We start from the raw sequence: 127,198 nt of genomic DNA, 5'->3' as shown, positions 1-127,198 counted from the left end.
TACCTCAAAGTTTCTACACCTATTGCCATTTGACTTGGTTGAAGGGTTTCTCCACAACACCACCTACTGCCTTTTGTTAACATACTGTATCTGAAACATTTAGCAATATTCTGATATTAACACTATAAATACTGAAAGCCTGACTGGTCTTCTTTAATCCGACGAGGCAAAACTTTGGTTAAAATTTTAAAAAATTGTCCTCTCTTAGTGATTAAGGTCACTATCAACAGTCTGACCATACTAAAGTACTAGTACCTAAAAATTGTACTAGGGCACAGTACTTATACTGTTGTATTCCACCACTGACTGTATGTACAACCTATAGTCAACATGTGCTCAGACCCACAACCACATACATATAGGCAAAACGATCACAGATACACACACACACGCAAGAAAATACGTGAACAAATAATCACACTCAGAGACTCACTGAAGTACTCTCTCTCCCACCAATCTCCCTCCCTCCTTCCCCCCTCCCCCCTCTCCTCTGTTCGTTCCCCTTGCCCTCAAACACTACTCAGAATATTGATACATCACTCCCTCCTCCTTTTTCTCTCTCTCTCTCTGCCTCTCTCTCTCCCTCCATCACTCACTTTCTCTACTGAATACTGATAGGCTGTCTACTCCGTGGTCTGAGTTTCAAATCTCTCCCTCCCTCACGCTCCCTCCATCGCTGCACCCGCTAAAAAAAAAAAAAAAAACAGCAACATAAAGGAGGAAACAGCAGAAGTTAATGCACTGAGGTAGACATAAATTCACTTAAGTACCATTTCAGATTATGTCAAGCTAAAAATGGGCTTAACATTGTGGAAAGGAGGGGAGGGAGGTGAAAGAGGAGGGGGGAGGAAAAGTGCTGCTTTGGTTGGCTGTCTTGCCAGCGGAAACTGGCCGAGCGGCTCGCAGCACTGTAGTGAACAGGCAGCCGGCAACAAAAGGGAATAGACGTGTGAAAAGTTCAGGCAAATGAAGACGCATTCAGTGTTTTTTGTCCAACTCCCACCCTCCCGTCTCATTGTTGGGCATGTCGGCTATGGCGCAGTCGAGGGGGAGAAGAAGGGAGTGAATGAGGTCGTCAAAGAGTCCCAGTGAGCCCCCTCCACTTCGTGCACGCGCACACACACACACACACTCACACTCACACTCATCAACATACACACTCAACAGCTTGAAACAGCTGAGAGCAGGAGAGAGTCACAATAAGAGAAACAGAAAATGTCCTGCTTTTCTCAAATGGATGGGAAGGTGGAAGGGCCTTTCAGGGTATTTGTGTGTTTAAGTGTGTGCAAGTGTAAATGTGTGTCTGCGTGGGAGAGAGAGTTTGTGTGTGCCTAGTCTCTTTGTAGGAGGCTTTCTGTCTGCATTAGAAGTGCAGCGCGTCTGAGACACTGGGAGAGAGAGTGTGTGATTTTGTCCTCCAAGTCTTCCCCAGGCGTCCTTGAAGGAGACTTGCAGGGAATATCTGACTCTCTCTGTGTGTGTATGTGTGTGTGTGAGTGTGTGTTTGAGCCTCTTTAGTACCGGAGGCTTGCCTCGCGGAGCAGTATTACAGGTGTTCCCTTCACAAATCAGGGTGCTCCTAGAAGTAACAAAAACAACAACCTGAGGCTGCAGAATTAACACGGCTTGATGAAAATAAAATGTAATTAAAACATGTGGGTAAATGAGAATAAAAAACCCTTAGTCAGTGTGTGTGTGTGTGTGTGTGTGTGTGTGTGTGTGTGTGTGTGTGTGTGTGTGTGTGTGTGTGTGTGTGTGTTTCTGCGTGTGCATATGCACATGCATGTGACAACCGTTGCAGTCAGCGAGACAGTCACACCCATGTCTGACCTTGTTTCTCCGCCTGTCTACACATGCCATCGGCTGTGGTCAGTTCAACATATTGACCGAAAACTGCCTTTTCAGAAACGCAGTTCGAACAGTCCAGTGACAGAGGAAATATTTAAAACTTTAACATCTTTGAAGCGGCAATAACAGACGGAAACATGCTCCATTACAAGTAAAGGCTCTGAAATTTTTTAAACATATGTATTAAAAGAAAAATGTTTTTTTATATTAAACATATTACTCATGTGTTATTGATAGGCACCATTTTGCTGTAACAGCTGGTCAAGAAGGAGCCAATTAAATGTTATACAGGATAGAGTACAACCTTTCTCTCTCACATGAAAAGAATAACACTAAGATTAAAAGAAAATTGGAAACTAAGCATAAATATTTATTCTTGACCTTGGAAACTGACTGGTATTCTGACATAAAAATCTTCACTCAGAGTGCCCTCTGTCTGCTGATGAAGACTGTGAGATGTAGCTGAAAGTTCTAAAAAACAGCTAGTAAGTGGACTTCCAACATTCAGGGATCACATGTGATTTACTCAAACACAAAAAGCTGAGGTCACTAAACAATATGGGGACAGCATGCAGTAGTTTTATGTTAAAGACAGATCAGATTTAAAATGGGTCCTCTGAACTACCACACACCTGATGTTTCTGTAGGGAAGTAAACACGGTGATAACTGGCTGACTCTTTACAGCTAAGACACACAGTGAGTGTGCAGTGAATGAAAATGAAGTCGCTCTGCTGAAATACTTCCAAAAACAAGCCTGGCTACATCAGACATATACATATTGAAATTTGATTTCAATATACAATATCTGAATGTATAGATCACCCCAAAGAAAAACCTTCTCTGGATAACAGTCATTCAAGTACATAACTACAACATGTGACCATATTCTTCTTGCCTAAGTTGCCTAATCACCCCAAATCTTATTCTCTCTTGAATAATTAATAGTTTTTTTAATTCTTGATAGTTAGAATATTTTCACAGATTCAACTTAAAAATTTCACCTCAAGATCTGTTTATTATAGTACTTCTTAGACCAAAAAGACACTAATGACTTGCATTCTGGGAAGTGTAGTATCTAGTATTGTTTTAGCTTGACCTGTAGAAGGAACTAAATCAGAAGGAGGCAAACCTCAATACAAATCTGTATAAACAATGTTTGTTTAAAAAAAACATATTGATGGTACTGATATGATGCAGTCACCTCTGCAGCACTGAAAATCACGTTTTCTCCTCACATCCTTTTCTGTCAAGATATAAAACACTTATTCAGACTCAGTAGCTGTCAGCGCAATATTTAAGACTATACAAATTTAGCATAGCAGAACACAACCTTCCCCTACAGCAGCTCACATGGATGATAAGCATGAACGGCTGTTTAAAGATAACTGCCATGGAGTAGATAATATTCCAGATCTATCAGACAATAATTCTTTGAGGGCATGTGGCCATTAAGGAGCCATTTCTCCTTTTGTTGAATATGCTCTTCCATATTTCATTGAGATGCATATCTGCCTTTCACACTGTCTGCCTGCTCCGCTATTCTCTATTCAACAGTGACCCATTGCTCCCTGCCATACAATCCCTCACCTTTCTGGGCTTAAAAGTAATTACCACTTTAATTTGCTGTCCGCCTTTGTGCATGCCTGAGTGTATCTGTAACTGACTGGAGTGCTTGCTGTGTGTGTGAGTGTATTTACGTGTGTGTGTGTGTGTGTGTGTGAGAGAGAGAGAGAGAGAGAGAGGGAGGGAGAAAGAGTGAGAGAGAGTACATGTATTCATACAGGAGGCAATGAAGTGCATGAATTCACATAAATGTGAGTAGAACTAAGACAGTTCTTCAATAATTGATTAGCTGATAGGCAGAAACAGAACTGACAACACTTTGGACAATCAGCTAATTCTTAAAGTCATTTATCAAGCAAAAATAAAACTAAAGTCACTGGTACTACCATCTCAAATACGAGGTTGTTAAATATATGTGTGTGTATATATATATATATATATATATATATATAGTTGTTGTTTGTTTGCTGTCTCAGCATTTGGTCTTTACAGTATGTATGAATGTTATTCACCTACATAAAAAAAAAATGTATTCGAATGTGTACATGTGAATGTTCAAATGTTTTTGTACGCCCTTTTTATGCATGTTTCAGAAACTGTGTGCATATTATATTGTGTACCTAAAAGTGGAAATGAACGTGTGTTTTTGTAGTGTTTAATGTGCGGGTGTGTGTGTGTTTATGGTTATCCTCCCATTGGCCCAATTACTCCAGAACCAAACCCCCTCTGCTTCCCTGCTTCCCCCTAAAATCCCTCACCCCTCTCACCTCACAGTCCCCATGGTGGACCCCCTGAACACCCCAACCTTCCAGCCCCCCCCGCAACCCTGCATTGCCAGATTGTCCATCACAATACACCCGACCCCTCACAGGACCTCCACCACCTCCACAGTACCTTCTGCTCCTCTCATCTCCGGAAGTCCCTCTAAATCATCACCATGGCTCCCACTTTGTCCCTCTTCTACTATCATCTTGTCTTTCTCCTCCTTCATTTACCCCTTAAACTCCTCCTTTTGGCCCCCTCCTCCAATATCTCCCCCCTCTTCGCTCCTCCATTCTTCCCCCTCTGCCCTCCCCAGTCCCAGGTGAGCTGACGACACAAGGAGAGCAGAAACACTTGGCGAATATTAATGGTTTGATCTGAATATTAATAAACCATGCATCTTAATGATCTTTTAAAAAAAAAACACAAAGAGCCACGGTCGAGCGCTATACTGCCAGGCTACACACACACACACACACACAAACACACACACAGAAAGGCCTACGTAAACCCACACACTCACTCACACACTCTCTCTCACACTCACACACACACTGAGCTGAACTATCTGTCCTGCACTGTGTAGATTAGTTAAAACAGGGCCTTATCCTCCAACCTGCTGTTTAAATGCTGAGCATCACGTTCAAGACAAATGCGTTGTCTTTTTTTTCCCCTCTCAGTAAATGAAGACACCTCTCCTTTCCCACGTCCTTCTCCTCTATCTCCTCCTGTTGCTCTCTTCATTTTCTTTTTATCTCCTTCTACTTGTTTAGTTCAGGCAGCCCCCACCGCTCACCCCCCCTCCCTCTACCTCTCATGGTTGCCTCATTTCACCCCCCCCTTCTTTACCCTCTCCCTCCCTCTTCTTTTCCCCCACTATCTCACCCTCTCTCACTCTATCACTTTCTCACTAGATTACCCCATCTCTCCCTCTCTCCCTCTCCCAGCCTCACCTACTCGATATTCCAGCCTTGTTCTCCTGCAGTCTCCAGCACAACTTTCTGACCCACTTCCTCTCCCCTCCCTGGCCCCCTGATCAAAGCCTGCAGGACGGCATCGCCTTGGGCAGAGGAGAGGGAGAGCGCGAGATGAGGGGATGAAGGGATCCGAGCTGAGAGAAGAGAGGAAGAGACAGATAGAGAAGGGATAGAGCGGCACGAGAGTGAGGGAACAGAGAGATCACAAGGACGGGAAGAGGAGCCAGGTGCCCTCTCAGCCCAAGGACAAAAGCTCTTCCTGGCTGATCTCTCACACACACACACACAGTGAATCCTGTCAGCGCCGTCATTCCTGGTCATGTACGTTATGTGTGACGACGGAGTTGACATTAATGTAGTGTGATAAAAAAATATATATATTTTTTTTTTATTCTGCAGCTTGATCCCCCAAAACACCTCAAGTTTACAAGTGATGGCCATTAAAATTCAACAGGATGTTTAATAAATTACACTTTCAGATTACATGTTGTCCCATCTTGTTATTCTGTTTTGCATTCAGGCGCTGCTCAGGTGAGCGCACTGACAATGTGTATCTGTATCTCAGCAGGTGTCAGTCAGGGTGTAAACCCTCCCTCTTATTGAGTCAGTTTTGTCTTAAAGTTTTATTTTCTTAAAACGAGTGAATAAATCTGTGTGAAGTAGTTTTCTCTACTTTGCTACAAGTAGTTTCTACAATCAAGCAGCATTTTTCTTGATTGTAGTCTATTCTCTTTCCTTGTTGTAAGTAAGATACACACTCACGTCTAGAAAATTACAACAGTTCATTACTAAATGATTTGCACTGACTTGTTCTAACAGAAATAACTGTTTAAAGACTCAGTTACAGGCAGAAATGACTTAATAAGACAGAGTTTTCTTGCAGTGTACTCCCTCTCAGTGGAGTCGTTATAATTTTAAGAGCCTGTGTCTCTGGTTTGGGATGAAAGATCTGTCCATCCCAGTGGCCGTGTCGGTTGGGCAGTGAGGGCGGGCAGAAAGGATGGAGGAACACCAGCCCATTTGTACCCAGAGCGAGGTGGCGTGTACTTTAACATTCCCCGCGCATCCCGACAAAGAGCACTAATTATAAATAAATTAGGGACACGACACGGTGTGCCACAGGGGGACCAGCCAGAGCAGTCACAGAATAGAGAGACTGATAGAGAGAGAAGAGGGTGGGTAAAAGAAACAGAAAGAGGTTGGAGGGAGGGAGAGAAGAAGACAGAGAAGAGTAGACAGGAGAGATTCGGCAATGACATAGAGGAGCAAGTAGGAGAAGAAAGTAGATAAGAAAATAGAGGAATGGAGCATGGGGAGGCCTGGGGATAGAGGGAGTGGAGGGGGGTGAGGGTGGGGGTTGAGCGAGTGGGTATACAAGGCCTGAATCCTCAAAATACAGCTTGAACAAACATCTACTGCCAAAAAACTGACAAGATTCTCTCTAGATGACGGAGGCAGTGCAATATGTTTGAAAAGAGATAGAAAAAGGTGGCAGGGAAATTAACAACCAAAATGAAACAGAGAGGCAGCGTTTGAAAAAAAAAAAAAAAAGTAGACCCGATAGAAGATGAACTCTACAGGAAAAGCAAAATGGAAAAAATTAATCTGCCCCATATCTGTTAGAAATGGATTCCTGTTATTTTAGAAGTAAATAATACAAATCTGATTAAATAAATACTACACAATAATCATAACGTGGCGATATCTGGCAAAGTGTTCTACACACACTGGTAGTCAAGACTCCCTAGCTGTCACTCAAGCTTATCTGAGATGACTTGTCAACCAAGCAAGTGCATGTCAAGAGACTGCTGTGTGTGTGTGTGTGTGTGTGTGGGTGTGGGTGTGTGTGTGTGTGTGTGTGTGTGTGTGTGTGTGTGTGTGTGTGTGTGTGTGTGTGGGTGGGTGCGGAAAGACGAGAGATCTGTTTCCATTTCTTCATGTCCGTGTGTGCGCAGGTTTGTGTGTTTGCAAGCACACACGCGCTCGCGCCCGTGTTTGGTTGTTGCACGGTGCGTGTTTAGAGCAAGTGTGCATGCATGTGTGCGTGTACGCTGGGAGAGCACCTCGCTGCTATCTAAATGGATCACACTTCAGAGTGTGCCACCATTTCTCAGAAGCTGCCATCTCCGTGCAGACAGACACACAGGCAGGCAGACAGACAGACTTGGGAAGGGGGGAGGGGAAGAGGCTCAGCCGCCTTGCTCCACTCAAGGTTACGTCCTGCCTGAAGTTGAGAACTGATGACTGTCGCCACAGTAGGAAAATGTGCCGGAGTTCAAGAGGAAAAATAACCATTGTCTTTACTAGCAGGCATTTCTCCATGTGATGTGATGTGAATGTCTTAAATGACGGAAGAGCAACCTGCCTGGACGACAAAGCCAGGAGACATTTATCGCCTCTGAACAACTGCTTTGTGTCTCTTGGTCGGGCTATGGCTCAGAGCTGGGGGTCAGAGGTCGGCCGACTGTGACACAGACAGAGAAAGGTCGACTGACTGACCTGCGATTGGCCCCTGACATGGCGACCCCCCACTGATACCATGGTAGCCATGGCTACTGAGCTGCAGACAAACATGATGTCAGTGTAAGACTTGTGGGGGCGAAGTGCAGGAGAGAGGTCAAAAAATAACTAATCTAAGATTCCCCTCATCACACACATGCACACACACACTCACACAACTAACCTCCCATTAAAATCATTATCTTGCAACGAGAAGACGCTCTCTGCTCCTGATTTGCAGAACCAACATGCGCGCACGGATCTGCAAAGTGCAAATAATATAAAAGCGCCAGGGTCCCCATTATCAAAGTCTATGCTTGTGTCTATAGTCTCTCTTTCTCTTTCTATCTCTCTAAACTTTCTGCACAGAGGAGAGTTAAAGAAGAAGAAAGGTAAAGAAGGGAGGGAAGACAAGAGGGGAGCAGCTTGTTGCATTAGCATTCCACCAGCAGAGAGGCTGTCTGTTTGCCTCTGGCAGCAGCCGAGAGAGGGGGACACTCTCTGCATCCTCACACAGCCCGTCTATCTCTCCCTCTGTCACTGTCTATCTCTCGCTCTGTCTGTCTCTGACTGTCTCTCTCTCTCTCTCTCACTCCCCCTCGCTCTCCCCGGGTCTGTCTGTTACATTTCTCCCTGCGCTCTGCCACTGCCAGTCACTGTTTTTCTCCACTCTGGACAATTTTCTCTGCAGTCTTCTTGTATCTCCCTATCACTCCATCTCACACTGTCATTTTTATGTTTATCTTTCTCTCTACTAATTTCTATTTTGCCCCCTTTCTCTTCACCTTTTTTTTCATTCATGACCTCACGTGCCCCCCACAGTCTCCTGTTGAAATTATGCCATTCTCTACTGAGAAAACCCAACAACTTGAGCCTTAAGAGCCAGAAGTGAGTGATGAAGCCTTGAAGACGTGTAAGTTTTACATAGCAACATATAACCAATAATGGAAGACAGTGAATAAATAAATATATATTCACATATTTGTGCACGGTTCCTCAGACACACACTCCTGAAACATGCTTGCATAGGAGCTGTTTCACATATCATTTCTCTTATGATCACCATATTAGATCACTCCATTAAAATGTAAATGTCACATAGACAAACTGTGAGCATTAATCCGAATCTGAGTTTAAAATTAAATTGTATGACGATGTCATTGAGCCGCACAAGTATAACTACAGTCATGCAGGTCAGTGTTGCGGGGTGTCAGTTCAATGCAAAGGCAATCTGCCCCCTTTGTTGCCATGGCGATTTTAATAAACACAAGCCTTGACCATTCCACGCATGCAGATACATCAAAAGCAATCCATTAAATAGTATCATGTTCAGTTTCAATTATTCATTGAATGTATTAAAGATTATGTTTTTGCATTAATTATTAAATGTAATTCCTGCTGTAAATGAATACGAGAAGGAAAAAAAAATGGAGGAGTGTATTGAAACCAAAACATTAAATTTGATCTTCTCCTCTCAGACTGTAGAAGATGTTCACTCACTACCTTATCTTCACTGGACGATGACAGCATGTGGACAAATGTACTGTGAAGTCCATAAGTAGTAGGACACTGATTACATTGTTTTGGTTCTGTACTCAAAATTGGATCTGAAATTATATTCAAGTGTTGACCTTATGCTTTTAGCTTTCAAGGGTGTTTGAGGGTGCTTACATCCATATTCTGTGAACAATCTAGGAATCGTAACCAGTTTTTTGGGCAAACACTGGGATGTTTTTGACTAGGTCAGGCCCAGTGAGTCACCTGACTTTGATCCAACAGATCATGTGTTTCCCTTGCTGAAGACCAGACTGACATCAGAAAACCTCTGAAACAAACACAAAGTGAAGGTGGAAGCAGTAAAAGCCTGGAAAAGTCTCCCTTGGTTGCTATAAAATGTCTGAGGTTTTTGGGGCCAGTGCAAAATTCTTAATTATGATGATTTGACTAAGCAACAACTACCCCTGTAGTTGTTGCTTAGTTAGTTGTTGTTGTTCCTACACAGTTCATTTGATATACAGCTGAAAGCAGACAAATAACCCAGACACAACTTAAGAATATAAAAATATAAAGTGTAAACAAAATAAAAAATAAAAACAGCGCACAGCCAAAACAACAAAAATGTGTCACTGTCCCACTACTTAGAGACTGCACTGTTTGTACAGGTGTGTGCACCCATTTGACTTGAATTGTCAAGAGAGGCAAAGTACTTTTCAACTTCAGTCTATCTTCTCTGCCATGAAAGACGCCAAACGTTTACAGAACTCAACTTTTGTCAGCATTTTCCACCAGCACGTGCAAGAGTTGTGAAAATCCAGCAGTTTACTGTCATTCTCTACCTGTAAACAATGAGCGCTTCCCTCGCTATCAACCACATACAGCAACAAAATGAATATGGCTTAAAACACATTCAGACATGAATGCAAAAAAAAAAAAAAACCCTTAATGAAAACATTCAATCACGATAGAACTAAATCACCATATCAGTATGATGAGTACTCGCCATAATACTCTGATGATTACTCTGCTTTATCAAATTTAATTAGATTATAAAGGCTTAGCCTCCAAACAGCTGTGGGTAAGTAAATCAGATGCCGTTCAGGAGCTGAGCTAAAGCCAAGCCAACTTTGTACTGTGGCCACCGAGACAAAATACATTCAAACAAATTAATAGTCCATTAAATAAAAGCAAAACTCTGCCAGCTAATGGCGCCTTAAAAGCATATTAGCATTAGAACAGGAGAGACAATCATTTGTCTCATAGGAGAATGTTTTAGCAGTAAGAAGCTCAGGGATGAGTTAGCAGCCTCGTGATTCTTTCTTTACATATATGTGACATCTGGTGGAGGTCTTTATCCCAACGGCACCGTGAGTGATGGTTCGACCTAACCCTGACACAATCAATTCTTTCTTTTTTTTCCCCTCTTTCTTTCTTCTTTCTGCATTGTCACAGAAACTCATCCTTCTCATTTAAAAGGTACTGTATTTCCCTTGTCTCAATTAATCTCACTCGCTCCCTGTGTTTGCCCTTCTGCTTTTCCTCTCTCCGCATCCCTGCATCCATCTTGTTCCTGCCCTCCCCCTTCCCTCAGGCCCAGCCACCACTCTGGTATTCCCAAAGTCATCTGCAATCAGACATCTTCAATGGATTAATTACACTGTCCTCACACGGCTTGATTGAGCATCTAACATCTACACCCCACCTCCTCAGACCCCGATGCTCCCTCCTCACCTCCACCCACTTACAGACCTCGAATGCTTTCTTCTCACCCCCTTTTCATCTCTTTCATGCTTCCTCCCCTTCCTTCCTTTTTCCACATTCTCCTCTAAACCTCAACTCCAGGCCCCACCCCAACCTCCTGTTCACTAAAATGACCACAGCGGTCGTCCCCCTCTTCTCTGGGCTGTGGAGCCTCACTAATTGGACATCGATTGGCAGGGCCCTCTCCATGATCTTTCCTGAATATCGGGATCACACTAATTGAAGAATTAACTTAGGTGAGACTGGAAAAAGGAAGAGGGAGGAAGGCAAAGACAGACAAAATGCTTCAGCTTAAAGAAAAACGATATGGTACACACAGGGGTGTATCCAGGCACATGCACAGGCACTCACGTACAAAATGAGGAAAAAACATGCAAGGAATCGGTGCTCCTTCAAAGACAAATAGGTATAGACATTTTGCCTCATGGTAGGATACACAAAATGCTGCATTTGATCATTGATCATTATTGTCTGATTTAGAGTAACTTTAACCAGTGGAGCTCAGATTATCTTCCTTAATAGAACAAAACAAAACAAAAAAAAAAAACAAAAAAAAGAGAGAAGGGAAAATTAAACAAACTCCTCCAGAGGAACAGTTTGACTAAAGGCCTGTCTTTACTTTTTTTTTTTTTTTTTTTTTTGGGCACACAAATACACACAGTCTCTTTTTCACTCCTCCCTCCAACACACACATCCACTTCACATCAATCACGGATCCCAGACCATAACCCCAAAAGCAGAGTGCTGCTTTGAGTCATTCTAAAATCATGATGGATGACAACTTCCCAAAGCAATCCCTCTGCGTGCCAGCATCATTTAACTAAAGGCATCAACCTGCCCCAGCCAATACCACTCCTCCGTTTCCCCAGCCTGAGAGCGCCGGACTCTGCCTTTCAAACCCCTGACATGATTCTGAAAAAAATCCTCCTGAGGAGACATATGAAGGCTGCCACAGAAGAATGAGCTTCACCCAAATTCCTGATCGTGAATTTGTATCCCCCCCCACCCTCCCCTCCGCAACCGCCCCCTTTCATGAGCGGTAAAGACAACGAGAGATGAGACTGTGAGGAGGTTAAGCTGACCTCAGGCTCACGCTTTGGAGCAGGCTTACCCTGGAGTGTGAGATGACAAAACATTTAGCCCGATCTCACTTGCAGCTCACTGACAGGCTGAAACAAAAGAACAGCCTCGGAGGAATTTAAAATCATTGAATGAATGTCAATTAATTTCACAGGACGGAGTTGAATTGATTAGAATATAAAACAATCTTTCTTGAAAGCAAAAGGGAATTGATGTCCAAGGCCTTCAAACAGCGAGAGTGGGAAGACAGAAAAACGACAAAATGAAAGAAAGACAGCTTATTTTGTCTGTATATGTGCATGTATTTAACAGTGTATGTGCCCAGGTGCATGTATGTGTGTTTGTGTGTGTGTTTGTGTGTGTGTGTGAGCTCAGCAGTTGTGTTGCATGCTTGGTTGGCGGGGTGTGTGTAAAGTAATTAACATGATAGCCTCCCTCTCAGCCTGATAGCCTGTTCCCTGCAGCGAGGTCGTTCAACAGACACCAACAGACACCTGAGCTGCGTCTTAGACACAACCCTGGAGCGCATCTCTAATGCAAACAAACACACGCACACACACACACCCAGAAACATGTTCAACCCACATGTGCCTGGCACCAACAAATACTGAGAACATACAGCTATCAGCAGGAATGACATGGTACAGCAGCATGTTGCATGATAGCTGACAAGCAGTTTATTCAAAATAAACTGACATTCAATAATTCACGTTGGCAATCACACAAATGAAATGAAAAAAATATATATATAAGAGAAAGTGAGGAAGCAACAAATACAGTTAACTAGAAAATTAAAGACCTTAAACCACTGCAAAGGCAGAACAATGCACTATTTTTATTTCAATAACAAAAATATATTAGCGAATTATCACATGAATCTACTCCCCTCGGGTTTATGGAGCTTTCAGCTCACTGTTAAGCTATTTTGGTTCCCGCTCACCGCTCTCTTAGCGTAGTTTTTGGACACAAAGCTTTCAACAAAAAAAAAGCTCAAAAAAGACACAGTTAGCTACTAGCCTACTAGATTTTTGGAGATTACCTAAATTCTGTACTTTATTGGGGCTTTGTATAAGAAGATGAATTATGCCAAGTCAGGCTCATAACCAGTGAGTTATTGCCAATTAAAAGTAACAAGTATTTGGTTCTAACTCATATTTTAGCATCACAATAAATATGACATAGCAAAAAAACGATTAACTCTTTAAGCATCATCCAAATCCATTATGCACCAAACTTGGTGAAAATCTGATTAAATGTGTAGGATGAGTGTTCTGTTCAGGCAAAAATGGGCAAGACCATTATGGAAACATTTGTCTTGAACCAAGGAATTTAGAAATTTTACTTGTTCACTACATGGTTGTGAGTGAAACGTTAAAGTGGTTTATAAATGACCACACAGTGGACGTATGTACACCAAAAAACAAGACAGCCTTTTTAGGACTACAGCCTAACTTTGCACCAGTGTCATTAAAATATGAAGATTTTGATTGTTGCTAACTAAAAAACAAACAAAGATGCGGGGACTAAAAACACAGCATCTTTGGTGTAGGCAATAAGACATCCCATATGACCACTGGTGGCAAACACAATGCTGACAATATCCTTCCTTTTTTCACCAGTACAATCTATTGTTTCCCTCTTCTTCATCCCTCATAACCCCAAGACCTTCACTCTGGTCCTCTAATCCTAAAACTGTGGCTTTGCAGAGACCCCCAAATACCACCTTCAGCCCCACACAGCCCTCATTTGCTGAAGGATTAGAGCGGGGGCACCAAGGTCAAAGTAAGGCCACCTCCAGAGACCCTAAAAAAGAAGAAATGCACACACATGGGGGACCAGAGAGCCAGGGATACACAAGCAAACACACACACATTAGCATTATGTGAACTCTGCACACATGACACTGCTTTAAAGCACACACGGTTTGAGGAGCGGACCAGCATTATGTATTCACGTACTGTAGGTGTGTAGGCAGGACCCACATCCCCAGACGCAAACTGAAACAGAGACAAAAATTTGCATGAGCATGTGCAGAACTAAATAAATTGACCTTAACTCTCTAACTAAAAAAAAAAAAAAAAAAGAATACATGTTTGTGCGACTTTAAAAAACCAGGGTCAAATAACAACTTCAGAGAGAGAGGGAGGTGCTGGTAAATTGCAGCAGCTCTTAGGCGGCATGAAGCACACCTTCGAAAGAAGTCGAAGTGAGAGAGAAAGACAGGAGGGAGAGTTAGCGAGAGAAGAAAAGTGATTGTCAGGGAGAGAAGAAACATCACTCTGAAAACTTCTAAAGAAGGCCCTGCTCTGGGTTTTAAATGCTCTCCTCCCTCTATCGCTCCCTCTCTCTTCCCACTTTCCTCTCATCCCTTTCATGAATTAAAAGCACGGCCGGTCTGTGGGGAGAAGCATAGTTAATTCCGATCAGATCTCCTCCTCCCCTCTCTCCGCCTCCCCCCACCCTCCGCCTCTCCTCCCTGGGCGACGGTTGCCGTGCAGTCTGACAGACGGAGATGGGATCTGACAGTAAACAGGCGTGTGGATGCCCGGCGCGTGATTGACACGTAGGCAGGTCGGCGGGGGCCCGCCCCCCTCCTAATCCTGCCCTGTCAGCTCTAATTGGGGAGGTGGGGCTCTATGTCACCAAGGTGACTGATTGACAGGACCCCAGCTTTGCATAGATATGAGGGAAAGGTGGGGAGGTTCACGCAAGGCATAACACTGTTAACACTACTATACTGCTAATAGAGATATGTGTGTGCGTGTGTGTGTGTGTGTGTGTGTGTGTGGTTGCTGACGCCCAGATGCAGGTGAACACACTCAAGAACATGGCTGAGCACACAAATAAACCGACAGCAATAACCATGAACAAAATCAACATGCATACAAGATGTCTTAACGCAGAGTGCATCTACACACACACACACACACACGCACATACACACACTCAAACTCTTGACATGCTGTGATGAAGAGCAGAGGTTATAAGAGCTACAAGTGTTAAGATGCGGGATACAGGGATTCAAAGGTCTTCGCCATGTGTCGGGGTGACGCCTTTTGGACACATCTGATGTTTTATAAGGCAGTGGTCCCTGTCTTAGGGGTTACAATATGATTAACAAGACCACAAGGAGGAACAAGCCGTGGTATTACAGTTTTTAACATGCTGACATTTAGCAGGTATAATGTTTACCAGGTTCACCATCTCACTTTAGCCTGTTAGCATGCTGACATAAGTGAGTTCGAACCAAATACAAAGTACAGCTGAGCCGGATGGGAATGTCAGTTTTACGGGTATTTAGTCAGAAACCAATTTACTGGACAAATTGAAATGTTGAACTGGTGATGGTGCTAGAGGGAGAGTCACGGGTTCACCAAAGTCTTCAATATTCATCCTCTGGGCACAGTGAATGTTTGGGCAAAATGTCTGAGCAATCCATTCAATAGTTGTTGAGATAGTTCAGTCTGGGTCAGCGATGTGGACAGACAGACTAACCTTACATAAGAGATAAGATAAACCTTTCATAGTCCCGCAATGGGGAAATTACACCGTTACAGTAGCAAAGAGCAATACTTACATAATACTTAGATTTACCAATTAGTCAAAACTAATGCAGCCCAATTCAACAGTCTTGCAATAAAACCTACTTTCATGAAGGGTATTATGTTTCAGAGATGTGTTAATGCAACTTTATGATCATTTTGGAAGCAATGGAATTGTACTGAGTTATACTTCTAGTGTCTGTTGTGTTTTATAACACATTGCCTCACTGTCCAAAGAGGGTATAGCAAAAAAGGTACACAAAATACAGGGTAGCTAGGTGTATCTAACAACCTGGCAATGCAATACTGAGTGTAATTCTCCTTCTCAAAATTGAGTTAATTTTCTTAGACTTTTCTCCATTTTTTGCTGTTTTCTGGACCGTTTAAGCTGCTCAAGATCTCACAGATATGTACAACTTATGATGAGGGGTTTGCAAGTGGACATCGCTTAATTTTAATGGATAACAAACCAAAAAGGTTGGTAACCAGTGCTGTAAAAGACTGTCAAATGATCTGCTCCAAGGCATCTGCATTTGTACAGCTAATTATAAATTGTTAATTGTCATACCACATAGCTGTTATCTTTATGTATGAATTTATTTTAGTGATAGTGTGTGTGAGTGCATGCGTGCACGTGAATGTGTATGTGCATGTGTGTGTTTTTGTGTGTTTTGATTGACAGCTGCCACTGACCTGTGCCAGTCAGAGTGCCATGCTGCGGGGCGGTGGGGTCGATCGCTACAGAGAAGACCTTCGCCCTCATCTGCATCCTGCCTTCATTAGCAGAGCCAGGCAAGGAGAATAACAACCCAATAAATTAATAAAGAGAAAGAGGGAGAGAGGGGAGACGGAGGGGAAGGAGGGAGGGATGCGGACAAGAAGAGAGCAGGGAGAGCAAGGGTAAAATGGGAAGAGGGAGTGAGGAAAAGGAAGGAAGCAGGCATGAGGAAAGGGCAGGGAAAGAGAGGTATGAGAGTAAAGAGCGACGCACTGAAGTATAGAGGGCTGGGAGTGAAGACATGGAAAGAAAAAAAACAGGGTGGGTGTGTGTGTGCGTGTGAAGGCTAAAGGTATGCGGTCAGCTCAGGTAGAAAAAAGCTAATGAATAAGTATAGAGAAGCTGAAGATGGGCAGAGAGAGTAAAAGGTACATAACTATTTAATTTATCCCTAGAAATAAAACCCAAATGTAGACAGAGGAGGAATCCACAGTACTGTACTGTATATTGGGATGATGCACCAAACAAGTCAACTGAATTTGTAAATTTACCCAAGAAGGACTGTAGACCGATACTGCCAAAAATATCTCTGGGGCTGATTTAGAAATGTGGCTCCGAGCCCTGTTTAAACAGAGTATTGATACATTACCATCTGTACTGGCTCTTAAATGCCAGTATAGACAGAGAAGCTCTAACTGGTCCACAGACCAGCATTTTCACGGGGCCAAATGTTCCACATTTCCCCCCCTTCCTCTCATTCATGATTGGGCTGAATTTAGCATGCCAACCACATAGCAAATGTTTTAATAAAGTATGAGGTTTAATCATCTACTATTGTCCTGGATACATAGCCTTGCTGGTCTGGTTCACAAACAGACAGAGAAAGAGGAAAATACGTCTCGAATACCTCCACACTTGCAGTAAAACACACAGCAGAGTCCAGGGGAAGCTTGCTGTGTAAATAAATTATGAACAAGTATGTTACGCCGGATAGACTGTTGGTTGGGAGCTTTCCCAGGAGGACTCCAGTAATGATGCTTTCTCATCTTCCAGCAGAGTTGTATAGCATACATACACCACCTTCCATTACTCCATCTCCATCACCTTGATGGATGGAAATATGGCCTATCCTTATGCCATGAAATCTGTGTTTTAGATTTCTCAAAGAGTAGCCTTTTACAACAATGAATTGTACATTTAAACTTTATCTAATGTTCTGATAGAAGAGGTTCTCAACATTTTTTTTTGTCTGATGTGTCCCCACACATGATTATATAAAACTGGATGTTCTAACAACTTTCCTGAAATTTGATTGTCAGTGTCTAGGCCACTTTGGTCAAGTTTGCATACTGTTACTATCTGGTGTTGAACTTTTATGCAAACTATTTCTCCATTACTACTTTTAGCTCATTTCCAAATGTAGCCAACATTTAGCTGTTTCACCCATTAAGCTTTTATCTAAAAATGTAAAACATTTGGGGAGGTGCCCCTAGGTGGGAATCACTGCAGTGGAGGAATACAGTGGTACAGAGATTTACACCAGTTCTGCCTTCAACTTGTGTAAGAAAAGCCTTTATAGATACCTGAGTTTGAAACACTGAGCCGGTCTCACCCAAGTCTATCTGGTTATGGAGAGACAACAACACCAGTACTCTAAGGAGCAACGTGCAGCTTGCTAAAAACATCTAATCACAAACATCACATCAACAAGACCCATCTGCTGAGAAGACACAGGTAATGTGCCTGGCCCTATTTTTTTTTCTGTCTCTCTAACTGAGAAGTTCTGGCTTTTCAGGGTCGAGGTAGTGTGAGCGCCGAGGAGCGGGGCCTGCTGTGCTGGGGAAGAAATTCTCAGGGCGATCGATGAGGAGGATTAGGGCCGGCTTTGGGGCTCAGAGGCCTGGATCTGAGCAGTATTCTCAGCGGGGCCCCTGGGAGAGCTGGAGAGGAAAGCTGGAGGGGAGAGAAGAGGAGGGCCAGGGGAGAGAGGAGAGAGGGCTAACCTGGAACTGTCAGGAGGCTGAGAGAGGGTTGGCCAGGCTGGGAATAGACGAGCAGCCAGGGTCCCAGTTGACATTATGAATGGCACTGAAATCCTGCCACCCACTCAGATAAACACACACTGGCCAGTCTGATTGGATAAGCTGTGGAGCACAGGGGAGAGAGGAGGAGATTTAATGTAACAAGAGAGAGAGAGAAAACAGATTGACAAACATGGATGAAGTTGGTTATTTTGTCTCCTTACACTCCATCTTTTAATTTTCTTCAGGCCAAATCGGTAGTTGTCTTCTAACTTGATGAGTGCAGCGCACAACAAAAGGCTCCCTCCGTCTGTGTGTCTGCCTCTGATGCTCATGATTGGTCAGCCCATTCGCCAGCTCGCCGCTCTCCCCCGGGTACAGACGGTTGGATCCATGATTCATTTTGCAATGAGGAAAAAAAAAAAAAAAAGGAGAGAGCGCATGTGAGAGAAGAAACAGCCAAGACCACTGGGAAATTATACGGTGGAGCGGCGTGGTGGATCTGGAATTAAACGGCATAATTAATCAAGCAAAAAAACAAGCACGTTGCTCATACATTTATTATTTGCATTTTTTCCACTTCAGGAGATGTAATCAGCAGATATACGTTGGGGCCTCTGATCCGTGTCACAGGGACCTAGAGGCCGAGCACCCATTTCGACCACTGACCCTAAAAGCGTAAAGTGGGATCAGTTCTGCTCAAAGCTTTATTTTTTTTTCTCACTGACTATCATCTCCACACAATGCCCTCTGCCTCCAAAGTAATCTCCACAACAAGCAGAACAAGTCCCACAGAATCATGTTGTTGTCTCCCTGTCCTTTAAATTAGGGTGTCTGCAAAATTGGGTTCACAACTCTCAGCTCTCTGTGGAGTTGTTCTGCATTATGCAGTGTGTGCACTTGACCCAATGAAAAGGAAAAAAAAAACTAGCCACTTTTAGAAAGATACAGCGGAATTATCTCAGAAGTATGATCACAAAGAAGTAAAGGGCTGAGAAAACCATGTAAACACCTCATGAAAACCTTTATAATAACTACAATTCCACTGCAAACACGACTACAGAGGTCACTTTAGGTTACATGCCAATTAGCAGCACTTGCTAAACCTCTGTACACAACTCTATGTCCATCATACTATATATTAATGACAGCTGTTCCTCCTTCAGGGTGCCATTTTTCTGTGTTTGGCATTTGTTTTGATGGTTTTGATTTTCAAGGCTGGTTCACGCTCAATAATTTTGCAGTTTCTTTAACAATGCACCTGTAAGTTGGGCACAAATGATTTGGTTTATTTGAAAGTCTGTTGGCTGCCTCGTGCTGCTTTAAAAACTCATTTATCAAAGTGCTGATTGCCAGGTCTGTTTTGTACAGTCTTGTTTTGAAACTGACAAATGCTGCTGATTGACATGCCACATAACATGACCTGATTTTTGCAGTTTTTAATGATGATTTAGTTACTTGAAAGCCCTGTTTTTGTGTGTTGTTTGCATGATTCAGAGTGCCCTTGTGGTCACATTTGCTGTGATACTTTCAAGGTATCATTACACAAAGTTAAGTGCATAAATGCACAGGAGCCCCTTCAAACACTTTCATCCCCCGGCAGCACCCTTTGTTATACTTTACAAATGTCTATGAGCTGCAACATGAGCGGTTCAGCCACAGGGTTAGGTTCTGCTTTCAGACTGATTCCATTTAATGGTGTTTGGACTGTTACTCCACAGCAAAAATAAAAAGCAAAGATTTGAAGAAAGTTAGTACAAACTGTGTGCTGCTGTGTCTTGATTGTCTCACGTCCTCTTAGATTTGCCTTGTGACACATCAAGGGTTGGGAACCAGAGACCTAAAAGACAAGGAGCCATTTTACATGAGACATTAAGTAAATCTTTTAGAAGCAGTTCACACAGAATATATTGCATTTATGCACATTACCATATATCTTTCCAATTTATTATTAGTTCGATGTATATGTTTTTTCTACTAATCTCTATTATACCTACCTCAGTGGTCTGTTTTTGTGCTGCAGTAATACTTAATAATTTTCCTGCTGGTGATCAATAATTGCATCTGATTTTATATTGTCTTACAATAAGGAATGGTGAAAATGTCACTCTCATCTCCCAACTGTGCAGCGGTCTCACGATCTGGTTATAATTAATAATAATATCTAAATTAGTAGAGGTAGTGCTGAGAGTATAACAGGTTGTTGTTGTTATTGAAGGAATACTGATGTGATTTTTTTTTTTTTTTTTTGGCTGAATTTACTCGTAGAATATATTTGCACATCATGCACTTCATCTTTCACCTAAATCTCCTGCGCTTCCACTACATGTATCTAACTCTCATTATGCCCATTATGCGTAAATATATCCCCCAAACAGTTTGAAACCTATCACTTTCCAGTTGGTCAATATGGCTTGTTCCTGGAGTGCCGTCATCCATCGAGGTATCAATATGGAAATACCACTGTGACCCAGACATTAATCAATGGGCTCCTCTGGGAGGAGAGGGAGGGCAGGGGCACCTAAAATCATCAATGAGACGGATCGGCCCGCAGTCAGACTCGGACAGTCCGTATTGATAGGAGCATTTCCACCTGTAGCGGCCGGAGCGGAGAGACGGGGCGCATCTGAATTCAATACCCGCTGCCGCAGCTGCGAGCTCGAAGCCCAGAAAGACACGGTTGAGCGGAGATACGTGCCTCGACTCATCATAAGACCGGTCTCTTTTCCTCCATATATGTCCCCTTCCTCCTCCTCCTCTCCGTCTACCTCACAACTTTTCTCCCCCCCTCCCCTCAAGCCTCGCACTAAAGAAGCACATCACGCCTCTAATACTGAGCAACAGTGACTTCAAATTAAGTTCTTTGTCTTTATTCGGCGGCTTTACTTTGCCGAGCACCCTCCCTCCCCCAACTCCTTACTCTCCACACAATCTCTGGAGTTTAGTCAAACCTATTTCCTCCTCCAACTCAAAACTGTGAGAGGGGAAGCGGAGCTCGACATCAATGAGAAACGTCCTCAGATGCATTCATCTCACTGTGAGCGCAGGATTAAAGCGTCGTCTCACCGTTGACATCCAAATCTTGACCCAATCAATTAGGTCCATGCTCGGCGTTGGCTTCCTTTACCCAGATACAGCACAGCGCTGGCTGATGGGTAATGTGGGACAAGTCAGCCTCCTAGTGGCACATGCGTGTATGCACAAGGAAAAGCGCGAAAGTGCCTGTGGAGAAACATTTTATTAAACAAAATAGGGAATATAATTGTGATTTAGTTAAATGGCTTAATATGCGCAATGGAGCTCTAACATCTGTGCAGACTTTTTTTTTTCTTCCACTTTTCACTTTTCAAATTATGCAAATTTCTCCCTCATGCTTGTAGCCAATGTAGCCTGGCATTCATGGCAACTCTGATGGGTTTCATGACCACACTGCCCAGTCAAGCAATGTTAACAATCCCTATATTTGACTTCCAATCAAACCCCACACCACACTCTCCCTCATGACACTTCTTAAAGGTTAGAGTTCAAGGGTCGCATGTCCTGTGTGCACACAGGCCTGCCCTTTTCACTCCCAATCAGCTGCTCTTGTGTTTTGTTTTTTTTTTTTCCTGTGCCAGAATGGAGAGATGCACCACAAAGGTCATGGACATGGATTTCCTTTGGTTTGACTCAATGAAAAGGTCAGATGAGGGCACCATGAAATGGCAGTGAGGCCTTCACGTCGCCCTCACAGGGACCAGAGTCCTTACATCACCCTGAAATGGCACAGGCTGAGCCCTTCTCGGGCCACTCCCACAGGAACAGGGAGGGTCCCATGTGCCGATGTGACCTCGTCTGGTCGCCCTGTGGCTTTCGTTGTCCCTCAGCAGTGAGGGACAGAGCAACAAACTGTGGCACAAAGATCATCACATATTAGTGTGAAATGTTTTAGAACAGTGTGGAACAACTTCTATATATATTACAATGAAATTTAATTTACTAACCAGTGTTACACAAACTCTACAGCAACTGAGAAATGATTATGGACATTGGCCTTTACCTTCTTTTCTTGTATACATGTTAATGTTATATGCACCAAAAAACTGTTTCTGGGTTGGTTGTAGCTCTGTTCGTAGAGCAGATTAATTGTAAGGTTTGTTGGGGTCCCACTTTCCTCCCACCTCCACATGTGAAAGTGTTCTTGAGCAAGGCACTGAGCCTCAAATTGCTCCCAGTGTGTAGTGGATTCAGAAGGTATTCAAACCCCTTCTCTTTTAGCACACTTTACTCTGTTGTGGGTTTAATTGTAACTGTCTTCCCATCAGTTCACACTCAATGAACCATACATACAACCATACAGCTTTGAATCTTCTTGGGTAACTCTACAAACTTTGGACACCTGGATTTGGACAGTTTATCACATTCTTTCTGCCAGTTCCTTTCAAACTGAGCTGTGGCTGGGCCTCTGATGGACAGTAAGAGTCTTGTCTCAAAGGCATTCCAGTGTTGTCTTGGTTGCATTCTTTGGGTCACTGTTATGGTGAAAGGTGAACTGTCGCCTCTGGTTTCCGCCTCTACATGTTTGCTACTTACAGGGACAGATTTATAAGTAAATTGTCAAGCTAATTATTTTCTAGTGAGTTAATTTCATATTTTTACCTATTTAAGCCTTTAAAATTTTGAAAAACTAAACAAGGAACAATTCTTATTTAGATGAAAGTGGTCACAGCAACTAGATATACAATCTCAGATGAGAGAGTTGCAAGTAGACGTATTACTTCTTTTTAAGGTGCCACAAAACAAAAAAAGTGGTTTCCACTGGTATAATTACCAGCACACCTTTCACACTGGAAGCTGTGTCCTGGTATTTTCACTTTTTCCTCAGTCTTGATCAGGATTTCCGTATCTGTTCCACATGTCATAAGTTAACTGTGTGTAACAAAGAGTCAAGAGAAGCAGGAGTTTTACAAGATTTGATTTATTAACTATGATACAGATCACATAAGGCCTTGCTGTATACACCATTCCCATTTAGACAAATTACCATACTCAGCAAATAATGACAGTTTTTTTTTGTTTGATGTTATCTTTTCAGTTTACAGTACTTCATTTATTTTTATTTTTTTATATTTTCTTCCCACCCCAACCCCCCCATCATTTCATAATATTTTTTTTTTTTTATCATCTCTTAAATAGTGAGAGTGGTGGAGCCCTCTTCCTTGGTCCGGAAGAAATCATGCACTATATTGGGCTGGTCTCTCAATCGTTCACAAAGAAATTGTTAAAAAATGCTTTGTATTTTTTAATTATTAAAATAAAACATAAAAAGAAACATTTTTTTCTATCACCACTGACTAAAGGGCAAAGTGTTAGACCCCCTAACATACCAATAAACAACCATTTGAATATAGTTTTGCTTGTTTCTCATTTAACTTAACAGACATCTGTCACCATTGTTGCAAAAAAAAAAAAGAAAAAGAAAAGCATTGCAGCCACATATTATCGCTGAACCAAAGTCACATTTTTTATTCAATTGTTCTTCTAAACTGTCACTTTGCTTCCCATCTCTCCCTCGACCCTTTTTTCCACAGTCTTTGGCTGCCTCACAGTCAGTTCAGTATTAACACATTGATATACACAGGGAACGCCACTGGCCGGCGTTCACACACAAGTACCAGTGGTCACCCCTCCTTCCTCCCTCCGTCTCCCAAATAATGATCCCATTCACCCATTTGCTGTCTGTCTGTCTTCCCTCCCTCTCACTCTCCCCCATCTCTCTCACACTTTCTCTGAGGATCAGTGTGTGTAATCTGGACGAGCTAACAGGGTTGCACAGTGGGGTAATGACCGCAAGGAGAGCTGCATTCCTCTCCTTCACGTTTGTTTGGATCACGCTGGTGTCTGGCCGTATGCCAAGCACAGCTTGCTAGCATGTTAACTCAAACCCACCCAAACACTCACTCTTAATTCCTATATTACACACACACACATACACACATACACAGACATACACCCACACGCAAGGTAAGTAGGTAGTGTAGACTGAAAAAAGCTCCTTTAAGAGTTCAGTGATTGGTTAAAAGGTTTTTTTTGGGTGGGGGGCAGAGAAGACAGTATAAGGAGACATGCAGAGATGCAATTCAGTGTCAAACAGAGTAAGTGACCTTGGTGAGCATCTGCTTAATATTAACATGTAAGTTCACATGCGCACACTCTTTCACGAGCTCACACATTCACAGAGACACATATGCACGCACATGCACACTTCAAAAGCTTCGATCAGGGCTCAGCAATTCTCCTCATGCCCCATCTCGCTGGTTTCTACGGTAACAGCAGCCCGGGCCGAGGAATTCTGTGATGCTCCATTCCAGTCATGCAGACGGATGAATGGACTGTCTGTTCTGTCTGCTGTCTTTCCCAGATCCAACTGTCTCTCTTGGACGGGGAATGATTAGGGGGGAGTCTGGTGTAGTGGTTACACTCTTACAAATCATATTTCGAGTCCACTGAGAGCAGGTTTGAGTCTCCTTTCCACAGGCATAATGCTGTGTCCTAAGAGGACAGCGTGCTGAGGCCTGGAGCAGTGGTTGCCAATTATTTCCAACAATAAAAAGCCTCCCACCTGTCAAAGCTTAAGCCTCGTTTCCAGCTCCTCCTTTCTGGCCTGTAACTCTACATCGTGCCTCAGTCTTGTAAGTCATCATTTCCTCTATTCAAATATGGCATCTTGGAGGTGATGTGCGCTCCGTTACAAATGGCTGTGTTTTGGTGACCACAGGAAAGTGGACACTAACAACAAAAGACAGGGAGGCAATTTCATTCACTGCATGGCTAACCAACTGCAATGTGGCCACATGCTTTGTGGCTACAGAGCCTGGATCTATATAATCTCAGCTGATCTGTACCAAATTTAAAACTGCTGTTGTTCTTTTATTTACACTCTTACGCTGTATGAGCTCTAAAGTTAGTTTTACCAAACATACAATGAAGATGAATCTTGACAGCTGCACCTAAAAGAGAATCTGCCGCTACAAAAACCACAGTAGAGAAATGGTGCTACGCCCATGCAGTAGTGGAAGTGAGGTTATGGCTGCAATACCCATTTCTTCCTCTAGATGTCAGTGGTGTGCTCCCAGAGAGAGAAAGAGGGCGAGTAGGGTGGACTGACAATAAAGTGAACGGTGGCTGTCATGTCACGGCAGCTCCAATTTAAAATGTGCCTTCAAAGTGCTCAGAAAAGTGCTTTTTGAACAAGGTCCTTACTATGAAAACTGCAGCACTGACTCACTTGTAAAACCACCACAGCGTGAGAGAAGCAACATGACAGGTGAAGGTCCAACACTGGAATTATTCCCACTATCTGCCTAATACAGGTAAACTCAGGTAAAACAAAAAGGCATAGATACAGGCGCACACAGACAGTCAGCCAGCCAGACACACACAAGGCCATTCACTGACAGATAGGCTCGGGTTTCTGTGACTTTTCTCAAATGAAGAACACAAAATAATGATGACAAAACACATTGGGACAGTGGGAATGTTAATGTGTAGAATTGAGATTTAGACCAATTTAAAATATCCACTTTTTAAGCTGTTTTCTTTGTTTGTTTACAAGGACAGGGCATGAGGTCAAAGTTCAAACAGAGAGAGATAGAGCAAACAGGAGAATGGGAGGAGTCTTCCCAAAATGCCAAGGCTGTGAGAGCACCCATAATCCTTTGCTCCAATTTGCTGCCCAGCAGATCCGGTTGGTTGAGATTTTTTTTTTCTTCTGAGCTTGGCATACTGCGTCGACTGAAACTGATTTTGCCTGTGTGTGTGTGTGCGGGGCTGACAGATAGGAATGTGTGAGTCGTGGAGGGTAGAACATCCTGTTGGGTGAGTAGTAACGTGTCTCTTGCTTAAGCCCTCTCTGTACAGTGGTGAAACAAACAAACATGTTCAGGACTTGCTCTCTGCTCCACTTTGTCCCAGCCATGGCCTCCAGGTAGGTACAGCAGGTGGGTAGGTTTGCAAAAAGCATGTGCTGGCCACCAAAATTCCCAGCACAGTTAACAGGCCGAGGGGTTGAGGAGAATGGTTGCTGGAGGCACACTGGCCACTGGGTGTTTGTGTCAAGTGTGTGTCTGTTTGTGTTTGTGTGTGTGTGGTGAAGCAATCCAAACATAAAGGAGTTCACACTCCCCCCTGCACTTTACTTCGAGAGTCCCTCCCTGAGTCCCTTTAACAGTTACTGGCAACATCTCACGCTTCATCACACTATTAGTGTGACGTTGTGTAGGTTCACTATAAGGCAAGGAGGGCAGGTCCAGATGAAGTGAGACAGAGAGACAAAGGGATAAAGTGGCAAGGAGGGAGAAAGATCATACTGCCAGTACAGTTTCTGACGTGTGTCCATTTTTCTAAAAGCAAAGGAGGCTCCAACACCCCCTTCTTCTCCCAAACATGTAGGTTTCTCCCTGTACATACTGCATCTCACTCAATCTCTCCCAACTTCTTCTCCTACCTCCTGTCCTCGTTTATATCTTCTTCAGTTCCTTCCCAAAAGATCTCTTATCCTGAATCCTTAATCCTCTATGAATCTCGTTATCTTCTTCGTTTATTTTCTTCTTCTCGTTCCCTTGCTCCCTGGTTCACAGCGTGTGTTGTTCCGTAGGGGGGTGATGAGGATGTAGGGAGGGCGGCAGCAGGGCTGGGATCGGGGACTGGGGAGTAGGAGGTGGGGAATGGGGCGGAGACTGATGTTGATGGTGGTGGTGGTGATGGTGGTGGTGGTGGTGGATAGGAGGGCCATAGTGTGGAATGACAGGAGGGGTAGGTGGGGGGATGTAGGGAGCTGGGGACGGAGTCGGCGAGGATGAGTAGCCTCCAGCCATGCAGGAATAGGCCGAGGTTCCTCCCCCGGAAGAGAGCGTAGAGGTGGGCGAGCCGGGGAGGCCGTCTGCCAGAGGCTGATTGTAGAAGAAGTACGCGCACTGGTGGATGAAGCTCTCTATGATTGTCTGGTAGGTGCGGGTGGCAGTCAGGGCGTCCATGGTGGTGAAGTCTGGTCTCATCAGTGTGGGCCAGAAACAGATAGACAGGTTCTCACTGGTCATCAGGTTCAGCTTGTTGTTCTGACTCACCCTGGCAAACAAAAAGAAGTCAAAAAGTGAAATTAAATGGCCATAATATACTACTTCAGGAAAAAAAGTTGCTTTAAAGGATCTGCAGCTGACAAAACCTGATGGTGTCCTCTAAATCTCCACATAGATATAGATAGATTTGATGCTATTAAGTAGCCTAAACTAAACAACAGGAAATAAAACAGCAGAGGCCACTTTTTTCTCTAAAATTGTTAGAAGAATCAATTTAGGTGCATACTCTATTCTGCAGAGCTGCAATTAACAATTCTGGACTGCGTATGGTCAATGTGCAAAATTGGGTAGTTGAGGATGTAGTTGAAAACAGTTGTGGAAATGTTGTAAACAACTTCCTTCAAAGAAAAGTAGCTAAAGCCCGCTTGCTAAATTCGCTAAAGGTCGCTAGATGAATTAATACATCAATCAGCATGTCCATGACGTCACCATGATGTATTTGTATTCTGCCTGGTGTAAGCCAGTTTCATCTGTTTGCTTCCCTCCTCCTCACTGTGCTCACATATACAGTAATTTAATACAGCCGAATTCCCAATAAAGCTGCTCTCATTTACATGTTTTTCTGTGTTGTCAGATAACCGAACAAGTATGAAATAGTGACTGAAATGCAGCTTATTAAGACTACATGTTAACCAGCAGTCGCATCTAAATCATTTCCAAGCTGCTGGTCTGCACTGCTAAAATCCTGATTTTATAACCACGGTGTCGTCTGACAAAATCACTATACATGTAAGTAAAAGACCATGCTGTGATTTTGGCTGTATATCAGAGAGAAAGTTAGAAACTCATTCACATCTATGCCCAGACGCGTGGAGATGTGTTCCAGTGGGGGACAAGCACGAAGTCAGAAAAGTAGCTAAGGTTTGTCCAAAAAGTCACTAGATTTGTTGCTAGGTTTTTTTTTTGTTTTTTCCAAAGTTTCCAAAGGTCTGAAAAGCCCGTAAATCAAACAACATTAAGGCATTAAGTTAGCAACACTGCCAATGTGATAAGTTGGCAACATGCCCTCTGATGACTTAATAGAAACGGTTTGCTCCAAATTCATTTTGTAAGCGCAATGGCCAATGGGGAAGCCAATGGTGTAACTTCATCACTCAGTCAGCGACAGACATTCGCGTTTATAGAGCTGTCCCTGCTGTTCCAGTCGAGCCAATAACCGCTGCATTACCACAGACCATGACTCAGCCTCTATTCTGTCAGTGTGCCTGTTTCAGTGATGTCACTGCTGGGTCATTTGACCGGCGGTGTAGTCAGCAAGGTTGTCAGAGGCCGTCTCTGACCCCATCACTCACTTGTTCAAGTGGCTGATGACATATTTGAAGACCTCGTAATTCTCCTTGGGGAAGCGGCGGAGAATGTCCTTCATCGTCTGGAAGCGCTGCTCCCTATCGTTGATCTCTGAATGGTGGCAGAGAGAGAGAGAGGAGAGAGCGACGGCAGGTTAGACGAGCGAAGAAAAGAGGTTGAAAGAGGAGTGAGAGTGGAGAGTAAAGAAAGATGAGAGGGGATGGGGGGGTGGAGAAGAGGAGAGTTTGAAGAGCATAGAGAAAGCAATTAGATTCAGCTCTCAAAAAATCTGTGCGGGACACAGTGATTTCATTCTACAATAGTATGAGTTTCACACATCTCAGTGACGAAAACACACACACGATTCAAAGAACTCTATACTATAGTTCTCAGAAAAGAAAAAAATCAGACAAAGACCACACACATTCCAGAGCAGAAAAATACCACGCATCCACCCATCACAATGTCCTAAAGATTACTGCAGCTCACACACAAACACACACATGCACTGGGTGTGTTAAGCCTGATGGCAGCGAGGAGTGAGTCAGAAGAGCTGACGTCACCCGCTAACACAGTCCATCCTGTGTGTATGTGAGCGAGGCAGGGAGCAGCAGTGAGAACAGCAGATGTTCTCCTCCACATCACAAACATGATTTACAATCAGAGAGTTTGAGTTTGTATTCCCACAATGAGGTCAGCGTGGATCAAAAACAGATTTGAGGCGGATTGACTACACACAGCTCCGGTTCCTCCGGCTGCACATCCATCATCAGTAATCAAAACTTAACTAACTTCCTACAGCTTATTTAAAGTAACGTCACCATGACAACATCCACCAAAATCCACCCACCCAGCCTTTTCTTAACCTCCCTTTTTCTCCACCTCTCAGTCTGGTAACGGTGGAAAAATAAATAAATAAATAAATAAATGCACAAATAAAATTCTAAAATGCCAAGCCCAATTTTCTATTTTCTAGCAAATGAAAGCTTTCTTGTTTCTAACTCCACCTCGCTTTTCTGTCTCACTCTCTCTTCTTTTCCCTCTGTTGCGGTACAGACTGCAGGAGCTTTATCAGGTCTCTGTCACGGCTGAAGGGTCTCGCTGGGGCAGTTAAAAACACACACGCACACACACACACTCATATACACTCATGCAGACACATACACACACATATGCAGAGCCTGGTGAGTGACAGCAGCCCTGCGGCCCCAGGGTAAATCTCTCTGGCGAGATGCAAGACTAAGCTATGCCTTAAATCTCCATTCCGACAGATTACAGGACACAAAAAGAAAAAGAGAGGCAGTGGAGAGCTCAGGAGCACCCTCATTTATCTAAAATATGACTGTTTTCTCATGACTTCATTCAGACCGCCGTTATCCATAGCGCTCCTGCATCCTTCCATCATATGCAATCATCCCCACATCCTCCTTCTCAAAGCCTTAAATATTCTCTCCTCCTTCCCTTTCTCCTCCCTTCCCCAGCTCTTCACCAAGTGGCAAATCCAATTCTCCCCATGGATGGATTTGGATTGCAAGAGTTTTGCTTGTTAGGTTAAAGAAAAGTTACAACGAAGGGAAAAGGATTTCAGGCAAAATCCAATACACTTCGGGTTTTAATGAACAACCCTACCCACATCTCTGTGCCCCCCCCCACCCCCCAGTCCCCTCATTCAAGAGCCCCCAGGACTTACTGAAGGCCTCCACCAGCTCTCCCTGCATGCTGTAGGGCACCAGAGGCTCAGGTAGCTCTGAGAAGAAGGCCTTCATGGCTCCTGCTACTGTGTTGATGGTGAAGTCTTTCTCCACCAGGTCGAGGTTGTGGTCTGGAAAACACATTTAAATAAACTTTTGAATCAGCTATACATATTACAATTTTACATGCATACAGTAAATAAGAGTGGTGGCCAAAATAAACACCTTCCAAAAAAAATGTAATAAATACTACTGCTGCGAAGCTCACTCTGAAAATGTTGATTTAGCCACAGACTGGGCTATAAAATGATATGATAAACGCCAACCATTTCCAGATTTTGCTGTACTGTTTATACCAAGGGCACTCAAACTTTTTTTATTTTATGGCCACCCAGGAATTTTTCATAAGGGCAATGGTCTGGAACAGTGCCATCAAAATGGTACCAATATAAAGGTTAAGGAAAACTTGAAACTATGTCTCAAAACTCACTCATTCTCCCTGCCTTAGACTTTTATTTCATATTTTCTGCTTTTTGCAAAGTATCAAGAGTTTGCCTGGTATTGCTTTAATGTCTCTGGTTTTATAAGGGCATGGTGGGAAATGTCGCAAGTCAATGACCAGGAGAGTTTTTTTGGAAATGATGGACTTTTATATGAGACTTGTAAATCAATGAGATAAAGTATTTTGATGTGTCAGGTATTATATTACATTACATTTTCTGGATCCAAAACAGACTGATTATTGATTTTCCAGAAAATGTATTTAATCACGATATATGGAGATATGTATGACTGTAAAATTACACTTACAGTGTTAGAGGGTTTTATCCACATTTCACTCAGTTATAATTCACTGTTTGTGCTTGTTGTGGATTGTGCACACAACTTGTAGATAAGCCTGCAAGAACAGGCCTGTCTTAGACTTCTCAGTTAATCATGTCATCAAAATTAATAAATAACAAATAGCATGTTTGCTGGTGTACCACTGCATCATTCTGGTTGATAAACCTACTTAAATAGAACTAGAATGAACCTCAGACAAATATAAAGTGCATTTGAACAGAGAGAGATGGCTCAGATAGCAAAACCACAAGAGAACTACTCTAGTGAGTGTGTGTGTGAGCAAGAGGCTTAATTAAAAAAAAGCCATTTTCTGATAACTTTTTACTTTACAAAGGTAGCATGTGTAGCTAGAAAAACGTAATACAGATACGGTTAGAGAGTTCTTGAACAGTCTGAGGAGAGCTCCCACTTCGAGAGTTTCCAAAGTGTGGTGCTTCTGATGCTGCTCTCTCCTGTAATGAGTTATCTGAATCTTCAGGGAACGGATGAAGTACCATCTTCAGTACGGCTATGAGACACCTGTGCTGTAGTTTCACCTGTAATTGTCTTGTCCCATTGGCCTGAGGCTCAGAATGATTCAATGCAGGCCTTCAACTCTGATTACCTGAGCTGGATTTAACCTCAACCAGGCGTGGATGCACACATACACATACGGAATGCACAACCCATCTCGCTCTGCTATCTATCTCGGCAGCGACATGCTTCATTAACCAAACCAATCTAGAGGTAATTAACTGCCCACACCAGACAGACACACGCATGAAGACACACATTGAGATTTGTACATGCACACGTGTGAACAAGTACACGCGCACAGGAGCAGGTACACAGCTGAGGAGGCAGCTCTACAGTCTAAAAGGACATAAAGGCCAATTCCCTGGGTAGAATTAATGCTCCCTGGTTAATTAAGGGAATCCAGGTTTGTTATAGATAGAAGCAGACATACACACACTTGTGGTTTTTTCTTCACGCCGAGCCTGTAAGTGTATGGCTGAAGCAAGAATGAGAACATGTACACATGCATGTGCGAGAACTGTGAGCAGAAAGTAGCATACCTTGGTCAAACTGCCGCTGCATGCTCTCCATCTCCGCTTTGTTCCCGCTGACCCTGTAGATGCCCTCTGTGCTCAAGCCTGGTGGAGAACGAGAGAAGGAGAAATGTTATTAGCTTGGTTTGTTTTTTCATGCATTTAATTTGCAACAAGTATCAAGTATTTATAATAGCTGGTCAATCATCTTCAAGATATATCCCTTTGACGTATCATTATGAGGTGTATAGATTCACTCTGAAGGGCTGAAAAAGTAGAGCTACTGCAGGCTGCTCTAATGGCCTCTCCCTATGTCCCCTTCCATCTAAGCACAGCATTAGCACTATTTATTAAACCTATAAAGCACTCCTGCAGGCCTGCTAAGGGCCCACTGTTGCACAGTGACAAACCCAGGCTACCATAGTGCCACACACTTTAAAAGGGAAGGGCAGAGATCATGTAGTATTCCTCTAACACCTAACTTTAATAGAAGGTTATTTACTTACAATTTTCTGCCTTTCTTTAGACACCAGTTTTTAGACCGTCACATTGCATCCATATATACTGCAGTGTCACACCAAGTTTTTGTTCAGCAAAATGGAGGAAAAGCAGCACCACAGAAATGTGCATGTTTGAGTTTCTTGTAATATGTATTTAACGCATTTCTATTTAGAGGTGCAAAATACACCCACTGACAGCAGAGCAGAGCAGTGCAGAAGAGGCTGTGTCTGAAATTTAACAGCTGGAAAAATAAGATGTGGCAGCGTTTTACTGAACACACACAGAAGGAGACTATCACCACCTCGAGAAGTTTATAGATAACTTTGGTTCATAGAGTCTGTTCAGACAACACTTCAGTTACTGCAATAAAGCATACTGCAGCAAATTCAAACATGCATACAAGCTGACAAAACAAGAGCTCTCCATTCATCACTACAGGTCAAAAGAGCAGGAACGCAACAGTCTGCTATTTTTCATATAATTCTACCTTTTTGTTCCACTGATTAAGGAGGCCTTTTCAATTCTATTGTGTTTATAGCAATAATCTATAATATTCTATAACCTAATGTAGCTGCCAGTTTGAAAGATTTAACAACAACCAAAATATTCCACATTGATTTTTCATCACTCTGGGAGGCCTTTTTAATTCAATCACTGATCTTTCTGTTGAACTGACAAATGCTAAACTAATATTTCCTCATGCGCTGTATAACTTTCCTTTTGAGAGAAAAAAACTATCTGCCCTTCATTGTAGTTCAAGTTCAGCAACAGAAAACACTGTTTTTAGTTCCACTACTTTCCAGATGGTTCTTATTTAGAAAATCCTATCATTTACATATGTAGTCCTTGTAAAAAACAACCCACAAAATTAATAAATTCATAATTTGCAGCACACTAAGTAGATAACCCCTTCAGACTTGTATTGTAGCAATACATCCATGTACTCAGGCATGGAAAGCACAAGCAACCAAGTCAAAGCAGGACAGTGACAGAAGAGAGAGGCACACGGATAGTTGGTGTGAGTGAAAGCTCACTTCATTTTGGTTCATTAATACTTCGTTCCAATTTACAAAAAGATAAGGTTTCACCTCCCACCCTTGAAATTCCTTCTTCGTTCACACTTTGGTGGTGATTCAGGGAGACAAAGAGCAATCCAGGGGGAGTAAGGGAGATAGGGAGTGGCAGAAAAAGAGGGAGAGATAGAGAGAGAGAGAGAGAGAGGCAGGGAGGAAATGAGAGAGCTCTCAGTCAAGGCATACAGCATCGATCTCCTCCTTCTACCAATCAATTATCCACAAAAGCTTTTCTAGCCAGACACTAGGAAAACAGGGATGGGAGTAGTGTAGCAGTGGTGGGGGAGAGAGAGTGAGAGATAGGGGCAAAATAGGACAAGCACCCGAGGATGAGAAAAGATAGTAGGGGAGTGTCAGGACGCATAGGAGTCAGGGTCAGACTGTTGAAAGAGAGAATGAGAAAAAATAAAGGGATTAAGATAAGGAGGGATATGGAGAAGGATAGGAAATGTGCTTAAAACAACAAAACGCATAAAAGATGGGATGTTACAGGAAAATGAAAAGTATGGAAGAGGAGCCACAAGGCGGTGGGAGCGAAGAAAAAGTCAGTACAAAAAAAGTTTTTATATGAAGGATTGGCAAAGTGAGCTCTCCAAAACAGACAGCAGCATCCTCTAACTCTGGGGTCAAACAAAGCTCTTCCTGGGGTCAATGTAAATGTGACCGCTTCCTGTAACAAACAAATGTTCTTTCTGCATCCTCTTCTTTAACCCTGATAAAAATAACTTTTTTTTTTTTTACATCAATCTATACCACAGTGCATATTAGGACAGATAAACCATTACTTTTATCAGTTTTTGGTGCCTATATCCTATATGTACAACACAAACACATAAAAATCTAAAAATACACCCTATCAGTGGTGGCTTCACAGCTTCAAACATCACTTAAGTGGCCAAAAACACACCTATGAACCTGCAATCACACAAACTCTGAGAGTGTGATAAATGCTCCTGCAGTTAGCAGCTGTGCTTCTGCAGCATGTTACTGTCTGACAATTCTCCAGCTGATCCCACATCAGCCCAGACCCCAGCGTTTCTCTGGGTTCAGCAGCCCAGAGGCTGATTTCATAGTTCACCATGGAGACAGGCATACTCTTGGGTGCTGCCCTTTACGTCGCTATGGAGGCTCCTACGGCCAGCAGATATGCCTGCGCACGCTAACACACATTCATCACCTCGGCACCCAAGAGCAGAGCACACTGCGGCTACCACGCTGAGAGAAAGCCAGAGCTGAGGAAAGATAACAGCAGTCACTATGGATTGATTTTATATATCTGTTTTTCTGCAAGCTCAGAATGCACAAAAATAACACAAAATACCACATCCACTCCTATTATTCTCAAGGACAAAGGGAGTCGGCTATGAAGCATGAATAAGCGATGCAACAAAGAAAGAAGACTTTTGAATAGCAAGTATAAAAGCAGAAAACAGAAATTAATTCTTCTCCAGGACGTGCCAAAACATGTATTGTGTATGCGTTCAAATGCATTCAAACTCACTGGTAACAGACTGGCCACAACATTTTTTTTTAAATCACAGTGCCCAATGTCATCATTCTTCATTGTAAAAAAAACATTTAAGTCAAGACAGCAGGCAAGAATACTGGGTATGGGGCTAAGTTAGCTGTGAGTATTTTTGTTTGACATAGAGGGAAAAGGGAAGGATGTAGGTCAAAACTGTAGGTCCAGGGTCAGCCTCACAATGTCACTCATTATCAGCTCACACTATAGTGACAAACACAGCGTCAGCGCTGTGTTGTAATTTCCTGTGAGTGTCATTATACAGACAGATTGTAGACGCAGATACGGGACACCATAAGTCTGACTTACGACAACTACAGTAAAAATTAAACACATTGTAACTCCCATTTCCCCAGCAATTGTCTCTATGGTAGTGCCATTCTGCACCACATGTGCCAGTACGTAAACAAAATACTTCTGCACATACACTCTTAGTGGAACTGAATGTAAGATGTGTGAGGCTACACTACTCACACATGCATACGCACACACACACACACACACACACACACATACAATCACACAGAACTAAGGAACAAGCTAAACACACATAAAAAAGAGCTGAGCCCTAACGTTCATCCAATTTCCTACCTTGCGATATTGATCGGACAGAGGGAGCTATGGAGTAGAACATTACCTGGCAAGCTCCAGGCTAAAACACACTTGGACACACACACAGCATGCTGACAAGAGGAAGGAGAGAATGCAATGAAGGCGGGAAAAGAGATGGAGGGGGTTAGAAGGAGAAAAAAATGCAGTGAATTGAGAGAGGTGACAATAGAACAAGGGAAGATATAGAAATATGGGTTAGGGAGATGATGAAAGAAATCAAATCTGACAAGTGAAGGTACTCAAAGAGACAGAGGGAGAAGGATGAGTGGATCCGGAGAAACAAGGACACACAAAGAAAGGAGGGGAGAGGAAACAGAGGATTAGGGGAAATACTGAAGCAGTGAGTGAGGGTAAAAAGGGGAAAATACCTGTGTATTCATCTTCATGAGCACAAACAGTGTGTATGTATATAAACGCATATTCAACCAGTTTTTCTCCTTCATCCAGAAGTAACTGTTGTGACTGCTCCAGTTAACATCTGAACAGGGTGAGGTGAAATCTAACGTGATGCCTTGTTATCTAGAGCTTTGCCCCTACACTCCTACACAGAGGAAGGCGGTGGATGTTTTGTAAGGCTGCAGTAATCCACAAATACAGACTCTTTAATCAGGACAGAGATTACAGTGGAATGCACTAGCATGTGAGTAAGCAACAGTGATGTTTTGACAAACTCACTCACTCAAATGCAACTCACATCACTGAAGAGAATTTAAAGGCATGAGTGTAGGTATTTTTTTTTTAATCAAACATTACTTCGATGTCTAATAAAGTCTCTTAAACCACATTAAGTTAGGTTTGCAACCACAACACTGACATCATGTCCTCTGTATTTTTTCCGGGAATATGTGAGGTTTAGCAACTATGGGAGAGTTCACATTTTCAGTTAAAAACTTACACTTTATTAGGCTTATTCCAGTATTTTTAGACCCAATTTGTGAAACCAGTCTAAATAAATAAATTCACTATTACTACAGTCTGTAATCTCATACATGGTATAGGTAGGAGGTAGGACAATGTTCTGGGAGAGTTGTTGTGTTGTGTTTATGAGCTGCTGTTGATTTCCAGATGAATTTAAAAACCAGCAGAAAAAAACAATTTAACAGCTAAGTAAATAAGTAATATATGTAAAATCCAATTAATAAAAAATGTTTAGATGTTTTGTGGTAGAGGGGGCCGACTTCACTGGTTCTACACTACTGGTTACAGCCCAGCAAAGAATAAGGAGATGAGTGCTAATCTATACACATCCATCCACCCTGCACTAAGTCGCCACTGGTTTAGTGTAACAGCTGGTGGCAGGGTTAGAGGCAAGCTGGCAGTCCTAGGGCAGTGGGGCACCAGAACAGCTTGGCAGGGGGTCTGGCATCTGGGCAACAAGGTACCAAGGTCAGAAGAGGCTACCCAACCACATCTGTGCTCCGAGGTCTCTCAAGGAGGAAAGCAGGTTGTTGGTTGTTGGCAGCAACAGATTGAAGACCTGTTAGCTAAATACACCAAACCACCAGCTAATACACACCATGTTTAAAGTTAATCTATAGTACTTCACACACAACCACAGTAACATATTCCATGACAAACTTATTAATGGTTTAAAATCCTCCTTGGCTTTTCTCATCATCCCATTCATCTGTGAAGACTCACTCTAAAGCTAGCATAAAACACTGTGACTGTAACCACCGGAGACCAGAGCCAGCATGATCGGCTCGATGCTACTACATGGACCAGTTTGGGAATTGGCATATAGACCGTAGGTAATGATATTTATGTAATATGCATATGCAAATGAGAACCTTCATCACACCTTATTTTTCTTTCTTGACTATTTAGGTTATCAAAATGGAAGGTAATGCCCAAACTTTATGTCCCTGAAGGTGCAAACCTATAAAGCCTGCAGCTCAGCCAAACACTACCATTTATCAAACCTGAGCAAAGAATGAAGGGACACAAAGTCTCCATGTGATTTGAGGTGGATGACAGAATAACACTGTCAGCGGTGAAGACCACAGTAGGTAACAAACCCAGAAAGGACGGAGGATTATGATAAGGAAAAAAATTCAGGAAAAAAAGGAGCAATTAAGGGAAGCAGGTACAGCACACACAGAAGCAGAACGCATCCTTTGAAATAATTTTACAGCAGGTAATACTTAAATGACTAAAAACAACAGCCTGCGCTGTGAATATCTGAATGACATTAAGCATCTGCACTCCTTAACATGAAACATATAACAGATTCTCACCTGTCGTTTCAATGAAACGGATGCATTTCTCAATGAAGACTGGGATTGGCCTCTCAGGGGTGACCACTGCAGCCAGTGGCATGCCGAAGTAGTTGCTTTCAATGGGCTTTGAGATGGAATGCCTGGGTTTGGGTCGTGGTTTCTGGGGGAAAAAAAATTGAAAGAAAGAAAACCCAGATTGGTGGGAGCACTCAAAGAAAAAACATCAGCATTATTTGAGCCTGATTGACATCGACACTGCTGACATAGGCACACATTTCCAAAATGACACTGGGCCTAGAGGCATTGTTACTGAAAAGACTTGATGTAGATGGAAAAGACCGTGACCTTGTTTAAAGGGGACTGTGTTTTTTTATGCTAGTATCTACTTGAGCAAAAAGGCCAACACACATGCCTACACACACCCATCCCACACATTCTTTAAGTAATCATACATTCCTGTTTTGAACCTTCTTGTGTGCATCAGTGAGATGTATATCAGCTCTTTCATCATTCTAGTCTCTTCATCTTTGCCCTGCTTCCTTTGGCATTCTGTTTCTCTTTCACTCCCTCTCTACTGCACTGCAGCTCTCAGATAATCAAACTCTCTTATTCTTTGTTTAATTACTTTCTAACTCCTGTTATTCTCCTGTTAAGAGACCTCCAATACACTCCTGCAACACTCTCTGCCTGCTTCCATATGGCTGAGGCATCAGCAGTAATTGTACTGCGTTTTAATGGTGAACAGTGGGAATGTTTTGAAGGCCCCTGAGGCCTGGATCTCTAGTAAGTCTGTCAGCCCCCTGAGGCTCTGCCCTGGCAGGCTGGGTGGTGAGGCAGGGACGCACGGTTGGCTAGGCACACAGACAGTGGGCGCAGTGTAGGCCTGACAGACAGACACAGGAAAGGAGCAGGAGTGCTCATTAGAGAGAGGGAGCCAGGCGTGCCCTCTACTCCAGATACTGGCCTCACTGCACTCCACCAAACATGTTCGATAACGTATACACACACTCACTAGCAGCGCAACTTGCAAAAACAAGCAGGGAAACACTAATTAAGAAGATCAACAAGGGCTCACCTGGGCTTTTTCTGCCCTGTCTGCTGTCTGAACAGTTAGTGAAATCATTCTGTTATTAATTTTTATTATTTTACTTGTCTTTCAGCTGGTTCAATATTGCCAAGCTATCATCTTTCATCAAGCTTCTACCTAACAGAGCCAGACCGATATATCTGCAGCCCTAAGTTATTGGCTAATATGTGGTTATTAGAGATGTATCATTATCACTGCATATGTTGGAAAATACCAGAGACATGCCCAAGCAGGAAAACTGCAGTAGTAAGTGGTTTACTGGCTGCATTCTTATGTATATTTTTAATTTCCTCAATTCTGTTCAAATTCACATTTTTTACAGTTTCATTGAATGTGTTTTTCTTTATAGTTAAAATTCAAATTGACTTGTGTTTTATGATGCTTACTGTTCAATACAAAAACAAAACTGGGGATTCACAGATTTGCTCCCATTCTAGGAGACATGGGATGGGTACCAGGATCAGTACAATGTAAATGTGAAATAATTCTACAAAATGGCAGCGGACAGAATATCGAAAAAGATGCTTATGTGGAGTAAATCATACCACTCTCCAAAAACAAGTTTTACCCTGTTTCTGAGATGGTAGATATGCTGAAAATTTAGAGGAATCATTTGTATTGTCAAAGTAGCTTTTACTGAAGTTTGAAGGAAAATGGTTTGAAAACATTGTGTCAATGTCCAAATTAAGGACATGTGCACATGAAACAAAAGTCTGGCTGTGAGTCACATGCCATATCTTCTTTATCTAGAAACCCAAGATCTTCAGTATCACAACTGAGAGCTGGTATTCTTCCTCTAGCCACTGAGGCTGGTTGACTCAACAATTTCCAGGAAGAAAACATATCGTGTGAGTCGTGTGATTTGGATGAAGTGGAGAGTAACTCCCATTTTCTTTTGTACTGTGAAAATTATGATAATTAAAAGGAGCTAATTTTCCATGAAGTGGCTTGACAAAGCCCTGAAATATTCTGGTGTACAGACGATCAAAAACTGAAATGGTTCATTAATTCCAATGAGATCAAGTTTGCTAACTTTGTCTCAAAAATCCTGGAAAAGAAGACAAGATGGATTATTTAGTTAAGTTATTTATTCTGATTTCTTCAGTACCACATGCATATGGATTTGTCTATGTATATGCCTTCTGTTATAGACAAGAACTGTTAGAGGATTTGGTTGTGAAAGTTGCTTCTCTATTTTTGGAATTTCTCTGCTGTTTGGATATGTATGTATGTGCACTCTGGCTGGGCATAGTTATATGCATCACACAATAATAAAAATGTCATTCATTCATTCATTCATATCTTCACTCAGACAATATCTTTTAAACAAATGTGTTACTCAAAAAATGTTTATGGTTACTATGGTTATTAATATTATTCATAAGAACTGATATCTTCATCATTCATAAGATCTGATATATGGCTTCTAAAATCCACTACTACTAAGACGCTTCTATTGAGGGTGTTTCTCTATAATAAGCTGTAGAAAAAGGGCACTGTCTCTACTTCACCTGTCAAATTGGTGCTCAAGTGATGAGGAAAAATGTCAAGAGATAACTCAGCAACACTGACTGGCTTACAGGAAGAGTCTACACTTCATCCAACAATGCTGAAAAAAGGCCCTGCGCTGAAATACATAGGTTAAATAATTGCAGACTTTACCAGCAAATCAGTTACTGCTGCCCAGTTATCTTTCCATTATAACCTCAAATGACATAATTCCTAACTGGAACTCCTTCACTTTTCTCTCCCAGCTACCTCCCCCACTGCCCTGCCCAATCCCTCTGTGACACTCCCCCTCTCAACATCCACACAAGCATACACTTGTGGTTTTTAGTTGAGGACATGTGAATATACTATATATGTAAAATAAAAAAACCAAAAAAAAAAACACTCCTGCGTGAGTAGTTCACTGAATTAAAGAGGTTGTAATAATAGACACAATGCTGAAAGGCTCACTAGCAGCTTGGTTTTTAGCTCCAAGTAGCAGCTCATAATCTATTTGTGTCCTATCACACTGACTGTGTTGTGTATCTGTGCCCTATCTCAGTTAAGCAGACTGTCTCCATACACCCCCCTTCTCTCTTCCACCCACTTTTCTCTCTTACTGTCTTCTACCCCTGCAGTTTTGCCTTCTGGCCACTCCTTTTAGTTGCTGACTGAGACGCGATATGTTGCCAGCGCTGAGAAGACAAAACAGACCTCTACCGCAAAAGACAAACAAAACATATCCTTAATAATAACATACAGACACCATGGTGAGCGTTTACATACACTACACGCTGTTAGGATGCTGAAACACAAAGCCGCAATCCAAAACAAGAAGCAAAAAGAAAAAAGAGTCCTATCATTTCTAACAAAACTCTTATTTCTCTCGGGCTCCATTTTTGATTGTCTCCCTCCCTCTCATTTCTTGCATGAGGACAGTAGACTGGAACTAGGTGACTGAGGAATTTGAAACATTCCTCTTGCTGGCTGAGGAGGTTTGAAAAAAAAAAAAGCTGCAGGAGAGAGAGAGGAAACATTTCCGGCCTCTCGCTGAGGGAGGGCGGGAGGGACACAGACACAGTTGGTCGTTGCCTGAGGTTTTAAAATGGGCTCAGAATCTAGTTTCAATTATTTGTCCCTACCTGTCATGACTCAGATTGGCTGACAATACCCTAAGGCTCCAACAAGGAAAGTGTTTACACTGCATAAACCCAAACCTTCACTCTAAAACCAACTGAAAATCTGACTCTGTGTCAAGCCTTACAAGCCATGAACAGGAACTGCTGGTTCTATACCAACCCCTGTTCAATGCTACAATACATCTCCCTCAGATGACCAAATAACTCAATAACATGCCATCCTGAGGGGATTTCAGGCTGCAGCAGATTGAAAATGGGCTCTTATCTTTGAGACAGCTGCTTAGAAAACAGGTGATGGAACTTGATCACTTTGTTACAACCAAAATTAAGCCATAATGGCCTGTAATGTGGATATCCAGATCCCAGATGTGCTGTAGGGCACAAATCAGAGGCACCAATTAGAGTAATGATGACGACACTGATCTAAATGCTGCTGGCTTCAATTTTCTTGGGGATATGTTCTGAAACATGTAGGTTTATAATGTGTCATGTGATACTTTATTGATTCCCTTTTTGACTGGCTGCCATCTGAGTACAGGGGTCAGAGTACAGGGCCGGGTAAAAGTCAGTGCTACTGAAGCTTGTATACTAACACGGGTCTTGGACTGGGCTGTCCATTTCACTGGCAGTCTGTTTGACAAATAAACTACACTCCTGCCTAGCATTTGAGTTAGAAAGACAAGTGGCACTGAGTACACTGTGAGCTAAGTCAGACAGTCCATAAAGGAAAGAACGTAGTTATGCAGTTCGGAGCTATGCGAGATGACAGCCTTCACGCAGGTACTTGGACATCACAGCTGAGTGTGTGAAAACATTAATCATTCCCCTCCTGTTCCACCCTACTGACAGCCATGGTAATTATCACAGACACACAAGCACAACATACACAGCTGTAACTCCTATTCAGCTGGCACTCCTGTGCCACGCCATGTGTGTGAATGAACAGCATGCCAGGCTGATAAGCCTAACAGAGTGAGGTCAAAAGTATCACCACAACACGTGTGAGAGACAAGCACAGAAATGAATAGGAGAGGGGTAGATAGAGGCTGGGAACAAGTCAAGTAGGAGATACCGGTGAGTGCAAAAAACAACAACAAAAAAAGAAAGCCTCCAGCAGAAAATAAAACAGAAAGGTAAAAGAGATTTGATGAGAACAGAATGGGGAGAGAGAGAGAGAGAGAGAGAGAGAGAGAGAGAGAGAGAGAGAGAGAGAGAGAGAGAGAGAGGAGTATGAGAAGCAGAAAGTATGAATCAGCAAGAATAGAAGACAAACATTAAATATGAGAGAATGAAGGGAAGGAAGCAAAGAAAGTCAAGCTGACAGGGAAGACAGCACATCCTTAACTGCAATACCACAACAGTGAACAGTGAACAAAACTGCCTTCACTAGATGACGCTGATGTTGATTACTTGATCCCTAATAGCACATGCACTGTATCCTTTGACATTTACGCTGTCAAAGGGTACAGTGCTTGTGCCATCAAGAAAAGGGGCCATGCTACAAATGAGGGAATAATTATTATTATTGGTGCTAAAATAAGAATTGTGAGATGGATGTTGATGCTCTCTAAATCATGGTGAAATATATGTCACACATTATTATGTTAGCTCTCATATAATGGGAAACCTGATGCAACCAAGCAGAGATACAAAGGTGCATGAGCAGACAAAATAGCACAGTGTTCATTACGAGTTTCTGCCTTCTGGTATAGAAGTTTAGTGACTAGAGTTTGTCTCTTTTTCCTCTGATGATGATCTGGCTAGTTTAGAGGGCTCCCACGGAGCAGTTATGGAAAAAAAATATAGCAGAGGAACCCCTACAGTATGTTATGTTCTCTCTGAGCTAAGATGCAGAGAGTAGAGAAATTATAATGAACTCATCGGTTATGTCTCGAACTTAGTGATAAACACAGTTATCCACCAAAGCAAAGAGGTGTTGAATCACAGCCAAGCACCAATCATACCGGGGATTATGGACATTTTATCCATTGTGTCCATTAACGTGTATACACATGTATTTGTTTATGGACAGATTGGTTAGTTACAATTTACAAAAAGTGTTTTGCTGAAAATTTTAATTTCTACTATTAAATTGAATTAAATTTTGATTGCATGTACACTTCTATTTCTGCACTTTATCCTATTTTCCCCGCTGTGGGATCAATAAAGTTCCATCTTATCTTAAAACAAGTGACACTTTCCCTGCCAAAATAATTAGCAGGGTGTGGTACCTTTCAGTTTGGAGGTTATTTTAAGCTTTGGTTAAGAAAACACATTTTTAATTAAGTGTTGTACTTGGGCAGTGGATGTATTCCAAAACAACTTTGCAACATTTTGGAATAACACTTGTTAACTGTTGCGTTTAGGAATAATTAAATCAAGTAATTAATTTAAATGTGCTCAATTTAATATTTAAAACTTTTTTAGTCACTAAACATAGTTGGGACATATTTGCATAATGAACTCATGTATCACACACATTTAACTTAAACAAATGGATGCACAAACACTAACCTTTGTATTTCTGCGCAGGCTCTTGAGGATATTTCTCCTTTTAGGGTCCTCACTCTCCTCAATGGAGTTGTCCTTTTGGGCTCCTCCCTCATCCTGGCTTGCCTTGGGTGCCCCTCCCATCTCATCATCACTGCCTATAGAGAAGCTTGTCCTAAAACTGCTGAACTTGCCAAGCCGTTTGGATCTGTCTCTGTAAAGCTTAGGCTTTACCCCAATGGCGGACAACTTTCTCCTTCGCTCCAGTGAGCTGCTATCAGCCTCACTGTCTGACCCATTCCCCCCAGCACTCCCATTGGAGTGACCTTTGTTGGCATTGCGGATGGTGATAATCTTGCCCTGTGTGCTGTCATGAGGGACAGAGTAAATATTCTCCTCTTCTGTGGGTCGAGGTTTGCTCACAGCATCCATGGGCTCTGCGTAGTCTGAGGGGTCAAAGCCTCCATCACTACCTGGCGCCCAAGTGACAGCTTGGGGCAAGGAGCGGCGGTTGGTGCCACTTTGCTGGTCCATGTAGGGGCTGAGGTTAACCTTACGGACGGGCTTGGGCTTCACTTGAGGAGGAACTTTGTTGTTAAGCTTGCTCTCAAAGGTGCTAAGCTCAGAAATGACAGAGAAGGTATCACTTGAATCATGATCTTGCAGCTTGAAGCTTCCAAGGTGAGAACTCAGACTACCATCCTCCCTCAGGGTAGGGTAAGGTGGTGATGGGTCAATATCATCCTCTGAATCCATAAGAATGTTAACTGGACTAGGAGAGCCACAGCGAGGGCTGATGCTCTCATTGGTACATGCTTCAGCCACATGGTCATACATGTGCGTGGCCTCAACAATAGTGCGCTTCTCTACCACCTCTTTGAGGAAGGGTTGGAAAAGGTCTATCTTATGAAGCCCCCCTACTACCCCACCATGTCCACATATTACTGTGTTAAACCTGGCCTCTATTTCATGAGCCAGTTCCTCTCCCTGACTGACCTGCTCCTTAGCAGACTCTGAGTCTGACAACTCCATCTGGCTCTCCCCTACTGCTAGCAACTGCACTGGGATGATGTCTTGGACCTCACACAGGAAAGCACACAATGTCTCCATAGAGGCCTTGCGGCGAGCAGAGTAAACTGCAATGTAGCCGTGGACTAGCCTGGTCTTGCGGAGGGAGAATGAAGAATGGAAAGAGAGTATTGACAGCTCAATATTCTGCCTCTGGCCCCCTATACTGAGATCCAGCAGAATGGAGGTGCCACTGCTGAGAGTAGAGGCAGGACGACAGTGCTGGGGCAACAGGAAGGGAGCAAGAAGCTGGTCTAGGTCATATGTGTCTCCACACATCAGGCACATGACTATCCTCAGGTCTGCCTCTGGCACTGGCTGGGACTGAGAGTCTCTATAGGCAGAGGATGGAGGGGGCAAGGGAGGGGAACTGCTCCCTAAGCTTCGCCGTGATTCTAAGACACCCTTTAGCATCTGGTTGATCTGCTTCTCACTAACATTGCGTGCGTAGCCCATACCTGGAGAGGCTGGGTCTAGGTAGGCACACTGCAGCTTTCCAGCCACCTGCTGCCCTTGTTGGATAAGAGTCTGAGCTGTCTCCCCCCCAATATCCCCTATGGACCCCACCCCCCGCTTGGTGACTAGAAGGAGGGACAGCGGGAGTTGGGCTAAGCTGTTTTCCCTTTCCCTTCTGCTTATAGTTGACTCTCTCAGCTTCTCTATACTCTCAAAAACATACGAGAGGGATTCCTTTGAGTTGTACAAACACAGGCAACCATGGGGTGTAAAGGTTGGTGTGTGGAAGGAATTGACCGGCAGACGCACATTGCCCTCTATGGGACGAAGGGTTAACTCATACATCTTGCCATCTAACACGTACCGGTCATCACTGGTGCACAAGGACCTTATCTCATTTGCCATCTCTCTGGCTAGCCCATCTTTCCCTAGGATGACAAGATTTATCCTTTCAGCCCTCCCCCCATCCTGTCTTGAACTGTCTGATGATGGGTACCGGGTAGGGAATCTGGAGGCCAGTATCTGCTCTATCTTACTGTCCACACAGTGGGGGCTGTTGGGACAGGTGTCCTTTGTGGGGTGGTAGACAAAGTGGATATGTTTCAATACCAGGGCATCCCTTTCTGCCTGCAGCTTCTGCAAGGCTTTAAACCTTTGCTCCTCACCCAACAACTCCTGAATGGCTCCCATTTTCTCTTTACTTGGCTTTGCATCAACTTCTAGCTCATAAAAGAGCTCAGAGTATTCAAGAAGCAGTTCCTGAAAGTCCTCTTTGGCGCGGTCAATGATTTCCTTCTGGTGTTTGTTGTAGATATCCAAATATTCAGCCTCATCCAGCCACTGATAGAAGTCTTCATTCATGATGAAGCTTCGGGCCTCCTCCCAGGGTTTCCCTGGTGTGATGAAAGGAGAGACACTTAGCTTCTCCTTGAACTCCCATCTCATCTCAGCCCGTTTGCGCTCATTCCTTAGCTGCTCCAGATGGGTCTCATAGATAGTTTCAGCTGCAGGGGTCTCCAGAAGGTCCTGAGGGATTCGATCATCCTCCATGTTATCAATGTGAGGTGTGGTCTCCCAAGGGGTGTCATCTAGCACTACAAACCATTGGGAGAAATCTCTCTTTGTCTCAAGGACTTTCTGAACTCCAGACCAGCTCAGATGGTCTATCTCATCCAACTCTGGTAACAGTATAGACAGGGCCTGTGGTAGAGTAGTTAGATAGGCTTTCCTACGTTTCTCTATATGCTCTTGTTTAAGTCTATGCACATGTTGCTGGAAGAGCTTCTTGGCTTTAGCTGTCCCCTCAAGGAAAACATAGTCCTTGTACTCAGGGGCAGCCTGCATGCGGCGACTGACAGCGGGCCATGTCTCATTGTGGTTCTTCACAATTCGGTTGACCAGCCACTCATAGCGGTCTTTCGCTGAGGCAATTTGTTGACTCTGTTGTTTCAGTGCCTCAAAGTAAGGGATAATTTTGGGCTTACCCCTACTCTTGTCTATTAACTGAACCAGTGTAAGAAAAGCTAAGTCAACATTGACATTAGAGCGTGCTGATGTTTCTACCACCTGTAGGTTCTTCTTGGTTAGGGCAAAGGTGTGTGAGTCTTTAATATAGCGCTCAACTCCTTCATCACATTTGGTAAGAACCAGTACCACAGGTTTCTTCGTTTTGGCTAGCTGGTTGAACAGGTTGGTGACAAACTTCATCTGGTCCTCAAAGCTGCGGTTCATACCCCTGCTAACATCCACACAGAGTAAGAAACCATCCACCATTAGCTTGCCTTCAGGCATCTGCTTCTGCTCAAAGTCCTGCTCCAGCCCCAGCTGATCTGTGCAAAAGTACATCAGCTTCTCAGCCGAAGCCAGCTTGGTGGAAGCTGCCCTCTTGATGTAAGGCTGGAGTGCTGTGCTTCGGTGTGGCTGGAACGTCTGATCATCAATGAACTCTGTCTGCTCCACCACATTCATACGGCATTCTGGCCCCTCCTCCATCATCCGCCCAGCCTCACCCCAGAAGAGGAAGTGGTCATTGTTCACCACACGGCCTCCAAAGTCACTGGTGCTGAGAACGGAGGTGTGGTCTAGGTAGAAGTCATCTGCACTTGGCCGGACAAAGCGGTTACACAGGCAGGACTTGCCCACACCACACTGGCCTTTCTCCTTCTCCGTGCCGGACAGCCCAACCACGACCAGGTTGTAGGTGGGTGCCCGGACATCTTGCTTTTTGGCCATCATCATCGCTGGCAGAGGCTCATCCTGCCATGCTGGCCGCTAGCTCTAGGGAGAGGAGGAGGCAGCCAAGGAAGGAGGGTTTCCATGCAAGGGGAGCTCACTGGACTGGGGTCTGGCCCTGTATGATAGAGAGAGAGAGAGACAGAGAGAGGAGATATAATTAATCTAGAGAAATACAGAAAAAAACATTTCATTCCAGTGACAGGCCTTATTATTAGAGAGCTATTGTGTCTCTCATCTAAATTCCTACTGTGTGCCTATGTGCTGTTAATAATGTTTAATCTGTGATCCTATTTCTCCACTGAATGTTTCCTGAAAAGATTGAGGTCAGTGGCAAAGCTGCTGGAATGCTGCACATTACTTAACCCAGCTGTAGCTCAGTAAAAGGCAATTTTTCCCCCATTTAACTCATTTAATTTTTATACTGCCAGGACTGCACTGCTTACAGTGGTGCCTTCCACATTTCATTCCCATGTTCGTTGAAACTCGATGTGTGTTTTGGCTTATTATCTGACATCTAACAGTATGGCTGGTCGTCTCGCTGCCAGCGGCAGTAGAATAAAGTTATGTGGGGTTTTCACTATCGCAGAAAACAGACACACGAATGTGCACACAAATACACACACCACCACATACTTCTGAAAACATGCACACTAAGCGCGCTGCACCCCAAATGAAAGACACACACGAGAAGATGAAAGCAGATAAGTGTTCCAGAGCTAAAGTTAACTAATTGGCCAACTAGGGAAAGCCATCTGCATTTTAAAAGGCTGCACTGCCTGTTGGCTGACTCGTCTCCATCAAAAACATGTTTTCCTATGTTCCTCACCAAATAGCACTCTGCAAACAGATCAGAGTTGGCTGATGTACCATCACTAATGTCTCAACATATTTACCTACAGTGGATGCAACAATTCGGTGTCATGCTGTCAAGAAATAGCACATAGACCTAAGAAAATACATTGAGGCTCAGTTGACCAGTCTCAGTTTAATTTATTCTGTTTGTAGATCAGACCTAAAAATAAATTAATGAGAGAGAAGACAAGGGGTGGGGGATGCTCTTTATGAAATGGTGCTCTTTGACAGCACAATTTGTAAGGAACAAAAATCTTCCAATGCTGTAAGACAGCCAGCACACAGACTTGCAGTATGAGACCACCCCCTCCATGTCATAACTGAGGCGTTAATGTAGTAAAACAGACATTAAAACCACTATTAATCATGAATAGCTCTTTTGACAGAGAGCACAAAAGCAGACAAAGCCTTCATTGCTGCTGAATTGAGTTTGTCAGACAACAGAGAACTGTGGATGCGCAAAGATGAACTTCAAAGTCCAACACTGCTACACCAGAGGGGTAGGCAATAAAAAAGAAACGGTAGGAGGAGAAAAAAACCTCACTGCACTGAAACACCCTGTTGGTAAATATCAACCTCACAACTACCATGTGTCAACTATTGCATATTCTGTACATTTCTGAGTTTTATTTGAAAAGCTGAGGGTCACTAATTGTTCAACAGTTCAAAGCTGACAATTATAGCAAAGCCTTGAAACTCTGAGTTTCTGTAAAGCAAATTCCAATCAGGTTATGAATTAACACTACAGAGGCAACAACTCTCCAGTGCTTCACCTGGTGTAACACCAAGTTCCAGCAAAAAAAGGAATCACTATCAAAAAGAATGTCTTGTGTTTTGATATTTGCAGAGGAAACATGCATGAAAAATGTAACAGGGTGCAGACACACAGACCCAGGCCCTGCAATAATAAGGTGTGGTGAGTGTTGCGCTCAGCCCAGCTTGCAGGTTGATACATTCGCATAGGTATACGACCTGGGAATTATGGTTAATTCCTGGTTTTCTCTTCCTGGACTACTGCATACGTGTGTGTTAGCTTGTCCGTAAATAGTGGTACACTATATACAGCCTGGATGAGAAGAACTCCAGGTGTGGAATCTATACAGCTAGAGTCAGCAGGTTAAAAGGCGCACCTGTGTCCTGACCTAGTCATGTTCACATTACAGAGCAGACGGCCTCAATTGCAATCAGCTACAAAAAAAAACATGACCTGCTGCCCCTGGATATGGTTCACTGGCGAAACAGAACATGTAACCAGCTTGATAATCATCTTTTATCCCGTATTTACCTGACGCCCTCTTGTATTGCCCAGTGATCAGGTTCGCAGACATAAAAATTAAAGGTTAGATGTAAATCACATTCAAAATGAACTCCACCAGTAACAACTAACAGTTCCTTAATACCTGCTGTCATTTTAATTTTGTGCAGTCGCAATTATGTGGTGCAGCTGTCATTTATTGTGTTCTGAACTGCATGTATTTGCTTTTGGAGGTCAACCAAAAGGGATTTCAGGTAGGTTTGTGAGCTCTGTCTTTGCAAAGGTTGCTGTGAACGACACAGAGTGAGCTGTTGTGACATGCTTGAAGTAGCTGCCTACTGAGCTGACAGGGGGTGTTACATTAACAGATCAGTATGGAAGCCATGGCGCAGACCTGCATCAGCACAAATGACCTATATGAGCCCACACATAAAAATGCACACATGAATGTGCACATACAAGGACAACTCAGATTTTGTCCTATGAAATTTCCTGGTGATTACAGTGTCATGTTTGTGACCAGTTGTGAGAGACTCTGGATTAAATAAAGTCAAACACTCCCAAATACCCTATGGAGCTGGAGGCAAGCCAGGCTCAACACTCTCACAAATGCACTGCCAACATCTGCTTCAATGACCCCACCTATCTTTTTCTAAGAATGTTCCTATGTGTGCGCTGTGTCAGTTTTTCTTAAATTCCTGGTCTGTCCGAGTAACATGTCAGTGTAAGAAGCAAACAGCTCAACAGTCTTAAGTGATGTGAGGATACAGTGGTTTAGAACACAGCAGCAGATGAATAAGAAAAAAATAAAATGCCTCATGAGACTGACTGCTGTGCCCAAGCCAAACTGTCAGAAACACAGAATATATACAACCACACAATTCAGCTTGTTTCAACAGCCAGTCTACCGGCAGTTGAAGTGCAGCATTTCATACACAATAGATCTAGTCATTTAGGGAATACATTTCTTCTTTCCGAAGACCTATAAAGACACCACTGCCTGCGCTCAACTATCCTCAGTGCAGCAGTCCAGTTTGCAGAGCAGTGAGGCAACCAGTCTCCCAGTTCGCCCTGAGGCCTGGTGTCTGGTGCGCATGTCCAGCCACATACCATTGTCTCAAGGCCCAGGGCTGTTTAGGGCTGAGGCGGAGAAAGGTTAGGGCCTGCGTTACATCTGCCTCTGACCCTGAAACATGAGGGTAAGCAGAAAAGGAGTAGGACAGAGAGTAGGAGGAGGTGGAAGAGATGCAGGAAGGAATGGAAGGCACTGGGGGAGGAGACAGAGTGGGAAGTTAGTGAACACGGAGAGGATGGGGGTATAGAAAAGAATGGGTACGAGGGGAAGGGGAGATAGGTCAGTGGCCTGGGTCATGTGAGGAATCCCCTCAGGCAAGAGAGGTAGGGCGTGGTGAGGCCTGGATGAACTGGCCTGATGAGAAGATAGGATGCATCTGTAGGGTACTGGAGTGTAGCCTGAAGCTAATGCTGGGGCGGCAGGGCGTGAAGTTCATCATAACACGTGCTACAAAGGGCAGCAGGGTAGAGGCTGTGTTCACTGCCCATAAAGAGAGACCATGTAGCTTTCACGGGATGGCTGCATTCCTTTCATTACAAAGTTAAGAAGAGTTAGCAAGGGAGCATTGCCCAGGAGTTTGAGGTAATTGTCAGTCAGGCCTGTTCTGATATACCCAAAAATCATACATCAGTTTTACTGCAGAGTGCACATGGACTGAACCGGAAAGGTCAAGAAGTAGATGTGAGGGAACTATTAAATGTTACATGAAGTAAAAGTTAAGAATTTTGCAGATGATATAAATATTATAAAGGACAAAAGAGGGGTTTTTCTAATATACAAATGAGGGAGCAAACATAATTCTAATATAAGAGGGAGATGTTCTTTAAGATTTTCCTTAACACAGTGTCAAAAATATCAAATATTTCTTACTGACTGCCACGCAGTTCATATTGAAAACTGTTAAACGAGGATAAACGAGGAAGCTCGCTTGACGGTTCCCCCGCAAGCCCTCTGGTTGTACAGTATTATCCAGTCAGGAAGGCTGGGAGTTGACAGAAACAAAGGTCATGAAATAGTCATGAAGCAGCGTGATGATGATGATGACAGAAAGGCAGCAGGGAAAACCTCTTTCTCTCCCTTATTCTCTAAGAAACAAAACTGGCAGTCCCTCCCTTTGCTTCAGTCCAAAAAAATGTTTTCTCTCTCTTTTTCACTCCTTTTGCCAGATGTAAGTCTGCAGCCAGTTGTACTTCCGCTCTCTCTCTCTCTCTCTCTCTCTCTCTCTCTCTCTCTCTCTCTCTCTCTCTCATGCTCTCACCCACAACATTATCCTCATCATATAGATTTCCCATCCCCATCTGTCAAGTTTTTTTTCATTCTACCGCTGTCTCCATCACTCTCTCCCACACTTCTCTTCCCTCCCATCTTCCCACCCTCTCTGGAGACCTGTTGTCCATTAGTAAGAAACTGGGGTCGTGGGCAGAGGACTGAGCTGTGGGTGGGTTGAGGCAGTTCTTACACTGATACCACTTCCTGCTCAAGATGTGCTCTCTCACTGGACAAGGGTATGGACAGACAGATGAATATACATGAAGAGGAAGTGGGTGGGGGTGCTGACGAAGACCAGTCCAAAACAACATAATGCAAATACACAGCACGCAACCAGTGATGCACACATTGACGTGTTAAACAAGTATGCAAATAAATATATCTTCATATGTAAATGTCACCACAAACCACATTCAACGCACTTTACACAAAATGTTCTGTGGTTCAGTGTACTCAGTTTATCTACTAAAACAGAAGTCATTTGTCTCTTCCACAAATGTGGCATATCCATCTATCACTCACCAAACAGGAAGTACAAATTTCCTTGCTGTTTCCATCTACTGTATGTGTGTGCACACCAGCAGAAAACATAAACATTGCAATCATACCATTGCTAATGCATCTCACATGTGTCCAGGCACACAAAATACACCCAAGGTGTAATAAATTATTCCTACAAGAAGAAAATACATAGACTCAGCACAGTCTGAATCAATACCGATATGTCCCATATAATCTCATCTTTATAATAAACACACAAAAAAACATATGTGCACACCAGCACACAGAATTATTAATGCAGCAGCCAAACAGCCACCAGATATCGAGGTCCTGATCCAGTGGAGCTGGTCAGTTGTGACTGGGATTATCGACACTCTGTGGATTAGCGGCAGCTATTTGCATCTTTCCATTTGCGAGATCACAAGTGGTGCTGTTTGTGCATTAGCATGATCTGATGGCATGGTGATATAACAACATGAAAAAAGACCCGAGATGCACATAACAAATCCCTCCTACGGCTGTTCTATCACCCTGCACATTTGCATGCTGACACGTGCGCACAGGCACATAGTCGCGCTGACACAGAAATAAATACAGTATGGGCCTGAAGAAGGTGATCAGTCATTCCATAAGTTCTACTACAGCACAATTTTACTCACAATACACATCACATTCGCACCATGCTTCCAGCTATAAGTTCACTTCCACTTCCTCCCTCCACCTGGCACTGCGGAGATAGAGGGCTAGCTACTGATAGACCCCCTGAGGAGAGAGGCAAACCGACAGACAGAGGGAGGAAGGATGCAGGATAAGAGCAGAAAAAAAAGGCACAAGAGGGACAAGAGTCCATAAACAAAAACTCAATAACTGAGAATGTAAGATATCTGAATAAGAATAAGACAGAAAGCAGAGGGCAGAGATGACACCATTCACAGTGTAATTTGAAATTCAAGACAATAACTGAACAGTTCAAGGAGCAATGACAGAGGAAAGAGCAAGGTTTAAGTCAGATAAAGAAAGGATCTTGAAAGAATGGACAGTCTATTTAGAGAGTGGAAGGAGAGAGCGGGGAGGGCAGAGAAGGAGTGTGTCACTGCTGTTTAACCTCTTCAATGGTGCTAGAAGGCCTCAGTGATAGCACAGCTAAATATAATATGTGCTGGGAACATGGACAGCGACAGCCATAAATTTGAAGTACCGCCACATAAATCCGCTCGCACACGCATACATACAAGCACAAATAATCACAGTTTCTTCAATGATAAGGTCATTTCTCCCCAAGCTGACAGTGAGCAAGTGAAAAGAGAGAGGCTACAGTGTTTCTGCAACACCAGCTCTGTGACCTTCACAAGTTTGCTGTAAAGTTTTCTTTAATTTTAGTCACTTCAATTCATTTATCAGGAAAATTGGATTTATGTTTCTTAGGTGTGAGAATCTGCTTCTCTCTATTTTATGTCACTGTAATTTTAATGTATCCTCTGCTTATGGATGGTTGGTCAGACAAAAACAAGCCTCACCTTGGTCTTTTTTGAAAAGCTCAAGGTGACGCTTTTTGAAAGCTTTCTGAAAGCTTCACCTTGGGCTCTTGGGAGTTATGAAGGGTATTTTTCACTATTTTTCCACAATTACTACAAAAATAAGGAATGGTGCTGCTTAGTGGCTTAACTGACTGGGATTTTAGAGACCATCACCATCAACTGTTGCTTTACATGCAAGGTCAGACAGACAGTCAAGCTTGTGTTTTTCTCTGGCACAAAAGCTCATCTGTGAGGCTCTACTCTCCCTCCCTCTTAATTCCCTCTGCCAGGCATGAACTGCCTTACTCCTCATTTCTTTCAGTGCCCTGGGCCCTTGTCTAATTCTTCCAATATTTCTCTCTCTCTCTCTATTTTAGCGTGCTCCATCTCCCTCTCTCTCAGCTGTCTTCTCCTGCAGTAGTACCTAACCCCGCAGCCCAGCCCCTGTCAGACTAGTAAGACTGTCTGCTGGTGATATTAGCATACATCTGATCCCTGCTCCCCTGCCAGAAGGCTTGACAGCATCAGCACAACCGCATACACACATTCAGACATCCAATACAGTTGTCCTGTCCTCCCAGCCAAACCTGATGCAACAGCACAAACAAACAGCTACAACACAGACAGATATAGACTGTGTGCAAACATGTCCAGTACACTCAACAGGTGAGGGTATTAAATGTAGATGGGGATGAATGCACACAAACACACACACATTCACAGCAGGTTTGAGCATTTTGCTCTGTTCTTTAAGGAGGAGGATTGGGAGGTGGGTCTTAAAACCCAGCTGCTAATCTTCCACCTGAATGAGCCTCCAATTCTTACTGCTAGTGTAAGTAGCTTGACAGAAATGGTGTGTGTGTGTGTGTGTGTGTGTGTGTGAGAGAGAAATGGGGATGCCCTTCATCTTTCAATACTGAGGGCTGGATATCATTTGAAGAATATTTTCATACCTCTGAAAGATTTTCAAGCAAAACAAAACTTCTACATTTGTCTGTGTTAATATACATGTTCCTGTCTCGGTGCATTAGTGTAAACTGAAAATTGCTTCCAGCACATCCTCTCTGTTTACAAATAAAATCAGACTGTGCATAATAGATTTCCTCAATAAAAGAACCCATAAACCAGAGAGGCAGTTGTGGAAGGAATAGTACAATTGAACAGTTGCTGAACACAACTTTGTCCTCTTTATTTTCTGAATAACTACCGTAAGTGACTCTGTGCTCTGATCTCTGGGCAGAAACGCTATATGTAGTAAGAAAATGTCTTGATAAAACAAATATTACAATTCCACATTTCTTAGATTTTCAATAACTCGACTCAGTGACTCAAACTTATTCAAAACCACAATTCCCCTCCCAGGCAGAGAAAGCATCCACATATAATACTGTGATTTGTGAGCGACAGATCAACTGCAGACATTACCTTCAATTTAATTGTCATTATTAATCCATTTTCAGTGGCGCGCTCATCCTTAGCTAGAGTGAGGTCCTAATAGATGTGCTGGGTGAATTTTCCAGATGGTGAACGAGACAGGAAAGCTGTGCACACTCGCAGAGCGATGCTGCTGCCACCAGAGTTTAATTTTTATCACTTTATCTACTGCTGCGAAGATTGTGACGGCCAGACTAAACTCACGGCACAGTCTTGATTGCAACAATTACTTGATTGCAGCCACACAGCTTCCATTGTTTTGCCTCACTATGACAAAGTTTCCATCGTGCAACATATGGGCTGCATTCTCCTATGTCGTTTGCGTTCCCTGCCTTCTGCTTTAGAGGGGTAGTGGGGCGACAAAGGAAAAAAGGCCAGTGCATATTATACCTCACCATACTTCATTTGCATTCACTTTGATGTGTTGGTACTTTGGCAGAAAAAAATCTCTATTTGGCCTCACTATACTAAAGGAAAAAAGAAAATTTAAAAATTATGATTCATAATTAGCCATAGCCTATATCCTTGGTGTATGTTGTTATATATCAAATAGAGAGCCCTTAATAAACTGCAGCGCCTTCCGAAACTCACTCTGAAGTTAAAGCAACACAATTTTTCCTTCTGATAAGCACTCACAATGTAAGTATAATGCTGCTAAACTCTTTCCATCTGGACTTGTAACCTGCAGGCTTTGTATATAATCAGGTGCTGTGATCCCTACATGGAGATCTTACATCAACCAGAGATCACCCAAACTGTTACTAGGTGACAGATGGTCCTCGCACACACAAAAACAACCACCCAACACCTACACCATATGCTCCAACGTAGATACGGCACGTTCATATCTCACACATGCCCTCTACCTCGCCTGCTCTCTGCTTAAATAGCAAAAGTTTAAATGAATTGTGTTTTTAAAACAGCTTTTTTTCTCTACTTCTCTGCCAAGAGAAATGTTCACGCGCTGCTGAATCTTGAGACCAATTAAATCTGAAAATGACAGAAATGAAGGAACAAGGATGGGCCAAGAGGGAAATGGAAGATAATATAAACCAATTTCTACAGAATGCTAGAAAGTATAAGCTCAGAAACATAAAGCCTTGGCTGTTAAATTGCCGTATGCCAGCAACTATGGTAAATCACTGCAAGGCTGTGAATTCCACGCTGTATGTGGTCTGTTCTTGTCATGTTCTCATGTGTGGAGTCTACGTGCTAATGGGCTGGCCCGGGCAGCAGCATCCATACAGCATCATCTTCCTGTGCTACCCTGCCAGTAGCACAAGAAGACAAACTAGTCAATACGTGCCACTTCCACTTGAATCTCCAGTCAATCCTCTCAGTCCTTACCAGCTCTGTGGACAGCTAATAAAGCAGCCAGCAGTAATAAAAGGTATGCCTGGACCTGCCAACTGGTTTTGACAGGCTCTCTGAAGTTAAAGGCACTAGAAGTTGTAGACAGAACATCCCGATACAGGCTTTGTTTGTGCAATTATTTTTTCAATTAACTGGACACTTTTTGTACCCTCAATCTGATCGACTGAGCTGGGGATGGCGGTGGAAAAACACCTTGTTATAATAAAATGGATTTGAAAAGTACAAATGGTTTTTGAGGGCTTGCATTGTTTGTAGACACCGGAGCAAGATTGTGTTTTTCATTTCGACTGGCTCAGAGAAAAAGAAATTATTTTCCATCAGTAAATGCAACCTTTCAAAAACCTGGGTGCCCCATACTATAACAGAGAGATGAAATAAAACCAAACAATAGAAGGGAAGTTTGTTGGTTGTGCATGTGTTGCGAGGGGCAGAGGTGTGCGTGAAATCATAAATAAGGCAATGAAAAATATTATGAGAGATGAGGAAGAGAGTTTTCAGCAAAGTGAGGTAAGAAGGGGAAAGAGATAGAGCGAGAGAGAGAGAGCAAGAGAGAGAGAGAGAGTTAGCGTTGGGGGAGGGAGAGGAGGAGGTTAACACAAGCGGCTTCTGGTAAGTGCTTAGCACTTGCGGTTGGCTAATGGTACACAGACAGGGCTACTTTACAATCGCTCATCTCCACTTCTTGCTGCTGCCCTGACAAGCCTCAACATGAAAGAAATAAGCCCCTGTTAAAAAGGGACAGACAACCACTTTCTCTTCTACTTCTTGCCCTCCACCCTCCCCGCAGTTGTCTCTACCTCCTTTCAGTTTTTATGTACTTGTCATTTCCATCTTTAAATTGTTCTCTCATCACTTTTTGCTCTATCTGTCATCATGTCATCCATGAGTACTCCTTCCCATCTAAAAGCACAGGAGCATCATGCTGCATGTCCTAGGAACAGGATGAGCTTACAGAGGGAGACAAGTGCTAGAGATACACACACATGCCCTAAATCACCCACCGAGGAAGCTAAAAGAAAGGTACACAGCACGCTAAAAGAAAGGATGACACGGTGAGGGGGGAAAAAAAATGAAGAGCCCCAGAATGAAGTGGAGGACTGCTGCCAAAGACGGGTGAGTCACTGCAGAGAGAAAAAAGCTAATGATACAATTGAAAACACCTGAACCTGCCACAGTGTCAATTAAAGATAATGACTTTTTACTGGTTGCCACAGAAACCAACTGTTGGCACAAAGGCAGATGGCTGCAGAGGCTTCCCTCCCCCCCACCCCCCAACGTTCCTCCCCTCCCTTCCCTTTTTCCTCTATCACTTTCATTTTTTCCAAGAGCTTTACTTTTTCTGCCCTTCCGCAAGCTCCCCCAAAGTGCAATTCATGCAGGGGCAATAGACAGCCAAACAAACAAACCATTTCCATGCTTTACTAACTCCAAACTAAAACACCCTCTGCTTTGTCTCTTTGGTGACAAGAAATGAACCATTTATTTAGATCCACAGATAAATAAATGAGACGGAAAAGTGGTGAACAGGGCTAACTACATAGGGCTAACTACAGTAAATGTCCTGCAGCTTTAACAGAGTATGCGTAAACAAATCACCTTTTAGCACTCTAAAAGCAAGCACATGGAGGAGTGTCACCTCTGAGCTCATTCTGCTGTGAGTGGAGGAAGCTGACTGGCTCTAAGGCAGCTAGTCCAGGGGTTACAGGGGTTATGCTTGGTCATCCATTTTAAATCAGTCTCCAGACAAACACTAGAGCGCCATTACAGCCCAAGACTTTGCTGCTCTGCACTGATCTGTCTGCAGCTGCAGCAGTATTACGGCCCAAGGCCGAGCTCTGCCTGCCCGAGGCTCACTTAGTTGTGTCCACACTCGAGCTGGTCCTGTCTACATCACAGTCAGAGGAGTGTATCCTTTCAGGATGAGGGTCAGCTATTACCACAGTGAGATAAATACTTTGAAAAGGGCAGGGTATTTTGTACTTGTGTCCTTGTGCATGTTCAACCACAACACAGCTTCTTTAACCTGAGAACTGTGTAGAAGACGGCAGGAATGGAAATTGTTTAAAGACATCACATACAACAATAGATGTATTTCTTCAATGCAAAGGACATGACGCCACTTTCTTAAATCTCGTTTTCTTTAAGTATATTGTTGTTTTCACTTTTTTTCTGTTAAAGCCAAAATATCAGATTTGAACTACATGTTAGACATACTATAAAAGACTATAGTACGTGTAGCCAATGCACCCGGTGAGTTGCAGAAACTCATCTGTACTTTACATAATTTACCGTACTCTCATGTCTGTACATTAATTACGGGGCTCGAGCCAGCGGGGGCGGTTAGCTTAGATTAACATAAAGACTGTCAACTACTTGTCATTTTTTACATTTATGTTTGTGTACACATTAAACAAACAAGATGCAATATGTTAATTACGAACTTTCAAAGCATCACTGGCAGTATTTTTGAACTTTGGACAGAGTCAGGCTAGCTACTTCCCTATGCTACCATTCTTTATGCTAATTTAAGTGAACTGCCTTCTGGCTCCTACTCCAGAGCTAGTGCAGGGCATGAGAGGGGTATCAATCTCTTCTCTGCAAGAAAGCAAATAAGGATAATTCCAAAATGTCAAGCTATTCATTTAATGCTGCACATATTTTATATTTCTTCCTGGGCTAAAAAGGGCTGTCCCCTCCTGGAGACCTTAGCCTGTGTTGAGAGTGGCAGCTGGAAGCCACCAGCGGTCTAGAAGTCTGGGCTGGAAGTCTGGATCTGTTAAGAGAGGCTACAGAGTAGAATGACAGACTAGAGGACAAGTCTGAAGCTATAGCCTACTGTAATGCTGTACAACACAGATGCAGTCATATAGAAAAAAAAACAATCTTGGCTTCTGTTGACTTCATCCTCTTCCTCATTTCCTTAAGTTATATTCATACTATATAACTTGATATTCTGATTATTCTTTGAATTATTTATTTCTTCTTTAAACTAGCTTCTACACATTGTTCCCTCTCCAGGCCCGGAGGAAGAAAATGTCTCAGGAAAAGGCAGGGGGTGGGAATTACACCATTCTCTGTGCTTAAACAGGAAAGGAACCAGGTTGGATTTTACAGCAGTTCTCCTGGCTCTGATCCAGCTGTTAACCCCCAACCTCCTAGTCCATGAACACATACACACACATGCACACACACTATTAATTTCCTATACTTGGATTATTATACTTGCATTATTGCAATGATGCCAAGACTCCTTTCCAATATTCCCCTCCTCTCTCCACCCATGCCTTGTTTTCCCTCTGATTGGCACCATTGCTCCACACTACCTCATATCCCAGGGTTCTCGTATGAGCCCACTGGCCAATCACGTTAGCTGATACAGTTCCAAATTCTCGAGGAGGGCAACACAAGAATACCAGGATGAAAAAGTGTACAGTCATTCATGCTGTGTTACTGCTGGTCTGATATCCGTTCTCTTCTTAAAAATACAGGAGTTAAACTACACTTGAATTTTCTGGTAATACTTTATTTCAGATCCCCCTGTTTTGCATTTATAAGCAGCATTTAAATATTAAACAGTTCATAATGTGTATTATAAATTATACATTATCATGTGCTGTAACGTAGTTGTAAGTAGGGCTGAAATTAATGATTATTAGTTCCAGATGACATGTAAGTACTACACAACAATTGGATTACACATTGTAAGGATTTGTTCATGTGTTACCATATATTATAAAATATGAAAAACTGCATTATCGTGTGCTATAAATAATTTATTGAGTATTTATATATTCCTCATAAATACTAAAAAGGAGAGTTAAAGGGTTGAAAATTTGGTCAAAAATAGTGGCAGAAACAATCCTGTTTTCAAAGTTGCAAACGCACAAAGGAGACTATCACGACTTGCAGAAATGAAACCAAACAATATGTTCCTGTCCAAACTTCCCATTTGAAATACTGGGCCGGTGTTAACGCAGCTTCTGCACTTGAGAGTGTTTCAGACACAACACAATTCTGTTTTAGTGCTGACGTCATCTTAGATAATGCTCATCTCACAAAGACACACAAATGCACACACCCGGCCAGGCGTGCCATCTTTAAGCCTTTCTAATCCTTGATCTCAGACAAAGGAGGATGGCCACACTCTGTCTCACACACTCTACCTGTCTCCCCCCACAAAATGCTAGTCTGTCTATTGATGAGCGCAGGCTAAGGTCATTACTGTGATTGTCGTGTGAAGGTAAAGAGGGATTATTTGGCCACTGTCCACTCGACACAAATCAGGGACTTAAGGTTCCTTTTTTTTGTATTTATCTCTTTCTTTCTCTTACCAATCTCTCCAGCTCACTTTTCTTCTTTCTCTTCCTCTCCTGTCTCCATGGGGATTTGAGCAGAGCGAGAAGGGGGAAGAGGGTGAGGGAGGGAGGGAGGGGAGGAGGTATGAGCCAGTCAACAAGTTTCAGTATTATTTTTTTTTATATATATCAAGAGATAAAGGAAGTATGTGCGAGAGGCGTGTGCAAAGCCTCGGCAGGCACAGTGACCAAATGACCTTGAGCTGTTTCTTTCATAAAGCCAACCTAAATAGCAGGGGGGCACAACTAAACATTTAAGCTTGATACAATCTTCTGGAAGGGGGGTGGAGTGGGGTGGGGGGGTACCGGAAAGAAAGGAATAAACGAATTAAGCCAGATAAAGCCTTGTTCCTATTGCGCTCTAGAGACTTGCTGCCATGGTCGTAGGAAGGGGGGGTGGGGAGAAACCTTCAGAAGGCACTTCACAGAAGTGAAAGAAAGGGAAAGCAGTGAGCTGAGTCACAAACTAAAACCTGTTACTACAAGTAATCACAACTTTATCACAAGAAATCAAAAAAAAAGGTTCTTATCGAACAGCCAATACAGCAGCCACAAACACTTCTTCAACTTTTCAATTTATAAACCACATTGATTTAAAATAATTTACCTACATATTAGTTCCTAGCATCCAATAACCTTTAAAATCCTTGTGGAGCATGGCAGTAGCAGTAGACTGCTCCTGGCTCCCATTCCACAATCCACTCTGATGTTTAGGTTTTCAAGTGAGGCCCTTGCCTCAGTAGAAACAACCTATGATAGAAGCTAAATCAAACTCTTGGCACAATCAGGGGAGTATGATAATGAATGAACAGAATTAGATGAGGAGAATTTAAACACAAATGACGCGCTTAGGAACGGCGAGGACAATTTAAACACAATCTGACATTGTCCACACTGGTAAATATTGTCTTGTTAAAATAAATCCACTATTCTTTCTTGGCTGCCTATTAAACCCTATCCCTTCATCTCCCCATTAACTGGCCTGTCAGGCTGTCTGTTTGCTGGGCTGCTCTACACAATGACATGTTTACCTCCAGTCAGATTCCCATTTAGATCCCTGAAGAAGAAGAAGGTAAGAGCGTGTGTGTGTGTCTGTGTGTCCAACAATAACATAAAGCCCTGCTGTAATTTTCCTATCACCTCCTCGCGTCTCTAAATGCTTTTCAAAATAAACGATGGAGTGAGTTGGCTTAGTCTGACTCCTGTCTTGTGCCAGAACATTATCGCTAAAAATAAAATAAGGTAATGAAAACAGCAGTGGTTTAACTGAGTAACTATCATGTAATGTGCCTGGTAGGTGTGGCGCATACACACAGACAACATTCAAATCATGCAAATTACCCTGCTTCACATCTATCAGGCAATCCTCCACCTGCGCCACTGACACCAGTATATTCACATCCGAGGACATTAACAGGATGCTGATGGACCTGGATCCTGGTGAAGACCTTATAGCAGGAGCACGCAAAATCTTGGGATTTGATGTTGTAGGAATGTAGTGATGCAGTACAAAGCCAGCAAGTCATCTCTGGTAACCTTTTCAGTCATGTTTAATAGGCTTTCACTATCTTTGCTTTGCAGTGTCAACAAAGGGGGCACAAGGAGCAGTGAAAAAAATGATATAGAGATGCACAATTAAGACCCACCTGATTTCCAGGTCAACTGCAGGCTGTAGCACAGAACACAATACATTATGTGCCTTATGACCAAGGAGTGGAAATGTCTGCATCACAGCATCCATCGTCAAACTTTCAAGGCCTGTGCTAGTCAGTATCACCTCCATCACAACAAGAGGTAAGGTGGATGCACTGCAGAAAGTGGCTGGAAAACTCCCCAAGCCTACCTCTACTAGGAATGCATATAAGGAAAAAAGGAGTATCACTGAACTGGAAGAGACTTCAAACTTACACAGCAACATTTAAAGCACCCCTAGACACTCAGAGTGATGCCTCCCAGACGGTAAGACCAAGCATTTATGCACAGCCATGCCATACTCTAATTGACTCTCCTAGAAATTAGAACTCATTACTGGAACACAGTTTCCTATAGCATCCATAGAAAATGTTGCCAGTGGAGTTTCAAAGTACCGTGGATGTTTCATAATGTCCTGAGTACAAAAGCTCTGACCAGATTATCTTTCTGCAGAGAAGAAGCCAATATATGATTAGCCAAGATGGAGGAAAATATATGTAAATGCTGGTAAGGTGCTCAGAGTTATCGTGAAGTTATACCTGCCATGACAAATGACCATCAATGACTCTCATAAGGCACTCCATTAACTTCTTGCATCCCAGAACGACCTGTTTCCACACCCACTGAGCACAAATCACAATCTTATTCATCTGCATAAAACACAGAAGAAGGCTTACATTATCCACTCTACACGTAAAAGTGTGTGTAATGTGGTGTGTGTGTAGTGTGCATGCTCTCCATGTCTTCTCAGAGAGATCCCAGTGGGACCAATATCCTTGTATAGACCAGCAGGAAAAAAAACCCTCCACACTGAGCTATGGGTTTTCTCATATCACACACTATCTGTAAACCACACAGCCAGTCTACTGGAAGGCAAATTTATGCGCACACGTCACTGTATCATGAATGTGTCTGCAGGCAAATTATTCAGCTTCTGCTTTGACAGCATTTTCTCAAAGCCCACCACTCAAACACTGACATATCCACATGCTGGCACAGGAGAAATCCTCTCTTACCGGCCGCAAGCCAAAGACACACACATGCTCATGTAATTATCCAATCGTGTGTGTGTGTGTGTGTGGTGCGATCACACATCCACACAGGTGCATGTCTACATGTTGCAGACAAGGACATGAGATCCTCACATGGCTTACATACTCAAAACATCCTACGTGTTCACACCTTCTTCACACACATACGGCACGTGAACATCTTAACACCCTCACGCTTAAGAATTGTTTAACTCCAGCTACATTAACACAAAACCCACCCACGCACACTCTCTGTGCAGACACACTAACCATGCGGCGCTTGTGGTATAATAGGAGAACATGCAGCATAAAGACAGCACAAAGAGCTGGACCTGACTAGTGACAACACTCCCATTCATCACCATACCCCTGGAGACTCTACATCCCTTCATACTGACAGCAGTCAGTAGTGCGCACACACGCACGCACGCGCAAGCAGTTGTGTTACCAAGAGCACCAACGCACAGCACAACAGCCCATGTCAGCATCGCCACCGATCGAACAGGGTTACTTGTGTGTTTGAGTGTGCGTACGCGCTTGTATCCACATATTACTCATCTGCATGCGAGCACATGAACGAAGTGTCTCTGGTAGGAGAGATAAGGGGCTTCTTTATTTCAGTCTTTCGCTTGTGTGTGAATGAATGTGTACATGTGTGTGCTCTCCCAATCATCTATTAAACAGACCTTTTGTAAAGGGGAGGAGTGGAGACATATAGAGATACCAAGAAAGGAAAGAAGAGGGTTTCTAGGACAAGGAAAAATAAGAATAGGCAGAAAAGAGGGATCAATTATCAGACAGAGGCATAAGAGAAAATGACAAGAGAAAGGCAAAGAAAGAGGAAGTGAGGCTCGAAGATGGCAAAGAAGGAGCTCAAGGGGGGCTTATCGTCGTCATATTTTCATTTTAGTGTACAACCTTGAATTTATCAAGAGAGATTTGTAGAATTCAGACACATACAGTACATGAAAACACTGCTGATCCAACTTCCCATTCTAGCCCACAGTACTCAGCCGCCCCATCAGCACTAACAAGCCAATACTGTCAACACTCACAGTGGGCTTTATTCCATCTACAGCGCAGTCTGCTTCCACAAAACCAAACATACACGCTGGCAGTGGCATACAGAATTACACACATATTCTCACACAAAAACATCTCAGGAAGAAAAGGCCTGAACAGCACAAAAATCCTTTTTCATACTGAAATGAAAAAAAAAAACAATCCAAATTTTCTGGGCTCTCTCATCATCCTCCATCTCTCTTTATACAGATAAACCACAGAGTCTAGTCATCAGATGGGTAACTGTCAGAGGACAGGATGAGCTAGTTTAGGAGAACAGCTGTGGATTTGTATTTAAAGCTGTGCTGAAGGTTCTGGACCCATACTTGCAACTCCATGTATTTGTATCTGTACGAGGGTTTGAAGTTTCATCAGGGACCTGTAGGGACAATATCACAGGGCTGAATGAAGAATTGATTCGATATTTAAATTTTGAAAGACTGCAATTTTTAAATCACAAGACAAAGTTTTAATTATAACTTCCATAATTAACTGTGGCTTAACAAGCTGTTGAAATTGAAAATTTAAACCAACAACTGTTGATTTTGCCGGCTATAATGACAAGGGTTACTGGCAAATTTACTCAGCTGTAGCTAATTAATGCTAATTGAGTTAGCCCATGATAGACTGTTGTCTTATTACCAGGCTCGCTACATGGCTGCGTCCATACTTTTTACTAGTTTGTTGAACATCATTCTGTATAATTTTAATGTGTAAAATTCATGGAAAGGGCACAGATTTCTTTTTTTCTTGTTTTTCTATTAAATGTCCAACATTGGCTATTGATTTCAGACAAATAGCCAGCAGCTAGCTGGACAGTTGTTTAGCATAAATGACAGACTGCTGGTAAAGAGGGTTGTCGAAATCTGTCACCTTCTTCTGCCACAAGTTTTTAAGCACATCACATCAGGTTTTTAAGCTCATCGGTTTTAAAGCTCTCCAGGATTCAAAGACCGTCCTGTCAAGTCAATGAAGCCAACGTTAGCAAGAGCAGCTACATTGCAGAGCTGTTAATTGTAGCATTAAGTGTAGTCTGTTAATACCATTACTGGCCAACTATGCAGCTGTTAAATTTGACTGACACCACTTGAATTGAACTATCTATTCATGTACAAAACAGGATAAGTTTGTGCTAATGACAGATACAATTATTATTCTTCAATATTTTTTTGACTGTAAGTGCAGGTGGTTTAATTTAGAGAAAATGGTGGCAATAAAAATTAAACCACACTGGCAATATTGGTTTGAAAAAATGCAATTGGCTATTTTTATCGCCCTGCTATATGGTCACTACTCAATGTTATTCTGGTTTTTCAGCGACCACACCCTCAACCTACGGGGATCTGCAGTGTGACTATTAGAGCATTCAATCTGACTTCTAAAAAAAACACTCAATGTTCCTGGTCCCACAGGTTTACATAAGAGCTACATTTGGTGTTTGTGTGTGTAGACATTGAAGGAGAAACTACTGCACGGAACTCCTTCCATTTTTTACAAGAAAAGCTATTAAAGCCCATCATGCATGTATTAAAGTGGTGCAGTGCAGGGATTCAGGAATTTGTCGTGTCTGAGCATTAACATGTTTCAAGCACAACATCTCAGGCTGCTATCTTATGGACTGAAACAAAAATGGTATACTAACTGTATGCATAATAATGCACACATTACACACACACACACACACACACTTCCACAGGCAGAAAGCACACACATTACACACATAACTGCACAAGTACCCACAACAGAAAGTCGGTCAATGAATGGGAGGGGGCAGGCAGACTAGCAGGTGCTGTGTTGGTGGAAGATATGGCTTCTGTCCACCTCAGCATTTCTAAACACTCACAGTTATCTTCCCTCTCCACAGGAGGAGAGGTCATTTCTTTTTTCTTTTCTCCTCTGCATCACGGTCCCTTTCTCACTTCTGCTTTCCCCGTCTGCTCCTTCCTTTTCTCCTCTCTTTTATCTACTCCCCACCTCTCCTTTTATATCCTTCCTTCTTTAGCTTTAGATTTTTTTTTCAGCATTCTCCTGCTTTTCCTTTCCAACTCCACCCTTCTCCTTTCCATCCCCTCCTTCCTCCTCTGCTCCTCGTCGTCTCCCGTGCTCTCAGTGGAACAGCCCATTCAGCAACAAAACAAAGCTGCCTATAGCATCACACACTGGCTAATCAAGCAAGACCAGAATGCAGCAACCCTCAGATCCACTAAACAGCACCATGATACTGGGCAGCACTGGTACCCTGGCAGGGGTAAAGGAAGGGAGAGGGTTGTCACATGAGGAGGAGAGGCAGAAAGCAGAATTTGAGGAGGTTGAGGAGAATAAATATGCACAGGACAATATTACCTGTTAAGTGTTTGCAGCTGATAAGAGCTAAAAGTAATTTTCATTCCAAAGGTTCAGGCTGTGCTTACATGTGCTTCATCTAAATAAATGAATGTAAATATACACTAACACCTGCAAGACATAGTGAAGAGAATGAGTTTGACAGTACAAAAGGCCGTATGCACTACAGGTTAAGGTGAGGCAGGAAGGGAAGGCTGAAGGAGGGCATGGAGGAGAGGCAGAAAGATAATGGGGTGAAGAAAATTCTCTGACAGGCCATCACCAGTGAGGCAGTGCATTCATGACGATGATGAAACCCAACAATGGTCAGCTGCAATCTCCTCCTGGACAGAGGATGAGCGTTTACAAGCTAGCATGCCAGCCGCTCCTCTGCGAAGGAAAATAACTGCTGTTCAGCTTCAGGAAAAACTCAAAACATGACAAAGAAGCTGGTCCTGCAAGATCGGAGATAGGAGAGATATGTAAACATGCCACAGCGACAACATGGGGGCACATCAAGAGCTGGTGTATGAACAAAGCGTTCTGTAAGCTGGCAGAAAGTTGTAACCGCGCATCCACCTACAGTATGGATAAATATTCATACTCATGGCCAGATTTATCCCATGGTGGGACTAAGGGAGGGTTTTAGTGACGTGAGGAAACACATCCTCTTGTTACTGCAACAGGGAGAGGGAAGGTTTAAGAACAGGGGAGAGTGTGGAAGCAGAACTGCTACAGACAAATGTGCTAAGATACAGCACACTCTGCCAAGTAACTTGTGATAACACTCACCACTTCCCCCAGGTGGGTGAATTTTGATCACTGCGAGCCATTAGTGCCCAATAGCAGGCAGCCCTCATTATGTTGTTTTTTGTTTTATCTACCATGCTGTTTGAGAAACTTTCTAACATAACTGTGAGCTTAGACATCAAGGATTCTTTTTCAGTCAAAATAACACTGGATGCCATAGCATGGACCGAAATGATGAACTAGTGAACCCCAAGCAACATGATTTTAACTTTTCCAGAACTGCTTTTTACATACTGTACTCATCAGTGGTATTGATTTGGTATTGTATGCATACTCATCAAACCACAAATGGTTGTTTTTATGCTTCAATTTTTGTACAGACTGAACAAAAAAATAAATAATATTTTAATTTGAGAGCTTTAGAGATTTAGTAAGATGATTTAATACACATATGAGATCTCAATCTCCTCATCTAACACTCCCAAGAAAGCACATTAGCATTTTCTCAAAATGTCAACCTATTCCTTTAAAAGTTAAAATATGCTGCTACATGTTGACCAACACTAAGATTACAGGCAGTGAGGGTAGACTATGTGTACGGTTTAATAGCCATGCACCTTGACAATAGTGATCTCTGTGTAATTACGTTCTGTGGTTTGACATGCTACATTTTCTGATGATGTGCTGGTATTAGACAGTAACAATGCACTGCTCTAAAGAAACAATCACAAGGCAGATCATCTTATGAGATGTGCAGAAACTATCAGCTGGTGATAATATAGTTTTAGGAGTCAGTAGGCTGTAATGCAGGCAGGGCAGAATGTTTGGGTGTGAAGGTAGACGTTAATGCTGTTCAAAGGAAAGAGTGGGATGGTAAGGAGGAAGACGGGGCAGAGTGTGCTGTGAGGAGGAGAGAGTGTGATGGCAGGTAGCGGAGAGGAGAGCGTAGTGATGAGACGGAGAGGCGCGAGTGATGGTGTGGAGTAGAGGAGAGTGTGATGGTAGGATGGGATTTGAGTCTTTTAACTTCATTAGTTCCGCCTCAGTCTGGGGTCTGTAGATTATGTCTAATTAAGCAGCTTAACATGGCTTAAAAAGCACCACACAGAAAGCACAAGAGCCTTATCTGTCAACCTGCTCAAACGATTCTCCGCTTCTGCTTTTCTTCCCGTGGCAGACTAACATAAATTCCCTTTGCATGGCCTTTATGCTAGAGAGATTAGAGGCTCTGACATCGGCGCGAGCTGGATAGCTAGCAGCCGCAGTGATAGCAGTGTGGGCTGTGCAGAGAGAGGAGAGAGGGAGAGAGCCTGTGTGGCGAGCAGTGGGGAGGCAGAGGGGCAGGCAGATGCTTCCTTTCAGATTGCAGGGGGAGAGAGTCAATAAAGCAGGGTGGGGCTCACCAAACATTCACCAAACATGAGTTCTCCTGTCATTCTAATCATTATTGGTATACCAGCTAGAATTGGGCCATACAGTCTGCTCATTATCAGAGAGTGTAACAAGACATCACCAACTAGGCAGCAGCATTACCAAACAGACCACGACCACTGTGGTCAAGGTAACGCTCTAAAATTACAAGTGATTAGTTGCCTAACAGCTGTATGGGCCAAAGTGCAGTAATATTCCCTACAAAATAGTGAGTGGGTTAATATGCACACTAGCCAGAACCCTCTTCCTGGCTTTGAGGAACCGGGATACACTAGCTGCATTATGACAGAAATCAAATTAATGCTAAACAAACAGCTTATTGGGGAAGGGAATCGAGAACCAGTTCAGGTTGAGAACCAGTTCCAAATTGTCTGAACCATAGGAATCATCTGCCTCCAAGCTTATCAGTTCCTTTTATCGATGCCTGCATGTTTTTCTGACAGTTGCACATTGCAAAACAATAATGTCAAACTCAGACCCGCCCAGGTAGATAAAAGTCATTCAGTGTCAGTGTAAAATCTTATTTTACTCTTTACAAACTAACAATTTTTTTAGTGACATACCTATCTGAGTTGCGTGTGCCACAGTAAGTGGAATTTATAATAGCAGTGGTATCAATAAAATCTTATCCATCCACCATATCCAGGTCGTCAATCACTGTCTTGTGTGGAGACGTCCTCAACTCCAGTTATGTAGTACTTAGGAAATAAAGCAAAAAATGTGATGGTAAGTGATACCATCGTGTTTAGAGCCAAAAAGATTGATCGAAACAGGATGCTTGAAATTCTTCATCTTCATTTTTCATCACAGAGTAAGAGACAAACTGCATCACATCAAATGATTAGAAACCTAGGTGTGTTATAATCTGTATACAGGGACATGTTCCTTGTAAATGTCTTACCTGGAATATGATCAAAACCAGCATGAGACTCAAAGCTAGGATAGTGCTGTGCATGTAAACATACCCATTATAAAAAAAAAGTTACAGCAGCAACAACATTCTTAAGCAAGCAGATATTTCTGCTGGGTTGGGTTACTGTAAATATTGTTTGGTGAAACACCTCAACACAACAGCAGGGCAATGAAGCACACTTTAAATGAGAAGTGTGTTCATGTGCGTGTGGCTTCTCCACCTCTTCCTATACACCACCTGTTAATTATCGAGATGGAGTATTGTTACAACGACAGCAGCATTACATCAGAAATGCCTGGCCGCCATATGTCAGTGCGACTACACTGGCAGTTTCACGCGACTGAGGCGGAGTTAGCGGTAACTGTAACAAAACACAGGAGGTCACAGAGAGTTTGGCTTCACTCAGCTTTCCATGTCAGGCAACGCTCCCCACCTCAGGGCAGTGTGTACTCAGACGGTGACTTACACAGACAAAAAAACATGCCTTTCTTTTTTAGTTTCTATCTCAATCCTTGATCTTCTTCATTTCTACCTCAGCTAAGTTTTATCTTTTGTGACACAGGTATGCAAAACTAAAACCACACACAAAAAACAAATTCCATTTAATCCACAAACACCATCTTCCAGGTATTGAAGCAGGATGTACAGTATTGTATTGTGTGATTTCAGACTGGGTAAGGCAAAATGGCTGCCCTCAAAACAGGTCCATCTTGTTAACATGCACAAACACACCAGGGGACAGTGGAAACTGTTCACACACACATGCTGTAATGTGCTGATGTTGATGAGTAGCCTCAGAGCAAAAGCCACAGAGCTTCTCTTTCTGACACCAACTCATCGCATTCACTCCAGGTATGAGGCCCATAGGCAGAGACAATCAGGTCGACTGCAGACGAATAAATAGCTGCACAACATGATGTATCTAAATGACAAAAAAAGAATGAAAGAATAAAAGGAAAAAGAGAAAGCAAGAAGTAGAGGACAAAAGATAGAGAGGAGAGGAGAGCAAGGTAGCGATAAAGAGATAAAGTCAAAGCCTGACTGATGTAGTGAAGAGAAAGAGAGTGCGGGACTTGGAATGAAGGGAGAGATGAAGAGAGAGCTGCTATCTGATAGAAGGGATTTGCCCTTCCCTGGAACAGTAATTTACTAAAGCCATTCTACAGAGGCCCATCAGTGGCGATCTGCTGGCAGATTAGGCGACAAAACCTCATCCCTCGCTTTCCCTCCAGCCAATCAGCGCCAGGCAGCGAGCACAGGGCAGAGGATGAGGGGAGGACAGAGGAGGGGAGGGGCAAAATTTCCTGTCTCTGTCTGTTGAATTTAGGGAGGCCACATACACAAACGCAGAAACACACATGCGCGCGGAATACATGCAGGAGATTGGATTGGAGTCGGAGCTATTACTGTTGCATTTTCCCACCCTCAGGATACAGCAGCTAACACTGTTTGGTCGCAAGAGCTGGGGCTTTGTCATTTGTAATCAGTTTTCTGCTCTTGTTTCCCCTGCACTCACTTGTCCTTTTTGCAGTTTGTATCCTGGCCCGAAGGCCCTCACAGCATTCCTCTGTTGTATCGGTCCAGTCACTCTCCCCTTCTCCTCCTGCTCTGTCTCTCTGTGTCTGCTTCCTCCCCATCCCTCTCTCCATCTCCCTCTTCACAGGCACTGCAGAGGCCTGTCAAGTGTGCCCCAGCTGTGCAAGCAGTGGGAACTGTTTACCATGGTACATCATCAGGGAGCCCCGGGAGCACCGCCCCATACGCTCACAGAGCTCTCACAACCGTTGCACAAGTGTTTAGCACATGATGTTGAACATTATAGACCCTCTGAACGAGTCAACGACCCAGCGTGCACTAAAACAACCTTTGCCTGAAAAGTGGCAAACCCCCACAGCATGAAACGCAAATCTCAACTTATCAAATTCTGGATGACTACTGCGTGTAGCTAAACAAGCAAATTCTAAAGGAGAAAAACACATAATACCGCTGAATCACAAGATAAATTTAAATCTGTTGACCTTGTGGCATACCATATGGTTCCAGCTACTCATCAATACACACACACACACTTATGAATGAGCTCTTCTTGGCGTTAGAGCCCAAACCATCGACATCCTGTGTCTCCCTCTTTAGCACTGACATGTGAAAAAACAAACAAAGTAGAACAACAGCAAGCTGTTCCTTCCCTCCCTCTGCCATCACTGTTTCCCGTCTTTCCCTCTGGAGCTGCTGCCCAGCCTCACAGGATCCCTGAGGCCCCCCCTCGCCAAAAAAAAAAAACCCTAAGGAGAGGGCTGACATCACCCACCCATGTCTCCTGTCAACTATGACCTCTGGGAGCTCAGGCAGAGGGAAAGGAAGAAAAGGAAAGGGCAAGGCCCAAGATGTAAGCTGTGTTCTGTGGTCTAAGAGCTGCACGTGAATACTCTCAGAGTTGCACAATTTCCTAGAATCTGATCCACTATGGCTAAACACTGAGAGACTAGGGACAGAGAGAGGGCATATTTACATAGTTGTGAAATAAAAACTGAAATAGTGTGCATGGGAGTCTCTGTAATATACAAGTATGATGAAACAGAGCATGCTTAACATGTGACACTGTGCTCAGGCATAATACCTTGAATTGTGGTTCAAGGACAGGTTAAACTAGTCTCATGAGCTTGTTTGGTGTGTTCTCCCAAATGGTACACAAACAAGAAGTGCCCTGGAATCAAAAGAGCAAGACTCAAATGATCTGACACGCATAGGTCAACACATAAGCTCATGGCTCAGATATACTCTTAGATCTTATATTCTTACAATTCTTCTCTTCCTATATTTTTATGAAGTCTTGTTTATGATGCCTTGCTATTCCTTCCTTTCTTTCAAGTCTTTTGATCTCTCTGACACACGCATACACATTTTCACAACATATACCCAGCAGGTGGCAGAAATAATTGAAGCATCAACATCCCCATAATGATTGCCTTTTTTTGTCATTTTTGGCAGAAGTTTGACAGAAAACTCATAAAGGCAAGGTAATTGACAATTACTGCCATCACCGTGATTCTGAATGTTCATTTCCAAGCTTACAATGACAGTGGAGAACACTGGAGGAAATCACAGGTCCCAGACATTACCAGGATCATGACTGGCTTTGTTTGAAATCATTATTTTAAAAGCTAGTATTTGTTACACGGTGTATTTCACTAAATTGGGGTCACATTTGTCAGAAAAGCTCCATATCTATTTGTTGTGTATTGCATAAGGAGTAAGGGTCAACACGAGGAACAAGACTTCATGACAATGAATACGCATCTGAGAAAATGTAACCTAAAGTCATGCTTAAACTATGCAGTTAGGCCAGAACTGGACATGACACAGCGTGAAATGGTGTGTACAATATAAACTACATGCTGTTTATACTCTCTGTGATAGTCTTAGCAGTTACAGTACTGTCTCAATACTGATGTACCATTAATATTAAAAGTGGTACTCAATCCATGCCCTATGGTTAAAAAAAAAACATTACATCTATACCTCAGTAGAGAATTAGAATAGATTTCCACTTAACAAGTCAAACTACTCATTCTTCTCAAGCAACTTTAATTACTAATTTTCAATTGTGCCCTTTAGAAGCAGTGGCAGCGTGTTAAAACGTCATCTGGGTATTCTAGGAGGAAGCAGTTGAAACCAAAAAAAAATCTCTTTATTACTTTAAAAGACTCTTAATGTCTTCTCATTGATCAGATATGATCAACAACTGAGAACAAAAGAAATTCTTAAACAATATTTACCACAATCACTGCAGGATGAATAGGCCATTAGTCATTCAGAGTCATTAGTGATTAAATATCTTGTCTTTCGGAGTAACTGCATGACTGAGAACATAACAGCCAGCATGAACAAACGCCAACAGGCCTTCTCATAAACACAGAGTCACAGGAGCTTCAGAGTATTATGAGGGGCAGTTTCCCCTCTTAGCTTGGGTCCTCTTAGAATTGACAGGTCATCTAGTAACTGACACTGTAACTGAAATAAATTAATATCCAATGTGTCATCTAGAATGATGACAGCAGGTAAATACATAAAATGCACACACATATGGTCTGCCAAAAAATGTTTGCCCAGTTCAGGTTCACCTTTCTCCATCTCATATTCCTTCTGGCAACAGGTCCGGCTCATCCTGACCTGACAAACTGCATTCCCAACGACCTTTTACCTCATTGGGCAAAAAGGTCTGCATTCTCTTCTCTCCGACAACCGCGACTAACTCGAGCAGTGGTATGGTGAAGGCTGTCCTCTCTCTGAACAACTCTCGAAACCCAACACAACTCCTAGAAATGTTTACATTCTTCATCCATGTTTCCCTTACTTTTATCTTCACAGCTAACGGCATACATGGAAGTCAGCGTAGCAACAAAGGAAGAGGCAAGGACCTGAGCAGACTCAGATTTGCAGTTAGTTGCCATTTACAACCAACGTTGATGTATTACTCTAGAAGTATTGTAAGAAATAGGAACATCAGCGAAAACTATTATGATACTGTCTTGATTCTAAAACATTTCACTGTCTCACTTTCGTGACTCATGAACAGTAACTTCAGGCTAATCTTACACTGTATGCACAATTTCACATGTCTACTATATTGGGCATGGTGTGACCTCAACTACACTCACAGTGTATTCACTGTAAAACTGCCTGCAACGTGATGAATTTTCAAATTCTCAGATCATTTCTGAGAAAATCTCTGTGACTTTCTTCAGTCTGTCCAACACTGATCAGTCAGCTGATTGTAGATAATTGTAAACTATGAAATAAACTCTCTGAGTTAAAAATTAACTGAGTGAAATGAGACACATTTCTTCAGTCCTCATCAGGAATGTTACAAAATGGTGGATCCTCAGGAGCTGCTCGAGCAGTGCAACAGGAAATGAACTCTGACATAAGAGCTATGGACCTCGGGGCCCCCACTGCATCCTGGGAAATTATGGCACTGAGAAGAGAAATGACCCATGTCACCCCCATGAAAACCCAGCTCACAGCAAAATCATTTTACAATCCTCTAAAATTGCACAGTGGAAATACATCTTTAAAGCAGCATTTTCTAGTTGCCTCTACATTCAAGTATTTAAGGTGAATATTTATTTAGTACAAACAAATAATGTGCTGTTTGCCCAACAGTAACAATCAGAGTAACAAGGTCAAAACCAGGCCAACGAAGGGACTGGCAGACTGTCAGAAATTGTGGTCTTTTATGCAGGTGGACCAACCAGCACCACAATATGGACAGCCAACAACAAAAAGCAAAGGGACAAGGCAGAGACGGAGAGCAAGCAGTAATAAGAACGACAGTGTTATCATCCTAAGATAGCATGACACCGTAGAAATTGGCTCGGGCTGCTTAGGGTGTGCCTCCTCTATTGGTAAAAATCCATCTTTCCTTCCGACACCGCAGTTAGCCGACGCTCTCTGTTTTATGACCATTTTCCCCACCGTGAGACAATAGTATGGACATCATTAGCTAAGTGGTGGCTGGATGACAGGCGGTGGCGCTGGGATCGATAAAGGCAGGCCCAGCCATCTGCAGGCTGAGCTGTGCTTACTCATCAGCCCTGGGCTTGCATGAGCCCTCTCTTGGGCCAGAAACTGGGACTGGGCCCGATAAGGGATGTGGAGGTGTCAGGGGCTCACTGCCTGTGATAACGAATGGCTATGAACAGCCACCTTATCTTCTCACCTTAAAGAGGATATGATGTCTGCTGTCACACAGCTGCCTAACGGCCAGAACTACTCTGACAGTTATGTTATGAGGGTGAGGAGGGGTCAGCCTTTGTTGGTCACATTACGTGTGTGTTTGTGTGTGTAGAGTAGTGCACATAGTTTTTTGGGGGCAGTTTTGGTACCCTTGCGACAAAGACTAGCCATTTCCAAAGCCATTTTCCAAACTTTCAAAGTTGAGTTGCATCAACCATGAATACTAAACAATAACAGCCAGGTAATGATTTGTAAATGCTAAAATGCCTGGGGCAAACTCCAAGTTAAGAATACCTAATCACAACATTGTAAAATAAAACGACCCTTGTCCAAATACAAGGGTTTCGTGAGTTCCTGTATCTGTGGGAGAGAGACAATGTCAGCACATGTTCACTGGGGAGATGCCAAAAGCCACCACAGTGGTGGCCAGATCCCCCTGAAGTGGCATCTGAGACAAACATCTAGTGACAAGGTGGTGCCCTTCCTGTGTCCTTAACCACAGCTGACAATAACACTGAACTGCGCTCCAAGGACAGAAAAACTGAGGGATGGAAGAGAGCCATGGGAACACAAATAAACAGAAACAGAAATATTTTGGTGATGATGTGAAAAAGAGAAGAAAGAGACAAAGAAGCAGAGGGGAAGGAAGAGTGATCAATAGAGCTTAGGAGGGGTTTGAGGAGAGTGAGAAAAACTTGAAGTCAAGAAAGGTTCTTTCAAAGGCCTACAGTTGTTGGAGTCTGCAGGACTTTTCCCTTCCCTCTCCTCTCTACTTCTGTCCCTCTCCTTCGGCCATGATGCTCATCAGTCTGTGATTAAACCTGTCAACTTTAATTAGAATACGTTGGAAGCAGAACACCTCTGTGCCTCCCACTCTCCACCTCTCTCTTCTCTGTCTGAGTGCTGCAGGTGTACGATGACACTTCCAATAAAGTTGTCAGAACACCGGGCAGAAGCAGCATGTTAGAGACCTCAAGATAAATAGACAACATGCCGGGATAGTACACAAACTAGACATCATGTTCCAGCAGTGTCAATTTGCATTAACCATGAGCATTCACATACACGTACCAAAAGCAGTTATTTTGACAAGGTGCAAATCTGAAACCAAAGAGACAGTGATGACTTACAGTAGAGTGCCAGAGACTATATTTAAGTATCACCGCAACCTCACTTCCTGTGTCTGCACAGTTTGCGGTTTGTCCACTGCCAAATACTAAAATCATCCCTGCACCATATTTCACTAGACAACTAATATTATTATGTTTAATGAGTACAAATGAAGCAAATAGCTACAGTTAGTCACACAGTCTCTTGCTTTCAATTACAATGTTGACAGAGCAGTTTGAGTAGAGGAGAACAGCCGAGCTGAGGATGCTAGTTTTTTGGGGTTTTTTCCCAAGTGGTAATACTATACCCCACAGTAGAAGCTTACACGTACAGCCAGTCTTCACAGATAACACCCCGACCTCAGGAGTCTTTCAGACACACACAAGTTTCTGTAACAGGAGCCTTTCTTGCTTTCCCAATGAAATTAATCCAACTGATAATGTCCAAGGAGGTGTGACTTCAGCACTGTCCTACTGACAACTGTTCTATTTTACACAATATGCTAAAAGGAAAAGGATGGGAAATGATGGACATGCGCTGAGTGATCTGCACCATTATTGCTTGACTGCTGAGCCTCCTACTGAACCACAAAGTTGTTTCAGAATACACACACAACTTTTCCTGCAGCTATTAAATGGAAGAAGGGGTGCCATCTGCCATGACTCAGAACCCCAAGCATGTGTGGAAACTACTCAGGATAGAGACACTAATTGGAGATAGCAGTTACATGGCAAACTGCTGTCTGCAGAAAGGAAGTGTTTCACACATAACTGGCTAGTTTATTCAGATCAGGTGGTTACATTGGCTATTATAGTGATTATTAGAAAATACTAGACATGGAAGCAGGTTAACCGGCATCCAAGGACCCAAAGAAACACAAAACTAAAGGCACACAATCTCAGGGGAATCACTGAAAAGGGCTTAAACAAGTGGTTTTAATGTGCCTTTATTTGTATGCTTGGGCAGGCTGAGATACCCTCCTGCAGCCCATACTGCCAAGGTTTGCTCGAGCCTACAAGGGCTGTGGAGTCCAAGTCTTCACAGAAAATAATCTCAATAAATCATTTTGCATCTCATTCATAAGCACTAAGTTCTCTCCTTGTTTCGATACTGTTTTCTGCAACAGACATAAAGCCTAAAAGGCAAAAATAAAAATGTATCTATTAAGTTCTTTTTCCGGTTAACTGATTTGTTATTCACTGTAGAAACAACTGCAGCATGATGTATAAAAAGCATATGTTTATCTCCAAGCTAGAACCACATGATACTATATGCTGAAGGACATGTGACAATGAAATAATGTGAGAAACTATCATCTGTGAAAGGGAATGTTTCTAATGGCACTGTCAAGTTGATTCTGTTCAAGGTATTTTTGTTTTCCTGATTATAAGTAAAATAAAACAGACTCCATTGTTGCCCTCCTCTGACTCTTCCCCTCACCTTTGACCCTCAGCTCTCCTCTCCTCTCCCACTCACCCTATTCATTTCTCCTGGCCTCCCATTCCCCAACCCCCACACAGCCAGGCATCGTAGGTGGACTTCCTACAGGAAACTCAGGGGCGCCATAAGGGAGAATCTCCGGAGAAAAAGTCAAACAATGACACACGGGGACTTCTCCTCCTGACTCCAGCCCAATTTAGGCAATGAAGCCTGGAGAGTTGCGAATGAGATGAGGGTAGGTCAGCACGACAGGTTGGGACAAAAATGAAAACTTAGTGCTGGGTTACTGTGGGAAACATGTGAGTGTGTATATGTGTCCACAGACAACAACCATGCTCAAAGTTATCCTTTAATACTTGTGTAGGTGGATTTCAGGGCAGTCTCTTTGTCTCTGAGGGTGAGAGGTTTCTAGTGTCTACAGCCTTTCAAAATCCCAAGTACAGTCAGAGTAAACATTGACTCACTCAAAAACAATCAGAAGCCATTAAACTCCTTACATGATAAGGTAATGGAGTGCTGTACGCACTGATGCATAACAGCATAACAAGCCTCTCTTTTAAGGCTAGTCCCATGAACAGCCCACAAAACTTGGAAAACTTCAGGGTTAAGGACTGTGTTGGCACTGCATGTAGGTGGCACAAACTTTGTGTGTGCGTTTACAGCAGCAGAAGTCCAACCTATTGAACTCTGGGCAGTGGCCACATTTCATTGGCAGCGACTCAATCATAACATCTTATCTACGGACATGCTGAGTCATGGAATTCAGCTGTGGCCAATAGCCAAGCAGCAGGGTTACTTATGGCTCTCATTGATTGGTTGATCCCTGAGCACAAAGCTGAAAGGGCACATACCAGGAACACAGCCTGAAGCAGAAACTGGCAGCAGTTTGCTCGTGTTTTACTTTACTCTCTCATTCTTGTAGCATTTTTTTTCCTCCAACTGACTACCTACTTTGTTGTGTCACTCTCTCGCTGTTCCTAGTTCTCGTTTCTCCCAGTTCTCCCCTCGTGTTCCCTCTCTACAGCCCTTCCAAATTACCATAGCCCATTACCCTTGTCCCTCTGTTGTGTAATTGTATCTGGAATTGCAAAGCAGGGCCGCTCACATCCAGAGGTCACCATTCCTCTGTGGCTTACATCCTGGTCCTTTATCTCCATGGTCACCGTGCTTCCAAACAGTGTCAGTGTCCTTTTTTCTTTTTTTCCCCCATAAAGAAATATGAAAGCTAGTTTAAACTATCTCAACAGAGCTCTACAGCCACCATTCAAACCATTAATCATATCTAAAGCCATTACTTTCCACTAGCATTATACATTAATAATGCATTTGTATTGGAAAAGCAATCCCATAATAAGGTGGGATTGGGCTATAGAGCAAATGCAATCTTTGTTACTGATTGATTTCACAGAAAATTATTATTAAAGTTCTTGGGTGAGCCATTTGTTATAAAAGGCATATGTACAGGGACACTGCTGATACTTTTTTATTTTATTTTTTTGCCTCAAACATTCACTACATACAGCCAACATTGCTGATTTGGGGTCAGCTCCCTCAAACATAATTCGGTCATTCAGGATACAGAGTTAAACCGGCTCCAAAACAGAATAGGGGCACACCACAGAGGCCTTTATATCAAGCTGTCCCCATCTGCAAATCTGTAATGAGCGAGGGAACTGAAACAGTGGGGAGAGAAGAGAACCTCAGTTCAACTGAGGCAGGCACACTTTCTAATGGAAATTCAGATACAATCATCCCAGAATGCACTTCTCTCTGCCTAATAATCGGCCACTAGAACAAGGCAGCCATTGAGAGGAGAGTGACTGTAATCTGGTCCACCAAACTCCAAAGCTGCCCGCTATAATTAGCTCCTTTCTCCATCAAACACAGGCTTACACTGACTCACAAGCAAAACTCTCCTGTAATACAAGAGAGAGAAGAGATTTAGCAAACAGCACATTTTCAGATGAGCGGGGAAAATTTCCATCCTTGGTATATGGAGTCACCCCACATTAACAGGTATGCGAGCTGTGGAATCTGCAAATGAACAGGTGAGAGGCCACCTTTTCATTCAGTGGCACTGTGGTTTGTGGAAATAAAAGCATGAACTGGAAATAATATGGTACGGGGCAAATTTTCAAACTGAGTGGTATTACATGCCAGAAACACGTTGTTCCTTATTAAAACACCATGCCCATGCTGGGCCAACTGATTTAAGGGCATGTTACAGACTAAAAAGCTCACGTACTTTCCAATTACCTTTCTCATTTGATTACTATTCCAGTTTTCAGAAGTGAAGTGAGATCCCTCCACTGTTCCTATTACAAAGCATGCCAAACTCTGTGTTTATTGTCCACATAATGTGGGACAGATTCTCACTTCCAGTGTCCTCATCAAAGGATGCATCCGCATCTCTGACCTACATCCTGACGAGCAAAGCCTGCCTTCCTCTAATCCCAGGAACATGTTCTAGCCCAGGGACTCACAACATGATCCGCAGCCCAGAGGCAGGCAGGCAGACTGCTGCTAGCCTGCTGCCTGGGCAAATGGCACGGCTATTAGGGGAAGAAGAGGCTTCCTGGAGAGGTGTGACTGCACTGCAAAGGGCCCAATCAAGCAGAGAACAGAAGTGCTGACAGCTGCTAATGCATTTACCTGAGAGCAAAGAGACTGTCTTACCAAGGAAAGTGTGTGTATGTGTGTTTACTTCCTCCTTGGCATGGTCTGCCCAATAAGGTTGATTAAGATCAAAGGGAGAGAAAGTCATCAAAAAGCGCTCAGCAAGAGCATTGCCAGTAAATACAGGGTTATGAGTTAACTCAGGCCCCAGTCACACCTGGCATTAACATTAATCTAAGTACAGGTGTGAATGCACCCAAGACGCATCAAGATCCGATCACCCAGACCAGTCAGAGGTCGCATTCTCTTAGGGGTGTGAACACAAATGTGTCCTGGGCCACACTGAAGGACCGCCTACTCAACTGACGGCTTCTGAGTAAGAGGAAGTATGTCTTCATTTGCATTCACAAACAGAATCAGCTGGCTTTGTCTAGGCTGTCTGACAACTTCAAAAGCCCATAGAGATACATGACCAGCACATCAAACATTTTGAGTGATTTGGTTTTCTGGGACGCGCAGAGGAATAGATCCAGTCTGTATTGTTCTGATTTCATCTTCTTCCATTAATTTCTGGAAGCCTGGGCTCAGGAAGAGCATTGCTGCCTGCTGCCTCCCAGCAGTTAAAAAGAACAACTTCATTGGCCTTTGCTAACAGAAATGATGTACGTGTTTATTTGCATACAGAGCGGGAAGTGAGATCCGATCACAAGTGGTCGCTCAAGACAATATTAATGCAAGGTGTGAAGTGATGTACTTAGAGCAGACCACTTGTGAGTGGATCACCCAAAATCCTGAACAGGGCCTCATTTGCTTGAAAAGGCATATAAGCCAGTATCAATCCATTATCAGATGACAAAGTTCCTGTTTTGAAAATCCTCCTTCTTTTTGGCAGTGACACAGCAGTACAGACCAAAGACCTCTTGATACAGCCCTGTGTGTTAAGACCATATCACAAACCTACACAGACATTCACCCACTTATCTCACCCTCTGAAATCTTTCACAGTCAATCTTAAATCAATATTCCAGAGTCAGGTGGAAAGATCGCTTTTGAAATAAATGTACTGAAGTCTAGTGGAGGGACTCTGACAAAAAGGGAGTGGCTGACAGGGCAATGACCACTTTGAGTTGGCAGTGAGATTAAGCTGTGACACACCGGTGACTAGTTCTGGGACAAAAACAGATTATTGGTTGTGTTAATAGCTACCATCAGGTCATCCTAATCAGCCTACCTGTACCTTATCTTACAGCATAAAGGGGGTAGTATGCAGCATCCAGAGAGTCAAGGTAAATATTCCCACCTCAGATTTTTAGTAGGTGGAGAAATAGCCAGGCATTTAATCTAGAAAGATTTGAGTCATTCTTGTGACAAATACAGTTAAACGAAATGGGAACAGGATATAGTTACAGGGCATATGCACATTAGGTAACTATGTCACCAGGAAACCTGTACATGCAGCTTTGATGTTTGCAAAGTTTAATCTGAGAGAAAAAAATAACTACTCATGAAAGAAATTCATTATGTTTAAGAGCTTTTAGTATGACCTAAATCTGACAAGGGCCGAGGGCTGTGGCTGATAAAACGCCAAACATGCCAAAACAAAAGCCCAGGCGGTTACAATAACAGATTTAAAACTCAACAAAACCGTATTTATAATCAATTTAACTGTTACATTGAATGAGGAGACGATCAGCACATTAATGAACACGCAAAACATGCAGACAAAGCATCAAACAGTTGCTTGACAGTCCCACGATCCAACACAAACATCCTATTTCCCCTCTTACTATTCAAAGTCCTTATTTCTCCTTGTATTCAAGGTATAGTGGGGAGTCTCTCCAGACCTGACAAGACCAATGAATTCCAGGTGTTGTTGTACAAACAATTTTAATGTTTGGACAGGATCCATTTTTGAGCCCCTTTCTCCTTTGTAAACTTCCTATTTAAACAAGCACAGCCTAACCCTAACCAACATTAGAACAGCTTCATTTATTTATATATTTTTTTTATCCACACATGCATCATCATTAAAATAACCATTATTATTATTCCTACTATTAAACACTACTATCAAATCACACCAGCCCTCGAGGGGGGACTGGGGTTGACTCCCAGTTTCTTGTTATTCGCAGCTTTTCTTATCAACCCATGCTGCAATGTGGGGAGAAGTAAACGCCTCGAAACATCTTTTCAGCATTGTTAAACTCTTCAAATTGTCCATTCACATGTATTAATCGCTGTAAATGGAGAGTATATTCTACATACCATAGCATTCCTCCCTCCCCAGCTCTCGTCCACTCCTTTCTTTCTCTCAGCTCCTCTGCGACTCACAGCCGGTGGAAGACTTTTAAAAAACAGAGACAAAAACACTCCCCACAAGCACTCACATCGATTATTTTCCGCTTTTTCTAGTAAACAGCCTGTCTGTCCATTGCTCCCCACGTTAAGTGCACGTTTTCATCAGTCTGAAGTTTTTAGATGCACATCTCTCTTTCTCTCTCTGCCTGAGGAGAGGGGGGGAAACAACTAAATTCTCGTCAAGACAAGAAAAAAAATTGCTGTTCAAACTCAAGTCCTTTCACCGCGTCTGGAAACGAGGAGAAAAAAGGGGGAGGCGTTGGAAAGCGCTGTTTCGGTGTGTTTTCCCTTCTTGGTTCACCACCACGTTGTTTTGACCAATTATTATTTCCTTTGTTGTGTCAAAAATAAAAGAGTCCGTACGGAAACGCGATCGCAGTGCCCTGCCTTCATTTAACAAAGCGTTGTTGTTGTTTTTTTTATTTATTTAGTGTCCAGCAGCTCATCGGAAACGGCTGTGTTTCCCTTTCTAATGTTAAGCCCCTTACAGGCTAAATGTGTGACGGTGTGTATAAGTCTATTTTTTTTCTGCTTCCCAATAATGGCGGACCTTCTCCCGAATCCAGCATCTCCCCTCCTATTCACAGAGAGAGAGAGAGAGAGAGAGAGAGAGTCTCGCCCAGCGGTTCATGGACACAATTACAACACACGCACGCTGTGTATTATACCACTGTTCATCGTTTCACACTAAGATGCGGCCTAAACGGTGACTATCAGACTAAAAACACATTATTCAAAATGATAATAATAATGATGATAATAAAAAAAAGAAAAGGTTTTTATCTTTACTTTTTGGTAGTAAACTAAATAATTAAAGCCCTAACATTTGTATCGTCACCCTGTACTTATTTATATGCGGCCTAAAAATGCTATTAAAAAATTACAAATAATAATAAGAATAATTAAAGCCCTATCTGTAATAATGAATAATAGCCAGTCTACACATAGAAAATATGAAAAACCACTGATGATTACATGTGTAGCCTACACAGTAATTTTTTTTTTTTCATACATATGTTCAAATAAAAGTTCAGATACACCAAAGCTGAGATGAGTTTTCAGTTCACCTTCTGCAAACCTCTTGTTAAGCTGTTTTTATTGGTGGTTGTTTGCCTTATGACGATCAGCTACACATCTCAGTTTACTTGCTTTTTATGTGCTGCTGTGTCACCAACGTCAAACTATTCTGGTTTGTTCAGCTGCAACACGGGTTCTGAGGTATAGGGGGAAAAAAAGAATGTGTTCATGGCATTGTGATTGTAATTAATTCACTTTATTTTGGTCCATTTGCCCTCTTGGCCCCATGTTTTACTCACCACTTCCTCTCACAACTGATCTCCTTGTCCCTGAACAAAGTCAAACATCACTCATCGACAAACAGATTTGAATGTTCCATGGTTGCATCACGTGTAACAGATTTGTTGTGCGTTTACCCAATGACTCCTATCAAAAACCTTATCGAGCAGCACAGAGGGAAAATATTTAATGCCTTTACTGAGAAAATCAATCATCTCAAAGGTTAGTCCTAATTATACAGAATGTGTTGTATACTGAGGTGTCCACTTGGTAAAAGAGTTGCTGTGAAGTGATGATTTCAGCCACACAGTGATGAAAAATTTAAGCTCCTAAGCTAGATTTCAGACGTTTTTATTTGGTTTGTGTTTTCAGAAAGACAATGCAATTACTTCCACATATTTGGAGTAATGTCTGCAATGTTGTACAAGACAACTGCCTGTACTAACAGCTCAAACAGATGTTTAGTGTCTTGCACTGGGGCTTCCTCCTGGAATTCTCCTCTCTCTCCTTGTTAGTCCATCCATGAACTTCCTAGAACATGCAATTCCAATGTGGTCATCTAAACTCTGTGTGATATGAAAACAAATACTTCAAAAGGCTGTAAAACCCAATTTATTGATTTTGAAATGGAATTTGATGCTTCAGGGGAAACTTAAAACTGAAACCCTACACCCTAGAAACAACACAGACATCATGTCAGAAGCTTCGCTTTTAAGTTCCAGTCAGAGTAAAAGCTGTTACAAGATTCAACCTCCGGGGCAGCTGAATAGCAAAACCAAAACATAAGAAGTAACCTTTGTAGGTATAAGTTCCATTATTCCTACAGGAGTTGTACAATTATGATGTATAAAGTGCACTATGTGCTTTGACAATTTGAAATGTGACCCAGCATTAAATACATAGCCAGGCAGGGTTCAAGGTACGCTGCCCTCCGTTTAAATAAGTCCACAAGTTTCTGTCCAGTCACATTAGTCACTGTGTTCTCAGCAATATTTGCATGACCCCAATCACACAGAGCAAGATTAGCAAGGGTCAAAGTTTCTATTGAATAATCTGCCTCTGTTTTACATCCCTTTCTTCAACCACTGTTTTTTCAACATCCAGACTCTGTCATAAAACTTTTGATCATTTATGACACACACTGCTTGTTTGTTGTGTTTCATTCTCAAATAAGGATTATCACAGGGTTGGACACATCAGTATGAAAACACAGCTTGGAGCATTATGTAAATTGGAAAAACTCTATACTTATCGTTTACTCACTGTTTGCTTTTCCTTTTCATTTTATTTCTTTTCCCTATCCCACCTCAACCCTCTCTGTATTTGCAGCTGAAATATTTCTGGGTCCCAAGGGCAAGCACATTCCTCCACTCACAGTTGTGCAATCCCTGACAATCACAGTTCCCCCATCCCCCTCTGACTCCCTAAACGCCCTGAACGCTCAGAGAGGCGAGCTGTCCAAGCAGTCTGGGCAATGTTCTGCGGTGACTCGGCTGCCCAACCAGACCAGTAAACAAACTCTGATCCCTGACTCTGCAGAAAACAGCCACAAATAATCTAACCTCAAGAGGGTGGAAATATATATTTCTACTTTTTCTTTCGGGACTGTGTATGAACATTACTCTGAGGTGTGTCACAAATGTGGTACATGTAACCACAGACACAATGAAACACAATTTTTAAGATGTGGTTAAGATACTATTTTTAACTTAAATAATAAAAGCTTCTGATATGTCAAATACAAACACCGCAGTTTGTTTCATGCAGGAAATCTTGCTGATATTTGAGCTGGACAATCTTAAATTATATTCAGTTTATTATAAATAACACCTTTAGGTTTCTTAAAAACATGTTATCTGTTTGATGCAGTGCTGTTTAATGGTATTCTATTGTTCACGCTCGGTATCGTTATCTTTACGGACAGTTTGTTTAAATTCGTATTTAGCAACTACACATGAAAATGTCTCTGTTTCAGAAAACAGCAGTAACGTCTCTCTTGCTTCTCATGTGATCCAAAGCACGACTCAACAAGAGACAGAGCAGGGGTACGCTGGTTCTTGTAGTGCTATTTAACCTTCAACGTGTCTAAAACATGACAACAAAAACGACATCCCCCATGATGCAGCGCAGTTTAGCGTAGCTTTGCTCTTCCTGTTAGCTGTGAGAAGATAGCGGGCGAGCGGTCAAAAATAATTACTGATGTGTTTACATAAAATCGTCGCATAATTTTACAGGAACGCGCTTCTTTGGAGTTTCTAAGGTCCATATATAGAAGGAGAAAATGGTAAATATGTCACAGATGAAGACTGATCTATTTTCTTTTCATTACAGTAGCTTGTTAGCGCTAGATAACCACTTCATTCAGTCAGTAGAGAACGTTAGCTAAAGCCAGTTAGCTAACTTAACCATAGCAGGATAAGGCCAGAGATTTGAAGTCATAATGTTTTGCCACGTATCTGAAATAGATCACATGTCAATATTGTTTACTCTGTCAAATGTCTTGCAGTCATGTCGTTAAAAACAGTGGGTGCGGTTCAGCTAGCTTTGACGTTAGGCTAGCGCTGACCAGTATTTTTCTGCAGTGAAATAACTGTACAGTTTAATGAGAGGTTGCTTAGATGTCCATCAGTTAGTTTGATAGTTATTACGAACTCTTAACGTTAACTAGATTATAAACGGGTAATAGCTTGTGGTCAACAAAGTAACGGTAGTTAGTCGTGTCTGACCTATGAATTCTCTGTGTTATATCCAGAGGTGGAGGAAGTAGCTATTCGTGTATTTTAGTTAAGTAAAATTACCAATACCGCAGCTTCAGAATACTCATTACTAATTAAACGTATTGCATTCAAGATCCTAAGTATGTAAGTATGTATGATCAGGAAAATGTACTTGAATTATCAAAAGTAAAACTACTTAATGCTGAAAATTGGATTGATATCCTATTCACTATATAGCTGTAACTACATAGCTATAGCTCTGTTGATTATTATTACTGATGAAAATAATTATAATAATAATAATAATTTTACATGAGGCTACAACTTACTGATTGTTTTTCTTGATTGATCTTGAAAACAGTGAGAACTGTTCGTTATTGTTGAACAGAGATCAAAGTGAAACCTTCTCAATCCTTGTTTTCTCCAAGCAACTGTCCAAACCTCAAAATGAAGAGAAATAAATCCAAATTAAAATAATTAAAAGGAAAAGCAACACATGATTTTGTCTTTCTGTTTTTGTTTCATAGATTCGCTTTATCCTCATTCAAAACCGAGCAGGGAAGACACGACTGGCAAAATGGTACATGCAGTTTGATGACGATGAGAAACAGAAGTTGATTGAGGAAGTGCATGCTGTGGTAACTGTCAGGGATGCCAAACACACCAACTTTGTGGAGGTATGGGATCAGTCATTATCTTATGCATGCATGTATGGTTGCAAGGTTCTCCTTTTTTGTGGGTGGTTCAGTGACATGCTCAAATTTGTTACTTTGTTCGGTTTAGCCAGAACTTTTTTTTCTAAATCCTATCAAGGACCACAGTATAATGACTGAAACCACACAGCCGTTAAAAATCTCTGTCGTGGCTACTTCACAGTAAAATAATTAGCTGACTCATGTGTATCCCACATTACAAGCTTTTTCCACTAGCTACTTAAACAAGTCATAAGCATTTTAAACAATTTCTGAAACGATTTGAAAAAGGAGTCCTACAACCATTGGGTGGTAGAGAAATACACTGTCAAAAGAAAACAAAATCCTGGTCTGCTCTTGAGTTTTATTATGTATTTTGTTCCACAGTTATCGTAGATGTACTGGGTGTGTTTTGTCTTAAAGCTGGGAAGCTTAAGCCCCAGTAAAGCTCCTGTTGTCATCATAATATGAGAGAAAAAATTGCTGAGAATCTTTTATCTGTGTTGTTCTCACAGTTTAGAAACTTCAAGATCATTTACCGGCGTTATGCTGGTCTGTACTTCTGTATTTGTGTGGACGTGACTGATAACAACTTGGCATACCTCGAAGGAATCCACAATTTTGTGGAGGTAACTGACACACACACACGCAACACATGATATCTAGATTTAGCAAGTGAACTATGATGATTTAGTTTTCATGGTCTGATTGTTTTCAGGAATGTCTGTCAATGATTTCCTTCGAAAGTTTCTGTCTTCTACTTCCCTGCAGCTCCTTATGATCAAATCTGCAGTCTAATGAGAAATTCATTGTATTTTGTTCAGTACTCAAGTTAGCTAGTGACACACCTGAAATGAAGAAACATATAATGTGTTTTCCACATTAACTGTATAATTTTGCAATGGTTTTTAAATGACAGTGATAAATATCGCATCAAGTTTTGTCAGCGGCAGAAGACGGATTATCAGATTGTTGCAAGGACAAGAAATGAGTCACAGTTTAACTGTTTGGCGTGGCCGTTCTTTTCAATACAAATTCCAAAACACGCTTAAATAAATTTCCACAGAATCATTCAAATCACAATCACAATCAAACATTCTTATGTACAGGCTGTGTCATCATCCTCAGTGTTAGATAATGCTAGGTCAAGTGATGCTGGAAATAAGTGGTCAGGAATAAAACCACAAATTTATCACTAATTATAAACTTCGTGTGCTTCCACAGTCTGACTGCACTGACACTGAAAATGACTAACGACAGGTTGCTCAGGATGACAGATGGTGCTAATAGGAATGATCTAATATTTCCAGATTTGAAAGATAATACTTTTATAATGTGCAAGCGTTTCGGTCAGATAAAAACTTTGCAGTTTGTGAATAGTATCTGTGCGAGCTACTGTATGACCTGCTTCAGCACAGTTACCTCCTGCCAGTGATCCCGCTGGCCAGAAAGTGCTATTTCAGCAAAAAGGGCAAAATAAATGCATTTCAGTAGTTTCTGCTACTCATCATTTCAGATGTTGCTTGATAGAAAGATCTACTTATAATTTAATTTTTGTTTACAATTGGCAGACATTGCATCACAATGCAATGTCTGCCAACGCTACTGAAAAACATCAGCTTGAATTGATCATTGCTCCTGTTTTAATTTGTCCTTGACATAACTGCAGTGCATTATTGCCCGCCACCATGTACGTTAAGTTCACCATGCTGGAATTTGTTTCTATAGCAGAGCTTTTAAAATGCCATAAATATATGAACAGAATACAGGCATTCCACACTTGCACAACAGGTTTCTCCTGTGGAGCTGATAATCTAATGAGATTTTGCTGCATAAAATTTGCATACCAACTATGTGTCACATGGAGATGAAATACGGTGACACAGACATGTCTGAAATATTTTATTCCAGAAATGCAGAGGCTATATCTAATGCACTATTCACTTTGTCAGGCAGTAATTGAACAAATGACTTTGTCTTTGGAGAACCGGGCGATAGGTGGTGTCATCGTTTTAAATGATGGATACATCTTTTGAAATAGATCTATTTTATTTGTTAATTAATTTATTATTTGGTTTAATCAGTGACTTAATCAGCATAACCATCTTTGTTTATTCTGTATCTTGGTGATTATGTAGAGGCATTAGGCACCACAAGTGCATCTTGTTCTATCACTTAGTTTATTAATTGCTGTTTAAAAGCTTTTTCTTTTTCTAATCATATTCAGCTTTACAAATCAAATAGTTAAATTGTGATCTTGAAATAAGATCTGGTGTTTGTATAGGGCTAAGACAAACAGTAAACCATATTAAATCCAGAGCCCACAGGAGTGAAGGTCATTTGATGTAATGTTTGACTATGAAAGATTCATTCTGAAATACACAGCAGGCTTTATTTGTACTTTCCAAGCTTGTTGTTGCATATGGCCACATGTAGAAGGAGATATAACCAATTTAAAATCATTGCAGTGGCTTTGATTTTTTTTTTTTTTTAATTTAAGCTTATCATATTTCTTTAGTCACTTCACCTGTGCTCATGTTAATATAAAGCAAGCTGAATTGCACATCAGCTCCCAACAGGACTCAGCCCGTTTGAACATTCACTGATGCAAATTCTTAACAAGGGGTCAGTAATTCTGCCACTGTGGATGACACTATGTCGCTGCTTAGAAAAATGATCTCTCATGGAAACAAGATGAGAACCACATACATTTTAATTTGGCGTATTTTAGATGGAAATGTGTGTGGTGGAAATCAGCTTACTACATGGTTGTTATGAAGCTTCAGCTGCTGCTACAGCGTCAGTATAGGTCTGATCTAATGCATCACATTAAGACATACAATTATCATATGTGATATTACCGGTATGTTTTCTTAAAGTAGACTATTTGATTATCTCCAGGCTGCCAGCTGATTGAATTAATGGTTTGAATTGTGTACTGTTCCTCTCTTCCCTGGAAGGTGCTGAATGAGTATTTTCACAACGTGTGTGAATTGGACCTCGTGTTCAACTTCTATAAGGTGAGGACAAAGAGAGATTATTTTTTTGCCTTGTGAGATTTTCAAATTGCTTCATAAACACGTTGATCAAACAGAAGGAGCAGAAGAGGACAAAAGGCAGATGAGAATAAGTTTCTTTCATTACAGTGCCATGGCAACCAGTATAATATTTACAACTAGAGCTGTCATTCAGTGAGATCCATCTAAACGATTTTATATATTTTTCATAGAAAGAAATGCAAAGCAACAAACACCTCTGAACTCCCTCCCCCTTGCTAATTAACTAAGGTGTCTGAAAAGCCACCCACATGCTTAGCTTTAGCAAAGCACAAAGCAGTTTGATGCAGTGTTACAATCACAAGTTGACTAATATGAGAAACCAGCATTTTTGGACGTGAGGTACTTCCAGTTTGAACTCCTTCCCAACCACTGATGTACAGCTGTGCCAAAGTAAAAAAAAAAAAAAACTTTCAAAAGCTCTGTCACCAGCTTCTCTCAGGTGTGTGGCAAGGCAGAATGATTCATCCAGTCATATTTGTAACTTGTGCTAATGTTAGCTGCTCAGTGTGTTTAGTCATCCAAACCGTTTTGGTGACACAGAGGTGGAGTTGAGCAATGACGACCACAGGCTACACGATGACTTGGCACTTGTATAAGACAATTTTCCAGAAAGCCCTACCCTTTCATGTGTAGGGAAGAAGGTAATGTCACTTTGGGTTAGGTTACAACAATGCCACATGTGGCTTGTGGTATTTGTACTCTATTTGGGCCATGTCTGTCCCCCTAATGCACTTCCTCCCTCTTGACTTTAAGGTGTACACGGTGGTGGATGAGATGTTCCTCGCAGGAGAAATCAGGGAGACCAGTCAAACCAAGGTCCTCAAGCAGCTTCTCATGCTCCAGTCACTTGAGTAGAAACCAGACAACCATCCCTCCTACCTGCCCTCTAATCTGCTGCCCTGGCACCTAAACCTTTTCCTTTTATATTTTACTCTGGAAAGGATCCCCTATCATTTCCCTGCCTCTACAGAGCCAACACTTAAAGAACTTCAGGAGGGGGATCTTTAGAAATAGAAATAAGATAAGATAATATTGTTTACATATACAATATAGAAGTTCAAGATAAAATCTTTTTGTCATAGCAGTCTGTATGTTGCAACATTCTGTACGTGTTGTACTGCTAATGAAGTCCCCCAGTATAAAGACTGTACATTTCAACATGTTGACATTTCATACAACTCCTGAATTACAGTCAGCTTTATATTGTGTTCCCTTTTCCCAAAGCCAGAGGCTGCAGAAATGACTTGTTTCATGTAGTTAGTCATTGCATTTATCCCTGTGGAGTGTGGAAACACTGATGTCAATCCACCAGTGTGACACTGCTCTCTCCTGCCCTCCTCCTCTCCTTCCTTCATTAACCTCAACATTCATTTAATGGCACTACTGTAACTAACAAGCACCATGTATAAAGAGAGACCGCCCGTAATGATCCAGCGTGCATTGAGAACTCACAAAAGCCTTGCAGTCATTTCTATAAACCCATGTAAAGAAAGACCTTGCATGTGTTTCGGTATCACCAAGAGTCACCAAGGGTGCTCTGCATTTTATATCTGGATCACAGTACAAGCAAACTACAACTAGAAAGCCCTTTAGAGCAATTGACCTAGCACGGCAAGTTCATAATTGAATGGAGTGTACTTAGGATGAGTGCCATTTTGACGGTGTGTTATGGCAACCTGTGCTGTGCCCAATATGCTCACGGCTAATGATGATGATAAATGGTGTAGGTTATGTTATCTCAGACGGCTTCTGTAATCATTGCATTTTAAAAAAAGAAGAGCTCATTATATTATATGGTGCTTGTTGGTCACACTTAAAACACTCAATACACAAATGCACTCAGACGGAATACGACCTGGATATAGAAAGTATATTTTACATAAAGCAGTACTGTGAAGTTTGCTTCGTATGGTGTGTACATACAGTGTATCTTGCGTATGTCGAATATTGTGAAATTAGCACATTCATTCCAGAAAAAGTGGTTCTTGCTTACTATATGGCCTGAGCAGCATTTACATGTTTAAGATCCATAAATGTCTTTAGCATCGCCTAAAATAAATTGGTTTTTAAATTCCTCTAACAAGCCTCATGAACTTTTACAAGAAAAAAAAAAAAAAAGAATCCACTTTTATAAATTTCCCTTTGCTGGACTGAAATGCTTATGAGAGTACTTGTCATACTCCAGTTTAACCATATCCAGTCACAAAGGCGGTTTCAAATGTTACTGTTGTTGAGCATTTTTTTTATGATTATTTGACAATAGTGAAATATGTACTGCTTCCCCTCTTGTCCACCTGTGGGAGTTTGTTGGTGGGAGATGTGTGTTTGTATTACTGTCTTTGATTCAACTATCCACATCAGTATGTCCCATTAAATGTAAATAATAAAATACACAAATGAAGTAATACATGAACACAAACTGTTGCTGTTTAATCCTCTATGAAAAGGGATTTTTGTTCAAATTAGATCTTGACATTTTCCTCTATAGTTATCACCTGATGTCTTAAAAGATATAGTTGATGCCTCAACGAATCTGGTAACAAATCTTTGTCTTTAACATAGTTGTTATCTTGATAAGTATTCAGTATACATTAGCTTATAACAAGAAAACAACTGAGTGAACCTCATGAGATTATCTGGAAGAGTCACAGTCTTAAAACACAGGAACCAGAGATTTTTCTTTTCAATATTTTAGCACCATCTAGTGGCAAAACATCAGCTCATCCACAGTAAATTATGCAATTTGGTTATGAGGTCATCCTGACAGCCTGTCTAGGATCAATAAATCAGTCAATATATCCACTTCAGCTACATTAAACCGCTCTAGCTGTTACTCCATCGACCCAGGAACATAAATCTAGACAATTGGACACAGAGGGCATTTACTCTTCATCATATGAGTCCTCTGATATCCTAACCTCACCCTGACTGCCTTTGAGAGAAGACTTGACTGAAGAATGGAAGATGAGGCAAATGAATCATGTACATGGATTGAACTGTTAAATTTAAGGGTCTGTTAACTCAGCACTGCTATAAACCTGATGTGCGTTCACTTGTCACTCACATTTGCGCACAAAGGAGAGAAGGGGAAAAACATCAGAATTACCAATATCCAGGATCAGATGCACTTTAACTCCCTTGAGCGGCAAACCGAGCACTTTAACAGGACCCTACAGAAGCTTAGAGACAAGACAAGGATATAAACATTAACAGCCAGAGGACAAATGGAAGGTATTAACTGAAAAAACAAGCAGTTTACTGGGAATTGCATAATCATTACAATCAATGAGCAACACTCACCCTCAGTAGACAATAGACAAATCTTATTTACAGCATAGGTTACTTGAGATGTACAGTAGTATTAAGGTTGATTATTTAACAGTAGTTACTAAGCAACAACTGAGTTGGATTGCGTTCATCACATGATTGAATCCAGACTAGAAGACGTGAGAAAATAATGCATATCATATGGCTATTATGATGAGCGCTTATCACAGACTGTACAATAAATACATACAAATCAATGCGGTCGTACTCTGGTTCAACTGAATATAGATGATGGTAAAACTTGTGACTATGAGTAATCAGAGTTCCTGCTACAGCTCAGGAAGTCAACATCCTTTCACGGTAACCTCCATGTCAGCGGTGAGCAATAAACAAATGAAACCTCAAGACAACAGTCTTACCTTGTCAGAGCAGAAACCAGGAAATCTAATTAAGAATCTCAGTTGTTATTTAGTAAAAAATGATAACATCTACAATTAAAATCTTTATTACAGAATACAGTTCAAGTAAAATAAAATGTACAATTCTATAGTTACAGCATATAAACAGAACAAAAATGAAAATTTCAAAAGTAAAAGTGCACTTGCAGAAGGAGACAAACTATCACACAATGCCAATATTTTATGGAAAACATTTTTCTTGACCATCTGTCTCTTGATATCCTATACCATCTCATGTTTGCACAGCTCACCATGTCTCTCCCTTCAGTGTGCTGGCTCACTACATATGGTTTGTCTGGGTGAACATATGCTAACACTTGAGGAGAAGACATGAGAAAAAAAGTTTGCAGGCAGTTTGTTTTGATCTCCTCTTGGCTGGGTCCGTAAGACCTGCTCCCTAAGTGGTTCAGACAGAAGCAGTGCCGTTGACTCAACTGATTTTTAGGTCACTAACTCGCAACCTCATTCTCCTCCAGCAGCACCACAAACCATACTGTCAGTGTTACACAGAGAGAGGAAACCATGTTTCAGTGGAAAGTCCCTGTTTCTCTCTGGGGCAACACAGGGTCTGCTCTAAGGATAAAACATCTGGGTTGGCTCGACAAACTCACTAACATTCTGCAGCGGAGCAGACCGGAGCTACTTCTGTGCTTGACAAACAGAAGTGAAAACTACTTGAAAGGTTAAAAACAGAATCCAGACTTTTGTCAGGGTGCACTCACAGCCATGCATGGTTAAACACTGTCAAACCTCTACGAGGGAACCGGGTGGGCGGCATGAAGAGTTTCCCAAACATGGCACTGAGGCAAAGCCAACTGCGGTTTCCTGTGACGTCCCTTATGCAGTATGTGCATGCAGAGCAGCATAAATCAGAGGAAGGTCATGGAGAAAAAGCCCAGCAGGAGGAGTCAAAAACACTGTTAGTTTTGCAAACACTGATCTTAATCTTTCTCTGTGATAGGACCAGAGACATGGGGACTTGAACATGGCGTGAATCTGATAATACACATGTACAGACCTCCGGGCCTTTGGAGTAAAATAAAAGAGCAACATTTCTCTTTTTTGTGCTTTCAACCTGACCCAGGCTTGTCTATGCAGATGTAGAATGGAGTGACTGGACCATTCCCTTTGACATTTTAGAGACATGGTGATTTAGAATAATATACTGTAGATCCACAATTACTGATTACATTACTAAGGCCAATACTCTACATCATAACAGTGCATTTTAAGGCAAACCAAAAATTCCAAAAACTCAATGTAACGCATTTCAGAGGGACTAAAAGTCCTGGGTACTATATTTGGGCTTGTCTTGTCTTGTCTTGATCTGAAGCACACACAAATCCACAGATTAACTGCTTCAAGATCAGATGCTTTCAGATCAGATGTGAAGCATTCATGGACAACAACTGCAGAAACCTTTGTAAAGATTTGAATAGCGTCTGATTTCAATTTCTATACAATAACTCTAACCCAAAATCTGTGCAAGTTACTTATAAGAGGTCACATTTAGACTGTTTGTCACTTAGTCACTATTAATAACAGGCTGAACTTGTGGTAAGCACAGTTAACTGAAGTCATGGATTATAAAAAGCTAAATATCAACAGGTGCCTGCATGAAAGTTAAAACTCAAAGGCGCTGACCAAACAAATCATGAATCCCGAGCAATGAATATGCGCAAAACAGTTTGCCAATAATAAGTTACAAACAATGACGTGCAAATGCAGAAAGCATGTGGATGTTACTTAAACCAGAACGGAAAAGCACGTAGATAAAAGAAGGGCAGCCCATACACACAACCCTTGACTTGTCCTTGTCTGGTAAGTAACTGAGAAACTGACTTTTGAAGAAGAGGATTCATCTTCTTTCTGATCTCAGCGTGTTCACACTGAAGGGTTTCCCTGTCCAGACGCAGGTACAAAGCTGACCCCCTCAGGTAAGAAGTAGAGACTCTTACCGGAGGCCAGGGGTCAGGGGTTGCAGTGATCTCCACAACCACTCATCCAGGTGATCCAAGGTGTGTGAGACTGCAGAGAGATGGGTCCCACACACCGAAAAACACCTGGAGCTGAGGTGTGGGAAGAGAAAAGAGACGAGAGGGTGATCACTGACATGCCCTTATCAACACTTTGGGAAGTAAAGGAAAAAAAAAAAAAAAAAGAGATTTCAGGTAAAGTCTCTCAGTCTCTTATTTATAAGTACCACTGTCACAGCTGGAATTGATAACATGACACTGACCTGTAGGGGATGTCCTGTCTGTGTGGGCCTATGGGCTGAGGTGAGGGTCGGGCCCCGATCCCTAGCAATTACACTGCTGCTTATTCTGTGTGGTGGTGCCTCTTGGCTGTCGCAGCTGCCTCAATGAAGCATCTCCATACTGGATACCTGAACCCATTCTCTCTGGGTCCAACTCCCCTTTGAAATAAGAAACGTATCACCAATGTGGACATATACACTAGATAAAAGGGCTTCATGCACTCAAGCACAGACTTCATCAAGTAAAAATATTTGCATATTGTCACACACAAGCCCAACCTCTTATGAAAGTTTACCTGAATCTATTTTGTTGAGGATGGTGCGAGCGCACTTCAGAAAACCCTCCTCCACATTCTCCCCCGTCAGAGCACTGGTCTCTAGAAACATCAGCTCTTCAGGCAAAAAAAGCAGAAGAAATAAAGCAAAAGGGAAGAGAAAAATGTCAGGATTGGGAAACATAAATGAAAAGCAAGTGGACAAAAAAACAAAGACATAAAATGGATGACAGGTTTAACATCAGTTACCGTTCTCCTGAGCGAAGCGCGAGGCCTCTAGGAAGGTCACCTCTCTGTCTGCGTCCAGGTCTTTCTTGTTGCCACACAAGATAATAACAATGTTGGGGCTTGCCAGTGTCCGTGCATCTGTCAGCCAGTTGGTAAGGGCATTATATGTCTCCCGGCTGTAAGACAGGACAGGACACATGGACACATGGTGGGACACAATGGCCAGTTTACTGTTGAGGTTAAAGGATCAGCCTATAACATGTTCAGCTTCACCCTGTCTGCATAGCCTCGAGGCTCCACGTGATATACAAATTTTGTCACCTGCCCATATCAGTGAGGACTGTATGTGAGCATGTGTGAATATGTCAGCGTATACAAACACCCAGGGTAGTATAAACAGCAGTGTGTGCACATCTGCTGTCCAAGTCTGTTGGAGTTTTTTCAAGGCTTTAAAACAGACATTACTTTGTGTGAGAGATACTGCTCCCATTTCAGTTTACTAAATTAATTAATTAACTGCTGTTAAACTCCAAAACATGAACTTACTTTTATTTTCCTTCTGCAAATTGTGGCCTTCATATAAACACATGAAAACGTTCTAGCTGCAGGTTATTTCCAGGACTAAAGACCATCTACCAGCTGCCCAGATAGATCTGATTTTTTTGGTGTCTTGCCTCACTATAAAAAAATATTATACCATAAAAACATGTTATTTAAAAAAAATACAGCTTTAAAAATTCCCTAGAACTAGAAAACAGAGATAAACAAAAAACAAACTGCTTTGGCTACACTCCAGTTAATTTAAGGCCAGACTGGTAAGATAAACCCAGCTTACCCACTTTATTCTGTCTCATGGAACTGAAATTTTAATTTTGATACTCGAACATCTTAAAGTGTTGTGCACCACATAAATAAGACAACAGCTGCTAAATGTTAAATCACAATGGAGAAAAAAAAGTAGCAAATATAGGCCTGCTCAAAGCTAACTAGCTAAAAGCTAACTGGCTTAGCAGACCAGCCTCTCATATGTCTTTAATTCATAAGTCACACAACTTTCATGGAAACTTCTTGGTGCTGACGCCACTGGTCACCGTGGAGACAGGACCCTGGTGTCCATGGTAACATGAGGCCCGTGAGGTGTGCAGAAGGGTGTGGGTCAGCAGAGTGAGCAGAGAGATGTTTAACAGCTGCTTTCACAAACAGCCAAAGAATGACACAACTCAGCGTCCACACGCTGATGGGACCAAGCAGCTCGGCCGAAATCTGGTTCACACGAGCTCTCCGTCTTTCAGCTACCTTCCCGTCCATCTGCCATCTTCCCGTCCATCTTCTGCTAACCTTGTCGCCTGCGAGAAGTGATACACGTCTCCATCTCCCGCTCATTCTCTTGTTTTCGAATCTCCTCTATCCCGTGCTCCCCCCCCCCCGCAGTTTTCTCACTCCACTCTCCCTGTTTTTTCTCCTCAGGTGACACTTTCTGTGATGGACTTTTGCTTTCCCGGCTGCCGCTGCCTGCCAAAGCGTGCCTCTATATTACAGCTCCTGCCACTCTGCCCTCTACCCCCCTCCCCTCCACACAAAGACCATACATTCCCACAAACACAAAGTGTATTACATTCCTGTCTCTGTGTATTAGTACATTCACTCTGTCTTGTTTTCACAACCCCTTTATTGCAACCCAAACCTTAAAATACAGGCCTGTCAGCGGGCTCTGGTATTCATATCTCACCCTATGCGTCCCAGTACATAGTCATTAAATTGCACAATTTCGGGAGATAGTATGGACACACTATGGTTTTTAATCCTGCCACTGAAAACAACAATATAGGTGCTTGTAAAAATAAAGTGAGTAAAGTGAAATAGTATTTACAGTTAAACTTCATGGGTCAGTAAATTTTAATTTAAAGTTCAGCCAGATCCAATTTCAGCAGTTCAAAACATCATTGCTGTGAATATCTGGTTGTATGCTCCTCTAACCTCAATGTTGTGTTTTGTTGATTTTTTTTTTTCTGTGGTTAAATTATTATTTTCTCATTTAATGAAAAAAGTGGAACAACAACGCAAAAGGAATACTTGTTTTACCTGGTAATATCATAGACGAGGAGTGCTCCAGCTGCTCCTCTGTAGTAGCTGCGTGTAACAGAACTGTGGACAGAGTGCAGAAATCTTAGTGAAAATAAAGCTTCAATAATAATAATAACACATTAGTGTCAGCCAGAAATTTGGCTTGGAAAGGTGAGTGAGAAACTCTCCTGTGCTTTTAACTATTATCATCAGTCAGCCACTTAATTACACATTTCCACATGCATCCGTGTTTAACTGTTTTAAACTGGATGTTGGCCAAAGACAGCGTGTGCTCAGTAACTCATGTTAACCTTGTATTCCTAAAAAGGTTGCCAAACCCTTCACAGGAAATATTGTTACCGGAATCGTTCCTGCCCCGCGGTGTCCCAGATCTGCAGTTTGACTGTCTTTCCACCAACGTTCACCACTCTGGAGCCGAACTCCACGCCAATGGTGTGGTTGGAGTCCTGTTTAACTGCAACAGGATAGCAGAGAGAAGAGAATGAAAAAAAAAAGGGAGGTAATAGCACAGCAGACCAAATAACCCCTGCACGTTTTGTATTAATGTAATTATGTTTTTTTTCCTTACAAAATTATGTGGTGATGCCTTTACATTTAGCCAACAGGTGTGCACTGCCTTAATGGAGATCTTCAACTCTGCTCCCACAATCTTACTTCTTATCTATAATATGTTGGTGTGTTGTGCTTGTTCAAAGGACTTAAGCTGTTATCTTCAAACAGACCATACCCACATTAGAGACTAGAGGGAGTCTAGATGAGATTAACACTGTCAATGTGCCCACCCTTTCCCTCTTCACTGACAGCACAGGGACCTACAAAGCCTTTACTCAAATTAATACAAGCATGTGTGTGAGTGTGTGTATGAGTCTGAGATTTATTTTTTTACTCCCAAAAGCAAAAATTTTTACACAGCTAATAGCAAATATGCTGCTAATTTTTATTACATAGCTTGCCAACAGGTAAAAAAAAAACAAACATGTTTTACTGACTTATTAAATTTGTTATCAACATTGTCACAGTTTTGAAGTTTAATGGGTAATATTTTTATGACTAATACGCTGGATTAGAGGTTTATTAGATACACTTGTACAGGTTAATGCAATCCAATACAACAGGCCTGCAATAAATCCTGATTTATTTATCCTGAAGCTTAAAATGTTCTGTTTTGTTGACTCTGTCAGAGAGCCGTACATGTAGTCACATTCTGAAGCCACTGTGAGAAAGTGTAAATCAACTGTCATGTAACCATAAAAAATTACAGCTGATGTAGCACAATGTTCCTTCAGGTTACAAAAAAAAAAACACCAAGATATTAAATTCCACCATTGTAAAAATGGGAACATTAAGCATGTATTTTCTTTTGTTAGTCCAGGACAGCTGTGAGCCAGAGAGCTGTGGTGTCGTGTGTTATATCATGCTGGCTCGATAATTATCTACAGAGAATGTTAGGAATCTAGACAGACCCAATTCATCCAGTCACTTTAGTTTGATTCCACATAGAAGTAAATGAATAACTCTATCAGGAGGAACTTGTTGAAAAATTCAGTGGATTCTAACCTTACAGGAACATGAGAGGGTTTATTAGATGTGTGTGACATCAAGCAAATGAAATCAACAGCACTAATTACATGATTGTGTCCATTTCTCTGTGTCAACACAACTATGAATTCACTCTTACGCAACCCTGATGTGATTAATGGGCTTTAAAGAGGGAAAACTTACACTTGTTCTCAATGAACTGGTGGAGGAGGCAGGATTTACCCGTCCCAGCACTGCCAATCACCAGGAACTTAAACAGGAAGTCTGAAAGCAGAGGAGAGGAGGTAGGAGATCAATGCAACACCGACATCAGGGGAGAACCCAAGCCTGCTGCTCTTTGCACTTCCATCCACAGGGACAATCCCTAGATTTCCTGTTAATCCCACTGAGCTACTACTTTCACAGTATTCAACAACCTTAAATTAGCCTCCTAATTACAAAGCTTCCCATGCAATCAGTAAGTTACTTATGATTCTAATTTATTATGCTTGTCTGTCTGAGGTGTCTGAAGCCATGAAGAAGCAACAGCACTTAATAACACGTCATTAGAGCAAAGCACGGCTCAGGGTAACTGACTTGTGCAAAGATTGAATGACCACAGCCAGCTGGCTGTACAGATGTTGTTGTTGTGGAGAGTGGGCTCTTGCTCTGTAGAGTACAACCCAACCCACATATATAATCCAGAATGACTTGGCCCCCTGAAATGCAAGAAGGCCAGTGCAGACAGCTTTCCTGTGCTGCGACCAAGGATAGTGCAGGGGGCATTTACACACCTAGGCTGTGCTGCAGTTCCAAGTAGATCCATACGATATGAAACAATGTGATGACTGAGGAGATGAAAAGTGTGTGTGTTTGTGTGTGAGAATCATAAGTGAGTCTGTGTTAGTGACTAATGCACAGAGAGGTAGTAAAAGAATAACAGGAAATCTGAGAGTGATGGCATGTTCCTAAGACTGTGAGAGCAAATAATGACTGCTAACTACACCTTTTCTCCTGAGAGTCTGCTTCAGTTGGAATGTGAAAGCAGTGTGCAATTTTTAGTTTAAGCTTAAGCGCCGGCTCTGTGGGCAGAAGTGCTGGCCTGGCAAATGATTAGTGACTGCTGTTGAGATTAGCAGCCAGGTGTACATCCTGTGAATATTCAGCTCCACACAAGGTCAAGAGAAACACTAGCTTAAAGAAAAGAGGAACAGATGAGATTGATCTTTAGTCCCTGTGTGACATTTACCCTCATTATGCTAGTGCTTTGGGAGCCACCTTCATCGGCCGACACACACCGCTGCCAGTTCAGTATATGGTGCACCTATGTTTGTTGAAGCGGGTGTTTCCTCAAACAACACAAGCTGGAGGTCAGATTCATGGTAACAGGAACAGCTACAGCAAAGGTGCCTACAAGCACTTCAAGTTTTCTCCTGCAACAGCAGTCAGCGTTACATCTCAACCACACGTTGTCAATGGCCATGACAGCAGAACTGACAGTTTCAAAGGCTAACAGCTCTGTTTTAAAAGCTTGCCTCAGCTTTTCAGCATCTTCCCAGACATCACATATTCCCATGCGAGATCTGCATATAACAATCAAGCTGTCAATATGTCAAAGCAATGGGGAGAGAGGAATGCAGTGTTGCCCTCTCAACAGCAGTCTTTCAGGCTACTGTATTCTTTACACATCAATATTAAATTACCCCTGGGGGAACAGACTATCACTGTTATTTGCATTCACTTACACTGCGACAACACTTAACACACTCAGGCCTGGATCTACCTAAGGGTTATATCTGGTGTATCCTCTGATCTAGTGACAAACAGGAAGAGAGGATAAATTGATCAAAAAGAAAAAGAAATTTAACTGCCAACTATTTAGATAACTGAGTAATCAATTCAGCAATATATCTCTCTAATGTGAGGTTTTAATTGTTTTACAGAGGCTTCAGAAAGTACTGAAAGCCATTCATTTTCAAAATGGATAAAATCAGAATCAGAATCAGAATCAGAATAACTTTATTGATCCCCGTAGGGAAATTCTTACTGTTACTTAGCTCCCAGTTGAAAATGAAAAGGAAAAATTGCACATAGTGTGTAGTAAGAGAAAAAAACTCTAGAATAAATAAGTGAAGTGAAAAAACCAAATAAGAATAAAAGTATAGTATAATGAAAATCAAGTAAAAATAAAAATATTGCAATAACTCCAAAATCAAACAGAACAATATATACAAATAATACAAAAAAAATTACAATATTTACACTCAATAACCCATAATAACATGTTGGAGACATTTTTAGAAATCAGAAACTGAAATCTCTGATTTAAAGAAGTGTTCAGACCCTTTGTTGTGGAACTAAAAATTGTGGTCAGGTGCATCCTGTTTGCTTTGATTGTCCTTGAGATGTGTCTAGAACTTCACTTGAGTGTACCTTTATGGTAGAGTGGCAAGACGGAAGCCACTTTGAGTAAAAGGCAAATGACAGCCCCATTGGAGTTTGCCAAACAGCATTTAAAGGGCTCAGAGAGCATATGGAAAAAAGATTCTCTGGTCTGATGAGACGAAAACTGAACTCTTTGTACACAAGTTCAAACGCTATGTCTGGCAAAGACCAGGTACTGCTCAACACCTGGCTAACATCATCAGTTCATCAGTTCATCACATCATCAGTTCATGGTCAGAACTGAGGGAAGGATGAATATAGCCAAAAACAAAAACCTGCTCCAAACTGCATGTGACCTGAGACTGGGGCAATGGTTCACCTTTCAGCATTAAAATGGCCCAAAGCATACAGCCAAAACAACGCTGGAGTGGCTTCGGGACAAGTCTTTGACTGTCCTTGAGCAGCCCAGCCATGGCCCCTGACTTAAATTCTCTGTGGAGAGACCTGAAGATGGAAATTCACAGATGCCTCCTGTCTAATCTGACAGAGCTTGAGAAGATATGCCAGAAAGAATGGGATAAACTGCCCAAATCCAGTGTGCAAAGTTTGTAGAGTTACCCAAGAAAACTGGAAGCTGTAACTGCTGCCAAAGGGGCAAAATACTGAATTATGTCTATGAATACTTTTGTAAAGCAGAAATTTCAGTTTTTGATTTTTAATAAATTTGTAAAGATTTAATTTAACATTTTTTCACTTTGTCAATAAGGGGTAATGAATATAGATTGATGGGAAGAATGTCAGTTTTATCCATATACAATTAAATGTATATCACAACAAAATGCGCAAAAGACATCAGACTTGACATCAGAAACATTTTGGGGTTTTGGACTTTTGGTCAAACAACTGAGCAATGTGGAGACATAATTTCATGGACAGTAAACATAACGATAGCAATAAACAAATGGTCAAGTAAAATAACTTTTCGAAGTAGTATCAGAATAAGGCTTGATTTCTGAATGAATAATAAATCCCAGAGCATGGCTTCTTAAAATCGACCAGATGATAATATTCTTTTATTTCTATTTTCTTATTTACAACATATTCTCTAACTATGCAAAATAAACTAATGAAAGAGTGTCCTACTGAATAAAGACCAAATTAATGAAAATTTGAATAAATTTCATCATTTCCATCGTTTAACTTGGCCCTGTTTTTATTTGGGCTACACCTAACAATTATTTTCATTTTCAGAGTAATCTGCTGATTAGTTTCTCAGTTAATCATTTGGTCTATAAAATGTCACCAAACAGTGAAAAATGCTCAACATAATTTCCCAATGTCCAAGGTGGTGACAGGTGAGATATTCAGTTTACCTTCATAAATCATAAATAAAAGCAGCAAATCGTCTCATTTGAAAAGCTAGAAGAAGAAAATGTTTTGCACTTTTGTTTGAAAAAACAACTAAAACAATTGGTTAATTGTCTGTCAGTCGATTAATTGATTTATTCGTGTAGCTCTAGTATTCATATTACTTCTCACCAGTTCCACTACTGATCTTACAGGAAAAGAGACAGCATGGGAGACTGAGACAGAAATCAATAAAATGCTATTACAGCTACCATTAGTGCTGGCACTTCTACATAAATACTGCCTGCTGGGATGAAGTTTCATACAAGGAAGGAAGGAGACAGCGAACAAGTAGAAACAGATGGAGAAAGCTCAACAGGAGAGGATGGTGGTGTGCCATTTCAAAACAACTGGGGGTATGGTGTCAGGCCTATTGTGCTGTCATTACTATCAGGCAGAGTCATGTTAAATTAATTTCTGCAGAACAGTAACTTCTGTGAGTAATACTGGTGCTCAGTCATAATGTCAGTGCTCACAGAAACAGGTAAAGTAGACTGTCTGAGGCAAACAGTGAAGTGAAATTACTTGGATTCGGGATAGGAACACACCTCAGAGCTGCTGCTCTACAGGTAACTGAGGGATGATCAGCCGCAGCTATCTCACTTCCTCAAATAGGCCCTGTAGCTAATAGCTACCTCTTAACTAAAAATACACAGCACCTAGGACTAAAAGCAAACAATCTTGCAGCTTACAAGGTCACCCAGTCTACTTCAGTTTCAACCAGCTCAGGTTACCTCGGCGTCTGCAAACACACCCTTCATGTTTCAACACGTTACTGTAAGCTTTGTGTCTGAAGTTTAGAACTTTTACCAGGTAATGTCTCACCATCTGTTTGCTCATGTTAGGAACCGTTTAAGGAAGCAATGTACTTCGCCATCGTAGCAAAGAGGTGTCAGCTACTACTGCCAAAGCGCTTAAGCCATACCAGTTTCTCTGAATGAAATGCCAACGGAAAACGTTAGTTATAACTATTAAAACCCGCAGACATGATGAGGTGGCAGGTTACCCAGCAGCTAACCTAAGCTAACGATGTAGCCAGCTAACTAGCAGCGTTGCTCCCAGCCAGTGCATCGCAGCAGAGAGCAGCTAGCAAGCATGAAATTAGAGTCTTCCCGCACACACATACCGTATGTCTCAGACATGTTGACCCTCGCTGTATGAAGGACTCAGTGTACTCTCGGTACCGTGGCAGCCGTGTGCTCGCTCGGTTCACACCGCTTCAATGTGTTGATCTACGATGCTAGAGGTTTCCTTGATCCCTTCCTAGCTTCCTTTGCTCCGACCACAACCAAACAGAGCGACTACGTGCTACGTCATTCGTCGTCTAGCGTGGCGTTCAGGTGTTGTTCATGGCGTTGTCATGTTGGAGTTTTGCACTTAGTAAACGTGACCAACCGGAGAAAGTGGACGAAAAATAATTTGGGGTTTCTTTGGGATAACAGATTTTTTTTTGTGGTTGTGGTTTGTACACGCATTTTATTTGGAGTAGGATATGTGGCATACGCAATTACTACACCTTTAGATCGCATAGAATATTCGATCGAACCGGCTAATGCATTAATAAATTCGCAGAACGTGTTCTTCAGATTGTCAAACAACCGTTTTCGTTAATTTCATAAGAGAGAAAATATAGAAAGGTTTTGTACTACAGATTTAATTTTGTTTTGTCTGTAATTTCCTTGCATTTGTGACAAGTCGTTTTCAGTTCTGAAAAGAAACTACTCATGTGAAGAACGGGAAGGCAGCATTAGATAAGTATCATTAGTCTCACCACCTTTGCTCAGGGATTATTCACTGAAAGGCAACGCAGTTTTGATTCAGAGAATGCAGTTCTATCTTAGTCAGAATAATCTGACTAATCCAACTGTTTCTGTTATAGTCTGAAACGAAACATAACCAATATAGAGTCGTCCTCAGATTTATAGATGTACATATATCTGTAGGTGCAACAAGGGGCCAGAAGGTGGCAGGCAAAGATAAATGGATGAGGACTGAAGTTTCCAGAGACAGCATTACGCGTAGGCTAATCTGGCTATATACTGAGAACTCAACAAGACGTGACATAACATGAGCTCACATTTCTGGCACATTTTGTTAATTTTGAAATGTCACAGACACATAATGCACATTCAACTTGTACAAAGCACAATTTCTTAGCCAAAAAAAAACAAAAAACAAAACAGCAATCAGTACATGTAGTGTCACAATCTGTGGTAAAGAGTTATGCATAAATGTGGTATCTTTGGCAAGCAGATGACTACTTTCCCCTGTAAAATTTGCTCAAAGCAGTGTCTTTGAGGTTTTAAAGGAATGAGGAATGTCTGTTTTCTTGTTCTTTGCTTATTCATTCATCACCTTTCCATACTTGCATTACACAAACTCACACACAGCCTAGGGTGTGGAGTGCAGGGCTGCCCAAGGGCAACAGGTGATAAATTACAGAGCCTTCCACTCTGCTACTATCTCTCAGAGTTCCTCCCTGCCTTTGTTCTGCTTTGGCAGATCCCCTCATCCTCCCCAGCCTTGTTAAAAGCTCTTTTCACTAAGATTAAAGACAGAAGGAAACACAAGGCTCAGCGTCGTGTGGGGGCACGGATGTTTTCCTAAGGTGGGCCACAAGACATGCTGGCCTCAAAGGTGAGCATCAAGCAGAAAGAAAAGCGCTTCCGTTGGGTGCTTACCTTTGTGGGTGTCTCATTGTTTCTTTGTCCTAGTTCTTGTCCTCTGGTTCATTGCAGGTGTCATCATCAGAGCAGACATTTGTTATGGAGTGCATGGCAAACAAGGAGCTTGTGTGTGGGTTGTTTGGGGACTTTGACCTTGGACTATCCTAACAGTTCAGAATAGCAGCAAAGAGAGGCCTGCTGGATTCATGGGTACTTTTAGCAAGACAAGTCAAATAGAAAGTAGCCATGACCCTTTCATGTCCCACTGAGACAGTCTCTACCTAAGATCAAAACAAATGTGTCCACTATGAGCACACCGGGGAAGCCCCACATAAACCCAAAGACATTCACAACGTTCACAACAAACAATGAGTCATTTTCCAGAACATCATTTCAGTGAATCACTTCATGAGACAGGTGAGCATTGTGGTTAGCTGGCATCACTGTAAACATAAAGGTGTTTGTCCCATCACGAGTCTTGGCCCATACAGTGAAACAGAGGGATTCTTGACAACCAGCTGTTTTATATACAGAAACAAAGTGATTCTATGAAGTAACAGCTATTAAGCCACATGGTGCTGTAAACATAGCCATAAAGTGTGAACTCATTAATGAGATGAAGCAAGAGTTTTGTAAAGGCAGAAGGTATTTACTTGAACAGACAGACACTGCCTATAGAGGCGTTGTGACTGCAGCAACAGAAAAAATTTGGAAAATCACAAATCTAAAACCCAACTGTCAAAAACTTAATGGGGCTCTCAGACAGATAGTTATGTGTGTTGGAGTGGAGAACAAACTGTACAGCTCTGATTCAGACTGAGGGGGTGTATTTATGTGCATACCTACTCTGCACAGTAGTGCTTGTGCAATTGTTTGTTTGCACGCTGGGGCATCTACTTCATTTTCTTCTCCACCTCACTGTACTTCACTCAAGTCAGTAAACCTCAAGTAGATCACCACACATTAGAGCAGAAACCCCAGGCTATTTGAACTACTGTAAGTAAAGGGAACGGGAGCCACACGTCAAAGAGGGGCTGCAGGGTTTGAATGGGTAAGAGGAATAAAAGAGCATGTGTCATTCTGAGGGCTAAGCATAAAAGAGAAAGGTAGGTATCAAGAGAGATGTAACGCAGTAGGACCCCTACAGTCAGCTATAAATAGACAAGTCTACTGTATCACATTTTATCTATAACTCCCATAAAGGGATGACAATCTTACAATGTTCATAATCATACTTAGAACATACTTTTATTGTTATACTTTTATTATTATTTATTTTATTTACCATGTAAAGGTTGCATGTCTCCCCAGAAATCCATCATTCACCTAAGGGTTAAGGCTAAGTTATTTTGACTTGAAGGTTACATGCTAAAAGGCAACTTCCTTTATGGTCCTAGCAGATGTGTTGTGGAAAGGTAATCTAAAATAGCACGAAGGCTTTACAGCCTACCCAGAGACCTGCAGACCTATTGGTTTTAACTTGGCAGAGGGGCCATTAAATTTGCCTTTATTAAATAGAATATTTTTTCTGTTTGATAAATGTTACTTAGAATTTTTTCCGAAGATTCAGAGAAGCTTTAAACCTTCCATTCCACTTATTGTGAGTTCACTCTGTAGGTGGACATACAAAGTTACTGAAGTGAGACCTGGTTCTAAAGGAACAGAAGAATGTCAGTGGGTTCAAGGGTCCATGCAAACCCAAGACAGCAACAACCCAGACATCTCATATTATCCCACAATGGTGGGAGCCAAAGTGTAGTTCAGGGGTTAATTTAATGGAACAAACCCTGCAAGCTAGATCAGGCAGGCCAGTTGTATCTCTACATTCACAAATGGCATACTCTGCTTGCTGCAGCATATATTCAACACACCCTTTGCAATAATTCCTTTTTAGAACGACTTTTGGAGATATAATCTTTTTCTCTGTAGCCTTCACATAAGCCATCAGGCACAAACATGCACTTCAGGCTAAAAGCAGAGTTTTTCTGTCAGCTTGTGTCTGTAGTGACTCTTCCCAAACGAGAGTACTCACTGCAAAAATGTTAAGGATCACTGATTCACCTCATCAAGCTCAATTTTTGTTACTTTGGCTAACATGGAGATCATGAGTAGTGCTCTTGACTCTGTTCAGTTGGTGTTTGTGTGCCTGGCAATATCACTAACCATCCCCACTTCAAATCTCCTCTGAGCTTGTTGTATTTTTGAGGGAAGTGACGAGGTCAGAGCCTAGACGCCAAATATCGCCTCTGTATATGTTTGATGTTCACATAGTAAATCTATTCCACATGAGTTGGCAGACTGGACTAAGGATTTATGACTCTTCTCTAGCAGAGTCACATAGAGTTTATCCATATTTACGAATGATAAAAATTCCACCACTTAATTTTAAAAAATGCAAAGGGATGCATACAGGCAATAAACCTACATACAATATGCAGCAAAGTAAAACATTAAGAGCATTTAACAGGAGTTCACAATAATTTTGCTCAAAGAAATCTGCTCACAAGTGCATTTCTGAACTGCACCGCTTGTCAATATTAGGGACATATAACTAATGCTAATGCAGTCCAATACAACAGTCCTGCAACAGATCCTACATTAATGGTTTCAGTGGCTTTGTGGAACTATTCTACTGGAGAGGTGTTTTTAACATCTAGTCCACCTTATTTTTTTTTTTTTTTAAATAAAGGTTAGGCTAAATGCATGTATGTTTATTCAGTTCTTAAACCAGTATTGCTTTGCAGAGAGTGAGGTTAGTTAAAGTAGAGATGAAGTCAGGAGAGGTCAGGGGTTAAGAGTGTGAACAGGACAGGCTATGTTAGTGGAAAGAATCCTGCTGACCTCTTTGGTGGAAGATCACTATCTAAACCCCAGCAGCTTCCTCTATATATCTTCTGCTATCAGTGCACAAACTCACCTCTCTTCACCTTCACACCACCAATTCTGCTCTCCTTCCACTTTTCGCACTGTCACACCACAGCCTGGAGGAGAAAACGAGAAGAGCCAAAGGTTGTTTGTGGTCAGGAAGAAGGTTTCACGTTGTTTGCTTTTTGGCTGCAACTTCTTTTTTTTTTCACTTGGAAGTACAACATGTAAAAAAGATATATTCCAATCTACCAACAAACTACATTTCTCCATCTGGCTGTAGGTGCAAAACACCCTACGCCAGTTCTCCAAACAGGGATTGATCTTTGTTTTCTAGATTAAAATAACTGTCTTTATTTTTGCAGAAGACATTTTGACACGCCACAGTAGAAGAAGCACAGGTGTAAATAATAAATTAATGCTGCCTAAATTCCATTTAGCTGCTTCACTTTCAGGGTCCTGACATTGTGAGTACATGCCGGCTCACAGTGACACTATCATGACTTACTGGGACTCTTTAATACAGCAGAGCCATCGTTAACATTATTGGTAAAACCCATGATAAGTCAAAATATCTGCTTTTTAAAAAAATACCCTTAATCTTGGGAAACCACCCCAAAAAGACCTGAGAAGGAAAAAGAGCACTGAAGAAAACTTTTGTTGAGGTGAGAAAATCAGTCACTGGGGGAGGGAAAGAAAACAATGAAGAAAAGTGAGCATGGCTGACATCCTGAAGGAAGACAATACAACATTGTTAGACTCAGCGTGTTTGTGCTATAGGTTCCTGTTGTTCGAAACATGTATTCTCCTACAAGGTTCAGTGAAATTTCAACAAAAACAGTGTTATTTTCACACATTGCATCAGTCGGTTTCTTGAAGCCTTGGAACCATCAGCCAAAGGCTATTGCTGAAATCATAAGAGAAAAAAAAAATTACCACATGATATTTCAATTAGCAACATGTCCTGATGTGTTCCTGTCTTCTTCTTGGCCTCCATTAAAATAATCAATCACAGCCTTTTGCCTCATGTTATGACACATATTGACATATGGAAGGTCTTATCATCTTCTCTCACTTGCATGCCTGCTGGATGTAACTTGTTTAGGAATCTTTGCATGATGTCATTCACGATGTGTGGAATTCATACAGATCTGCCGTGAAGATCATCTTGCACGTCCCCGTGGGTAAAAAGTGAAAGGGTAGCCAGAGGTGCCACATCTCCTCACTTCTATAGCTGGCTGTCAGTGCGTGTTCTCTTTTCAGCTCCAGCACTGCAAATGAGAAGAAGTCATATTTTTTCATTTAGGGGTATTCTGCAAATGTGATTGTCAGTCCCTCTTTCAACACCCACTTAACTGAAAAGACCCCTCCAGAAAACATCAGGCCTTTCAGAAACATGCCAGACTGCACGTACACAAAGGCTGATGTTTGCTGAAAAGAAAAGGCTCTGCCCCTTATATTGTATCTGTGTGTTGTGTGTGTGTGTGTGCATGCGTGTGTGTGTGTGTGTGTGTGCAGAGGAGGGAGGAAATCCCTGCTATCCACAAAGCCTCTTTACCTATTATCTCTCTCCAGGATACATTTATAGTATCTATGTAGAACAAAAACAATCTCAAAAACATTACAGCCTAATTATTAGTTACTCAATCTGTGTCTATCTTTCCTTGCCTGAATTGCTTTCTTTGCCACTAACTCCCCTATCTCAGAGGTTATCTCTCACGTTCTCACAGAGTCACAGCGGGCTCATATACCTCCCTCAGGCACAAACATATGCCAAACCCTTCTCTCTTTTTCCCCTTCCTCTCACACCTGTCAGAAAGCCTGAGAATTTATCCTCTCGACACAGATATAATCCCATAATTGTTTGATTCCCTCGCTTTGTTATGTAAAGACAACTTGCATCACTTACTTTAGTCTATGGTTTGCTATTATTGTGAAGTAAATACAGATGTTACACAAATCCCTGCCAGGAGGGATAATTATGTATTGAATTCTTAAAAGGTTATACATCAAAATGAAGGCATGTTGCTAAAACAAAACCCAAACTGAAGTTGATAGATTTTTTTTTTTTTTTAAGTGAGGACAAACGGCACAATCTAGGTCAGTGGAACTTGTCTGTAATGAAATTCAGAAGTGAGTATGTGAACCGGAGCGCCTCTCCAAGACATGGTATTCATTTGTGCGCTCTTGCAAGTTCATGCACGCCCTTGGCCGGCCCTGCAGCGATGTGTCAGTGAGAGAAAACAGTCCCCTAAGGATGATGTCAGGAGACATGATGGATGACATCACTGACCACAACACCCATGTGTCCACAAATCAAAGATATATGTCTGTGCACATCCTCTCTGTGTCTCAAGAAGGAATAATATTGCTGGTATTGCTCACCATAGACGTGTTCTTCATTCATTTTCTGACTCTCTTATCAGCTATGTGGTTTTGTAATGGTTCAAAATTATTAAATCAAACACAACCAATCATGCAGAGTGAGTTTTAATCCATTTAACACGTAATTAGTACTCAAACAATAAAAGATTAGTCCATTTGTGAGCAAAAATGCCAATCAAATGCTGGATCCATGTTCTTAAATGTGAGGATTTGCTGCTTTCATCTGTTTTGTATCATTGTAAAATGCAAATCTTTGCAATTGTAGGACATTACTTTGGGTTCTGGGATATTATGTATATTATGTATGTATATATGTATATATGTGGCATATTTTGATAGACATTTTTCACTATTTTGTACTACTATGTATACATTTTACAGACTAAATAATAAATATACTAATAAAAAAAAGAAAAAACTGAATAATTGATAGACATAATCATTAGTTGTAGCCAAACATGTAACAAATTCATCTGTAAACTTAAAAGAGGTGCTGTCAAAAGCCTAAACCTACTAATGTATCCTAATTCCACCTCACAAAATCTCTTCTCTATTTGTAACAGGAGAGAGGGTCATTGACCTCAGTAGGGTGGGTTAATCTATGGCTAATGGGGACGCCCAAAGCCCCAGGTGTGCAACACCTGCGCTTTGGTCGGACCGCTCTTGCAGGTGAGTGTGGCTCACCTCCTCACCACTCTGCTCCCCCTGCTGCTGCCCTCCTTTAAGCCCCTCTAATTGTGTTCTTGTCCCACATCCCGTCAGAAAGCTCTAAACACAAACTCAGCCCCGCCTCATGCTGCCGTCCTCTTTGTTCTACTCTTTTCCTTTCTTCTCACACAGAGGAATGTATACTGTGTCAGTGTGTGGCTGGTATATGACACACTGTATGCTATTCCGTTACTTGGCAATGGACCTGATAAGATGTCACTGTGGCTTTTGAGTATGCAAGAAATGACATCAATATCCCTGCCAGCTGGATTAGAGAGGAAACAGCAGGTTTGATTAAGTGTGCATTTATTAAGAAAAGGTAATAGGGAACAATAATAATTATTTCCCCAGGAAATGCTTATTATCAGTTATTACCATGCAGATAGTTCACAGAGAAGCAAAACTGGGTTCTTATTAAAAGCAAATAGCTTCAACTTATGTAAATCTGAATGTAAACAGCAATGGCTCAATAAGTGAAATATTGGCCATTAATGTTGTAAAATAACTTTAAATAAACCTTAAATGAGTAATTTTGTGTTGAATGTGTCTTTTATATAGCAATACAGTTTCTGAGATTAAAATATACTGTTTTACTTGAATAATTAATGGCACAATTTACCCCAATGTATGCTCTCCAAAGGCTCGACGTACCCCGCACCAGGGGCAAGTTGTGCCACGAGACCACTTTTTTTTCAGAAAGGTATATTTCTTAAATACTATATTTCAGTTCCAAAGTCATTGTTCCCATAGATGCACCACATCCTGAAATATATGCACATATTTAAATTAAATAAAGTAAATAAATAATGTGTTACTGTTATGGCCTAGCTTTAAAGTCACTTTAAGTAAAAACTGGCACAACATACCGCACTCTCCCGAAAAAACTGCTACACAGAATCCTTCGACGGTCGGTTAGTACGGTCTACACTACAACAAGCCATGCTATCACAAAAACCTATCCGAACATTGGCAAACAAACACGGACACTGCAGCCTCTGTCAACCGCTGGAGGTAGCCGGAGCCCTCTGAATGTAGCCGCCTAGCCCAGCTGATGCTTTAGCAAAGAGCTAACTGCCTGTGCGTGTCAATGGGCTGTCACTCAACGTAACCACGCCCTAATTTATTAGCCTAAATAACACTAAAACGGTTGTGGTACAAAAAAATTCCCCCCCACAGTGTTCACGGAGGTGGAAACTATCAATAGAGACCAAAAACAAAAAATGTACCAGGCTGTAAATATGTTTTTTTTACAATACTCGAAACGACGTGCATGTAAGTCTGCTGAAAGTCTAATTTACAGGCTGATTTCCCTTTTTAGACCGAAATCCCAAAGACTATGATAGTTCTTCATGTGTTTTCTCTCCTAATATAAGTCATCAACAAAGCCAAGAGACATTGATGTCACACATTCAAACTGTTGATCCGGCTTCGGCATGCGCGGCATATTAGTGTGCCGACTGCAACTCTTATAAACATCTTAAAATTCCATAAGTGAACACTTGCATTCTCGATATGATACGCGGCAACAAATTTAACAGGAATCTTAACTTACATTCAAAGCTGCAGCTGAAAAAAACAACGCAGCGGTGGCTGGAATCACAGCAGGTAAAGCGCCCTCCCAACGTCCAAAATTAAGTGATGCATGCGCACATTGCTGTGCAAGGCAAAGGGTTTGAACTCATCAGCTATAAAACAAACAAAAAAACAAAACAAAGGCCATTATTTATCTACTATGTTTATTAAAAATTAAAACTTTCTTTAAAAAACACAAGGCACAGTTTCAAACTTTTTAAGATGGCTTCCAAGGTGCTTAAAATATTGTCTTTCGGAGGCAAAATAGCATGAATTACACACTTGGTATGTGAAGGAAAGGAGGCAGCCTGGCTTAGTTGTCTGTGGGTGATACCTGGACAAATATTGATGAAATGATGTAGTGAAATTACATGTTTTGCACAGCCAGTTCATTTGCATCAAGGTAGCACTCCCATAAAATGCCACGTTAGGCTCTTCAGCTCAGCCAACTCGTCTGAAAGAATTTGTATTTTCTCTCTGAAAACATGAATACCCCAAAGCCAGAGATGTGTCCAACATCTGCAGACAGTCCATGGAAAGAATAGATGTGGCAGTCCTGGCACTCCTAACTAGAGCTGGTGAAGAGTTGATCTTCAGCTCATACAACACACAGAAGAAGGCCTGAGAGGTGGGCAGAGGATAGAGAAGACATGCCAGTTTAAATTCCTAAATATAGCGTGCACTTAAAACAAAACTGGTCTTGGCCAGATAAAATCACTGTTCGTGTTAAAAAGAGTCGGCGACCAGCAGTTTATGTTCATTTCATCTTGTCCAATACCAGTGGTGTAGTGGTCCATGGAGAAGTGGGTATACTCAATTTTCACCTTTTTTTTTTTTAAAGTAGTCTAGAAAAAAAGCCGATTTAGAAACAGTGACATGTAAGGCTACTCTGTTAAGTTTACCCAGAAATCCGTCATTTCTACTTGCGCACTATTATAAAATGATCATGACTTGATTAGGAGCAGTTTGTAGTTACTACTGGTCACACAAGCAGCCTGGATGAATGTAAAATGCATTTATCATGAGGCAAACATGGTGTTTCAGTTATTTTTTGAACATTAATTTAAATAAAATACTTCAAATCTGAAGTTGACAATGCATCCTTGTTCATATTTCATCTTAAATAAAACACACAAATCACTCTCTTCCAAACATCAAAACCAATCAGATAAACTTAAAAGTGCAGTCAGAAAATTTAAATAAATTATTTGGTTTTCAATAGCTGAACACTATTTTAGCATACTTCGTTAGATATACATAAATATCGCTACAAATATTGAATATCATCATTTTTTGAATTAATGCTTTGTCAAAAACAGAATATCACCAGACTAAAGACTTCATACAAAGGGAAAATAGGATCAGCTTTCACTCAGCTTGCACTTCCTTCAGTGGGCATGTTCGTTCATAACGTGTTCATTTAAGGGGATACATACTAAAGTACATTCCAGACAGATTTGCTTTCAGGAGTTTTCACACTGCACTGTCTGGAACGCACAGAAGAGGCAGTACGATGGCTCTTCAACCAGGTCCTTGTATATTTTCTAGGATCAAACCCGAAAGTTGGTGGGCCGTTGATATTAATCATCATCAAGTTTGATATGTTTGAGATCAGAAGGACAGCCCTCTTGTCTGAGCTTATATTGCTCATAAGGCTAAAGTTCCTCTCACACTCTGCTGTAGGTCCCGCATCCCATTCAGTGCTTGGTCTGTGCACGAGTTAAATCGCTTGCACAGTCGCTTAACTTGTTCTTCACCATGTCGAATGCTGGGCTTTGATGGCCACTTACTCTGATCAAGGATGCTGAGGTCCATGATGGTCTCATCTTCAAAAGATAAGCACTTCTCCAGATTGTTCACAAGGCTTTGTAAGAACTGACCTGGATTGATGGACTTCAGCTTTGCATTTGTTTTCAGGGTTATAGAGCGATACTCCCCAGTCTGTTTTGCTTCTAAAGCCTCCTGGACTCTCTTTGAATGACTGGATCACTCTGATTGAGCGTTTCAGCAGATGCTCTGCTCTGCATTTACAAGTTCATGTTCATTTTTATTTGACGCACTATACAGAGAGTAAAGCTTCTGGATAAAAGTTTTAAAGTGACTGACAGAGTTTACCTCATCAACTGCATCTGACACAGCAAGTTCAAGTCTATGGTTCCTACAGTGCCATACAAAAAGCTTCAGGAATTTCCAAGTCAGCCTGGTTGCTACTCCTGACTTCTTTCCTAGCACGACACTGGCTCCATCAGATACAAATGTTACCCAGTTTTCATGAAGCCACTGTTCTGTAAAGCCAGCATCAGTTAAACAGGTGAGTAACGCCTGTACTATGTCATCTGCTCGTTGATTTTCCAGTTCAACAAGTTCCAGGAATATTAACTCAGGGCTTTCTTCTTGAATTGATGCTTTAATAGAAACTGTCATGACACCCTTGTGACTTAAAGAAGATGCCTCGTCAATCAGGACAGCTAACTTACTGGATGATGCTAAAATGCTACTGACGATTTTGCTCTGCATCTCTCTAGCAACATGTTGTATTATTTGTGTTGCGCTGTAACGTGAATGAAGTATTGAGCCCATTTTTACACCATTCAGTTCCTGCAGCTCAATGAGGCTCTCATGGTCGGTTCTTTTTGGCCAGATGGTAGGCTGTTCGAAACACAGCTTCAGTTTCCTTCATGTAGGACTCAGTCATGGTCTCCATTGCATTCTCAATGGCAGTTTCTTTCTGTTGCTCTGCCACCTTCACAGCCTGAGCACGGGCCTTGGACAACACATGTTTCCTCACCTTATTTCTCAAGACTGACAGACTTGTTGTTCTACTTTCATGGCCAAACACTTGAATTTCAAAGTTCAACCATTCTCTTGAGAGTGATACACCTTGCTCCTTGTTGATCTCCATGGAGTTCACACTGATACAGACCAGACATCCTGTGAAGCATAAACAAACAATGTAACTACTGTATCCACAGCTGTACTTGAGCATGGTCCTTTTACACACACACACACACACACACACACACACACACACAAAGGCGGGGCAAAGGCGACGAGAAAATGTCCGCTCTCAATTTGAGTTGTAGATTAACTTACCTCTGCAGCATGTTCAACATTATTGTCACAAGTAATTATCGGTACATAAACAATTATTAAACAACATTAATACATTAACGTCTGTACTTACTGGTCGATATAAATGCAAGGAGCGTGCAAAGCCATTGGATGTCAATCTTCCACCCACAGTATTGCTTATTTTGTCCTAGACTTAGCCTAGCTGTCTAACAAGCTAGCTTTACTAAGCTAATGTTAATGTCCGCTAGCAAACCATCTAGTTAGTTCAGTGGCCCACAAATGAAAAATCTTTTCTTTTTTTATTGCGGACAAGTTTAAAACTAACCCTAAGTGCTTGTATTTTCACAATTTTTAGCATCTATCAAAAGCATGACTGATTAAAGTAAAGTCAGTCCATCATGAGTAATGTACGATTTTTTTATGCTAACATCAAGGCCAAGTATTTAGTCTTTCCAGGCTATTAATAAGCACAAAGTCAGGTTAAAGTACATGGTTGACTCTATTGCAGCCACAGCATCCAAACTCAAACCTAATATTTTAATATAATGTTAATTTAAACTCACCTTGTGACGATGCCTCACAGTAGAAATAAAATCCACACCATAACGTTTCCCCATAACTCCCTCCGCAGGCGGCAGTCCTTTCTCATTCACCTCAAAGTGACCCTATTTTATTAGGAATTCAAATATGTGACTTGTCTTCAAAATATAACAATAATTATGTCCATGCTTCAACCATACCATGACTTTAAAGGGGAATTTATTCAAATTCAAATATGGCCACCCCTTTTTTTTTCCTCTAGCTCAAAACCCCCTTCTCCCACCGTTTTTCTTGTCTCTTTTTTTTTCTTCAGATAACTTACAAAGGTAAGTTAAGTCAACTTTGACTAAGATTACAAAAATTTGAAATAGTCAAGACAATGAATTAGTGTAAGTTTAACTTCTGAAAACTTGAACAGCCAAGTTCAAAATCCAAAACTTGTCAGAGTTCTTTGAGTTAAAGAGAAACAGTAAGTGAACATAACTAAATGGGACTGCAATGTTTTACAGTGAAATCTAAAAAATGTAATTTCATTGTTGTGACTTCTGTAGATTTTAGTGTGATTTAGCCTTGGTGTGGTGAGATTTCTGACTGGGCTTGAAATCTATAGATTTACAACAGTCTAAACAAAATGGTATAATAACATGGATCACTTCTCCAAGGGCAGCTAAGGATAAAAAACACCTTATTGTGGTGAGGTGGTGATGATAAGTTTGTCTTCTCCATTTAAAGGAGTCCAGCTGCAGCTCTTTCCTTATTTCCTCTCACTTGTCATTGCTCTTCACCTCAAATGACGGGGTCTGTGCAAACAAAACGGTCTCTCATTGCCAGTTGGAGTGTGCCTCTGTGTGTTTGCTGAACCTCCCTTCTTTAACCACCTTTCCATTGTCTCCCTCTCTGCCTCGTGTCCCCACAGCAAACATTAGCCACAGACTTGTCATCTTGGCTTAATTAAAAGAGTAAACTTGGCTAAACTTGTCCACCCCCGCTTTGCTTGCTCTTTAGCCTCTCTGTCACCATTTTCCTGAATAATTTCATAAAGGCTCGTTTCCTTGAAGGGTCAGGGCTGACTCGACTGCCTCAAAGGACTTTCAGTTAATAAAGTTAAACCCTGGCCCAACAGTAGGCCTTTAAAAGGCCCTGGGTTAGATTAGCTGACCACACTGTTTTGAGCGGCTCGCCTCCAGGGGCCTGAATAGTGGCTGAGCAGGACACAATGGAGCAGAGGGATTATCTTTTGTGGAAGTGACAAGTTTTGAGGCTGAGTAGGGGGTCAGGAGTCCTTTAGAGCTCACCTGGGAAAGTGGCAATTTAGCCTATCCCTTCTTTAGTTACTATGACAACAGTCTCTCTCTCTCTCTCTCTCTCTCACACACACACACACACACACACACACACACACACACACACACACACACACTCACACACAAGTGTAAACATGCATCACTTTATAATCCACTCAATCCTTCAATGATTTTACCACTCTGCACTACTTTGAGCCACTTTTCTTCCCGAGTTTCACACGCTTGATTTCTGATTAACCTGCTTATCACTTGAGACAAAAGCAGACCTTTAGGCTATGACAGTCTGTCTACAGGAATCCCTCCCACCCCCACCCTAGCACCCACTCCCTTTTCCCCCAGTCGCCTCGTCAAGGCAGAAACAAATAACCTCCCCTGCGATTTCTCAGCAGGAGGCTTCAGCTGTGCGGAGCTGCTGATCACGTTCTCGTGTCCAGCAGCTGAAGGGATGAGAACCTTTTGGTGTTTCTCTGTTCAAAGTGTGACTTTACCTTACAGTAAACAATATGAGAACATATGGACGACATGTGGAGTGTACCTCACAAGATGCCTGCTTCTTCGCCTTGTGTTTAAAAGTTTTCAATGAAAGTACAAGTAATCTCTGGTGTAAATGTGGTATTGATTAGATGCCAAGCCAAATATCGCCCTGATGTTGTGAGTGCAGTGTCTAAGCTCTTTTCTTTGATCACCACAGCTGTAACTAATAGCAACAGAGTACACAGCACATGGAACTGATTAATAGTCAAACAATGGAAACAAAGTTGCTCAGGTGGAAAATGTCTAATCTGGGTGGTGCTCTCAGGTAAAATTGTCAAGGATGAAAAATGAAATCAAAGTCTTAGGAAAGTCAGGTGGAGACAATATCTTTCTTGATGTGTGGATGAATGGATGTAGGAGGAGGCTTATTTCAGGCTTGTTTGCCTGAAGCTATGCTGAATCAGCTACCTCCATTCTTGACTCAGAGCATGCGAGTGGCTGCCGGCCAGGGCAGGCAACCCCGATGACCTAACTTCCTTTACCCTCTAGACACACCGACTCACACACACACACACATATAACTTCCACTACTTTCTAGACATCCATATACAAGGCTTTGGTAAGTTATTGCATGTGTACACGGGTATGTATGTGTGTGTGTGTGTGTGTGTGTGAAGCTCTTTCATTTCCTCTGTAATCTCTTAATCATAGAGCCCACCTGGGGGCTGCAGCCTCTGTTTGCACAGCAATTACTTTCCATGATGTCACTTCCCCTCTCTAAATCCCCTCCCACACACACACACACACACACACACTCTCTCTCTCACACACACACACACAGACACACACAGACACACACAGACACACACACACACACACACACACACACACACACACACACACACCCACCAGATACCTGGTTCTCACGTTAAAAATAAAAATCTGTCTTCTTGAAAAACTTTTTCTTTCTGTTTTCAACCTGCAAACTTTCTTGTCTGTATTTTGACATGATTTAATACAAAGCAGTGATAACATTTACTGGCAATTATATAGTAAGTAATAATGTTATAAGATGTGTGATGAGGTTTCAGTGTGAAAGTGTAAAGGAGAAAGTTTGGGAATCAAAATATACGTGATGTTAATCAAAAAGTTCAAGTCACACAAAACACCTCCGCATGTGACTGAGGAGAGTCTCACATTACATCTCGCTATTTTTAAGTGTTTGTTGTTGTGGGTTTCAACAGAGAGGAGAATGGGGAGAGAAACTCAGGAAGTTTACTCTGGGCTTCCACAGACTGTGCTTCTCTTTGACAGTTTATCTTGATTCAACTCAACAAGACAATTGGTCATAAGACCAAGAGAAATATGGAATATCTGAGGAATGGAAACAGGTTGGAAACCAATTTATTAACTGACATTTAACTCAAAATGATCAAAATGATTCATACGTATAATCACATCAGTGAATTTTTTTTTTTCATTTTCATTTCAGAAACCAAACTAAATTGCTCCATTCTCTCCTCATATTTTTGCTTCTTAGGTAAAATTATAGCAAACACCACATACCCTGGGACACCTGTTTCATTTTACTGGTGTACTGAAATCTTTTTCCCAGTATCAGTGACTTGGATACTTTCATGGAAACATCACATCATGCACTAAACATCACAGATTATCAACCTCCTTTCTGATCCATTTACACATTTCACAGCTCTCTTCTCAACACAAATGAATGGATTTACTGGAGGACTGTTCTCCTGTAAACAGATCTGCAGAAGTTGAGGAGTGGCGCTTCACTGCCATAAATGCTCCTTTTGTGTGTGAGTGAGTGTGTGAGAGAAACAAGACACAAATCTATCAGCACATATGGATTTTGAATGAGGGCATGTGTTTTGCAATAATAGGCTACGTATGTTTATAAGTATACTTGTACATGCTACTTTAGATGTGTGTGTGGTTGAGAGAGTGGGTTTACACAAACACACACACACACAAACACACACACACGCCTGTGTAGAGAGACAGTATTCTGAAGTTTTATTAACTGCTGGAGGGCAGAAAGTAGATACTCCATACAATTACAGTGGTGAGCCTAGATTTACAACAACAACTTATCAAGTTTTTATGGGTAATAAGATGGAAGAAAAAACCTGCCTAATGCTGCTTGTTCATCAGTGTAACAACAGTATGTTGTTTGTGTTTCATTCTATTTCATTCTATTTATATATGCCAAAAACCAGCTTGATACTCAGTCTGGTTTTAACTGCATTTCGTCCACCTACTCCAAAGAAAAATATTTGTATTTTCTGACTTGCTTAAAGTTGGGCAGTTACTTGGGCTGGTAGCAAAAATTATCTTTTGTAGAGAGTTTCTGCGCTGAGAGCAGCTGTTTGTAGTTTTACATGTTTTAAATTAACATGATTGAGGAAGCAACACAGAACTGAATTGTCTGCACATGAAACCCTTTAACATTCCAGAGAGTTGTGTAATTCATATATTTATACTGTCAACTGAGCTTTAAATACATATATTTGACTTTTTAAAATTTTTTCAATGTGTACAGTATGTTGCAAGTGTATATAATGGGCGTATTTTTTTGGGACCAACACTGGAATGCAAACATATGTGGAAGTCACAACATAAATATACAGCAGCCACAATTAGCATCTCACAGTATTACTCAAATGAGGGTGGAAAGAGTTTGACTCACTGTCTTGTTTATTAATGGTATATTTATTTGCAATGTTTTTCAGTTGTCCCATTCTTTTAAAATTGTGAATATATGCAGCACAGTTTAACACACACAGTAAAGTAAAGATTTTTATCATTTGGTATAAACTAGTATTATTTATAATATTAATTATTAATATTACAGCATAGTTATTGTAATATTATTAATAAACACATTTCATACTCACACTGTGTGGATTTGAGTGTTGACACGTGTGTCAGTGAGTTTTGGTAGGATATATATAAACCTCACATTTGTGCCTGCAGCTTTAGACTGACTATTTGTGTTTTCTGGAAATATTTTAAAGGTGGCCTCATATAATCTAAGTTAGCTGTCCGAAGCTGTTATTATCACAGATTTTCCAGTGCAGCTCAGGTATTGCCTGCCAGCCAGGCTTGTTATCCCCTGCTGGACAGAATCAAGGCCATCATTTCTAAAATACACAGCAATTTGCCAGTAAAATAACCAGCTTCTACTAGCCATTCAAATAAATCACTTTAAGCTCCTTTGACACGACACTGGCTAGACAGTCCCTAATAAATGCTTCAAGTTAACGCACACTCAGCAAGGGATCTAGGTTGCCACACACATATACAGACATCAGACACATTTATACACATAAGCACATGAACAGAGACAAGTACACACACAATCTTCCCCCATCATCCTGTATGGCGTCTTTCTTGATCCCCTCAGCCTAAGCCAGTCTGCTCTGCCTCCCTCTCAACCCAAACAAGCTCACGTTTGGAGAAGAAATTGGTCCAATAAATCAAAACTGTAACCGACACCAGCACCACGCCTGTGTTTCTCTGTCCCGCTGACCCCAGGAGCCCCATTAAGCAACTCCAGTAGGGTCCAGGGAGGAAACGGGGCAGCCTGAACTCCTTCCTCTCTTCCTTGCTTTGCCCAGCAGTGCACAAGGCACAGCACGTTTCCCACACACTGTTGGGGTTCACCTCTGACTTCTGACCCTACAAAGGGGGGATGGACTGGAGAGGGGGAGACCACCCAGTCAGGCTCTTAGGGGGCCCCCTGGGGATGGGACGGCTAAGGGGTGTGGGGCTAAGACTTCAGGGGACAGCACTATTGCAGGTTAGGGAAGGGGAAGAAGATCAGAGACATGTATTTGTGGTGGTGGAGGGGTTGGAGTTGAGCGGAGGATGGGAAAAAAAAGGGGTGAATGGGGCTTTAAAGTTTGTGAATGGGTGTTGGGGTCACTAAGTGCTTTACTAAATGACTAAATGACCAGAGGACAGACAGACAAACACTAAACACTGACATCTGGGAAAATGCTCATCCTGAAGGCTGTATCTGTCTTGTACCACACCTGAGGGTGGGGTTTTACTTGGTTTGTGTGATTTTGCCACTTAATGTCTGAGAGATGAAGAACCTCACTGATTGAAGTCAGTTACAGTTGATGCTGGAGGGTGAAGTGATAACATTAGAGCAGGGGTGAGTGGGACTGATGGAGTGAAGATAGACTGATTCTGTTCTTGGGTTGTAAATCTCTCTTTATCACCCACCAAATAATGGTCCCAGGGCATTCACAGAGGCAGGAAAGTGCCTCAATAAAGCTGCCATATCATGCCAACACATCATCAGGCTGTAAAGCCTCACTGGTGTTACTGAACTGTTACTGCAGTCAAAGTCGTTCACAGTTCACCATGATTTTTTTTTTTTTTTTTTTGTCAGAGTTACATCATTAAGAGGTAAAGTTGTTGTTGGTATTCTTTCTTGACGTCTGAGATTTGAGAGATGGCATGTAAGAAACCTAAAATTTCACCTTATCTTTTTCTTGACATTAGTGTTTTCTCACACTGTTGCCCAGATTTAATTTTCAGACAATTTATTTTCCCTTTGTGACAATGGACAGTGAAAAGCTATTCAAAGATCTTCATACCCAGCTGAAATAAATGGGAGCCAATGACTGCGTGGAAGGTAGCACATGTATATATTTATCTCATACATATGCTTTGTAAAATAATTGATGGGCATTTAAAGGATAATGAATTAGTCCAGCTTTCATTACTGACTTCCCTGCCCTGTTTGTGGCACTGAGCCTATTGGTTCCAACTGCATGCGTAAGTCTAAATGGGTCACACATATGTAGTTTCATTTTTTAAAAGCTCAGTATTTTCCTAAAACAACTTGGCATGGTAGTTTTCAGCAAATGTTTCTCAAACAGGAACATAAGTTGAATCTCTTGGGACCCATTTTCAGTAGTGGACTAATACACATTTGGTGCTTTAAGTGAGTATTGAGAGCAGCAGGTGTATGTGAGATTGATAGAAAATAAACTACGGTGACCATGTGTTTGATAATGAAGGAACATGACACCCAAAAATGTGAATCACTGTTGTGTTTTCAAAATATGAGGAGCTCTATGGTACAGAAGAATAAGCTATTTCAGGCCCTGTACATTCCTAAAATATATGACAAAGATCTCTGAAAGAGCAGAAATTATTGTTGACTGTCTGATGATTCACCACAGCGATCGTGTTTCATCAGAGCCTGCACACAGCTACTGTCATGCTGTCCTGACCGTGTGTTGTTTTGTATTTGGTTGGAGTGTGACAGGTCAGCGGTGGAGGGAGCATAACAGATAACACAAGCAGAGGGGAAGAGAGGAACAGGCAAACAAGGTAATAAAGAAAGAGTGACAGTGGAAACAGCACCAAAGAGTGCGAACACAAAGAGATTTGACAGGGCCGCAGCAGGAATGTGCCGGCAGGTAGTGCAGGGGCCCAGGAAGCTGGGAGACATGGGAAAATCTAGAGGGGGGGAACAATAGCAGCGGTGTGTGTGTGTGTATGTGTCTGTGTGTGTCTTTGGTTGGGTGAGGAGGTGGGGCAGACCAGAGCCCAGGGGTAGATCGGTTTACCAACCACCACTTACCTGCTCAGCACAGCAGTCATGATGGGAGCAGGCCTCAAAGGAAGCAACATCAATGGCTGCTATTCATATCAGCATAGGAATGTGTGTATGTGTGTGTGCCTGTGTGTGTGTAACAGACATGAGCT

At 41.9% G+C, this 127,198-nt stretch overlaps 3 protein-coding genes across 4 annotated transcripts; 1 reads left to right on the top strand and 2 right to left on the bottom strand.

Moving 5' to 3' along the window:
* Window positions 1-23,210: 23,210 nt before the first annotated feature.
* Window positions 23,211-84,786, bottom strand: arhgap35a (Rho GTPase activating protein 35a). Its single transcript, XM_041046531.1, has 7 exons — window positions 84,125-84,786; window positions 44,390-48,239; window positions 38,180-38,321; window positions 32,262-32,339; window positions 30,363-30,494; window positions 28,678-28,783; window positions 23,211-27,374 (listed from the first exon to the last, which is right to left on the bottom strand). The coding sequence occupies exons 2-7, from the start codon at window positions 48,125-48,127 to the stop codon at window positions 26,882-26,884; spliced, it is 4,689 nt and encodes a 1,562-aa protein (XP_040902465.1). The 5' UTR covers window positions 48,128-48,239; window positions 84,125-84,786; the 3' UTR covers window positions 23,211-26,881.
* A 2,868-nt stretch (window positions 84,787-87,654) lies between these two features.
* Window positions 87,655-94,102, top strand: ap2s1 (adaptor related protein complex 2 subunit sigma 1). The gene is made up of 5 exons (XM_041046550.1): window positions 87,655-87,797; window positions 88,758-88,907; window positions 89,438-89,551; window positions 91,883-91,942; window positions 92,735-94,102. Exons 1-5 carry the CDS (start codon window positions 87,795-87,797, stop codon window positions 92,834-92,836), a joined length of 429 nt encoding a protein of 142 aa, XP_040902484.1. The 5' UTR covers window positions 87,655-87,794; the 3' UTR covers window positions 92,837-94,102.
* A 1,635-nt stretch (window positions 94,103-95,737) lies between these two features.
* Window positions 95,738-107,138, bottom strand: rab4b (RAB4B, member RAS oncogene family). 2 transcript variants are annotated; one of them, XM_041046546.1, is made up of 8 exons: window positions 106,988-107,138; window positions 102,274-102,354; window positions 100,891-101,005; window positions 100,549-100,611; window positions 98,488-98,642; window positions 98,260-98,355; window positions 97,946-98,122; window positions 95,738-97,775 (listed from the first exon to the last, which is right to left on the bottom strand). In XM_041046546.1, exons 1-7 carry the CDS (start codon window positions 107,001-107,003, stop codon window positions 98,007-98,009), a joined length of 642 nt encoding a protein of 213 aa, XP_040902480.1. In that variant the 5' UTR covers window positions 107,004-107,138; the 3' UTR covers window positions 95,738-97,775; window positions 97,946-98,006. The 2 variants fall into 2 exon arrangements, with proteins under 2 accessions (XP_040902480.1, XP_040902481.1); XM_041046547.1 differs by lacking the exon at window positions 95,738-97,775 and adding an exon at window positions 97,776-97,834.
* Between the last annotated feature and the right edge of the window lie 20,060 nt (window positions 107,139-127,198).

This window comes from Toxotes jaculatrix, chromosome 9 (assembly GCF_017976425.1).
Source record: "Toxotes jaculatrix isolate fToxJac2 chromosome 9, fToxJac2.pri, whole genome shotgun sequence".
NCBI lineage: Eukaryota > Metazoa > Chordata > Actinopteri > Toxotidae > Toxotes > Toxotes jaculatrix.
The sequence above is the reverse complement of the archived record's forward strand: the minus strand, read 5'-3'. Positions and strand labels throughout refer to the sequence as shown.

What these genes read in the sequence shown, in the direction of transcription:
- arhgap35a (XM_041046531.1), bottom strand. Translation starts at nt 48,127, where the DNA reads ATGATGATGGCCAAAAAGCAAGATGTCCGGGCACCCACCTACAACCTG. An exon ending in CCGTTTCATTGAAACGACAG is followed by an intron (nt 32,340 to 38,179) that starts GTGAGAATCTGT and finishes GTTCTCCACCAG; the next exon opens with GCTTGAGCACAGAGGGCATC. An exon ending in AGAGCTGGTGGAGGCCTTCA is followed by an intron (nt 28,784 to 30,362) that starts GTAAGTCCTGGG and finishes GCCACCATTCAG; the next exon opens with AGATCAACGATAGGGAGCAG.
- ap2s1 (XM_041046550.1), top strand. An exon ending in AACACACCAACTTTGTGGAG is followed by an intron (nt 88,908 to 89,437) that starts GTATGGGATCAG and finishes TTGTTCTCACAG; the next exon opens with TTTAGAAACTTCAAGATCAT. An exon ending in GAATCCACAATTTTGTGGAG is followed by an intron (nt 89,552 to 91,882) that starts GTAACTGACACA and finishes CTTCCCTGGAAG; the next exon opens with GTGCTGAATGAGTATTTTCA.
- rab4b (XM_041046546.1), bottom strand. An exon ending in CCAGTTCATTGAGAACAAGT is followed by an intron (nt 101,006 to 102,273) that starts GTAAGTTTTCCC and finishes ATCCTGTTGCAG; the next exon opens with TTAAACAGGACTCCAACCAC. An exon ending in CCTCAACAAAATAGATTCAG is followed by an intron (nt 98,123 to 98,259) that starts GTAAACTTTCAT and finishes CTTATTTCAAAG; the next exon opens with GGGAGTTGGACCCAGAGAGA.